Source organism: Eleutherodactylus coqui, chromosome 1 (genome assembly GCF_035609145.1).
Source record: "Eleutherodactylus coqui strain aEleCoq1 chromosome 1, aEleCoq1.hap1, whole genome shotgun sequence".
NCBI lineage: Eukaryota > Metazoa > Chordata > Amphibia > Anura > Eleutherodactylidae > Eleutherodactylus > Eleutherodactylus coqui.
The window spans coordinates 166,356,835-166,501,013 of record NC_089837.1 but is presented as its reverse complement, the minus strand read 5'-3'; the positions used below and the strand labels follow the sequence as shown (position 1 = coordinate 166,501,013).

General features: G+C 43.1%; 1 protein-coding gene across 3 annotated transcripts; it reads left to right on the top strand.

Moving 5' to 3' along the window:
* The first annotated feature begins 38,516 nt into the window (after positions 1–38,516).
* ERICH1 (glutamate rich 1) lies at positions 38,517–112,538 on the top strand. Of its 3 annotated transcripts, none has more exons than XR_010792835.1 (6): positions 38,517–38,628; positions 49,112–49,252; positions 55,197–55,313; positions 64,175–64,517; positions 68,757–68,951; positions 77,399–77,560. XR_010792835.1 is itself a non-coding variant. In XM_066603535.1 (6 exons), exons 1-6 carry the CDS (start codon positions 38,607–38,609, stop codon positions 112,266–112,268), a joined length of 825 nt encoding a protein of 274 aa, XP_066459632.1. In that variant the 5' UTR covers positions 38,517–38,606; the 3' UTR covers positions 112,269–112,538. The 3 variants fall into 3 exon arrangements, 2 of the variants coding, with proteins under 2 accessions (XP_066459632.1, XP_066459626.1); XM_066603535.1 differs by lacking the exon at positions 77,399–77,560 and adding an exon at positions 112,255–112,538 and having other exon boundaries at positions 64,175–64,510; XM_066603529.1 differs by having other exon boundaries at positions 64,175–64,510.
* The last annotated feature ends 31,641 nt before the right edge of the window (positions 112,539–144,179 follow it).

The window sequence follows — 144,179 nt, the reverse complement described above, 5'->3', positions numbered from 1 at the left end:
TCACAGCGCAGCTTTCATGTTACCTCAGTATAATATATAACAACCAATCACAGCGCAGCTTTCATGTTACCTCAGTGGTATAATATATAACAACCAATCACAGCGCAGCTTTCATGTTACCTCAGCAGTAAGAGAAATAACAACCAATCACAGCACAACTTTTATTCTGCCTCAGCAATATAAAAAAATAGCAACCAATCACAGCGCAGCTTTCATGTTACCTCTGCGGTATTATATATAGCAACCAATCACAGCGCAGCTTTCATGTTACCTCAGTGGTATAATATATAACAACGAATCGCAGCACAGCTTTCATGCAACCTCAGTAGTATAAGAAGTAGCCACCAATCACAGCACAGCTTTCATGTTACCTCAGCAGTATAAGAAATAGCAACCAATCACAGCACAGCTTTCATTTTACCTCACAGCATTCTCAATATCCAGCAATTGTCTTGCGAAACGTTCGGCGGATGCATCATTTTGTAGTTGAACACTCATCCCGTTGCTCATAATGCCTTTTGCTTTCGTGCTTGAGATGGAAATCAAACGATCTTTGTCTGGGGGGCATAACTGTCGACGATGCTCGCACGCGCGCCACCTATCATAGGATAGTTGTACTATGCCTATAATCTTCCCAGGAGTGTACTCAACAACTTCCCAAAGTCTCATGGCAATTGGATGAATGGTGTAGTAATGCATAAAGGACAGACATACATTCATTTCTATATATCAGGAAGTGAGAGAATTAGATTCCGTACGTAAAATTTGGACGCTAATTGTTTTGCACTTAGAATTGAATAATCGAGTTGGGACCCATTAGCTTTTCCTATTTATGGCATAATCAATGCCCGTGCCAAATTTCAAGTTTCTATGTGAGAAAATTACATTCCATACGTAAAATTTGGACGCTAATTCTTTGGCGCATAGAATTGAATAATCGAGTTGGGACCCATTAGCTTTTCCTATTTATGACATAATCAATGTTCGTGCCAAATTTCACGTTTCTATGATATTGAGAAGGGAGAAAATTACATTCCGTACGTAAAATTTGGACGCTAATTCTTTGGCGCATAGAATTGAATAATCGAGTTGGGACCCATTAACTTTTCCTACTTATGACATAATCAATGTTCGTGCCAAATTTCACGTTTCTATGACATCGCGAAGTGAGAGAATTAGTGGCAGTGATGGAAATCGAACGATCTACGTGGGGGGGGGAGGGGGGCGTAACTGTCGACGACGCTCGCACGCGCACCATTTATTGTAGGATAGTTTTACTATGCCTATAATCTTCCCAGGAGTGTACTCAACAACTTCCCAAAGTTTCATGGCGATCGGATGAATGGTGTAGTAGCGTATAAAGGACAAACACACACACACACAGACACGCATACATTCAATTGTATATATATAGATTTTCTCCTGATTTAAAAATCCTTGCCTCCTGAAAGCGCTGGGTCCGATTGGCTGAGTGCTGTGACCAATCACAGGCAGCGTTCTGCCGCCATTCAATGAATGGCTGAGTGCTGTCTGTGATTGGTCACAGCGCTCAGCCAATCAGATACAGCACGCAGCTATTCATTGAATTCAAGCACTTCCCCGAACAGCCATGCAGGGGTTGCCTTCATCCCATTGCTCTCAAATGGGTGGCAGCAACGCTGGCCCCACTGAAAGTAATGGGATAGCGTCATATTTTTTTGCTACCGCAGGGAGGGGGGGGGGGGGGGGACGGGATTTAAATGCTGCTGTCACAATCGACAGTGGCAATTAAAAGGTTAATCGCTGCAAACGGCCGATTGCAGCTATTGCCCGCGGGTATCAGCTATAATAATTAGCTAACGCCCGCACTCATGCATACCCAGATGCTCCAGGATGTAAATATATGTCCTGGAGCGGGAAGGGGTTAAAAGAAAATATCAAAAAAAAAAAAAAAATTCTGCGATTTCCGGACCACCATAACTTTATTCTGTTGATATACCAGTTTTTTTTAGTGTTAGAATTATGGGAAAAGGGTTTTTTAAACTTTTAATCTCTTTTATTTTTTACAGTAATTTTAAAAAAAGTTTTTTCCCGTTCATTAAAAAAAAAAAAAAAGATTTTGGCATCCGTAGGGGACTTAATGTTATGTCCAATCTGGACACAAACTAACTCATCTGGATGGAACATAGTATATTGTCCTAATGGACAGATACACACACAACATATTAATATGAAGCCAAAATATGGGGTAACGGGAAAATCTGACTCTAAGCTACTAATACGAGGTACACTATGGTAGATACAGCAAGTTGATCAAGCATTACAAGGCTACCCTGGGATGGACAGTGGACTACTTCCAGGGTTTTCCAAACATTCTCTCTTAGCTTCCAGGGTTATTACAGCACAGCTCATCCATGACCACATGGGTCGAATACAATACTGAAGACCAGAAGAGTATTGTTCATAACAGGGCCTCTCCTAATACATCCTTACAGAAAAGGCAGACTCTGGCACCAGACTTGGAACAGTAGACTCAAGCACTGAACTTGGCACAGCAAACTGAAGCAGACTTGGCTGAATAGACACTGGATGTGGCACAACAGACTTGGCACAGGTAAAGCAAACACAGACACTGAAGACTGGATAAACCTGGATACAGCAGACTTGGCACAGGAGGCATGACAAACTGACAGTCTTGGCACAGGCAACAGGGGGTCTTGCTTTTTGTGTTGTATTTTTCACTGGTACTATACAATGTACTGAAAAGCCTTTAAAAATTTCCATCTTAGGGGGAAGAGAGGGTCTTGCATACATACTGTGGGGAAAATTACATGATAACTTTATTCTATGGGTCAGTACAATTATGATAATACCAAATTTATATTGTTTTTTTTTTTTTGTCGACATTGTTGGTTTTTTTTGGGACGTCTTGTAGTTTATATTGGTATAATTTTCTAGTACATACGACTATCGCTTTTTCTTAAATTATTTCTTGAAGAAAGGGTGCTCAAAGAAAAACACAATTCTGGCATTGTGTATTTTGTTTCCAAATGACATTCACTGTGCTAGATAAATATTGCATTACTTTGATAGATAAGACTTTTATGGATTCAGCGCTACCAAATATATGTTTTTTGTTTTGTTTTTTATGATATAGGAATTTTTTTTTTTTAACCCCTTAATGACGCGGTCCCTTTTTTTCCCGTTTTCGTTTTTTCCTCCCCCCTTCAAAAAAAATCATAACTTCTTTATTTATCCATTAACGTCGCTGTGTAAGGGCTTGTTTTTTGCAGGACGAGTTGCATTTTTTAATGGTACTATTTAATGTACCACATAAGGTACTTAAAAACTTTTAAAAAATTCTAAGTGGAGTAAAATGAAAAAAAAAAAAACATTCCGTCATCTTTCAGTGCGTCCTGTTTCTACAGTGCACAAACTGCAACAAAAACGACATGATAACTTTATTCTATGGGTCAGTACGATTACCACGATACCAAACTTGTAAAGGTTTTCTTTTTTTTACTGTACTATTTTTTTTTTTCAAAGACATTTAATTTTTTTCAATCATTTTGTGCGCCCAATAACTTTTTTATTTTTTCGGCAACGTAGTTGAGGAAGGGCTCATTTTTTGCGGGATGTCCTGTAGTTTCCGATAGTACCAATTCGGAATACATATGACTTTTTGATCGCGACCTCTCTTCATACATACCCCGACGCTCCATGACGTACCCTTACGTCCTGGAGCAGAAAGGGGTTAAACTTTTTATTTTTTCTAATAAGTAATACAACTTTTTTAAAGCCTTTTTTTTACATTATTTGTTTCAAGTCTCTATAGGGGACTTGAACTTGCGATCATTTGAGAGTGTTACATTATACTGGATCTAACAGGCAGTTTATCAAGGCACGTCAAAGGCATGGCAGCACTGAGGGCCTTCAACCAAATGACACTGTGGGACCTTACTGCATTGTAGAAAAGAGAAAAATGTAGTTCACCACCTCACTACTGGTAGCATACCAAGAATCTCCTCAGATGTGCAGCTCTGTTGCCCAGTCAAATAGCATGATCCAAGGGAAGGAAGAAGCTGATCGTTGTGAAAAAGAGGCTATTCAGGACCCCATAAAACTGGAGGATTTAAATAATGCTGTCAGAACTAACAACAGCATTTACAGGGTTAACAGCCGCAATCAGCATTATCGTTGATCGTGGCTGTTGCGAGCAGATGTCAGCTGTGAGAAAGAGCTGGCACCCTCCTTGTATGGAGCAGGATCAGCTCCTGATCCTCTTCTATACAAAACCTGAATGCATAAAATGTAAATGTATGTCCAGCATCATTAAGGGGTTAATGCAGACAGGAATAGCAGATAACACAAATAATGTCCAAGGGCAACTCAGGAGGCAAAATCCAAAAGCCGGCTAGGAACATACAAACTTAGAACCAGCACTGAAAGGCAATGGTGCTAACAACTGAGCTAGTTATAGGTTCAAAGCCCATCAAGGGTATCTTCTGCATGGACTTTAAAAAACTCTATCCAGATGTTGCCCTTGGTCAGATTTGAACTCCAGCACTGCTTTGCACATTCAGTCAGCCACAGATAGTCAGGCGTTGTAAGGTATGTAAAAGGTACCTAAACCACAGACATAAACAGCAGTGCTAACAACTGAGCCACCGCACTCATTTGTTCTGCTCCTGGGGAGGAGAACAACAACCTGTGTAAAGGTACCTAAAGGTTGACATAACATTTTCGCATACAGCTGAGGCATACATTATTTTTTTTTAGAGCTCAGTGCAAAAACGTATACTGCAAGAAAACTATGCAACTGTATGCCTTTTAGGGCTCACACCCACTTGCATTTTTTAACGCGATTGTCAATGGGACTTTTTAATGTTAAAAACGCATCGCAAGTTGGTGCTTTGCAATTTTTGAGCGATGCGTTTTTAACATTAGAAAGTCCCATTGACAATCGTGTGAAAAAAATGCAGTGATATCACGTGAAAAAAACATGCAAGAAAAACGCAAGTGTGCAGGAGCCATTACACTATCCTGTCAAAAAACAGCACAGATATTCTGCTTGGTTCTTTTAACAATAGAAGTCAATGGCAACAGGATTTTCAGGCATGAAGTTGCATCCCATTCCATCCTGTTCTAGCAGGATACGTTTTTTGCAGTGAGCACTAAAAATGTATGCTTCAGTTGTATGGGAAAATGTCATGCGAATCTAGCCTTAAGGTATCTTTACATTGGGGAGATTATCGCCCAAACGCTCACTGGAAACAGTGAATTCAGGGATAGCCAAAACTAGGGAAGAGAGAGAGAGTATTCAATAAGATCTAGAAAAGCTTGCACAGTGGGCAGTGAATAACAGAATGGTATTTAACAAGGAGAAATGCAAAGTCCTTCATCTGGGCAAGAAAAATGCAGAAGGCACATACAGAATGGGATGAATTGGGCTAAGCAGCATCACATGTGAAAAAGACTTGGGTATACTAATAGATCATAGACTGAACATGAGTCAACAATGTGATGCAGCAGCCAAAAAGGCAAAACACAATTCTAGGATGTATTAAGAGAAGCATAGAGTCTCTAGATCATGTGAGGTCATTATTCCCCTCCACTCTTCCTTAGTCAGACCTCATCTGGAATACTGTGTCCAGTTCTGGCACCCCACTTTAAAAATACATAGACGAACTACAGCAAGTTCAGAGAAGAATTACCAAGATGGTAAGCAGTCTGCAAATCATGTCCTATGAGGAACGGTTAAAGGATCTGGGAATGTTCAGCTTGCAAAAGGCTGAGAGGAGACTTAATAGCTGTCTATAAATATCTGAAGGACTGTCACAGTGCAGGGGGATCAACCCTAATCCCATGTGCACAAGGAAAGACTAGAAGCAATGGGATGAAACTAAAAAGGGAGAAGACACAGATTAGATATTAGAAAAAACTTTCTGACAGTGAGGGTGATCAATGAGTGGAACAGATTACCACGGGAGGTGGCGAGCTCTCCTTCATTGGAAGTGTTCAAACAAAGGCTGGACAAACATCTGTCTGGGATGATTTAGTGAATCCTGCACTGAGCAGTGGGACCAGATGACCCCGGAGGTCACTTCCAACTCTACCATTCTATGAATCCAGGTGGTTATCGCCCTTATGGGCACACGGCCGCCGACAGGGCACTGAGAATCGCTCACTTGCCAGAGTTAACTGTTTTTTGCCAGAGCTAAAAAGCAAGCGATTATCGGGCTGTGTTTGAGCGACTCCCGTTTATGGTGAGGGCCACAACTATCCCCGGCCACGCTGATTCCTGTCACTTGAGCAATTATTGCTCCTGTGCTTTACACATTCAGTCAGCTACAGATAGTCAGGCGTTAATTCGAGAGACGGCTGTCGGGCATGTAAAGGCACCTAAACCACAGACATAAAAAGAAGACATCAAGCTTCATCAAGGGATGAAGGGAAAAAAAAAAAAATCACTAAATACCAAAAAAGTTACATTGTTTTTTTAAAAGAGATGAACAGTTAAGCAGGCATTAATGGAAAATGTTGCCAAAGACACGCATATAGTCTTGTATTATTCCGCTACGGTGCAGACATAGTAATTATGTTAATGGAGTTCTCTACTGATAAGAGATTACAAAGACCATTACTCACTTTAATATTTTACAAAAAAGACTCCTATCTGAAAAGCCAAAAGTAAGATAATGTGTCTTCTTTATAACCCGATGGATAAAATCCAAAAGTAGAGAACAGAGACATCAATTTGTTCCAACAATATTTTGTCTTCTAACTTGTCAAACAATAGGATGGCACTACACTAATTATTTGTGTTGCTTATATAAGATTTTGCAGCATTGTCAAAAGATTGTCACCATTTACATTAGTCTGTGTCCCTAATGAGGCTTGCAATCTAATTTCCCTATCTCAGTCCATTAGGGGTCTAATAGTCATTTAAACTGGCCACAGATGTTCATTTACCTTGGATGAAGAACGGATAATCTTTCTGGGAACTTGTAGACAGAAGACCTTTTTTAAGAACCAACATTTAAAATGTGGTTAACTTCTTTCTAGATGACAGTTCATCATCAGTCAGCTAAAATGATCACTTGTTGTTATGTTTCAACCAGCGAATTATAGTTTTGGTACTTGTAATTGTCAAGTACCGTCTAATGTCTACTGGCACACTAACTATGTGGTGTAACTGCAACCAAATGCCATTACGATAAATTCAAGATGATTGGTTTTATTACATGCTTTCTCACTATTTCACTAATGCCTTAAAGGCCTCCCTCACACAGGGCGTTTTATACAGCGTTTAGCGCTGCCTTTTCAGCCCAGCGCTAAACGCTGTACAACACTCCCATTCATTTCAATGGGGCTACTCATGCAGGGCTGAAAACGCAGCGCCTTCCAACGCTGCCCTTTGATAGCGATGCAAGTTCTACTTTTGGGCGTTTTCAGCCCTGCGTCGCCCATTGAAATGACTGGGCAGCGGTTTTAGCACTGCTGAAAACGCGGCAACACTTGGTGCCGTGTTTTTGGCAGCGTTAACTGCTCGCCGATTTTCGAGGTGAGGGCTTGCAATAGAAGCCCTACCCCGAAAATCAGTCCCAGCTAGGTAGAGAAAAAAAAAAAAGCAATACTCACCTAGCCACTGCAGTCCGGGTCGCGGTCGCTGGTCTCTGCCGCTGATGCGGGCTTCCTCTGCACTCACAAGTCTATTGCCGTAGGCCAGGCTTGAGAACCCCGCCTCCGGCAATAGAGTGCTGTGATTGGTTATCGGCGCGCTCGATGTCCAATCACAGCCCTTCATTGACTGTCTCAGCTAATCAGCGCCGGCAAGCTCTGATTGGCTGAGACAGTCAATGAAGGGCTGTGATTGGTTGTCGGCGCTTGCTCGATGCCCAATCACAGCACTCTATTGCCGGAGGCGGGGTTCTCAAACCTGGCCTACGGCAATAGACTTGTGAGTGCAGAGGAAGCCCGAATCAGCGGCAGAGACCCGGACTGCAGCGGCTAGGCGAGTATTATTATATTTTTTTCTTTTCAGCATTCTTGGCTGCGTTTTCAGCCGAGCTGAAAACGCAGCCAAAATGCTGGCATAAAGTATGCCAGCGCTGCTGAAATGGGGCAGAATCTGCAGTAAACGCAGCGTTGAAAAACATGGGAGGCCTAAGGCTGCCTCAGACGAACATGTTTAGGTGCGTACATACGTCCGCACAGAACCACGCGTCTATTAGAACCATTGGTTCCCTATGGTGTATTCACATGTTCGTGTTTTACAAGCGTGCAAACACACATAGGACATGCTTTCCGAGGTGCGCGGCACTTTTTTCCGCAGGGAGCCCCCTTGTCACTGAACATTGTGACAGCACTGTCACTGTGTTCAGTGACAAGGGGACTCCCCAGGTGGAGTAAAGAATCCCCTGCCACAGCGGTCACAGCTGTGGTAGAGGATCACGATGTTGCCGGTGGACCTATTGAAAGCAATAGGATGCCGCATTTAGACTGAACAATTATAGTTCAGAAAGCCCTTCAAAATAGCAAAATGATAATCATTCCATCTAAATTCCAGCCAATGACAATGACGAATAAGAGTGGTTCTCATTCATCATCCTGTTTCAGCCGGCATAAAAACCAGCGCTGGCTCGGGCTTCTTGTGCAGTTTACACACTGATCATTCAGTACTTCACAAACTATTGTGGACGATAACACTGTGCACCAAACTTTTTTTAAATTTTTGTAACAGAAAGTAATTGATATGTTTCTATAAAATGAAAACCTGCTGATTACACTGGTAAACCTGAATAATAGCAGCACGTCTCATTTTCAAGTTATTGAACCCCTTAGTGACCAAGCTTTTTTTTGTTTTAAAAAATCATAACTCCTTTATTTATCCATCGACGTCGCTGTATGAAGGCTTGTTTATTGCGGGACAGGTTGTATTTTTTAATGGTGCTATTTAACGTACCATATAATTAGAGATGAGCGAACACCAAAATGTTCGGGTGTTCGTTATTCGGAACGAACTTCCCGCGATGCTCGAGGGTTCGTTTCGAACAACGAACCCCATTGAAGTCAATGGGCGACCAGAGCATTTTTGTATTTCGCCGATGCTCGCTAAGGTTTTCATGTGTGAAAATCTGGGCAATTCAGGAAAGTGATGGGAATGACACAGTGACGGATAGGGCAGGCGAGGGGCTACATGGTGGGCTGCATCTCAAGTTCACAGGTCCCACTATTAAGCCACAATAGCGGCAAGAGTGCCCCCCCCCCCCCACTGTCAGCATAAAGATCGTCCTCCTCTGGCACAGCTGTAACAGCTGTAGCAGAGAAGAACGATGTTTGCCCATTGAATTCAATGGAGCGGCAATACAGCATGTTCCACTGAATGCAATGGGCTGCCGGCGATCGCAGGATGAATGGTCGGAAAGGGGTTAAATATATAACCCCTTTCCTGCAATTCATCCAGAAATGTGTTACACTAAAAATATATACCGGCGTATAAGGCGACCGGGCGTATAAGACGACCCCCCAACTGTCACCTTATACGCCGGTAATACAGTGGAGCAAAGAATAAAAAGCATTACTTACGTTTTTAGATGATCTGCGGCGCTCCTGCAGGCTGTCACTCCCTCCTAATCCACGGCAGACAAGCTTTCTCTATGAAAGGCTTTAAATCCCTGCCTCCAGAAAGACACGTGCCTTCAGCCAATCACAGCCAATGACAATGATGTCATTGAATGGCTGTGATTGGCTGTGTTTCTGGAGGCGGGGATTTCAAGCCTTGAAATCCCCGCCTCCAGAAACACAGCCAATCACAGCCATTCAATGACATCATTGTCATTGGCTGTGATTGGCTGAAGGCACGTGTGCTTCTGGAGGCAGGGATTTAAAGTCTTTCGTGGAGAAAGCAATACTCTGCCGTGGACCAGGAGGGAGTGACAGCCTGCAGGAGCGCCGCAGATCATCTAAAAACGTAAGTAATGATTTTTATTCTTTGCTCCACTGTATTACTGGCGTATAAGGTGACAGTTGGGGGGTCGTCTTATACGCCCCGTCGCCTTATACGCCGGTATATATTTTTAGTGTAACACATTTCTGGATGAATTGCAGGAAAGGGGTTATATATTTAACCCCTTTCCGACCATTCATCCTGCGATCGCCGGCAGCCCATTGCATTCAGTGGAACATGCTGTATTGCCGCTCCATTGAATTCAATGGGCAAACATCGTTCTTCTCTGCTACAGCTGTTACAGCTGTGCCAGAGAAGAAGGATTTGTCTTCTATATGTTCTCAATGGGGTCAGCGCTGCTGCCGCTGGCCCCATTGAGCGCATATAGAATGCATCCATAGCGAACCGCGGGAGGGGCAGACTTTCATATCAGGCGGACACCTTATCTCCCCAGCCACTCACAGCAGGGGGGTGGTATAGGGCTTAAACGTTGCAGGGGGAAGTTGTAATGCCTTCCCTGTCTTTATATTGGCCAAAAAAAAGCGCTAACGTCTCAGGGAAGAAAGTTTAAGTAACCCGGACACCGCATGGTGTTCGTTACGGATAACGAACATACCGAACACCCTAATATTCGCACGAATATCAAGCTCGGAAGAACACGTTCGCTCATCTCTACATATAATGTACGGAAAAATGTTTTAAAAGTTCTAAGTGGAGTAAAATTAAAAAGTGCATCTTGTTTCCATGGCCCAAAAACTGCAACAAAAATGACCTGATAAGTTCATTCTATGGGTCAGTACTATTATTACAATACCAAACTGATGTTTTTTTGTTGTTGTACTGCTTGTATTTTTTTACAAAGTCATTTAATTTTTTTAAAATTATTTTCTGTTGCTTTCTTTTGCGTGCAATAACATTTTTATTTTTTCGTCCACATAGTTGTGGAAGGGCTCAAATCTTGCGGGACGTCCTGTAGTTTGCGTTAGTCCCATTTTGGAATACATACAACTTTTTGATCACTCTTTATTGCATTTTTTTTTATTGGAGACAGAATGTCCCAAAAAAAGCGCATTTCTGGCGTTCTTCATTTTTTTTTCAGAAGACATTTACCGTGCAGAGTAAATAATGCATTACTTTGATAGATTGGACTTTTACGGACACAGCGATACCAAACATGTATTTTTGTTTTATGATTTTGATTCTTTTATGGAGTCTAACCAATGACCTGTACAAGCACAGCTCATTAATTACCACTTACTGGTGGATGATCGGCAGTGTTTACGCCACGTGGAAACATACCCTATATGTTACATAAACCTACCCTTATAGTGTTCAGTCAGCACACGGTGTGTAACAGTGATTGCTAAATAGTTATGCTATCACTTCTGTTATTCTTTCTATTAAGCTAGGTTAATGGCAAGCTGACTGGATTAATTGTAGAGGCTTATTTCCAGAAAATACAATACAATGGCAATTGGATTACATTATTCCCCATAATTGGAAAACCTTACGTGGTAAAAAGAAATGGATATTATATATGAATTCAGAGCACTAAAGTTACTATAAGCCACCTGTCTGCTTATCATTTACAAAAATTGTGTTGCACAGTGTAATCATGCAGCCTGTTACAAATTAGAATTAGGCACTTCTAGTTATGTGTAGAAGGAGCAATAGCCAGCTGTCAACCCCTTGTTGCCCAAGCCTGTTTGTACCTAAATAGCAAATCTGAATTTTAGTAAACTAGTATGTGTAACTTTTAGGCCTTGTTCACACGAGCGTGTGTTTTGCACGTGCATAATGCGCGCTTCTAAAAGAAGTAATGGGTTCCTGTAGAAGCATTCATATGCGCGGAATTTGAAGCGCAAAACAGCGCACACCTAAAAAAGATAGAGCATAGGTGCGCATTTTGCAGGAGTTTCTATTTGCTTCTATGGGAGCAAGAGTTAATGGAAACTCCTGCGCAGGAAATAGCTTCCCTACTGCTTACAGCAGGACATTTAACCCCTCGAGTGGCACGCCCGTAAATTTTCCGGGACGAGCTCCACTGCTCATAGCAACATAGCCCGGAAGATTTCCGGGCTATGTATCACTATGGGAGCTGCAGAGCACAATGCCACAAGCTGTGACAGTGTGCTCTGCCTGCACAGACCCACACAGAGCAGTGCAAGGGCTTTGAAAAACCAGCAGAAGATATTGCAGATATGTCGGCAACCTCCTGCTTTGTTTACAGGTTGCCATAGAGACCATCGGCTTGTCAGAAGCAAGCCGATGGTCTCTGTGGCAGGGAGAGCTGGTTGTTAGCTGTCAGAGGACAGCTAGGTACTAGCTCTTACAGCAGAGATCAGAGAAAACCTCCGATCTCTGCTGTGTTAACCCTTTACATGCTGCAGGGGGGCCTGATGGGTCCCTGTGGAAGTCCCCTAAAGGGACCAAAAAAAATGTAAAATTTTTTTTAAAAAAAAGTAAAAAAATTATAAAAAAAAAGATTATAAAAAACACTTGTCTCCCTTTACTTTGTAAAAAATCAAAACTATAATCACACATGTGGTATCCATGCGTCGTAATGACCCAGAGAAGGAAGTTAATACATTATTTAACCCCTTAATGACATGGCCCCTTTTTTTCTTTTTTCCCCCATTTCTTTTTTTCCTCCCCCCTGTTTAAAAAAATCACAACTTGTCCCGCAAAAAACAAGCCCTTATATGGCCATGTCAATGGAAAAATGAAAAAGTTATGGCTCTTGAGACGCAACTGCAAAATTAGTTGAAATTCAATGATTAGACCATTTTAAAAAACCTGCCCTGGTGGGCACGACAGGGTGGTAGGAAACCCGCCACTCAAGGGGTTAAAAGGTGCTTCTGGCCAGAAGCACCTTTTAAATGTCCCGCTGTTAACCCCTTAGTCCCCATGGGGGTGAGGGGACTGGAGGAGGGTTTCGTTAATCCCCGTGGGGAGTCCACTCATCACTGAACACTGTGACAGCATTGTCACAGTATTCAGGGATGACAGGACTGCAGCAGGGATAAAAGAATCTTCTGTCACAGCTGTGGCAGAGGAGCGCCATGCCATCCCATAGCTTTCAACCTTTGTAGCGATGATCTTCAGGGGCGAGGGGGGTCTTGAAATGTAAGCCCTACCTTGAAAAGCATCCCATTCCCTAGCTGCTTAAAAAAAAAAAAAGTTAACTCACCTAGAAGCGCTGTCCGGCTCTTCTCCTCATCCCCAGAAATCTTCTGGTGGCTGGGGATTGAACAAGCTTTTAGGATTAAGGTTTTTGGTTTTCAAAATCTTTTCTTTTTTAAAAAAATTCCTCCTTAGGGCGCCCACCCACTGGCGATTTTTTTCCCTGCGAAATTCGCAGCATTTTTTTCTCTGCAGGGGTCTATGGGACCTGTAATGTTAAAATCGCGATCGCGCAAAATCGCAATTTACCGCAAAATCGCGATTTTGCGCGATCGCGATTTTAACATTACAAGTCCCATAGACCCCTGCAGAGAAAAAAATGCTGCGAATTTCGCAGGGAAAAAAATCGCCAGTGGGTGGGCGCCCTTATTCTTCTTAAGGCTGATTTAGACACAACGATACTCGCTCAAAAATCGCTCAAAGTCATCTTTTGCGCGATAATCGTTGTGTCTAACTGCACTAATATTGTGCAGTTTTCGTTAACCAGTCGCCGATCATTCTCTTTCAGCATGCTGAAAGAGAACGATCAGCCTTATCAGGGATTCACAGTGGGATACTGCTATATCCCACTCTGTGAACACAGCCAGGGTATAAAGAACACAGCGGTCCAGCTGGATGCATACCCCGCTCGGAACGCAAGGTGATCGCTTAACATTTGAGCAATCACCTTTCCCTGTAAATGCACACAACGATTAGACTGGTAAACAACATTTTTGTTACAAAGAATGTGAATGGTGTTCTTAGCTAAGTCATGGGCGCTGAATTTGAAAATGAAATCAGTTTTGCATTTTGATATTCTGCTGTGGCTTAATTTAATTCAGCAGTTGTAATTGTTAAAAAACAATTGAAATATACTAGGAATTCCAATACAAAACTCTTAGTTTAGAAAGCCCCCACCAGGAAATAAGGGAGGTTTAGCAATATTGCCCATGAGTCATGCTCGAACATGTACAAACATGTTGTGTTGCGTCCGTTACCAACACTTATGAACATGGAGAATGGTTCCACTAGGATATTTCTCAAATGGAAAAGAATTATGAAGGAACATGGAATGCCACAATGTTGTCCAACTACTACCGGACCTAATGGCGAGACATTCCCAAAGTAAAGTACCGCAGGAAATCAGGAAGGAAATCCTTTTAGGTAGGTTTCTTCACTTTTCTTTACTCTTATGTTGCCTATTTCTTTGATTCCTACTGTGAGATATTTCTTCACTTCTCTTTAGTCTTATGTTACTTACTGTATATCTTTGATTTCTTTGTGAACTGACAGTTTTTTTTGGAACTCTTGTAGCAGAAGCGTGTTGTTTTGCCAGATACATATAATAGCTACATACGCCGACGCAAGCATTTACAAAAACCATTATCACATGAAAACTGAGGCTGATACAGAAATTCTGAAATGAGATCTGGATTCAGGGAAGAATTATCTTCCAGAAACAGTGTGTTTTGTTCTTGTAACAGAAAAAGGGTTTGTTTTTTACAGACCAGTGTTATTGCTCAAAAGTCGCTCAAAAGATATCTTTTGAGCGATAATCGTTGAGTCTAAACCTGGCTTTAGTTGTCTGTAAGGGATGTTTCATTTACAATGACACGCATGGCAAAGAAATCAATGTAACTATTGCTGTTAACGTTTTTGAGATGGTTTTTTTAAATTATCTTATTTTCTTCATGGGTCAGTTCAAGATCTAAAAAAAAAACAACACATTTTTGGGGTCAATATTATCTGTAAAAAAGCAAGTTATAGTCATTTTGATTAGGAGGTTTACTACAGAAAGGTACCATAAAGAATTCAAAAGGATTGTAGGAGATACAGATCAATATACTGAATTAAAAGGAGACCCAAGAAAACAGAAACAAAAATATCTGAGCGAATTGATAGAAAAGAAGGGCATCACTTAGAAGTGAAATATATTTAATAAATTGAGCCCAAAACTCCTTATTTTCATAATTTACACCAAGTAGAACGATAATAGTCAGAATAGATTCCATCACATCGTTTGTCGGAGTATATAGACAAACAACTCCAGATTTATGTAACAGAACTACCCACCTTTTTTAAAAGACACAGGACACCTATTAGAATTAATTAGAGAAATAGATTGGAAGGACTCCTATCTCTGATGTTCTTTAGATGTGGAAGCATTATATTCCAGCATTCCCCACAGCAAAGGAGTCCCAGTGATAGAAAACCACCTAAGGAAAGACCCATTAATGCCATATATTGAAGTTAAATTTATTACAGAATCCATATCATTCATTTTGAAAAATAATTACTTTACATTTGACAAAACATTCTACAAACAGAAACAGGGGACGGCGATGGGGATGAAATTTGCACCGACTTATGCAAATTTAAATGTAGGAGCTTTTGAGGAGGATAGATTCAAAGACATGAGGGTGATATTCCATAAAAGATTCATTGACGACATTATAATAATCTGGGATGGGAGCAAAAGTGAACTAAATGAATTTATAAATTTATATAATCAAAATGACTATAACTTGCGTTTTACAGATAATATTAACCCAAAAAATGTTTTTTTTAGATCTTGAACTGACACATGAAGATAATAAGATAATTACAAAAACGCTTTTTAAAAAAAAGGTGGACAGCAATAGTTACATTGATTTCTATAGTTGCCATACGCGTCAATGGAAACAAAACATCCCTTATTGGCAACTAAGAATAAGGAGGAATTGTGCAAAAAGAAAAAAGATTTTGAAAACCAGGCCCCAATCCTAAAAAAACGATTTACAGACAAAAAATACCCGGAAAACCTTGTTAATTCAGCCTCTGAAAAATATTAAAAAGATGATGAGGAAAGAGAAGAAGAAAAAAGAGAAGAAAGAAAAAGAATAAAGGAAGAAGAAAGAAAAAGGAAGAAAAGGAAGAATTAAATGATGAAGAAAAAGAACAAGATAGAGGTGCTGAAGAAGATTCAATTGGAAGAAAAATTAGGAATCCGAAGAAAAAACTAGTAAAGGAGAATGATAAACTAGGATTAGCGCACATGCGCCAGCCCGAAGAAAAAAGATCCGGCCGCGACGGAGAGAAGATGAAGCCGCGAAGAAGGGAAGATCCGGAGCAGGTGAGAATATTGTGATTTTGGTCTCCGGACGGCTTCCATAGGCTTCAATAGAAGCCTGCGGGAGCCGTCCCCACGGGAGACCCGCACGAAAATGGAGCATGGTCCGGATTTTTTCATGCTCCATTTTTTTTTTTTTTAAATCACTTTTATTGACCAACCGCGGGTATTTATCTACCCGTGGGTGGTCAATGCATCCCTATGAGATGTGGATCCGCATGAGGGTGATCCGCTGCGGATTTTAAATAATCTTTTGTCCGTGGACATGAGGCCTTAGGGTTTTTTAAATTATGCTTTCTCACCTACTAATCAGTTATTACGATATAGCGAGAGATGAGCGAATATACTCGTTTCGAGTAATTACTCGATCGAGCACCGCGATTTTCGAGTACTTCCGTACTCGGGTGAAAAGATTCGGGGGGTAGCAGCGGGGAAGTACTCGGAAGTACTCGAAAATCGCGGTGCTTGGGCGAAAAAGGGGCATGGCCGAGTAGGTTCGCTCATCTCTAGATATAGCCTTTTATCATGGGTAAGAATGAAGCAATTTCAATTTATGCACATATCATGTATCAAACTACAGCTACTAATTTTTATTTGGAAGGTGCAATTCTTTATTTAGAATTGTGTCGTTTTTTCCATTAACAATATGTGATTTTAATGTAACTATCAAATTTTAGGATGAATTATGTCCTGTATCTAGGACGTAACATATAATTATGATGAAACCATCAAGTTTTAGAAAGATTCATTATTTTTACATTTGGAGGATTTTATCAATCATGACTTATATTATGAAATGTGGGTATATATATATATATATATATACACATATATATACACACACACACACACATACATATATATACATACACACAGTTAGGGCCAGAAATATTTGGACAGTAACACAATTTTCGCGAGTTGGGCTCTGCATGCCACCGCATTGGATTTGAAATGAAGCCTCTACAACAGAATTCAAGTGCAGATTGTAACGTTTAATTTAAAGGGTTGAACAAAAATATCTGATAGAAAATGTAGGAATTGTACACATTTCTTTACAAACACTCCACATTTTAGGAGCTCAAAAGTAATTGGACAAATAAACATAACCCAAACAAAATATTTTTTTTTCAATATTTTGTTGCGAATCCTTTGGAGGCAATCACTGCCTTAAGTCTGGAACCCATGGACATCACCAAACGCTGGGTTTCCTCCTTCTTAATGCTTTGCCAGGCCTTTACAGCCGCAGCCTTCAGGTCTTGCTTGTTTGTGGGTCTTTCCGTCTGAAGTCTGGATTTGAGCAAGTGAAATGCATGCTCAATTGGGTTAAGATCTGGTGATTGACTTGGCCATTGCAGAATGTTCCACTTTTTTGCACTCATGAACTCCTGGGTAGCTTTGGCTGTATGCTTGGGGTCATTGTCCATCTGTACTGTGAAGCGCCGTCCGATCAACTTTGCAGCATTTGGCTGAATCTGGGCTGAAAGTATATCCCGGTACACTTCAGAATTCATCCGGCTACTCTTGTCTGCTGTTATGTCATCAATAAACACAAGTGACCCAGTGCCATTGAAAGCCATGCATGCCCATGCCATCACGTTGCCTCCACCATATTTTACAGAGGATGTGGTGTGCCTTGGATCATGTGCCGTTCCCTTTCTTCTCCAAACTTTTTTCTTCCCATCATTCTGGTACAGGTTGATCTTTGTCTCATCTGTCCATAGAATACTTTTCCAGAACTGGGCTGGCTTCTTGAGGTGTTTTTCGGCAAATTTAACTCTGGCCTGTCTATTTTTGGAATTGCTGAATGGTTTGCATCTAGATGTGAACCCTTTGTATTTACTTTCATGGAGTCTTCTCTTTACTGTTGACTTAGAGACAGATACACCTACTTCCCTGAGAGTGTTCTGGACTTCAGTTGATGTTGTGAACGGGTTCTTCTTCACCAAAGAAAGTATGCGGCGATCATCCACCACCGTTGTCTTCCGTGGACGCCCAGGCCTTTTTGAGTTCCCAAGCTCACCAGTGAATTCCTTTTTTCTCAGAATGTACCCGACTGTTGATTTTGCTACTCCAAGCATGTCTGCTATCTCTCTGATGGATTTTTTCTTTTTTTTCAGCCTCAGGATGTTCTGCTTCACCTCAATTGAGAGTTCCTTTGACCGCATGTTGTCTGGTCACAGCAACAGCTTCCAAATCCAAAACCACACACCTGGAATCAACCCCAGACCTTTTAACTACTTAATTGATTACAGGTTAACGAGGGAGACGCCTTCTGAGTTAATTGCAGCCCTTAGAGCCCATTGTCCAATTACTTTTGGTCCCTTGAAAAAGAGGAGGCTATGCATTACAGAGCTATGATTCCTAAACCCTTTCTCCGATTTGGATGTGGAAACTCTCATATTGCAGCTGGGAGTGTGCACTTTCAGCCCATATTATATATATAATTGTATTTCTGAACATGTTTTTGTAAACAGCTAAAATAACAAAACTTGTGTCACTGTCCAAATATTTCTGGCCCTAACTGTATATATATATATATAACCATATGTTTTTATATATTTAAATACAAATTACACGTATGTAAAGGATTTTCTCCTCATACTTTATATACACATTGTAGCAATGCAGGGGGAAACACACCAGGCCACGACCAAATGCTGAGCGTCTTGTCTTTATTCAGACTTGATGAACAAAACAAAAAGTACTAGCATTCTCCAGATAACAGAAAGTTCAAGGAAAGTCCTTTTAAATAAGCAGTCCAGCAACAGTAACACAAAAGTCTTTCTAAACTCCAATAGGGCAAAGTAAAGCAAACCTTCCCAGCAGCGTGGTGCAGTGTCTCCAGCTCAGCACTCCCTGTGAGCCTCTGCTGCTCACACAGGACACACCTCCTTCACACTGCAACCTGCACCCATTTATGCACCTCACCTGTTTGGGCCAGGTAGAACTGAGTACTGGAGTGAGAGACAGACTGGGTTTACATCACAGATGTTAGTAGTCTCTGCGATATGTACCGTCCGTCCCACACTTTAACTCTCACTCTACTACATACCCCCACCCCCCTCTGCCCCAAGCCAGGGGGCTGGGCACCAACCACCAAACAATGAGCCCTTGAGAGGGCATCCGCATTACCATTAGCTTTTCCTGGCCTGTGTTCAACTTCAAAGTCAAACTCCTGTAAGGCCAGGAACCACCTCATTACTCTGGCGTTGTTCCCTTTCCTCTTGCTCATCCACTTTAGGGGGCATGATCTGAGACTAACTTAAATTTTCTACCCAGTAGGTAATATCTCAGCGTGTCTAGTGCCCATTTTATTGCCAAGGCCTCTTTCTCCACTATTGCGCAATTTTTCTCACAGGGGGTAAGCTTCCGGCTTAAAAACATGACAGGATGTTCTTCCCCATTAACCTCCTGTGACATAACGGCTCCCAGACCCACATCAGACGCATCTGTATGGACTATAAATGCTTTCTTGAAGTCAGTCGCCACCAACACAGGCTGCTGACACAATGCACGTTTCAGTTCTACAAATGCCTTTTCTGCTTCTGGCGACCATTGTGCCATTACCGACTTTCTCCTTTAATTGAGTTCTGTTAACGGGGCTGCCATAGAGGCAAAAACAAGGATGAAACACCGGTAATAGCCCACTATCCCCAGGAAGGCTCTCACTGGTTTTTTGTCAGGGGTTATGGACAGTTCTGTATGGCCTCTACTTTCTTGCTTTGAGGTTTTACCAAACCCCTTCAGACTATGAAGGCACATTTTTGGGGGTTTATCGAGAAACCTGCTCTTCTGAGAGAGTCCAGTACCTCCTGAACTTTACTGGGGTGGCTCTCCGAATCACGGCTAAATATTATGATGTCATCCAGATAAGCTGCTGCGTATCGTTTGTGGGGACCTAACAATCTATCCATTGCCCTCTGAAACTTGGCAGGGGCATTTTTCAACCCAAAAGGCATTCTCCTATATTGGAAACAGCCGTCTGGAGTTGAAAAAGCTGTCTTCTCTTTAGTTTCCTTTGTGAGGGGAATTTACCAATACCCTTTCGTTAAATCTAGGGTGGTAATGTACCTGGCTTTGCCTAACCTCTCAATTAGTTTATCCACCCTGGGCATGGGGTAGGCATCTGACTTTGATATCTCATTGAGCTTCCGGTAATCATTACAGAACCGCCATTTCCCTGAGGGTTTTGGCGCCAGCACTATTGGGCTTGACCATCCACTCTTAGACTCCTCGATTACCCCCTGTTCTAGCATTTTTTTAATTTCAGCGGACACTATCTCTTTCCGAGCCTCCGGAATTCGATATGGTTTTTGGCAAACTTTTACTTGGGGGTCTGTGAGAATCTCATGTTCAATGACCTTGGTGTGACCCGGCAGGTCAGTAAATAGGTCCTTCATCACTTTGGACATAAATGGAGTCACATGGTCCGTTAGTATTTCTTTTGGTATACCCACTCTAAAAAAATATATAAAACAATTTTTTCCCAATACTTTTGGAGGAAGTATTCCTCAGTGGAACAGCTTCTGGGTCCATGGTTGCGTAGTCAACTACTACCAAAATATACTGGTGACCCCTAGCCGACTTTACCAAAGGCCCTACAAGGTCCATGGCAACCCGTTCAAATGGCACTTCAATTATTGGTAACGGGACCAACGGGCTCTTAAAATGTGGAGCAGGAGCGGTCACCTGGCAGGTGGGACAGGATTGGCAAAACTCTGCTATTTCCTTGTAGCAGCCTGGCCAGAAGAATCTCTGCAAGATGCGCTCCTGCGTTTTTTCAGCCCCCAAGTGGCCCCTTAATATGTGCGTGTGTGCCAAGTGTAAGACTGTGTGTCTATAGGAACCAGGTACTAGAAGCTGCTCCACTACCTCATCTCTAATTTTGGCCACTCTGTACAACAACTCATTTTTAACGGCGAAGTGAGGAAAGCTCTCTGCTGCCCCTGTACTCTGCGTTGCACCATTTATATCAGGCACATTCTCAAATGCATATTTCAAAGTCTGGTCATTAATCTGAGCAGATACAAAATTACCCGGTGCCACCTCAAGATCAATCATCTGAGGTTCTGATAGCTCCTCGTATTCAGTTACCCCTGCAAAAGGCAACTCGTCATTAGGGACTCCACTGTCCTGGTTACCCGGTGGTAACAAATTGGTCCATAAGTTCCAGAAGAGGGGGAAGTCTCTCGCAAGGATAACCGGGTGGATCAAATTTTTCACTACCCCAACCTTGCATGCACACATGTCAGTGTCTATGGATACCTGGGCAACTGGGTACCCTTTTGTGTCACCATGTATGCAAATAACCCCCAGTTTTTCCCCCTGGAGTAACACAAGGGGAAGGGAGGCCCTGATCAGCGTGACCAAGCTCCCGGAGTCGAGCAAGGCCGACACCTTGACCCCATTAACCTTTACCTGGCACCTCTGGGGCTGTGGGTCCTTAGCCGGCGTCGCACTGCATACCGGATGTGCAAACCACGAACATTGTCGACCATCTGTACAGTCCATGGGCTCTGTTTTTGCTGGATAGTGGGCTGCAACATGCCCTGGCTCCTGGCACTTCCAGCACCGCAACGGGGTGACTTGGCTCCTCCTGACGGGCATCGCTCCCCGCAGATTCTGTGGCTTCTCCTCCATGCTGACCCGGGATTCCTTCCTCTGGGCATCCAACCCAGGGTTGACACCATGAGATGCAGCTCTTGCAGTGGGAAGTGCCTCCTCCGCTGTGAGATATCTCTCTACCAGGCCCACCAACTCATCTGCATTCTTGGGATCTCCTTGGACAACCCAACGCTGCATGGGCCTAGACAGGAACTGCACAAATCGGTCCATCACCACTTTTTCGACAATCTGAGCAGGTGATAAGGTTTCCGGCTGTAGCCATTTTTGAGCCAGATGTAGCAGGTCAAACATTTGAGACCGAGGCGGCTTCTCTGGAGAATACTTCCAATTATGCACCTGCTGTGCTCTGACGGTCGTGCTGACTCCCAGGTGAGCAAGGATTTCGGCTTTTAACTTGGCGTACTCTCGGGCATCCTGCTGCACCAAATCATAATATGCCTTTTGGGGTTCTCCAATTAAGTACAGGGCCAACACCTCCATCCACAATTGGGCTCTGCCACCCGTTCAAAAATGTCAAGGAAGGCCCACGTCTTGTGGCGTCATCTTTTGTAATGTCCCTCTTACTGTTTTTAAAGTGTCCAACTGGGCTTGTTGCCTGGAGGGATTTACAGTCTCTTTGGCCTGGTTTGTCTCCTGTTGTGCTAGTTGCTGCTGGGCGACTGCTTTCTGTTGCGCTTGCATTACCTCTGCTTGAGCCTTCTGTTGCTGCATGTTCATTTGCACCAGCTGCTTTATCAACTCCTCCATGGTTGTATTGGCGGCCTGCATGCTCACCGCTGATTTCACCCAGGAGATGCACCCGTGGGTCTTTTACTGCCAGCGCATCCTCCACCAATTGTAGCAATGCAGGGGGAAACACACCAGGCCACAACCAAATGCTGAGCATCTTGTCTTTATTCAGACTTGATGAACAAAACAAAAAGTACTAGCATTCTCCAGATAACAGAAAGTTCAAGGAAAGTCCTTTTAAATAAGCAGTCCAGCAATAGTAACACAAAAGTCTTTCTAAACTCCAATAGGGCCAAGTAAAGCAAACCTTCCCAGCAGCGTGGTGCAGTGTCTCCAGCTCAGCACTCCCTGTGAGGCTCTGCTGCTCACACAGGACACACCTCCTTCACACTGCAACCTACACCCATTTATGCACCTTACCTGTCTGGGCCAGGTGGAACTGAGTACTGGAGTGAGAGACAGACCGGGTTTACATCACAGATGTTAGTAGTCTCTGCGATATGTACCGTCCGTCCCACACTTTACCTCTCACTCTACTACAACATGAAGAATGTTTCGGTTTTTATTAATGATAGCATTGTAAATGTGGAATGATTGCTGATATAATAATTCTATGTATAGCCATACGGAAGCCAATGATGTCACCACAATATACTAGTAAAGCGCACACTACATTCCATTGGGTTTTATGAATGCAATGGAAAGATGGAATGCACGTTGCGTTCCACATTGAAAGCGGGTGACGTATATGGTCGTATTTTAAAACGCCGAAACGCATTGCATATTAAAATTGATTTAATTTATGGACCAACAGGTCTATTGTAAATTCCTCTCAATCCCGAAGCGCGGGGAAACCTTTTTCTTTTTAAAACTGTTCATACAAGAGCCTTGGTATTCCGGCAGGCTTCATTCCCCAGGACGCCTCTCCAGAAGGTTGCATTTAGGATCACAAGAGGAAGTTGGGCGATCGTGGGCACTAGGTGCCGGTAAATTCTCTATCCAGGGAATTCCACCGAATACCAGGTGAGTGTTTGCCTGTATCATTATTTAGGGTGGCTTCACACGAGCGAAGGGTGCCCGCTGAAAGAGCTGCTTCTGATTGGCTGAGGTGCACAGGCTGCTTTCCGATGTCAGTCATTCAGCGAGAGCTGCCTGTGATTGGCTGGGGCGCTTATATTTAAAGCCCTTCCCTGAAAAAGAATTACAGGATGCTGGCAGCTGGATCCCCTACTGCAGCTGTCATGTGTGACAGCTGTGGTAGGGAATTCTTAATTCCCCACAGGGATGAAGAATTCCTTTGCTGCATCTCTCACAGTTGTGGCAGGTGCAGCTTGGGAATTATTTTTCATCGCGGGGATGAAGGAAACATCTGCAGCCGCGGCTCCAATAAAGGCAATGTATGGACCTGCATTCACGTGTTTGTGCACGCACGCAGGTGTGCACGTATGTACGCACATGCTTGTGTGAAGCCACCCTAACCCTGTTTTTTGCATGAGACAAGGCGCTGACAGATTTCATTCATTTATTTTATATTATAGATAGAGATTCTACATGTACATACATTATAAATTATATTTTTTTTTTCCAGATTGTTTATCCTATAATAGCTCATAGTTTTTACCGCTAGTCTAATCTTTAGCATATTTTAGCATTATTGTTGTGGTCTACTTGCTTTGTAGTAAGTTTTCTCATGCTGCTATGGCTCAGTTATTTGTCTCTACTACACCATCATCCTTCTATATGTTTACCCCTATTCTTTGGATCTGCTAATATCTATTTATTGGTCTTTGTGTATTGAGACTGTTTGGTCATTAGCATTTATATATTTATTTTATTCTGTTTTTATACTTCTAATTATATTGTGATTAATTTATCATTCATTATTATTGTTCATATGTAAATTCATATTCAGATTGTTATTATTTTCCATATTCCTACATTAGGTATTAATTATTGGTTGTTTGTTTCTTTATATACACGAATTCCCATTTTATGTAACTGTATCCTATTATATTTTATCTCCCTTTTATTTGTTTTGGCATTAATTTCTCTTTTCATGTTTTGTAAATGTTCTGTATTTATTCTGCTTACTCTTAATGTTAGCGCTGAACAGCATTTTGAAACAGCAAGCAGGAATACTACCGCTGTTCTATACTACATTCTAGACTAGTCTTGTGCCCTTTGGGCATTTCATATAATTGGGATTTAATTTATTAGCATTTTTAATTAACTACTGTATTACTGTCCCCTGATGTAGTTAACATCTACTTACTGTATCCAGGCTGGCAGCAGTATTACCGCTCTATCTTAGTTGACTGTAGTTCCTCCCATCTTTTGCATAATGATATTGATCATCTTTTATATGTCCCCTGCTTACTGCTTATTTGTAGTACTGCTTGTTTTTTGTTAGTTTTTTTATGGTTCAAAAAAGTATTTTATTTTCTTTGACAGAAAGAAATTTACATAACAAACCAGTGGACTCCATATTATCACCACACCCTTCTATCTGAAAAATAAAACCAATTTACCTAAACCTGTTTCCTTTTTGTTATACATCAAATATAATCATTTAACATATTAGAAACTGTTTATTCCCCTTTACGTGTGGCAGATCATAAAAAGAAACACCAGACTGGCCTGTTCAAACACTGAATATACCACTTATGCATATATTATACAACTATACATAAACACATGAAAGAATTACCAGAAAACCAGAAAAAAAGAAATAAAAGGAGGGGAGAAGGAGGGGGAGGTGGGGAGGGGTAGGGAAGGTTGTCTGGCCTAACCACCGTCTCACTATAATCTTCCAATGTTTAGCCAACCTAAAATGCGCTAAGAATTATTCGGATGCTTCTATTCAGTACCCAAGTGATTAGGATGAGCTATATTTTTTTTAAATGGCATGATTTAAAAACATACCATGTAATGTATTACTGAAGGCCTTACAGTCCAATATCAATTAATAGACCAAATCACAGAATTGGACCAAAACAGGTAAAAAAAAATTAATTTCCTAAAATGTATTTTTTTATTATTAAAATTAAGGCACTCAAAAATAAAATAGTCAATAGATAGCTGGAATGTGAAGCTACACAGTCAAAAGAAAAACATAATGATAAAAAATACAATATACCATATTGTCTTTACTTATAAAACTAACGCACAAAAACCTGTCTGTCTAAAACAAGTAAAATCATCCAGGAGTATAAGTGAGAATTGTGACTTTGTATTTGGTGAGAACAAGTGATAAACAGTAAAGTATGCAAATAATTGAAATTTGTGATATTTTAAATATATAACATGGGATTCATTCTATTGATTGGGAGCCCCAATGGGGATAAAAAATATAAAGTGATGTAAGGTGCTGTGTAAGATGCATGTGCTTTATAAAAAAAAAGGCGATTATTAAAGGTAATCTCTCACACATCACAAAATTAATAAAGACAAAAAGGAGAAGAATCAATTAAGAGGACATACAAAAAAGTTAGGCCTTTCAATTGAATTTTGTGTAAAACTACTTTATTGTAATCTCTTGAGGACATGGCCATTTTTCCTTTTTTCTGTTTGTTTGTTGCTCCCCAATTAAAATATCATACATTTTTCCTTTTTCTATCAAAATAGCCATTGCAGAGCATGTTTTTTGGCAAAATTCGGGAAGAGCGAGAAGGAACTGGGGGGGGGGGGATCTCTCTCTCACTCTCTCCCCCTGCTGCTACCTGCTCACTCCCGCAGCTCACCGCTCTCCCGCGCCGGCACCCGAATCTTTAGAGGCGAGCGGGCAGGTACTCACATAAGGCACTACTCGCTCGAGTAGTTTGCCTTAGCGAGTACGCTCGCTCATCTCTAATGACTTGGTATTTGTGGGCCAAGCTGTAGTTTTAATTTGTACCATTTTAGGGTTGATACAATTTTTCTCTATTAGAAACCAAAAAAAGCTAAACTCTGACACTGTATTTTTTTCTGATGGCATTTATCATGTGAGATAAATATTATGATAAATGATTTTTATTAACCCCTGAATGGCGTGGCCCTTTTTCTATTCATCTATGGTTTTTCCTCTCCACATTCAAAAAAATCATAACTAATTATTTAGCCATTAACATAGCTGTCTGAGGGCTTGTTTATTGCAGGACAAGTTGTGATTTTCAAATGGTACTAATTAATACTGAAAAGGTTCTAAGTGGAGTGAGATGGTAAACAGTTCTGCTATCTTTGGAGGATTCTTCTACTGCGGCAAAAATGACATAACTATGTTCTACGGGTCAGTATAATTACAACAGTACCACATTTATATACTTTTTTACTTTTCCTTTACTACTTTTAAAAATAATAAATATCTTTGGGAAAACAATATAATTATTTTTTGCCGCCATCTTCTGACGGTTACAACTTTTATTTTTCCATCAACATACCTGTGTGGGGGCTAATATTTTTTGTAGGAGGTCCTGTAGTTTCACATGCAGGATAAATAATGTGTTGCTTCGATGAATTAGACTTTTGCAGATGCAGCAGTACCAAATATGTTTTGGAAGTTTTAGTTTAGATTGTTTTTGTTGTAGATATGGCAAAAAGGGAGAGTTTTAAAAACTTTTATTACTTTTTTATTTTTCTCTTGTAATTAGTTAGGTTTTTTAAACTCACTTTTAAATTTTTTTCAGCTGCATGCATTTGATCACAGAGTGCCCATCCTTTGTCAGGCCATTTCAATGCCACCATCAGAACTTACCATTGCATCTAAAAGATTGAGATCATTATCTCTGTTCCCAATTGCTGTAATCAAGTGGTGGCTTCTTTCTACATTGGTGACCCATTGCACATATACCAAGCCAGTGTAAATCCACCACTTCTATGATCAGCGAATGTCACAAAGGGATTAATAATATGGAATATTTCAAAATATGGCTTGAACAGTTTACTTTCTATACAATGAGAAGCATAAAAAGCTACTCTGTTTGAAAGCATTTTGCGAGTATCAATTACTTATCCTTATTTATATTTATTCAGACTCCTATTGGATGGAGTCCTAGTGGCATTATCACTTCTATGTGAATTGCTATAATTCATTAAATATTGTTCCTTAACTTCCCTTCATAAGCAAAAATCTGGAAGCTTTCAAAGATCCAATCAGTGAACATGACAAATTGCTAAGCCATTACCGATTACAACTGGAAGGCTGGAGTCTAAGGACAGACTGAAATGAAGAGAGTCCAAACGTGTTACGGAGGATGCCAGATATGCATTAGTGATATAACTATACATTTCAAATTAGTGGTGCGTGTTTCTTGTCTGTTGTGTTAATACTTGGGTACTGAACCCAAATATTCATTATGTGGGATTGAATATCAAACAAAAACCATGTAGAGAAGCATACTTCCATTCTTCATATATTCAAAATCTCTACCAGGATGGCCTCAGACAATGGACCTCATTTATCAAAACTGTCTAATAGCCCATTTACACACAACAGTTATCGCTCAAAATTCAATCAAAAGACATCATTTTGGCGATAATCATTGTGTGGAAATGCTCCCATCTTTCACTCTTCGGTTGAACGATGATTTTTAGGTGAGCATAAAATCCATTGTTCAGCTGGAGAGAAGATAACACAGACCTAATACTGTGTTTGCTGTCCATGGTGCCGAATTCTCCACGGGAGTGGCTGATTACATTGTATTCAGCAGAAAGCCCGTAGCAGCTCATGTCAGAACAAAAGAGCTGAATGCAGAGAACAGACTACCTGCTGTTTTCTGCATACAGTTCCGGGGGGCTCATTTACATTTAATTGAAGGTGATAAGCTGCTAATGGACATTAGTGTCCATTAGCAGTTTATGCAAAACAATATCTCAAAACCTATCTTTTGCATGTAAATGGGCCTTTATAGGCCCCTAGCAACCAACCGAAGCTCAGCTTTCATCTCAAACTACTGTGGTAAAAGGAAAGCCGAGCTCTGATTGGCTGCTACAGATAAAAAGGACAGTTTTAGTATCAGACAGTTTTCAGTTGTCCCCCAATAGGAATCATTTCTGAAAAACTTTATACCAGTTTCTGGCGTAAAGAGAGACAAGAATTTTGCACAAACCTAGCTTGCGACTATTGGTGGAGTGCACTGGTGCCCACCACTTTCTCTAAAAGGAGGCTTGGCTTGATGGGAGGGGGCGTAGCTGCCCTGCATCATCATATTTATGTATAATTATGCTATAAATTCACACAAATTATTTCAGAAATGTAGTCTACATTGGGCCCGGCATACATTTCTATGTAGGCACATGGAGGTGCCAAGAATTGACTAATAATATGAAGATGTACATGGTCACATATTAAGTGCATAAAGCCCTGGGGAAAATAATATTAAGACCGGTGTTGAAAATGTTGGTCTTAAATATTTTTTGGGAAAATGTCACTGCTGATTTTGATGCAGTTTTTGAGGCAAAGTCAGAAGTGGTTCCAACAGGAAAGCGTACGAGGTCCTCAGGCAGCCTGCGTGGTTTTTAAGTCAGCCAGATTTTGGGTTGAGAAGTGATAAAGCATAATAATTTTTTTAATGTGAAACACACTTTGAAAAATTTTTGGTAATTCTTTTTTATTTTTGATGCCATGATCTATACACACATTGCATGTATGTATAACAATTCTAAGTTCCTACATTTGTCATACTAACAACTAAGAATAAGGCCTCTCTCACACAAGCGTTTTATTGTGCCTATTTTGCCACGATAAAACGCTGACCAAAAATCACGACCATCTGACGCATTGGATTCCAATGCATTTGTTCAGATGGGCAATTTTCCGATGCATAAAAAGATAGCCGGAAAAGATAGCGCATACAACGCACATTCTAGCCGGTCACTTTTACGCGCGGCTGGAAAAGATAGAACTTGTCTCATCTTTTGCCGAAATACGCCGGTCCTTCCCCTGACTTATATGGGAGCCTATGAGAGCCATCAGCCCTCCCCCTCCCCTTGGGAGCTTCTATTGATGCCATCAGCTGGCAAGGGGAGGGAGGGGGAAAGACTAACAGCGCTAAGGTCTCTTGCCCAGACCACGGAGCCTGGCCGTGTGAACGGGTGAGAAAATGGGAGATTTAGCCACAAATTGGTCATGGCTTTCTCTCATTCATGCAATTTTCAGCTGTGATATGGGCGAGCAAAAATCGCAACCCCCGTTTGAAAGAGCGCTAAGGGTACTTTGACATGTAGTGGATCGTTTGCCCGAGAGAACAAGCAAACTGTCTTAGTTTGCTCGGGTAGTCCATTTAAAACACAAAGACAGATCTTTTTTTGTTTTTCACAGGATCGTTCCGTTCACTGTACCAGCGAATGAGAATGACTAAATGATCAGTGTTTACATAACGATTAGCAAATGAGCCACCAATGATTTTCATGCATGAAATTAGCAATAAACAATTAGCAAAGGAATCATTGTTCAATCGTTAGCGGAGTTTACACTGAACAATTATCGTTCAAATTCGAATGATCCAATGATTTTTCTTTTTGGACAATAATCATTCAATGTAAAAGCATCTTTATAATAGGCCAACACTTCCTGTTCTGTAGAGAAAACTTTTCATTAATTATCATCACAGGCAGGTTTACTCAAACCAATGGTGAAAGCAGCATCCAAGGTGTAATAAAGAAATCCATATTGTCAAGATCTTTTTAGGCAGGTTTACAATGAGAGATGATAACACCTATATTTAGATAAACCACATGATCCACCATTCACAATAGTTTATGGGCACAACTCATCTCCTCGCGCTCCCTGCACAATGACCTCTACACAGGTCACAGAGCATGTTTAAAACAATCTCCCATTGACAACAGAATTAATGAGTCTCCTTCTGTCCATTGTTTGACTGTCCCATGAGGCTACTATAAAGCATATCCCTAAAAGCTATTGTAAAATATATCTCTGAAGCTCAGGTAAAATGTTTACTCCTATAGTCATGCAACATAGTAACATAGTGTGTAAGGGTGAAAAAAAAAGACATATGTCCATCCGGTTCACCAATTTTATCCCAATGTTGACCAAGAGGAAGGCAGAAAACTTTGAAAAAGGTAGAAGCCAATTTTCCTCATTTTAGGGGGCAAAATTCCTTCTCGACTCCATGTCTGGCAATCACAACCCTTCTGAAGTAATCAGTGGCTATAACATGCAATACTTTTACACTCAAGAAAGGCATGCAGGTCCCTCTTGTACTCTTTTAGTGAGTTCCCCATCACTACGTCCTTGGGCAGAGAATTTGATAGCCTCACTGCTCTTATAGTAAAGAAGATATTGCGGCATTCACCAGCTTCATAAAATTTCTTTCTTGCAAAACTTTAACGAGCAGAGACATCACAAGTGCAGTAGATGGTGACAACTGTTTAGCGTGCTTCCACGCTTATTCAAGCTATATACTTTATTCAAAAGATAGGTATAGCTTGAATAAGTGTGTCGGGACTAAAACCTGTGATCTCACGTGCTCCAGGCGATGCTTCTGCTGATTGTGCTATTCAGTATGCTGGATAGCTCCCCTAATTCCTAGTACCTTGTTCCTCGTCCCTTGTCCCCTGTTCCTGGCTCCATATTTTCCTGTCTATGTCCACCCCTTGTACCTTCCCCAATTAGCTTCCTATATAAACCTGGCCTGTCTATTCCTTCCTTGTGTGTTTATTGTGCCTAGCAGCCTTTAACCAAGCTCCTCTTTTTTTTTTGTCTGCAATAAGAAGATTGACTTACATGTATTGACCGCTGGCCTGTCTCCTGACCACGTCTTTGCTTAACCTTCGGTGCTGCATCGACATATCCATGTATTGATTCCTGGCTTGTCTCCTGACCACATCTCAGCTTAACCCTCTGTGCTGCATTGACATCTCCATCTACTGACCCCTGGGTTGTGTCCTGACCACATCTCTGCTTTACCCTCTGTGCTTCATCAACATCCCTGTGTACCATTCCCATCTTGCCTGACCACTAGTGAAAGCCAAAAGAAAAACCCATGAGGTAGAAGCCAATTTTCTTCATTCAAATTTGGCATTCTGAATAACTCCCTGGATCAACAACCCTTCTGAAGCAAGCCAGTCATTAATATTGTTGCAATGAAGAAAGTTTAAGAGGCGTCCAGGCCCCTCCTAAGCTTTTTTAGTGAGTTCCCCATCACCACCCCCTCAGGCAGAGAGTTCCATAGTCTCACTACAGTAAAGAACCCACTTCTATGTTGCTGTAGAACCTTACTGACCTCTAGACACAAAGGGTATCCCCTTGTTATAGTCACAGTCCTGGGTGTAAACAGATCATGGGAGAGATCTCTGTATTGACATCTGATATATTTATACATAGTCATTAGATCACCCCTCAGCTGTCTTTCTTCTAAACTAAATAACTCCAATTTTGATAACCTCTCTGGGTATTGTAGTCCGCCCATTCCATTTATTACTTTAGCTGCCCACCTTTGTACCCACTCAAGCTCTGATATGTACATATAGATGTGTTTACACCAACCCAGATGCATTCTTACTAGTGATGGGAATTTTATGTGATATAAATCAGCTGACAGGTGAGACATCAGCTGGAGGCAAGATTCACATAGCATTATACACTGCTTGGTTGCAAAGTTGCAGAGTGGTCTATTCTTGACCCCAGCTCTGGAAAAGTTTAGAAACTTTTGCAGAATTCTAGATAAGCTAGCAATGTATGTGCCAGTAGCCAGAATAACATATTCTGTCAGATAGGAATCCTTTTTCCAATATGATGCCCTTTCCCAGAATAATTTCAAATGTATTCAGCTTTATGTAAAACAGTGTTCCAAAAATAGACAACCCTCGGAAGGATAGCCATAGATTGTAAGATACTGACACACAGTAGAGAAGGACACACACTAAGCCTCCGTTCACACTGAGTTTTATTGGCATAGATTCCATCACAGATATCACATTTAAATCCTTGTCAGAATCCTTACCATTTTAGGATTCTATATATTTTAATGGTAATCCACACTGTAGTTCAAGGGGGAAAAAAAAGCGGTAACTATGCAGATTTCTGATGCAAAATTCTATTAGTGTGCAGCCTAATAGCAAGTTTAGAAATTTTCCAGTATAAAAAACCCCTCTTCCACTAATAGGATATCTCCACTGAAATGATTTTCAATATGTAGATCAAATGAAGCAATTACAAAATGTTACTAGTTCCAGAGGGCCATGAGAAAGGTATCTGCATTTGCACTTTCACTTTTATGAAGTTTCAAAGGATTATTCAATTAATAATTTCTTATTAAAAGTCCTGAAAGCCAGTTAATAGCTGTTTTTAAGTAACTTACAGTGTTTCTAACATAAATATACATTTTTTCCTCCCATGTGTCCCCCTTGGTGCTGCTGCTAATCTGTGATACTGGAGGGTGGGCTCTGGACATAATAAGTCTTCTTCCCCATCTGGCAGCTGACAATATAGTCCTTCTCAGCTATATTGCCAAGCTACTACAGAAACTCTTCTTCTAAGCAGGCAGAAAGTATTTCTGCCCAGTGTGCTACAACAATGCACACTATGCAGAGATCTGGCTATGGGAAGAGTGATTGAGCATGTGTGTCCACCAGCACTCCAGTCATTAGATGGACGTGTACACTGCTGTACATTTTGAACACCAGACAATGCCATACTTTGTAAGTAAATGGCAGAACTTTTCACTGGATCATTTAACTGTATGTATATGGCAAACATTGCTCATTTTTATCATCTATACAATAGCCATGATACTTAAATGGTGCAACAACACATTTAATAAAGCTTATCCTTGTCATCACATAATAAAAGGTACTACAATTTCCCAATACACTTTGTTTCCATTCCTTATAACTTTCAAGATCTTTATTTGCTGCCAGTGAATAAGAACACTCTGTTTTTGTTCAGAGGCTGAAAACCTGTATACACCTTTAGCAGTCCTGCCTCAGCTGAGTAGTGAAAATGATTATATCCAGCATAGACAATTCTCTGCAAGCTAAATAATATGTTTGGCTCCCAGAGGAATATTCCCATCACAACATACTGCCCATACTCATGGAAGAGACAAGAAAACCATTAAGAGTGGAGTAGAGTTGTTGCAGTACCTTTGTACTAATGATCTGTAGGCTGCTCCTCTGTAGGATCCCCCAGTTATAACTTTTGACATGTCTCTATGATGTTACTAGCTGACAAAAATAAATGTGACTTTAGAAGACAGAAATTACTCTTTATCATTCTATGTCCTATTCTTCATTCTAGAGCGTTCTTTAGATATAGTCCCATTGCTGTCAGTCTCCGTGCTGTAGGATTTGTCAAATACTAAGCCAATGTCTTCCCGTGTCTTCTCTGATCCTTGCAACAGGCAACTTATGAAATGTAACTGTATATTGGATGTGGAATTCATAAATTAAAACTTAGTTCAGTTACTGAATTCTGTATTTTAAATGTTTATTGCAAAATTTAGGCATTTTAATATTATCTTTTGCAGTTCACAAAAAATAAGTTCAATAAAGACATGAAATTTCACTGTGTGAGTTACCTAATGTGCATGTAAATAAGTAATTGCCCAAGTCTAATATTATACTATAGAAATATGTATATACTGTAAAAGTTTTGAAACTCCATGTTTGAAACAGAAAATCACTAATCAAAAACATTGGGAGTTTTTGCACTGTTATTAGGAATGTATTCCAATGGAGAAACTTAAAAATTGATCCATTTCATGCAAACAGTATGCAAGGCTGGCCTACAAGCAAAGTGTGGATACTATGAGGAGTTCAAATATTTGCAGTTATTTTCCAGATTCCAGAAGTTAGTTGAATGATTGAGTGGTTTTTGCCAGTAAAAATGTATACCCCAAAGCTTAGTTATTTTTGATTATCTCTTCCCAATTTTGCATTTTTAAAACAGGCCTTTTCAAAACTTCTGGATGGTTTCATATATTTTACACACACGCACAGCATCGTGCTGAAAATTTAGGTGGGTGCTGCAAAATAAGAATGCTTTAGAGAATATAAGTCTTAATAGTTCATTTTTGTCAAATAAAAGCGCACAAAGATCAAAAGAGAAATCTAAATCAATTCAATATTTGGTGTGACCGACCTTTGCTTTAAAAACAGCATCAATTCTTCTAGGTACACTTGTACACAGTTTTTGAGGGAACCTAACAGGGAGGCTGTTCCAAATATCTTGCAGAACTAATCACAGATCTGTGAATGATAGGCTTGCTCAAATCCTTCTGTCTTTTCATGTAATCCCATACATACAGATTTGATAATATTAACATCAGAGCTCTGTGGGGGCTATATTATTACTTCCTGGACTCTGTTATTTATGCTGAAGATACAGTCAATGTCATTAGGAACTATGTTTGGGGTCATTGTCCTGCTGCAGAATAAAGTTCGAGGCAATCAGACACCTCCCTGATGGTATTGCATGATGGATAAGTATCTGCCTGTATTCCTCAACAATGAGGACACCATTAATCCTGACCAAATCCCCAACTCCATTTGCTGAAATGAAGCCCCAACCTCTCCATGCTTCACTGTTGCCTGCAGATACTTGTTATTTTATTGCTCTCCAGCCCTTTGGCGAACAAACTGCCTTCTGTTACAGCCAAATATTTCACATTTTCATTAATCAGTCAAGAGCACCTGCTGCCATTTTTCTGCACCACGTTTCTATGTTTCCCTGAGTCACTTGGCCTTGTTTCTATGTCAAAGGTATGGCTTTTTAGCCTCAATTATTCCATGAAGACCACTTCTGGGCAGACTTCTCCGAACAGTAGATGGGTATACCTGGGTCACTCTGGTTCTGCCAGTTCTGAGCTTATGACACTGCTGGATATGTTCCAATTTTGAAGGAAAGTAAGCCTGATGTGTCTTTCATATACTGCACTAAGTTGCCTTGTCCGCAACATTGCCTGCTTTTTTGTATTTCTTCAAAAGAGCTTGAATAGCACATCTTGAAACCCCAGTCTGCTTTAAAATCTTTGCCTAGGATAAACCTTGCTGATGGAGTATAACTGCCTTTTGTCTTGTTACTGTGCTCAGCCTTGCCATGGTGTATGACCTGTGAAATGAAACTGTCTTCCACAACCTCACCTTTGTGGTAGAGTTTGGCTATAACTCAACCAGTCTTTTCCATCTCAATGACTGTTTGGTATAACTGGTTAATCATATACCCAACTATAATGTTACAAAATCCCTGACATTGTGCAAGTGTACCTAGAAGAATTGATGCTGCTTCGAAGGCAAAGGGTGGTCACACCAAATACTGATTTCATTTAGATTTCTCTTGTGTTAATTAACTTTGCGTTTTGTCATTTGGCAAAAATGAACTGTTAACACTTATATTTTTAGAACATTCTTACTATGTAGCATTTTTTACACACCTGCCTAAAACTTATGAACAGAGAGAGATTACCATAGATTAGATATATAGCTATAAATATATATTACCGTTCGTGATAAACTGCAGTAAAAATTGCGAAGACTTTCAAAATATGCATTTTTAAATGATACTTAATGAATCCAATGTGTGCTGCATAGACCTACTCAGCACCTTTTGCACATTACCACATTTTGGAGTGCAACCAATTCCAGCATACCGGTTACCGTATTACATTATTTATATAGTATATGAGATATTTACACAGACCTTGAACTAAAGATTGAACACAAGCAAGAGTGTACTCCGAAGATCATAATCCTGCCAAATAATGTATATATAGTGTGCTGTATCCTTTAATGAACACAAACGCATGTAAAACAGCATTGAGTGCTGTGATGAAGAGTATCTAATTGCGTACATTTAATTATGCACCAGACAGGGATTTGTGCAAAGTTCTTAGGCTGCCACTATCCTCCGTCGTCGATAAGACACGCATCTGGAAGACATGCCTCCCCCCATACAAATGTGTATTATTTCTTAGACTTGAAATTCTCCCTTGGTGGAAGCACCTGCAAGGAGGGGGTGGGAAATGGTTTATTTTTACCAGAATGACAAAAATTGAGCTCAGCTGTTCTTTGTGCCAGTGACTCACTCCTTGGTTTCTAATCCATTCACCGTCACTCTCATTCATTGTGCTTCTCCTCATCAGCTTTCCTGGCTGCACTCAAGGGATGTGTTCAGCACCAAGGACAGCAGCGCTGGGTCTGAATGCGGTCCAGCACCTGGGACAGCAAACAGCAGCCAAGACTGGGGAGGAGAGAATGGCTGGTAATGTTAGAACTATTCTCCATGTATAATCACTGATGATTACACACACCTGACACCGACACCACGTTCTAGGACTGGAACACCTGGCGGCCTGGCAACTGTCCGTGTGAGGATACAAGTCACCTGCACATCCAGATGAGCCCATGTACATATCACCCTAATTTTACAGTACCTCACTGTAACCTTGTTTAGGTACCAATGTGCCATCAGTTCTACACCAATACTATAAACTGTGCCAATCAGATTTCTATCAAAGTAGCATAAACTGATGTATTGTTAGTACACACCAATTTAGTGTACCCTAATGTATCATCAGGGTATATTCAATTTATTATAGGCTGTACCCCAATATACTGCCTAAAGTGTATATCAACCTATTAAGGCATCTACAAAAATGTAGCAGAAACTGTGCATCAGTTTATAATCATATCTACAAGAATGTAGCAGAAATTGTGCCCTAATAGTCATATGCTGTAATCCAATGTAGCAGAAACTGTCAGTTTATTATCACAACTACAACAATGTAGCAGAAACTTGACATCCGTTTATTATCACATCTGCAACAGTGTAGCAGAACCTGTGCCCTCCTAAAGAACATGCTGTAATCCAATGTAGCATAAGCTGCATCAACGCATCATCAGATCAAATCAATATGCCATAAGCAGTACCCTAAAATAGCCTGAAATGTACCCAACATAACATGTGCATCACCCAGAGCTCCGAGGTTCCTCTTAGAGTAATACATACAGCTGACTCTGGGTGTCACATATAAGCAGGGCGGACAGTAATTGCCTTCATTACATTAGTGACAGTAAGATGGGATGATGTTATTGCGCGATTCATTTGCAGCTCCGTTACTCATCATCCAGGAAGGTGACATAAGGTGATAGTTGCAGCCCAGTAATAATTTGTCGCGGTTGGACTCTGCTGACACTTCCAGAAACCTCTCTATACATAGTGATGCACTGCTTCCCCCACAAGTGACCACATGATACGCGGCAGGGTACACGGAGCTCGCCCTCGCCGCCGTATAACCGCTTCTGTCCAACTTATTGGGACATAGGTCACTAGAATTATAAACAACCGTCTTGGCGAGACGCTATTTTAGGTCTGCCATCCTCTGGGATAAACAACAAGGATGTAATACACACGTGTCACATATAACACGGAAGGCGAATACAGCAAATTATGGGAGGTCACTTTTTTTTAAAGGTATGATATCTACAAGATTACTTTGCTTCTCTTGCTGAGAACAATCACATGGAGTCACCTCTGTCCGTAACTCATCATCACACAGCATATTCTGCTCACATATAAAAAGTTGAGGCTGGCACATCACACCATGCACCCCGACTTACCTTCCTCTGAGCTCCCATCCTAATGCATTATTAAGACCTGCAGGGTTAGCACTTCCCAAAACTTTCCAGCAGTTCGTCGTGCGCCATGTGCCTCTGCTTCTCCCCCCTCGCATGTACGTGTGTTAGTTACTGCATCCTGCCAGGCAGCATTAGCCGTGCATCACCCAGCAGCTGCTGCTCCAACCTCGGCTAAAGCGCTCTCTCCGCTTCAAAGATTTGCACCCAATGCGCATGCGTCAAGCAAGCACAGTTTGATCATGCGCAGTGAAGCCTGTGTCTGCTCCTGGGCGCCATTAGAAGGAGGTCAGCTTCAGAGAAGTGGGCGGGGTATTACTCGTTGTAGGCTTCCTGCTGATTGGTGGAGCTTTGGAAAGGGTGACGTGTATTGGTTACAGGTTTTGTGGGAGGGGCAGAAGAAGTGAACCGACGACTTCACTGACATAGTGGCTTGTAGTAGTGTCGCTTCTGCTGTGTGTGGCATGTTGTGTCCTCGGAGTGATGGCTGCCGCCAGGAAAGAAGGTATGTGTATACGTGACTCTCCCTCACAGCGGGAGGCCTCTGCGGCTGCTTGTACTGTGCGCACGGACCGAGGCTGGCTGTGTGACAGGAGGTGTTATAGAGTAGCATAGTAGTGACCCTGCATCTCCATAGGGGGCGCTATCAGTCACAGGTGATCCTATAACTTTAGAAAATGGGTCATATACATGGAAGACGTTTGAAGAACCAGGACTCTTCCTAGAGCTGGGGGGAGGGGGCCTTGGTAAGAGAGGTGACCAAGAGCCCAATGGGCACTCTGGCTGATAGGCTATCACTTTTACAAGGTTGGATAATGCCTTTAAGGCCTTATGCACACAGCCGTGACGGGCTCCGCAAGTGGAATACCGCAGCGGAGTCCATCACGGTGCCCCCCCCCCCCCCCCCAAGACCCCATACTTACCTCCGAATCCGCCACGTGATGTCCCGCATGATGCTCCGGCGCACATGTGCAGTACAGCGCATGACGCGCCGGCGGTGTCATATGACCTGCTGGCAGCGTCGCGTATTCACGCTATACTTCCGCTGTGCTACGACAGAAGTATAGCGTATACCCGCGGCAAATAGGACATTCCACGCTGTGGAATTCCGCATGTACATTTAGCTGCAGTGAAACGCCGCGTGTATTAGGCCTAATAGGCTGCCGGTAAAAGTACAATACACTGCAGTACTGCCACATGTTTATATACTTCGGAGTCTATTTTTACATTTAAAAAGCATAGACTTCTCACTGTAAACTTTTCTTTTTCCTTAAAGGGGTTATGTCATTAACCCCTTAGTGACATAGCTTTTTTTGTTTTTTTTTCTTCTACTTTCGTTTCCCTCGTCGTCGTCCCCCATCCCTTTTAAAAAATCATAACTCCTTTATTTATCCATCGCCGTCGCTGTCTGAGGGCTTGTATTTTGCGGGACGAGTTGTATTTTCAAGGGTGCTATTTATTGTTCCAATATAATATATACTTAAAATTTAAAAGAAATTCTAAGTGGAGAGAAATGGGAAAAAAAATGAAATTCTGCCATCATTCGGTGCGCCTTCTTTCTAAGGAGCATAAACTGCAACAAACATGACCTGATAACTTTATTCTATGGGTCGGTACGATTGCCACCATACCAAACTTATATAGTTTTTTTTTTTTGCTCTACTCCTTTTATTTTTTTTTCAAAGATATTTTTTAAATTATTCTCTGCACGCAATAGCTTTTTTATTTGGGGGGAGGTCGCCTCACCTCCAGCTGATTCCTCTCCTCCCTGTGAGGTTACACACATTACCGGCAGTCTTCTTCCTACAAGCCAATGTACGTTATCTCACTAGTTCACAGCCAAGCACGGAGTGCCGAGCTATCGCAGAGACTGCTCATGCCTGCTGTCTCTGCAATAGATCAGCATTCCTTCCTAGCCAGTGAATGCTACATCACAGGGACATCACCTTCACTGACCTGCCGGAAGGAATGTGAGGAATGCCGGCCGGCTGAAGGTGAGGTGCCCCGGGGGACTGCAGAAGCTCAAGGAGGAGAAGATGCCTTAAGAAGACTACCTGTGGAGGAATAAGGGAGTATAGATTTTTTTTTTTTATGACAAAACCCCTTTAATAGTTTAGTAGTTGTTTTGCACTTTCTTTCCATACATTAAACACATGTAAATGTACAGCCTTGCGTTCCCATATATTTTCCGCTGACTGTAATGTAACACAAAGCATGGGACAGAAAAGTGTGGGATGCTAAACTTTCCCAGCCCACAAAAAGTCAAATGTAGTCAGAAGCTGGCACCTTCGAACTATGTTTTGCCAATTCTAGTCAGTGGGCACATCAGCAGTACATTTTAATATATATTTTTCTGCTTGACGGATGACCGCTTATGATGTGAACAGCCCCGTAGAGTCCTTCTACATGGGACAACTAGGCAGCGCTTAAGCACCCCACTGTCGTTCCAATGATTATCACTTTTCCTTCACACAGGAGTGATAATCGCTTACTGAATGGAGGTGCAGCGCGGCAAAGATCTTCTCCAGCCACCTCCCTCCATGCCCAGTAAATAGGCTGTCATTCCTAGTTGAACAATCGCCTGCGTACACGGGCAGATCGGCATTTGATTTTTATGCCTGCTGAAACTAAACGATGAGCGAACGAATGATCAATTGTCGTAGAGTCGCTGGCAGTTGACACTGAACGATTCTAGTTCTGTTTCACGTGATCAAGTCATAAACTGAATAGTGTATTTTCATTTCTATGACCATAAGAGAATATAATATCACCATATCGCTAAATGATTAGCTCTAGTTTTTAAAATTGGAGATGTGGGGCGATGCAATTCATGAAACACACAATTCATGGTTACAAGGCGATTTCAAGTTTGGCGCTTTCTCTTCACCTGCCGTTTGTATTGAATCGCCGGAGTGTCTTTATTTTTGGTCACCCCCGTCTCTAAGAAAAAATGTAATAAAAATTAATCAAAAAGTCGTATGTACTCAAAAATGGTACCACTAGAAACTCCAAGATGTCCCACAAACAAAGAGCCCCCTGACAACTATGTCAAAGGAAAAGTAAAAATGTTATGGCTGTCAGAAGATGATGGCAGAAAATAATTTTAAAAATTAAATATCTTTGAAAAAATAAAACAGAAAAAAAAACGATATAAATTTGTTATCGTAGTAATCGTACTGACCCATAAAGTTTTCAGGTCATTTTTGTTGCAGTGTGTAGATCGTAGAAACGGGACGCACCCAAAGATGGCGGAATTTAGGGGTTTTTTTTCCACTTAGAATTTTGTTAACATTTTTCAGTGTATTATATGGGACATTGCATAGTACCCTTGAAAAATACAACTCATCCCGCAAAAAAACAAGCCCTCAGACATCTACGTTGATGGTTAAATAAAAGTTTAGATTTTTTAAAAGGAAGGAGGAAAAACGGAAAATGGGGAAAAATAAAAAGGACAATGTCGTCAAGGGGTTAATCCAATTTTGCAAGTTGCTGGCACATGTGTTGCAAACAATATGCAGTGCCCATGATCTATGTTGGATCCCAATTCAACAACCAAAATAACAGTAATTTGCTGTCTCAATCAGTGCGTGATCGCTTGTTTCTGTCTAGAAAGGGTTACTTCACCAAACACATAGCAAGACCTACCAGGAGGCATTCTAAGGCCGCCTGCAGACGGCCGAGTCGGATCTGGCTGCGAGAATTCTTGCAGCGGGACCCGACTCGAGCGTCTGCAGAGAGCAGCGGGGGCACTCACCTCCTTCCGCGGCTACGGCTCCTTCATGTCCCGGCTGCCGGTGCATGCGCAGAACGGAGCCGGCTGCGAGCCCCGCACAGAAATAGATCATGCCGCGCGAGATTATGTGTGGCCAAACCGCGGCCGCCTGCCTAGGATTGTGTTTGTTAACGCAATCCTATGGCAGCTACCACGGGCGGAAATTCCACAAGAAATCCCGCCGCAGAATTTCCGCCCGTCTGCAGGCGGCCTTTAACGAGGAAATTAGATCACCAAGCTACTGTGTTTCCCTGAAAATAAGACCTACCCCTATTTTCAGGGGTGGAGGCTTCCACGTAGCCCTCAATGCTGACAGAGCATCTCTTGCTGGTGATGGGGCTTTAAAAACACCACCTCCAGCAAGCAATTGCTCTAATTGGCTGAGGTGGTGCTTGATAAACCAATCACAGCCAGTCATTGAATTATCAATTTTGTCTGTCATTTTCGTTTTTGGCAGCATCAGATCCAAACAAATTAGCTACTTTTGTTCAATTTACAATGTTGTTGTTGAACATTGTAATGGTTCCGTGTAAAAGGGCCCCCTGCGTGGCGCAAGCACTGCTTAGCCTAGGTTATAGTTCCCTGTTCTGTGGAATCCTAAATCAGTTTATTTCCTAAAAGCTATTGTAAAGGAACCTTCTCCAAAGTAATGGCAGTCAGAGAGGAAGCAGCGCTGCTGTAATAACGGGCTAGTAATTCACCTGTCATATCTGATCTAGCAGCGGAGGAGAGAGACTGACACAAAAGTATCAGAAGAGATTTGGCTGTCTCCACCGAAGGGCTGTAATCTATGCTGGCTCTGATAGAAAGCTTACTGTCATTTTTGGTTCTTGCACTCCAGTAAATAACTTCAATTCATCTTGCTATATAAATCTGCCGCTGGGTAAATCTTGAGTACATTTGATTTTGTGATCTGACATTGCCTAAGGCTGGGTTTACACCGGGCTCAGCCTACGTCCCAGGCTTCTCCCCAGGCTCAGCCTACGTCCCAGGCTTCTCCCCAGGCTCAGCCTACGTCCCAGGCTTCTCCCCAGGCTCAGCCTACGTCCCAGGCTTCTCCCCAGGCTCAGCCTACGTCCCAGGCTTCTCCCCGGATCCCTGAAAATGGGATTCATAGATAGATCCCCGGGACGGAACCATCAAGTCTCAGACGGAGACCAGAGAGGGTACAGTAAAATCCTGGTGGACAACATAATTGTGTTCAGTGTATGTAGTGCTGGCTTCTTTGTTGTTTATCCAAAAAAGGCAGCAGGAGCATTCAGGTGCAATAAAAACAGGTATTATTTCCTTTATTCCATCCTCAGTAATCACGCAACGTTTCGGCCGTTACAAACAGCCTTTGTCAAGCATCTTTGTTGTTGCCCTGCTTTTTTTAACTTTCCCTAAACGCGGGATCAGATCCCAACATATAAGGGCAGGAAGTTCTTTTGCTGAGGCTGGGTGTATGCTTGTGTTTAAAAACAAAATCATCCTTGTCAGGGTATGTCCTCAAAAATCAGAAGTTTTTCCATCCTTGTGCAACTCCATGGGGCCGCTGTACTTGATCCATATTTGGCCTATGTGTCAGATTTTTGTTTTTTTATCTCCTGTGTGACATCAGTTTTTATGTCCACAAAAAAAACCTGAAACCAGCCCAATTCTTTTTTTTCCTGAACCTGAAAGACAATGATCAGCGACGGCTTAATGAAAGTTGCACGATGTCAGTGCAGTTACACCCAACGATTATCACTCAAAAGACGGAGTTTGAGCAATAATCGTTGTGTCTAAATGGGCCTTAAAGATTCGAGCTGAACACCAGGGACGGGTCGCAAAAAATAAGGGACTTTTTTTTCCAGTGTCCATGATTTTTATTTTTTCACTTGAGCCGGCTGCCACTTGTGCAGGTCATTGTAATTGTAGTTATCATCATTTTACAGTTCCAGTAAATGCCAGTAACTCATATCAGGAATTGACCAATAAACTTGTGTCCGTTATATTCTTTATCATTCATTATGGATTTTCAAGTTGTTCTCAAAAAAAATATTGGTTGTCTGTGATTTTTGAATAAGTTGTCCACAAAAAAACAAAAGTTCTGGTAACAGTTCAGATGTTTTGTTAACGTTTCTAAAACTTTGTACATCAAGACTAGAGATGAGCGAACGTACTCGTCCGAGCTTGATGCTCATTCGAGTATTAGGGTGCTCGAGATGCTCGTTACTCGAGACGAGCACCACGCGGTACTCGTCTCAATTAAACGAACACTGACCATTGAATTCAATGGAGCCGGCAATACAGCCGGCTCCATTGAAAGCAATGGGCTGCCGGCGATCGCGGGATGAATTGTCGGGAAGGGCTTAAAAATATAAGCCCTTCCCTGCAATTCATCCAGAAATGTGTAAAAATAAAAAAAATATATATACTCACCTGGTCCCGGCAGACGGAGTTCAGCGCGGCCGGCGGCAGTCCTCCTGAACTGCTCTGAACAGCTGTGAGTAGTATTCAGCAGCCGGGGATTTAAAATCCCCGCCTGCTGAATGAGCTGCCTCTGATTGGTCACAGCCTGACCAATCAGAGGCAGATCTCACTCACACACCCATTCATGAATTCATTAATGGGTGAGTGACTGCTGCCTCTCATTGTCTCAGCGCAGGGACCAACCTGAGCTGTCCAGAGCAGTTCAGGAGGACTGCCGCCGGCCGCGCTGAACTCCGTCTGCTGGGACCAGGTGAGTATATATATATTTTTTTATTTTTACACATTTCTGGATGAATTGCAGGGAAGGGCTTATATATTTAAGCCCTTCCCGACAATTCATCCCGCGATCGCCGGCAGCCCATTGCTTTCAATGGAGCCGGCTGTATTGCCGGCTCCATTGAATTCAATGGTCAGTGTTCGTTTAATCGAGACGAGGGGTGTCTCACTCTTGCCACTATTGTGGCTTAATAGTGGGACCTGGGAACTTGAGATGCAGCCCAACATGTAGCCCCTCGCCTGCCCTATCCGTTTCTGTGTCGTTCCCATCACTTTCTTGAATTTCCCAGGTTTTCACAAATGAAAACCTTAGCGAGCATCGGCGATATACAAAAAGGCTCGAGTCGCCCACTGACTTCAATGGGGTTCGTTACTCGAAACGAACTCTCGAGCATCACTGAAAGTTCGTCTCGAGTAACGAGCACCCGAGCATTTTGGTGCTCGCTCATCTCTAATCAAGACTCATTATAGGTAGTGGAAAAACCAGCCCCCAAAATTAAGGCCTTAGACCCGAACTCTAAAATGAATATCTCCCCTCCGTTCTCCCCTGCTCTCCCCGCCCCCTGACGGCACCCGACTCTTTTCTTCCGAGCGGGCAGGTACTCGCTATGGACAATGCTCGCACTAGTAATTGTTCTTAGCGAGTATGCTTGCTCATCTCTACTTCCAATGCCTAGGGCAGTGCTGTGTGAGCATGGGCACTTGAATTAAGTTTTTTGCAGCCTCCCTATGAGCTCACTTTCTTGACTACTTTTTCAGCGACTCTGCTGTACAAGCAGACTAACCCGTCACAGAGACGGTGAATCATTTGCTGGGTCCTCAAACCAAAAAGATGCCCAAGTGCATCTGTAGTAAACTCGCCGGTTCTCACAACCCAGGCCTCTTCTCTTCTGCTCTTGAGGCGACAGCGCTTGGAGCAGAATACGCCTCAAAGGTTAGAAGTGGTGATTATAAAGGAGGCTTTTTTATCATATGCTGCATTTCCATCTGTGATGTTTTCTTTCATGCAATAATGTGAGATTTAGAATTCACAGCATGCTCTGTCTTTCTGCGTTTCCCTTTTATTGCCCATGTGATCCTATGGAGCCCCAGTTTTATTGCATCCCAATGCACAAACTTGCGATGTTCATGCAATGTGATGCGTTTTTAACAATGGCAACTCCTGTTGTCTATCACGTGAGAAAGTCGCACATCACAGTAAGGCCTCCTTCCCACGAACGGATTTCCACCGCGTAATTCGCGGCGGAAATCCGCTGCGTTGCCCGCGGCTATTAGGTTCTATTGAACCTAATAGCTCAGGGCTCACGGTGCGGAATGCCACCGCAGAATTCCGCACCGTGAATTCACCCGTCCTCACCTGCGGCATGCTCTATTTGCCGCGGGTGTACGCGCGGACAGCTTCCATTGCAGTCACTGGAAGCCGTCCGTTCACGCTATCTTCCGCTGTAGCACAGCGGAAGATAGCGTGAAAACAATTCCCCGCCCACCACCGTCGCGTCATATGACGCAGCCGGCCACGTCATGTGACGCGGTGGGCGTGTGTCGCATGACGCGGAGGTGGGCGGGGAAGCGTCTTGCGGGAGCGAGGACGCCGGATCCGCAGGTAAGTATGGGATCTCCTGGGGGGCGCCGTGACGGGCTCCGCCGCGGAATTTCGCGGCGGAGCCCGTCACAGCCGTGTGCAGCCGGCCTAAAGCGATGATTTTCAAGGAGAAAGTATCACTGACGCTCAAACATCGCATGAACGCAATGCAATTTTGCCGCAATTGTCTCACAGCAATATCATAGCATGCTCTTTATTGTGGATATAATGCAGATTTTCACCCCAGAATTGATTCATCACAATGCAGTGAGTAAATTCTGCTGTCAAGATCCGCATCAAAATCCAAGCTCTAATTTTGGTGCAGAATCTCTCCATGATGTGTGAACTTACCCTTAGAGTGCAAGAGATTTAGGCCACTTTCACATGAGCGATAAAATCACGCGATTTTGTGGAGATGCGATACCATGAGAAAACGAATGTTTGTGAAGCCCATGCTTTCCAATGGGTTCCTTCACATTGGCGCTTTTTTCTCTAATGCTATCTTGCAAGGAAAAAAAATTGCGGTATGCTCTATATTGTCGAGATTTGCGCTTTTTTGGGAAAAGAATTGCGGTATGCTTTATATTGTTGAGATTTGCGCTTTTTTGGAAAAAAATTGCAGTATGCTCTATATTGTCGACATTGGCGCTATTTTGGAGCCCATGCTTCCTTATGAAGCCTTAGTTTTTGTCACATTGCAATACACGGTTTTCGTGTGATACACTTCTATAATAAGCCCTATCCTGAAACTAAGCCCTAGCTGTATTTAACAAAAAAAAAGAAAGGGAATACGTACCTAGCACGCACGGTCCAGGTCCTTCCGCTGCTTTCTGGAGCCCCACCAGGCGTCCTGCAGTCTACGTTTGCCCACAGCGGATCACTTCCGGGTTGCTGGATTCATAAATCCCGCCACCGGAAAGTTATGGCTCTGATTGGTTTTTTGGCTGCTTCTCAGCCAATCAATGCAGCACTGGATGAACCAATCACAGCCATTGCATTGGTTCATCCAGTGCTGCATTGATTGGTTTATCCAGCGCTGCTCAGCCAGTCAGAGCCATCGCTTCCTGGAGGTGGGATTTAGGAATCCAGCAACCAGGAAGTGATCTTCTGTGGGCGAACGAGGACTGCAGAACACCCAGCGGAGCTCCGGAGAGCAGTGAGAGGACCCGGACCGAGCCTGCTAGGTGATTATTCCCTTTGTTTTATGGAATGCAGGTAGGGCTTAACCTTTTCGGGATAAAATTGCACAGCTTTATTGTGGAGAGCAGCAATGTGCAAATCTAATTTTCTTTTTTTTTTTTTACAAAATTGTGATTGAATAGAATGTAAAGTAATTAAATGCATTCACAAATATTCTTGAGCCACGACTTGCCCAGAACTTCACTGCATCCATAGTAATGCTGACTGTCATGGATGACCGTCTTGACATCAGATACCTCCTTATCTTGCCTGAGCATCTTTGGTGTAGCAGGACAATTTTGTTTTTCCTTCTTCAAATTACACTGTGGCTTTTCGTTTAAAGGCTATACATCCAAAATAGCAGGGCCATAGAGCCTCCCAGGAATACTGAGGCCGGCAGCACATGAATGGGTTGGATTCCGCATGCGGGAGCCCGCAGCGGAATCTGGCCCTGTCCCCCGTCACGTACTTTTTGATTTTTCTGTATTGCGGATGACCGCGGTGGTTTGCCACCGATTATGTGCAGTACAGATTTTTTTTTTTTTTTTTTAAATCCCTGTCTTTCCCGTACTACCGCTAGGTGATGACAGGAGTACCCACGACCTATCCGTAATGTCAATTGCAAATTGGCCACGGGTTGGACGTCTTGCACTGACTTCAATGAAAGCCGTCTGTGCAGAATCCGCATGAAAATAGAGCATGCTGCTATTTTTCCTCTGCTCGCAGAAAACACAGTTTGATTCAGCGAGTGTGTAGGAAAAAGCGATTTTGCATAACATGTTCTGAACAGTATCTCCTGCGCATCCTCGGTGCGGGAACCAACCATGGATTCTGCAATATAAATCCGTTCGTGTGCAGCTGATCTTAGAGTTCAGCTCAGGAGCGAGTGCATTTGTGAATGCAGCTCTGAATTTATTTATTTTTGATGATGTAGATGTGTAGAAACTGTAGAATGATCTTCCTAGTTGACATGCAGAATGGAATGGAGAAGTTCACCACAAAATGGTAAGGGTGTGTTAGGGCAAAAAACGGAATTAAAAGGTGTGTCGTTCCCCCCCCCCCCCTTCCCCATTGATTTCAATGGGCTTCAAAAAACCATAAATGCTTCTGTTTGCTTCCATAGACTTCGCTATTTGTTCCGTGGAAAAAAGAAACCAAAGCAAACTATGAACTTTCCATTTTTTTAAATCAATGGCGGAAAAAAAGGAAATCTATAATTCAGTTTTTCTGTTCCAAAATGCAAAGCCCTAACCCAAGTGTGGATGTACCCTACTCCTTCATACCCCTCTGTAGTGTGACGTGACCATGCGTCCATCCTGAATACAGACACATCCACATCGCACCACTTTCCAACTCTACAACTTTTTGCTGTTTTGACTACAGTGCTAAATTGAATTTGCCTAGAAACTCGTATTATCTCCCTGACTTTAGCCTACTTAAAAAAAAAGGCAAAGAACTTGGCATAAAATAGTCTAAACCGCTGACTGGAAAAGCTAGTTGATTCAGAGAAAATATAAGAGAAACCAATCTAAAGAATTTCTATATTCTACTTCTGCAAAGTATTACTAGAGCTGCAGGTTGCCTTGAAACAATTCAGCATCTACAAAGGAGGCATAGAGGGTTTTTCAAACTTCATGTCATTTTCTGATCCTTAGATATTCTGTGTTTTACTATTAGATACATATGAGCGGCTCCTCTATTCATTTGTTTTACCTTTTTTTTAAGTCTTTCTTTCCAAGGTTTTGACAAGATTGTACCCTCACACTGCTGATCTCCCGACTGCGCCATCCCAAAACAAGAGCCAACCGACAGTAACGGGTGAAGAGCCTACAGGATCTGTACAGTCTCCAGCACCTGAGCCAGCAGGTAACAGTCCTGTTGAACTGGCCAGACTCATCATGTATTATAACCCGTTATGTCTGCTGATGGATCTTATATTATTACTTCTCTATGGGGAAAAAGTCTTGGTATAACCTTAACCTTGTAGTGTCTGGACCAATTACACTGTGCAACACAATTTTTAGAACAGATGAGCAGATAGGTGGCTTTTAGTAACTTTAGTGCGCTGAATTCAAGTATGATATCTGTTTTTTTTCTGCGGCGTAAGGTTTAAGAATTATGGGAATAATATAATCCAATTGCCATTGTATATTTGGAAAATAATCCCATACAATTCATCCAGTCGGCTCCCCATTAACCTTGCCTAATAAAAAGAATAACAAAAATGATTGTGCAACTATTTCACAATCACTATTACGGTACACACCGTGTGCTGACTGAACACTATAAGGGTAGGTTTATGTAACATATAGGGTATGTTTCCACATGGCGTAAACACTGCGGATCATCCACCAGTAAGCTGTAATTAACCCCTTCCCGCTCCAGGACGTACTTTTACAGCTAACACCCGCGGGCAATAGCCGCGATCAGCCGTTCAAAGTAGCGCATTATTTACCCCGCATGGTGAACGTTGTCCAAAAAAAATAAAAAATAAAGAACACCAGAAATGCACTTTTTCAGTCACCCTTTCTCCCAGAAAAAACGCAACAAACAGCGTTCGAATGTATTCCGAATTGGTACTATCGGAAACTACAAGACATCCCGCAAAAAATGAGCCCTTGCTCAACTACGTTGACGGAAAAATAAAAAAATTATTGCGCACACAAAATGACCGCAGAAAGTAATTGAAAACTATTTAATATCTTTGAAAAAAAGTAGTATAGTAAAAAAAAAAAACTATACAAGTTTGGTATCGTAGTAATCATACTGACCCATAGAATAAAGTTATCATGTCGATTTTGTTGCAGTTGGTGCGCCGTAGAAACAAGACGCACTGAAAGATGGCGGAATGTCGTTTTTGTTTCATTTTACTCCACTTAGAATTTTTAAAAAGTTTTTCAGTACATTATATGGTACTTTAAATAGCACCATTGAAAACTACAACTTGTCCGCAAACGTTGATGGATAAATAAAGGAGCTATGATTTTTTTAAGGAGGGGAGGAAAAAACGAAAATGGGGGGGGGGAAGGGCTGCGTCATGAAGGGGTTAACAAGGAGAAATGCAAAGTCCTACATCTGGGCAAGAAAAATGAAAAAAGCACTTACAGAATGGCAGGAATTGGGCTAAGCAGCAGCACATGTGAAAAAGACTTGGGTATACTAATAGATCATAGACTGAACATGAGTTAACAATGTAATGCAGCAGCCAAAAAGGCAAACACAATTATACTTATACTGGAGTCAGGGAAGGGTTAAAAAAAAAAAACAACTCCATACTCCTCTCCCAGCCGGCGTCTGTGTTCCTGGCGGCAGTGCGGCAAGCTGCTAGAATCCTCCCTGCTGTCATCTCCCTGCTCGGCTTTCAAATCCCCCGCCGTTAGCGCTGTGGAAGGAAGCGCTGTGATTCGATCGAGCGCCGGCCAATCACAGCCAGCGCTCGATCATTCACAACCTATCACAGCGCTGATGGCGGGGAATGACAGAGCCAAGCAGAAAGGACAGCAGGGAGGATTCTAGCAGCTTGCCGCACTGCCGCCAGGAATACAGACTCCGGCTGGGAAGTGAGTATGGGTTTTTTTTTTTTTTTTTTACCCAGCATATACCTGAGTATAGCTCGGCTTATACTCAAGTCAGTAAGTTTTACCAGTTTTTGTGGTAAAACTTATTGACTCGGCTTATACTCGGGTCGGCTAATACTTGAGTATATACAGTATATATAATTAATATACATTTTTCTTTGGATTGCATTAAAGGAGAGGAGGAGATTAAGGGTATGTTCACATGACATCCCACCTCAGTATTTGCCTGTAAAACCGTGGCAGAAGATTTAGTCTTGTTAATGGGTAAAGTCCAAGCAGAATTTCGGACATGCTTTCGCACGGATCCGTATGAAGAAGTGACAAGTGACTACTTTCTGTGGATCCTTGCAGAAACGCCTCAGGAATTGAGCACAAGAATTTTGCCCATTGACAGGACTAAATCCACATGTGGACCTGCGGCAAAAAACACACAAAAAAAGCCATGGATTTGTCCCACGGTTTTACAGGCAGAATCTACTGTGTGAACACACACTTACAGAAAAATTGCTTTTTTTTTTTTTTTGCAATTTCTAGAGTATTTTTAAATGTATACTATACTGAAATATACACTACATACTATCTTTCTAGTTTTTACCCCCAGACTTAGTCCACACATGGCCTTTGTAGGGTATACATATAACATACAGTACCCAGTATTGTCTGCTTAACAATAACTGCAATCCTGTATTACAGCAGGCCTCCGAATGTCTTTTCCCCCAGAGAAGCTGTCTTAACACATAATCAGATCAAAGTGTTCTTTTTTGCAAAACAAAAATTGAAATTTTCAGAACAAAAGAGGGATTGATGATTCAATGGAAACCTTGTGCAGAAAAGACAGGATGTTCTGCGGCTGATAAATTGTGCTTTACTATGCCTGGATAATAGGACTGCGTCTGAAAAATGGAAGCTGGGCATAATTCCCTTTCCCTTCACACTCATTATGACAATTTGTTAATGATTCACTGAATATTGAAGAAAGAGCCTTCCATATTCCAAACATGTGGAGATGTCTAAAAGCGTATTCTATTAACCAGACCTGTCGGTATTCTCTGAGTGCGTTACTCTGCTTCTGTCTGTATGCTCTAAGACATTTCTCCAAGATTCAGATGTTTTTATACTAAGTGTCATTTGAACATTAAAACGGTGTATGTTAATCAGGTTTCTGCTCTTTTCCTGGTTTTCAATGATGCTATTTAGCAGACTGATTCTTAGTTCTTAGTCACTCTTAGCCAAGTGTCATAACATAGTAACATAGTATAGAAGGCTGGAAAAAGACATCTGTCTATGCAGCTCAGCCTATTACTCCCCAATGTTGATCCAGAGTGTTCTCGCTGGCACATTTTCTTCCTTTTTTTTTTTTTTGAAACTTTAGACACCTTTTCTTGGCCATTAATAACAAATGGTAGGGGACGGGTCTCATTTGCAGAATTTGCGCGGCAGATCCGCAAATCAAGCTTCCCATAGGAAAGCATGGACATCCGCACATGAATTAAAGCATGCAGATTTGTTTTGCGGACCTTTTGGTCCAGAAAACAACTCGCAGCATGCTCCATTTCAGTGCCGTTCCCACACTGATGACTTTAATTTAAGTCAACGGAAGTTGTCTAATCCGCAGCCTGTCCACAGTTGAATTGCTGACAGGCAGCAGATTACACAAGAAAGCAGGGGTTTAGGCCTCATGTCCACGGGGAAAATAAGAATTAAAATCCGCAGCGGATTTTAACTCTTCTCCCGCACACGGATCCGCACCCCATAGGGATGCATTGACCACCCGCGGGTAGATAAATACCCGCGGATCGTCAATAAAAGTGATTTTAAAAAAAATGGAGCATGAAAAAATCTGGACCATGCTCCATTTTCATGCGGGTCTCCCGCGGGGACGGCTCCCGCGGGCTTCTATTGAAGCCTATGGAAGCCGTCCGGATCCGCGGGAGACCTAAAATAGGAATTTAAAAGCATTTACTCACCCGCAGCGGGCCGGGAAGGTCTTCTCTTCCTCACGGCCGCATCTCCCTTGCTTCGGCTCGGCGGATGTGCCCGGCGCATGCGCGCGGCACGTCGGCGACGTGCCGCTGGCGTGACGAATTCATCCGCCGGCCGAAGAAAGAAGATCCGGCCGCGACGCAGAGAAGAAACGGAGCGGATGGGAGGTGAGTTTATCCTCATTTATTCTTATTTTCAGCGCTCATGTCCGCGGGGCAGGAGGGACCCGCTACGGATTCTACATGTAGAATCCGTAGCGGATCTGATTTTCCCCGTGGACATGAGGCCTTAAAAAAAGACCAAACTCCACTGCACATGTGCTGCAGCGCATGGGCCAGCGCTTCCGAACACATCCGCAATGAAGAAAATAGAAGACCCGGAGATGTAAGTAGAAGACCCACAGTGTCCTCGGTCGCAGGCATGGTCGGATTCCGCTACAGGCTCCTGCATGCGGAATCCGATCTGCCCGTAGACATTGGGCCTTACTTCACTTCCTATTTTGCGACCTCAACCTAAGGGCTCGTGTACATGGCTGTATTAGTGGTGAATACAACCTCCAAGTAGTACAGAGCTCTGTTTGGTGTGCCTACAAGTCTTTGGGCCATTACTATGTTTCTGTATGCCTCAGATTTCATATGGAGGCATGCAGGGTCGGATTCCATGTGTATATACAGACGTATTCTTCCATAGAGGCTTTGCTTGGTACATACAGTATCTGATGGCATATTATATGGCACCACGTGGAGGCAGTACCACCTGACGCCATCACATCCAATTGCTACTGAAGATTCTTTACATTAAATTGACTTGAGCAAAAAAAAATAAAAACCTATAGCAAAAAAAGATTAATGATGAGCTATTCCATCTTCTAAGCCATTTCTTCTGGTATCTGTTCTGTGTGTAAAGTCTCTTACTGCCCTCTACTGGCAGAGAGTGTAGAATGGATCAGGATGTTCACAGAAATATGTTTTCCATATTCAGCATTGATTTTGTAAAATATTTATATGCACACATTCAAACTTATAAGTAAAGAATGTGATTTTGAGTTTGCGTATTTTCCTAATGAAATATATATATATTTGTATAATTAGCTGAACTAGCTGTGATCATTATATTTAAAGGACCCTACCAGGTCCTCAGCAAACCTTTGTATAGTCCCATCCATGCTGATTCCACCACAGTTTTTATTTTTGTTTGGTCCCTGTTACTTTCGAAGCTCAATGTTTGTTTTCTGCCAGGTGGCCACCACCCCTCAGTGTCTATCAAATGCCACACCAGCTATTGATACTGGACCGTAAGGCCACTCTCGCACATGCACTTCTTACCACAATTACCGCGTTGTTTTGAATGCCGCAGTGATCACATTACAAAGCTCCTATTGATTTCAATGGGGCCTCGCAGACCTGTGCTCGAACACAGCGTTGCCTGCTCTATTTTGGCGCGTTTTTGCACTTTTTAACGCACCTGATCACCCATCACAATTATGGGGTATGTTAAAAAGCGCTGTTAAGGCTTTGACTTGTGTTCAAAAACAGCAGTGAAAATCACAGCAAAACACCACAATCAAAATCACGTCGTTTTGCGGAGTGAGAGAGGCCTAAGACTCTGTAACTAATGGAAGGCAAATGGATAGGGAGCGGCTACGAGAAAAATGAAAAGACTGGAGGAATCGGCGGAGAAATGTCTCTAAAGGTATGCTGCCCACCCTGCTTATCAAAGGACCTGATAGGACTTCTTTAAAACAATGGAGGAGAATGCACTAATTAATAGAAATGTAGCGTATAACACTGAGGGTCTGTTCAGACCTTGGTATGGTCTCTTTCTAGGGGTATCATCAGGTCTTCCCTTTAAAATCCCACAAATGACACTCCTGGACAGGACCTGAATGGAAACTGTATTGGCCATTGATGGAAACTGCTGAAACGGAGACCAATGCTTCTAGGTCTTGGCAAGTTACGTTCATTTTCAGCTTTTTGTGGTGGAAAGAATAATGTGGATGACTGCGTTTATTCTTTCATTGCTTGTTTTCGGCACAAAATGTCAGAAAGGAATGGAAACCTCCCGCAACACAGACCTACTGGTCTTTGTATCGGCAGTTTTCATCAGTGGCCGAGATAGGTTCAGGTCACATCCAGAGATGTTTGTAAACAGGACACCTGCATTTTTGCAGTCAAGCAGAGGTACATTTTCCTTGTCCTCCACGTTAGTCCTAGGCTAATCATTCTAATTGTATCTTCTTCTTTCTACAGACCATGAAAAATCAAGTCAAGTGAAGGTCTACACTGCGAGTCTTCCCCCAGATGACTACATAGCACCTCCTCAAAGCAATGTCAAACCTTCCACCACAGAAGATTCAGATCTGGAAGGTACTGTATGACATTGTCATAGATTTCACAAGTATTATACCTAACATTCTAGCAAAATGCAGACTTTTACATCTCTGAATATTCACAAGATACAGTTGACATTTCCTTATAATTGATGTAAATATCAGTATCAACCTTTAAGGCCTCATTCCCACAGGTTGTCGTAACCATGTTGGATATTGCCATTGTGAATCTACCAGTTTAATCTATGGCAGAACTCCAATGTTGAGACTCAAGTGTTCTGTCGCGGATCCCCAAGCCAATATTTTTATTTTATTGTTTTTTAGCCCCTGTCAATAACGCGGATCTGCATGTTGCAGCCCAACACAATTTCCACACCAAGAATTGACACGTCACTTGTTTTCTTTCTGCTGCAAAATTCCACCATGGTTATGAGGCATAGTCCTACAGTAGTGTCAGAAGCATGCAATTGGGCAAAAAAGAAAATGTTTTTAAATTACCAAATATTGTGTGGTCCTACTGATGAAGATTTAGCGGTCTCTCATCACATCCTATCCTCAAATTTGGTGTTTAGAAGACAAAAAAAACAGCTTGTGTCTGCCATCTTGATTGTAGGATGCAGTAGCTCCTGTAACTACATGTGACATGATGACTTATCCAAGTGATCACATATATCATAATTAGAGATGAGCGAGCATACTCGCTAAGGACAAATGCTCGATCGAGCATTGTCCTTAGCGAGTATCTCCCCGCTCTGAAGAAAAGGTTCGGCTGCTGACGCGGGTGACAGGTGAGTTGCAGGGGGGAGAGAGGGAGAGAGAGATCTCCCCTCCGTTCCTCCCCGCTCTCCCCAGCCGCCCGCCGCCGGCAGCCGAATCTTTTCTTCCGAGCGGGCAGGTACTCGCTAAGGGCAATGCTCGATCGAGTAATTGCCCTTAGCGAGTATACTCGCTCATCTCTTATCATAATCTATAGTTATATAGATCATTTCAAATTGTCATCAGTATGCTGGAGGGCATAGACGTATCACCTGATGATGTACGTAGACGTGTGAACGTTATATTACCGTAATCATTTGTCAGTAGTATCTGCCTTCCCTAGATTTAGTAGAATATTCATGACAGTTGACGTGTGCCATGAAGCTTGTCCGGTGGAGAGAAATAAAATGGTTCTAATTTATATTTGCATGCTGTAATTATTTGTGTGTGATGAAGCACTTGAAGAAAAGAAGAACTTGGGAACCTTCAATAATATGGGACTGCTGATGTGTGTCCTGGATATTAGTGTGTGCTTTCAGAGATATTTCCAGCTGACTTCCCAGCAGCGTAGATTAGTTTTATTTAATGTGGCAAAACATGTTGCCCTTAAAGTAAATTTATTTGCTCAAAGTTTCCTGTGCATCAGAGTCAAGGACATACGTACCATAGAGGTGGACCATGCAACTGCTATGGTGTCCTTAAAGAGGGGCACAAGCTCTGATTGCACCATTCCTTTTGCTAGTGTGTAGTGACAATGTATGCTGGATCTCTGCTCCCTGCACAGAAAAACTGCATTCTTCCCAAATCAGTAAGTGGAGAATTGGTGCAAGGGTCATTTGAAAGGGCATGGATTGGGAAAGAAATACCAGACTCTCCTGACCTGGTTTGTCAAAAGCAGGCACCATAATGAGGAGCCCATCTAAGGTTTTGCTATGTGGCCCCATTTCTTCTATATACACCACTGACTGGAGTACTTTGGTGAACTGCACTGTTTTTATTTTTTAAAAATTGAATGTTTTACTATATGAAATGGCTGTTTCTTATCTGACCCTCCTCCTCTTCTTTCATTATAATGGAACTCTGAAAATGCGCATATATGTGGGCTGTCATGTCATGTGGCTTTCTCCAGCCAGTGTGTGAGTGGCTTCCCTTTATATACACATTTAAGTAGACCAGAAGATATTGAGATGTGACTGTGGGAATAATATATACAATATTGAGAAAGCGGGAGAGTTGAAGTAGGGTGACTATATGGATAAAAGTGGATGGCGATGGTTGTGCTCCTATTTGAGTTGCTATCCTACTGCTACATTCATCATGATCCTTCTAGTTCATGATCAGAATTTCAGTGCCACCATGAACACTATAGTGAATAGAGAAGGGAATGAAAACGTGACTCACTACAATCTCACTATATATGTAGAATGTATAGGTAACATTCTGGTGTACTCTCTTTCATGCCATTCGCAGTAAAATTGCAACCCAGCCCTCGGACTACCCTACACACAGTAGGCTTCAGTTTGAGACATTTTTCCGCTCTCAGATGGACCAACACTCAGGATGTCTGCTCCATATCCATCCTCTGTTTTTCATTGCAGGTCGCTTGGCCTGACAGCGGGATTCGGGGGTTGGCGGTGTCTTAGACTACTGAAGAACACTGTGTATAGGGGAATCTGGCGGCCTTTTTACATACATGAAAAGGAGGACAGTGGACTGTTACCTATATATTCAACATGAATGGTGACATTTTCTATGAACTACAGTGTCATTTTAAGCAACTCCTGGGTACAAATTGGTAGTATGGGTAAACTGGATTGTATATTCTGTGTATTTAGTTTGTAAAACTACTATATGGTTAAATCTTGTTTTTTTTTTTTGGGTGGACAGAGGAATCAATAGGTAAATTCAGGGGACAGTAAGGAGGGCCACCTTGCCACCTTCACACATAGAGTAAATGCTGTTGAGGTTTTGCAGCATTTACAGTACAAGCCATGTGGAAGAGATTACAAATGCTTCCTTCACATGGAGCAGAAAATTTCTGGACCGAACCCAGTGTTTTTGAAAAATGCTGTGGACTCTGAATCTGCAGCATGCCCATTTATTCTGCAGATTTTGAGCTTTGAAATAAAAGGGTTAAAATCTGGGACTGATCTCCATCAAAAGCCTTGGTAAAATCCACACCACTTGGATGACGGATACTGTAACAGTTTGTGCTTATTGTGCTCGTCGGACGATTAGGTGACCATCTCTACTGGTGATCTGTCGAGAGTGACCCAAGCTTGGTTGTGTCCTCACACATCCAGTGATCCCAACACCACCTAACAGTCTGATCAGAACGGCCCAGGTGCTGGGGAATTCATCGATAGAACCCTCCTGCTTCTTGCATTTCAATATATTAATCTTAAACTCTGTTACCTGGGACAGATCTCTTCAATTGCATCACAGAGGCATGTCTAATAGTCAACAAGTTCTATGCAAGTGGGAACAGAGGTACACTACACACAAGTAGCCTCTGAAAGCCTTTGTATCGGAAAAGGGTGTAACCACTTTTAGGGCCTTGGGTGGGAAGACCGTTCATCTAATCCTACCACAACTAATTATTTGTATATCTGCCTGAGATATTGCAGCAAAACAACAACTCCTTCTAGGGGCTATGTTTTTGTAAAAGAAAGTGTATATAATATATAAGTATATATTGTTTTTTTCTTCTTAGTCCTCCCCAGGGGACTTGAACTTTCGATCGTTTGAACACTCCTGCAGTACAGTATAATGTCATAGAATTACATTTCATCATGATCTGACAGGCATTCTACCAAGCCATGCCACAGACATGGCTTCATGGGCAATCGGCCATTGCAGCACTGGGGGCCTTCAGAAGGCCCCAGGCTACCATGGCAACGGGGCACCTAGTGATAGCATTATGGAGATCTGTTGAGGGCCCCCAAACTTTGATTGGGGGATTTAAATGGCATTGTCAGAACGGACGTTTAAAGGGTTAACAGCCGAGATCAGAGTTCCAGCACTCGCATTGTATGGAGCGGGATCGGCTGCATACAAACGCCATAGGCACATAACGCAAATAAATTTATGGATGCACACTGCAAACAATGAATTGTAAATAGAATACAGTTAAGAGGAGGATGGAACTCACCTGGTGTGGAACGCCAGTCCAAGGGGGCCTTATATAAAATCCAATACATGAATCTCTGGTGGCGTCTTCATGGGACACAGGGAAAGCATCAGGGGGGAGCCCGCAGGAGGAGAGTACCTTGGTTGTATAACACAGTAGGATATAGTAAAAATCCTGCACGGGATAGGTAAAAACCTGAATTATATAAGTGCACTTACTTAGTAGAGGAGTCTTGTTCCAGATAGGACCCCTCTAAATCCAGGTGGTTCCTCAGTAATCCAGAAGGCTTCTTGGGTAGTTTCAGTACAACGTATTTTTATTAAAGATTCGCAAGATATCCATAAGACGCATTGGAAACAAGTGGAACATGCAACGCGTTTCGAAGGTGTATAAAGAAACCTTCTCTATCAAGCATGGTTAATTGGTTTGGTGTGTAGTGTATATATAGTAGAAGCCATGAGGGGAGAACAGGGAAGGGATGGGAGAGGTGAGTGGAGACTTCATTGGCCCACCCATTGAGGAACCACCTGGATTTAGAGGGGTCCTATCTGGAAAAGGACTCCTCTACTAAGTGCACTTATATAATTCACGTTTTTAGCAATCCACTCACTAGGAGTGCAGGATTTCCGCTATATCCTATTGTGTTAAGGCACAGGACTGTACGTTCTTAAGAGGTTAAAAACATAAATTATGTGAACCAATATACACATTTATGCTTCTTTTGTAGTTTTGTTTTCTGCTATAAACCACAGTCAGTCAGAAATACATTTTGTGAAATGGTTTATTTAAATGAAGATGAAGGCAGTTTGGAAAAAGCCGGAACATATTTTGCAATTTTCCATTGAAATGAAGTATCTGTTACTTTCTGCATTTCTCCATTTAAACCTCTTTTCGTCGTGTTCTTATTTTCCTGTATGCTTCTTGGAAACATTTTTGTCTTTTCAATTAACCTTTTTATACGCCACGTAATAACCTCCTGTCTGGAATGAAGTAGAACTCCAGGAGCATTATGGAAACATAGAAGTGTTTATAAAACAAACTGCAGCTATATATTCCTGGAGTAATGCTGGAGACAGCGGCTCTTGAATGCTCAAGTACTTCCTATAATGGCCTCATTTCAGTGTCCATTTGAACTCTTAGAAATATATTTACCTAAATATTCACTGTTAGCACTTGGTCTTTTTTTTTGTTTCCCTCCACATGTGAGCTGTTTTCTGTAAAGGATCTTGCATAAATTTCCAAGCTCAGTGGACGTCTGCCCAAATCACTATCTTAACAGTATATTCATACCCAAAGACGGGACAAGATCTGTCTTCATCACACTTCCAAAAAAAGGTGATGCTCAAGAATGTTCCAATTACCGCACCATCGCCCTCATACCTCACGCGAGCAAAATTCTTTTAAAGATCATACCAAAACGCATTGCGGCAATTGTTGAATGGGAACTGCCGGATGTTCAAGCGCTTCCGCAAAGGACGTGGCACCAGAGACCAAATCGCAAACCTGTGCTGGGTCATGGAGAAGACCCCGGAGTATCAGAAGGACGTGTACATGTGTTTCATCGACTACAGCAAAGCTTTTGACTGTGTCGAACATGACAAGTTTTGGAAGTGTCTGAAGCAAATGGGCATCCCAGAACATATTGAACAGCTTATAAGGTCGCTTTTCAACAGCCATGAAGCAACAGTAAGGACAGTTTATGGAAACAGGGATTGGTTCTGAATCAAGAAAGGCGTACAGCAAGGCTGCATTCTATAACCAGTCTTTTTCAATCTGTACGCAGAAACGATCATGAGGCGATGCAATCTGGATGAATCAGAAATCGGAGTCAAAATTGGTGGCAGAATTGTCAACAACCTCCGATATGCAGATGACGCCACCATGCTTGCGGAAAGTGAAAGGGACCTGTAATACCTTATCTAACGAGTGCAAAAGAAAAGCCAACGCATGGGACTGAACACCAAGAAAATTAAAGTCATGACCACAGTGAACATAAAAATGAACAACAAAGAAGTCGAGACGGTCCAAGATTTAATCTTCCTTGGATCTAAAATCGATTGCAATGGGCAATCTGGACCTGAGATCAATAGACGGATTACACTTGGTAGCAAAGCAATGCAAGGAATGGAAAAGATCTGGAGAAGCGAGGATATTAACATTACAACAAAAACCAGACTGGTCAATGCAATCGTCCTTCCCATAACTATATATGGTTGCGAAAATTGGACGCTCAGAAAAACAGAGGAAAAATTGATGGGTTTGAACTCTGGTGCTGGAGGAGAATGCTCCGGATACCTTGGACTGCCATGACCATGAACAATGTAAGATCGCGTCAAACTGAAAATATCACTAGAGGGCAAAATCATCAAACAGCGGCTCATTTTTTGGACATGTGATGCGCGCAAAGTCACTGGAAAGAGTACTGATGCTGGGCAAGGTCAGTGGAAAGAAGATCAGGACAACAAAGAACAAGATGGCTAGATACAATCAAGGCCACCACGAACATGTCAATCGCCGAACTGAAAGAAGCCACGAAAGACAGAAACACGTGGAAAACATTGATCCATGGAGTGACCGAGGGTCAGATGCAACTCAGCGGATAATCATCATCATACCCAGATACAAAGAAATTCCATTACTCCGACATTAACTGGATCTGACCTTACAGATTTTTTTAATATTTTTTTCTTATCATAAAAAAATGTATAAGGCCACCTTCCCATGGGCGACGCAAGATCGTCACGAGAAAATCGCAGTGATATCACATCTGTGTTATGTGCGATACCGCTGCATTTTGTCACGGCGATATTGCGATTTTGTTTTGCTACAAAGTTGCACAACTTTATAGTGCTCCTTTGCTGTGTGTTTTTGAGGGGGTGAAGGGACTTGAAATATACGCCCTACCCCAAAAATTAGCCCTGGCTGCATATATAATATATATATTACATCACCTAACAGGCACTGTCCGCTTTCCGCGCGTCTTCCCTGAAGCTCCGGCAGACTTGCTTGACGTTGTCCAGCAGAGCTTCCTGGTTAGGAGTATAAATATCCCTGCCTCCAGGAAGCTCTGCCTCTGATTGGTTCTCGAGCACCATGGCATAGCCAATCAAAGTTATTCAATCGCTGGCTCTGATTGGCTGAGCTGCGGCACTCGAGAACCAATCGCAGGCAGAGCTTCCTGGAGGCAGGGATTTTCAAACTCCTGACCAGGAAGCTCTCCTGGGGAACTTCAAGCAAGTGCCAGAGAGCTTCGGGTGATGTGTGGCGTAGCTGGACAGCGCCTCTTCGGTGGTGGGTTTTGGTTTTTTTTAGTGCAGCCAGAGCTTATTTTAGGGCTTTTACAGTCGGATTTTCGACTGTAAAAGTTGCATCACACCACACAAATAACGCGTTTTTATGTAATGCAACACAAAGGAAGTCTCCATAGAGAAACGGGCTACAAAAAAAAATCACAAATCACGGCTGTATAGAGCATGCCACGAGTTTGTATTCTAGCAATGTCGCAGGCTACAAAACATCGCTAATGTGAAAGAACCCACTGGAAACCATGGGCTTCACATACATTCTAGACTGGCGCATTGCTACAAAAGTGCGTGATTTTGTAGTCCATGTGAAAGCAGCCCAATAGTCAGAGAAAACCCTCAGGCAGGCAACAAATTAAAAAATATTCATAATACATAAAGTTAGTGATTTAAACAGTGTCTTGTGAAAGTATGTACACTCTTTTTGTTGCAATACAACGTGGAATTTAATTGGATATTTTGGGAAGTTATACCATGAAATTTACACAACATATTGACCACTTTGAAGGGGCAAAATATTTCTTTACTGTGACAAAAACAAGAATTACCACAAAAATACAGATACCTGTAATGTACATAAATATTCACCCCCTGAAAGGGGGAAGCATGATGAATGCAGGATACAAGTCTGATAATGGTCAGATACAGTCTAGTGTTACACCTCAGGTACACACAGCAGTATATGGAAAGCCATCTGAATCTACAGGGACATTTTACTAATTTTATTTGTATTTAAATCAACATGCAGTTGTGTAACTTCTTATACTATAGTGTAGTTGGCTAGATGTCTGACTAGAAAAAAAGACTTCGAGTGTATGCAACAATATAGTGTGAATATTGCTTATGTATGGTTAAAGATTGTTTTTTAATCCTTACTATTTCTTTATGAAATGGGTTAAATGGTTTCCAGCAGACAAAAGTAAAACCTTCCCAGTGCAATACTTTTGATTTTTTTATTTCTTAAAGAAAATGATCTATATAGATCTGGCTTAGTTTTTGGACAATAGATTGTGGCGGTGAGATAGACATCCTGTTTTAAAAAGTACCCTTTTCTAATCTTGGACAAAAACTCAACTTTTTTTTTTTTTTAAACAGGAGGCAAAATATAGTTTGAAACAGCAGAACAAATAATGATGAAAGCTATGGATGACATGAAGTGAAAAGCCATAGACCTGTAGTGTTGCAAAATGCACATATTTATGGTTGTGTGAAGTGTGAATCTAACAGCAATGAATCCACATTAAATTGACCCTCTGGTTTCAGGGCAGTATTTTCTTCCAAGTCTCTTGGTGGTAGGTGGTATATTACCTGTAGTTGTTCTTCTCTACTGTCCCTCTGATCCGCTGGTTCCCAGTCCTGTTACTGACCAGGGTGGCCGACTCGATCTTCAGAATATCTAATCGCATGGTATACATTGGGAGTGTCAGACTATAAATCCATTATATGTGACATAAGCAGCACTGGCCAATCACAAAGCAGTGGACAGTGGGCAAAAGGTAGCTAGAATATTGCAGCGGCCATCTTGCATGGCTGCTAACAAGACTGGGAACCGGTGAATTGGAGGGGCGGCAGAGGAGAACAACTACGTAAAATGCACCCCTCTGGTCTTAGGACAGATTTTTCTTCCTGAAAACAGTAGGTTGCTTTAAAGTATCCCTGTCTGTTTCCCTATAATTCACTGAAGGACTAATAACATACTTTTAATTGTAGATGAGCCTGGGGTAATTCGTAAAAGACGCAGACGGAAGAAGAAAGTAACCTTTATCAAGGAGTCCACTGCTGATCGAGAATCAAACATCCAACACACTCCTCCTTCTCAAACATCTGAAGGGGTGAAGATCAATAAAAACAAAAAGAGAAAATTGCAGCGAAAGAGACAGAAAGAAAGACTAAAGGCTGAAGGTAGAGCATGCCAGTCTATTGCATGCCAGGCAGAAGACCGGACGGTGGAGCAATCTGATAACCAGACTGAGGAAGACCAAAGAAAGAAAAGAGAGGATCTACTGGATTTCCTTCAAGCTACTCAAGACCTTTATTTCTCTGACAGTATGTGGTGTGTTTTCTCTGTTAAATCAATGGACAAATATGGTTTTGTGAATTATGAAAATGGAGGGGAATATTTGAATAGCTTCTTTATATAATGATTGTGTAAATGCACTAATCGGAAACCTGATCATGGGTGAAAACTGGTCATTCTTAGGTCTCATGCACATGGGCGGACTTGATTTGCAGAAGCCGCGTGGGAGATACGCAAATCAGGCCGCTCACAGGGAGACATGGGCAACCGCAAAGCAGCTAAAAACATGCAGCTCTGATTTTTTTTTTTTTTTTTCCCCCATCGTGCAGCTAGAAATTGCAGCATACTCTATTTTCCTGCGGATCCCGCAGGGACAGCATCCATTAAAGTCAATGGAAGCTGTCACTGCGAACGTGCCATGGATATGCGAGAAAGCAGGAGATTGGGGGGGAAAAAAGGCACGGACACATCAACCGGGCTGAAGAAAGAAGATCCAACCGCGACGGAGGAGACCCGCACTGAATCTGGAAACGTGAGAACCTGTCTTTTAATGCCCATTTCCATGCGTGCCTGTGTGCATGAGGCCTTACGCATGGTCTCACTTGTGTGATATGGTCGTGTATCATTCGGTCATTTTGCTTTTCCTACTAGCATGCTATTTTGATTGAATGTGCAAACAAAATAGTTCCTAGTATGTACAATATTTATGCTAGTGTAGACCTGCATCTTATGGGTGTGATGATTTATTGAATCCACTGTCACTTCTGGATGGTTTAAGGAAATCGTAACATGTTTGTGTACCTTAAAAAGAACTTCCAGCCTCAGGACAAATTTAAAGCATAGTCATATAGTATAATCAGAGAATTCTGTTTCATCTAGTCGCCTACTTGCATCTTGATATAAAGCTGCCTGTAAATATTGGGTACCTTATTTAGATTTAAAGGGGTTGTCCCGCGCCGAAACGTTTTTTTTTTTTTTTTTTTTTTAACCCCCCCCCCCCCCCCCGTTCGGCGCGAGACAACCCCGATGCAGGGGTTAAAAAAACAAACCGCTCAGCGCTTACCTGAATCCCGGCGGTCCGGCGTCTTCATACCTGCTGAAGAAGGCCGCCGGGGTCTGCTCCCTCCGTGGACCGCAGCTCTTCTGTGCGGTCCATTGCCGATTCCAGCCTCCTGATTGGCTGGAATCGGCACGTGACGGGGCGGAGCTACACGGAGCCGGCATTCTGCACGAGCGGCTCCATTGAAGAGAGCAGAAGACCCGGACTGCGCAAGCGCGGCTAATTTGGCCATCGGAGGGCGAAAATTAGTCGGCTCCATGGGAACGAGGACGCCAGCAATGGAGCAGGTAAGTATAAAACTTTTTATAACTTCTGTATGGCTCATAATTAATGCACAATGTACATTACAAAGTGCATTAATATGGCCATACAGAAGTGTATAGACCCACTTGCTGCCGCGGGACAACCCCTTTAATCATAAACATGAAGAAAATGGTGGAAAGTGCAATCTAATTCCATGCTCCCCTATAGTACAAAGGTTTGCAAGTAATGGCAAAACATTAAGTTCAAGACTGACTATCCACTTACTTACCGCCTAATATATCCCGCATCTTATCACCTGTCGGTTTTAATGTTGTGGTCGATTTGGTTTATTGCTGGTTTTAGTTCCCCAATGAGATTTGAGCACACAATTGCTTGATTTGCTTTTTTGCTTTAATAATGCCCTATGATATATTGCATTACAGTTGATTATGCCTGTCAGAATCTTACTATACAGAAAGCCTATTAAGCCTTGCCTCAGCCTGTGCATTACCACCCACCCATGCAGCGGGGAGGGAAAGGGTCAAAGGCCTGGTCAGCTTTTCTCTTTTCCGTATCTTTTTTTTTTTTTATCTCTTTGCTCCAATGCATCTGAAATGAAAAGTAAATCAACTTGACAAATCTTAATAATCTTCATGAAGTATTTTTTTCCACAGTTTTTGCCTATACCTAGTATATAAATCTGTACGTCTCCATGGCAATATACAGTAAGCAAACCCTGTGTATGCTGATCCTTCAGTCATACACTTTTTTTTTTTTCTTCTTTAATCTGTACCCCAGTTCTTGCTTATCTGCCAAATGTATGTTAGACATCATTCATGCGAAAAACCCGCTGTTCGTGTGAACGGGCAAAGTTTCATATGCGCAGCGCATGAAACTGCCTATTCACTGGAGCAGCTACTCCACAAAGGTCTACTCCTCACTGAACACTGTGACAGCACTGTTAGTGTTCAGTGATGAGGGGTTTCCAGCGGGGACGAAAGAATCCACTGTCACAGCTGTGGCAAAGGATCGTGATGTCCTCCCATTGCTTTCAATGGGGCCGGTGATGCTGCCGCCCCATTGCGAGCAATGGGATGAAGGCAACCTCCGCAGTGATAATTTTTGGGGAGCTTGAAATATAAGCCCTTCCCTGAAAATCATCCCTAGTTGTAGAAAAACTAAAATAAAAAAGTTAATTCACCAAAAGTGCTGTCCGGCTCTTCTCCCTGTACCTGGCAGTCGTCTTCTGTATTCTGGTGGCCGGAGATTGAAAAATGAATGGCAGAGCACTGCCTCTGATTGGTCACAGCGCTCAGCCAATAAGAGGCAGCGCTTTCTGGAGGTGGGGATTTTTCAATCCCCATCCATCAGAATACAGAAGAAGACTGCCAGGGATGGGGAGAAGAGCCGGATACCACTTCTAGGTGAGTTAACATTTTTTTTTTTTTTTTACAGATAGAGAGAATTTTCGGGGTAGGGCTTATATTTCAAGTCCCCCCTGAAAATCATCACTGCGGGGGCTGCCTTCATCCCATCTCTTTCAATGGGGCGGCAGCACCAGCCTATTGAAATAGCATCAGGGTCCTTTGCCACAGGTGTCACAGCAGTGGCAGGGGATTCTTTCATCCCTGCTGCAGTCCCCTCATCACTGAACACTGTGACAGTGCTGCCTCAGTGATGAGGGGACTCCCCGTGGGGATTAACAGATCCCTCTGGGAGTCCCCTTATTCCCGGGGAGACTAAGGGGTTAACAGCGGGACATTTAGAAGGTGCTTTTGCCCAGAAGTACCTTTTAAATGCCCTACTGTAAGCAGCGGGGAAGCTATTCCCTGTGCAGGAGTTTCCATTAACTCCTGCTCCCATAGGAGTCAATGGAAACTCCTGCAAAACACGCACCTATGTCCTATCGTTTTTGGGTGCGTGCTGTTTTGCACTTCAAATTCCGCGCGTTGGTTCTTTTAGAAGCATGCATTATGCATGCACAAAACACACGCTTGTCTGAATGAGGCCTGAAGAAGAAGTAGGGGACAGATGAAAGGGAGAATGACTGCAAGATCTGACTAGTCAAGGTTTGTAGTCTGTAGCAGTAGAATAGCATCGGTCTGTTTAGCATCTACAGACACAAACCAGTGGGAAATATTTCACATTGATTTTTTTCAAAGTTGATTGATTTTTAATTTTTGATATATCAGGGAAATAAAAGTAAAATGTTGAAAAGATGGACATGGCCTTTAATTCAGGATCAGTGTACAACCCTCACTGTAATTGTTCTATGAACTTTTACCCAACTTTACGTATGCAACCTTTTCATAAAAATGTGTGCCAGAAGCAGGAAGCACAAATGCTTAAATCAAAAGTAAAGGGTCACTGCTCCCAATTGTCTAATTGTATCTTGAAATATAATGCACATCTAACAATGATAGCAATGTGTACCTCTCTGACAATTACTATTTAAGATTAGTACTCCAATCCTACATCAGTATTTCTGCTTTTGATATATTTTGCAGCTGCTCAGATGTAGCCAAAATCGTTTTACTTCGCATACATTTTCAACATGATTAGGTTCAAGTTCAGCCAAAAATGATCAAACCATTCAGTAGCTTTTGAGAAGTTTGGGTTAAAATCTCAGTCTGTGGGTTTCCACTGAATGACCCTAGTGGCAGGGTATGCATACAATCTGCCCCAATTCTTCTAGTCTCGGACAACAAACATATAGTTATATAAAAGCATTTTGAATCCCTTCCTTGGTCTGAAGCTGAAAAGCTTCAAACTGGGAAACCTGCTTTTCAATAGTTCTGGATCCTGATTTGATGTCCCTTGAGCCTGGGGTGATTACACATACATTTTTTGATTTTACTTGATGTAGATAAACTTTTGAATTATTTACAGGTCATTGTTTATTGATATAACTGAGTTTTGATTTATGTTTTAGTTTTGTTTCTATTAGAATATGTTAAGTGTGTGTCTTTCAGGCGCGGCCAGATGTGCAGGCTCTGCTCCGATGGTGGAACAGATCCTGGAAATTCTGGACCAGATCCGGAGTGGTACGGTGCCCTTCTCTGAAGTTCAGCTCTTACATCATCTGAGAAGCCTGCTTCTCCTACAGGATATTGAAAGATTAAACCATTCCTTGGACAGCTTCAAAGAGCAATCATCCTTGTCTGTTGGTATGTATTTTTTTACTGTTTTTATATAATTCACTGCCTTCATTCTTTAGACGGAGAGGAATTTGAAAAAGAGCTGGGAACAAAACTACCAAGCGCTGAAATATGAGTAGTAGGAGTACATTAAAAAGTTTTAAAAAAATGCTTGTTTGTTCAAAGCACGAACTATCAGTCTAAAAAGGTGAAAAAATGACATAGTTTAATAGAAATAATAAAGTCAAATTAAGAATTAAAAATAAATGCTACGTATTGCAGTACTGATTTAGTGCCTTCATCAGACTAGGATTATTTGCATTTTTGCTTATTTCACTAATCAAAGCTTTCCAGTGTATATAGTAGTGTCCAGTGTGTAAACTACAATTCTCATATAAAGTATTCTGTTAATGTGTGCACCCTTTCACGGTATTTGAATTTCATTTGAAGTGAGGGGGGTCTTTTGCTTGATATATGGTAAAATGTCCCATTGACCGCAGCTTACCCCGGCACAATCAGGGACCTGATTTAGCTAGTAGGTTAACCGATCAGCTGTTCGCCCCAGGTGCCACATTCTGAAATAAGTTGTCTCTAATGGTTATTCACAGGTTAGGATTAAAAATTAACTACGCAGCTGCATGTTGCTCACTACGAGCTGTACTGATGCTTTGCATTGGGGATTAAGATACAAACCCCTGTTGGAACTTGATTAAAATCCTCCTGATGAACTGACTATAAAGATTAGTAGTTAGGGAAACGCGTCAAGGTGTATTAGGAGAGTAGTGGAGGGGCTTATTCACATGCTATGATATAAAAGCATGCAGGTAGCAATTGAGGAAATGGACATATAGAGGTCTCAGCGTCTAACAAGCAGTAGTCCTCACAGGTGTTTCCAGGCATAAGTAAACCAACACAAAGTACTGCAGTAGATATACATGCTTTACTATGAACAAAGGTTTATATACCCTGATAGAATGTGGTGAATCAGACAACAGCCGCTTCCACTGCCTGATGTGCAGCTGGCCAACACTATCGACCTTATTAGCTGTATAATTAACTTGGTTGAATATACCCAATGAGAAGGATTTTTGGGGGGATCCTTATATGAATACCCATATGCAAAATTAAGTATAGAGAATGGTGGTACCATTTATACTATATTGCACTAAGTGTTTGAGGCAACAGAAAGAATAAGAATAGAAGCACCCATTGCATTGAATAAAAATTGAAGATCTTGTGGTGTTAAATGTAACAACCAACAACCAACTTCAATTGTTATCCTGCTCATAAGTAGTTGGACTTTATCTACAGATGAATACGTCTGTCCTACATTGTGAATACATTTCTTTCCTAGCCTATGTCATTATATACAACACTTTGAGTGCATTTGATACTTTTTTGGATTGTCATCAATATTTGGTGCACAATCTATCCATTTATCCTAATAGGAACCCAATATATCACGGAAGAAGTTTGTCACAAAGAAATAACAACGATATGTTAGATTGTGCATACTGTATCTAATAAGTCTAACGCATGAGAGAGATAAAATAAACACAAATACGTGAAACTTGATACATCTTTATTAAAAAGTTTATTACGTCTCTGTTAGACAAAAAGAGGCATCAACATACTTTGATAGTAGGGAATACAAAATATTCACCATATAACGCATAATGGGTTTCCTATTGGCTTAAGCTAAAAATTTATTTAGATTATCACTGTGTTTGTGTAATGTGCCTTTGACTAAGTAAATTTTATCGTTTATCAATAAAAGTTAATTTTTAATCCTAGACTGTGAATAACCATTAGAGACAACCTTTTTCAGAATGTGGCACCTGGGGCGAACAGCTGATCGGTTAACCTACTAGCTAAATCAGGTCCCTGATTGCGCCGGGGTAAGCTGCGGTCAATGGGACATTTTACCATATATCAAGCAAAAGACCCCCCTCACTTCCTGTAATCCAATTTTGTCTCTGCTGCTAGGGATGGATTTCATATGACAACAGGCAGTGGATGGCAGTTAGAAGGACGTAAAATGCCAAGTGGCCAGCTCTGTAGAGTGACTTTTTGTGCTTAAAAATCCATTAACCTTTTTTGAAACATAAGGCTTAAGAACACATCAGGTGCGTCACCAGTAAAACCACAAACTGCTTATGTGGTTTGGATCAGTAACTATCCTTATTCATAACTAAAGGCAAATACTGCTGTCAGCTAATAAGCAGTGTGTGAAGGGGGGAATCGCAACCGTTCCTCCTTTATGGGATGAAAGGCTCACATCTCACCTGAAGAGACACTATAATATATATGAAGATTGATGGCATCAGAAAACCATATTCAATAAATGTATAGCAAGTCAGACCAGTAGTTTAGGCCTTTTTAGGTACTTTTGTATTTAATTTTAGTATCCAGTATGGCTCCTATGCTGGCAGAAAGTCAGGAACATCTTGACTGACTGACTAATACTAAAAGTTGAAGAAGGGAGTAAAAAAAAAAGCAGGCCTATACTTGAATACCAAGAAAACTAAGATCATGACAACAGCCAGTAACTCCTACAGGAAATATCTAAATCAACAATGAAGAAATCGAAGCAGTTCAAGACTCCATCTTTCACGATCAACAATCGACTGCAAAGGGAAAGAAATAAAACGACAAATCGCACTAGGTCAGCACAATGTTAAGTATAGATAGGATCTGGAAAAACAGACATTGCAAAGAAATGCCGGATAGTCAACTCAATCTTCTTCCTAATCACAACTTATGGCTTTAAAAGTTGGACACTGAAGAAAACAGACCAGAAGAAAATTGATGTCTTCAAACTTTGGTGCTGGAGGAAACTCTTACAAATTCCTTGGACCACCAAGATCATGAACAAAACTGTCCTAGACCGCATCAAACCACAGTTTTTATTGGAGGGCAGAATTACAAAATAGAGGCTCTCATACTTCGGCCACATAATTTGAACTAATTCCTAAGAAACCTTGATCATGCTTGGAGTGGTCAGCGGCAAAAGATGATCTGTTCTGTAAAGAATGTACTCGCACCAACATGCAGAATCGTGTGGAGAGGGCTGATCCATAAAGTACTCGAGAGTCGACTCTGATTAAAAGGGAAAAAAATAGAAGATTGATGCCTCCCATGATACAAGTGCTTTAAACCAATCCTCCCATTTTCTTAGATTTTATATACTTTTTTTTTTTTTAATGCTAGTGACAAATGACTAGTGTCGCCACTATTGATGTCTAAGGCCCCATGCACACAGGCGGAAATTCTGTGGCGGGATTTCCCGCAGAATTTCCACCCCAGCCCGCCTGCATAGGATTGCATTGCAAAACGCAATCCTAGGCAGACGGCCGCGATTTGTCCGCGTGAAAATACACACTGAAAACAAAGCGCGGCATGTTCTATTTCTGTGCAGGTCTCGCAGAGGCCCGCACAGAAATGTCTTTCCCAGCTCCCCGGCTCAGCTCTACGCATGCGCCGGCTGTCCGGCAGCCGGCACATCAAAGAGCCAGAGCTGCGGGAGAGGTGAGCGCCGCACTGGTCCCTACAGGGGCTTGGATCGGGTCCCGCTGCAAGAATTCTCCAACTCGGCCGTCTGCAGGCGGCCGGAGTAATGCTTTGGGGTCCTGAGGGAGATCTCTTTTAATCCAAATTGGAAGGTAAAGAAGTAGCTACCAGTATATGTTCCATGATCCTAGTTTTTAATTTTCGTGATGTACATCCTTTGTATTGCAAAGATCATAAGCTGCATTCCAGGAATATATAACCATATCGCAATTGATGATGAAAGATTTAATTTGAAAAATGCAGCCTCTCCGATTCAACTTATGCTGTTTCAGTTTGGAGCAAATGTTTATACAATGTACATCTACTTAAGCAGCATCTATAATATCATTTGATGCCTAACCAATTATTCTATGATGAACTATTCATATAAAAACCTGACATTTAATTGCCTAAAGAGTAGGAATTTTTTACTACAAATATGACAGCTTCTTGCAAAAAGCTGTGAAGAACATCATCCTGGTTCAATAATGGAAGATGTTTTTGACTGGAGACTGACATCCAGACAGCTTACACCAAATTTTGTCCTCCCTGTTCAAACCAGATAAGCTGACATAGTGCAATAACCTCTAGAATGAATTGGGAGTCAATAAAGGTGCCTTCTTTAGTATATTCTCAAAAGCAATCCAAACATCTGCCATTACGTCAGTGTTTCAGTCATGGACAATATTAATTGTATAATAATTTAGTTTATAATGTCAGTTCATCCTTTTACAGATCTAGAGAAGAGCCCAATAATCTGGCTGTCATATGTAATACAGGTCCTGACCGCACTGCTGCGGCCTATGAAGTTTTGTTACGTGGTGCAGAATGTTGTTGTAACCTGTATACAAGTGGATGAATAGATGCCATCTTTAGGTAGAATGTAATCTCTGCTTGACTTATACCAGATAGTATCTTATGTTAGTTGCCAGGTAAATTTTGTGACAATTGCACTATTAACTCGATGTAGGCTATGTTCTTAGCTGTTTCAGAGTTAATTAGGAGCCTCTGCCATAGATTGTGTTGATTTTTATGGAAAAAAAATAATGCTGTTTTATTGCTATTTTTTTTCCTGCAGAAACTTTGGTCGGTGGGTTCTGTCTGTTGGCACTGGTGTCACATGAAGCATCCGTCACAACTAGTGATGAGTGAGCATACTCGTCAAGGGCAATTGCTTGAGTGAGCATTGCCCTTAGCGAGTATCTGCCCGCTCGAGAAAAAAGGTTCGGGTGCCGGCGGCGGGCAGGGAGCTGCGGGGGACAGCGGGGAGGAACGGAGAGGAGATCTCTCTCTCCCTCTCTACCCCCCCCCCCTCCCCCTTGCTGACTGCCGCAACTCGCCGCTACCCCCCGCCGGCACCCGAACCTTTTCTCTCGAGCGGGCAGGTACTCGCTAAGGGCAATGCTCGCTCAAGCAATTGCCCTTATTGAGTATGCTCGCTCATCTCTAGTCACAACGCTGTGGCTTCCGTTAACCGAAGCCACAGCGCAGTTGCAAACTCATTCTTATTAGTTCAAATGGGGTTTGCAATCTTTTAACACTCCTTGTCCATTTTCTTTAATACGCTCTGCGGCACAAACTTAATGGAGTTAAAGATTCTGCTCATTTGAAAGATTAAACCAAACTGGAGATCTCGGCCAAGAAATAAATGGGCAGAGAACCAGTACAAAAGCACAAGCTGTACAGTGCTTCATGTGCATTGAACTTTTGGCTTATTACCAGTTAAAAAAAAAAAGCATGTTTTATCAAACAAAATGTGTAAAAAGGAAAACTGTTCATTTTTATTTATGTATAGTAAAAGTTCTTAATCTTCGTGTGTGTATAGAAAACGCTGATTTGTATGACCAGAAAGATGTATTTATATCCTATCTGGCTCAATCACCACTTTTAAAAAATTGCTATGAAACTGCAGCCTTGATTTATATCCCCACTTTTCAGATGCTGGACTGTTAGGTGATTTCTTTCTTGCTCAGCATTGGAGCTCTTTGGCAGGCGCTTATTGGTAGCGTCTAGCAGGCCTGCATATTAGCATAGTTGGTAAAGCAGAAAAAAAGCGTTCATCCACTTCAGCCTATTCTGCAATGTTGATCCAGAGGAAAGCAAAAAAAAAACATGACGCAAGTCAGTTTTTCTCATTTTAGTAGATTAACAGTTTCTCTGTAATCTGTTCTAAAAGCAGGTTTATATTGCCTTTCAGTAGTGTACTTTATGAACCAGTTTAGAGGGGTTTTCCAATTGGACTCTCATGTACATAAAATGTCATAATAGTATAATTGATAATATTTGAAAACCAAATTCCAAAGCATACAAATCTCCCTGTAGCCCTTCCACCCAAAATGCCCATTTTAGGACAAAGATATTTAAAATATTGTGTCTGCACTCCAAAGAGGAGATATTGAAATAGTAGTTGTATATTAATAGTAATGAGTGCTTAAATTGATTAGATCAAAGAATGGGTGATAAAGTATATCTAGGTAAAGTGTAGTATAGGACTCACCTGGTATGGAGCCTGTCATATATGACCTGGCTCCACACCTATGGTCCAAGGTCAGAATCTGTAATCCTCTGGTGTGATCCTGCTGGATGGATTGTGGAGCAGGAGAGCAGCTTAGGAAGTGATCCGGGGTACTAGACTGCCTCAGTATAGACCATAGTAGTCATTAAAAATAGAAAAGTGAAAAGTTCTTCTTGTGCTACTTTTTCAAAAGTAAAGTTTGTGTGAGAAAATGTGCCCTCTGTACTGCAACAAGAGTATTGATGGCGTCATCAAGATAAGACAGACCAGCATGAAGACGCCGTGTTACAAAAGTCAGTAGACTCAACTGTTACTAGGCTTGAGAAAGGGGTACACAGCCCCCCACTGGTCTCCGGCACTGCGGCAGGCTGCCGTTTCCTTGCTGACAGCATTCTCTTCTTGGTAACAGGACTATAAATACCCCGCCTCCACCAAGCGAGTGCTGTGATTGGATCATGAGTGCCACTGGCACAGCCAATCAGAGATGGTGCTTGATGAACCAATCCCAGCCATTCAGTGATGTCATTCACTGAATGGCTGTGAATGATTGAGCGCCGGCTCTGATTGGCTGAGCAAATGGCGCTTGTGATCCAATTACAGCACTCGCTTGCTGGAGGTGGGGTATTCAAAGCCCATTACCAGGAAGAGAAGGCTGTCAGCTAGGACATGACAGCTTGACGCAGTGCTGGAGACCAGCGTGAGGGACCGGGAAGCCGCCGGCTAAATGAGTATTGCTGTTTTTTTAATCTAGTGTAGCTAGGGTTTATTTTCAGGGAAGGCTTATATTTCAAGCCCCCTCCCGAAAATCAGGGTATGGCTTATTATCAGGGTAGGTCTTGTTTTTGGGGAAACACGATAGCACTTATTACCAGTTTTACTCTTTTCAGGCTCTGTATCTACTTTTTCAGTTCTCTGAACTGGTGGGAAGAGTCTAGCTGCTACAACAGCTTCTGAGCACTGTACATGGAGAAAACAGTAGATTCTGTTTCCTAACTCTCTGTAGCACACACAGAGGAATAACCTTGTCATGGGAACACTAGAGAAGCAATTTGTAGTGTTGCTGTGAGACAGTAAATAATTCAACAATAGCTCTAGTATCCAAATTCCCCCCACCCCTCTCCCTCGTTCTCCCCTCACCTGAGACTCGGGACCCATCACCCTCCTTCATTTCCTGTTTTCCATCTTGATGTTAATAGAGATGGGTATCACTTGAGAATAGGTAGTGGAAAGCAAATTAGAAGAAAGCAAGACTCCTAGTGGTCAGCTATTTTTAGAATGATTTTTCAACACAGAAATGTCATTTTAGGTAAATAAAATGATTAGCACTTCCACTATTTTTCACATAAGCACACTTTTGTTTGAAAAGTGAATCTTAAGGTGGTTTTACCCAGTTTGTTTTTTAATTATTACTGCACTTTTGATGCAGTATTTTGAGCCAAAGGCAGAAGTGAATCCAGTGGGAAGGAGTAAAGTCCTTCCTTTTATATTACTCATATCTTTTGAATCCACTTCTTGCTTCGACTCAAACTGCAACAAAAACAGTGTCATTGTTACAGTACTAGTGGAGTGCCTAGGTACACATGGCGCGGGGCTCCCTGATCTTCACCCACGCCCCTGTCCCTTTCTGGAGATAGCCCTGATGGTGGACACGTCCAGGCCTCCAACTCTGACCCTACGCTCCCTAGAGGGGACAGGCAGGGATTGCAGTACCTATGCAAGAGAGTACTACCCACTAGTACAGACAAGAAAGGCAGATGACAAAACCAACATGAACAATACAAACAGGACAGAGGCAGATGGTAAAGCCTGGCTGATAACAGCGAGGTCTGGCAGACACGCTGACAGAAGCAGGATACAAAAGAGACAGACTGGAAAACCCTGGCTGATAACAGCGAGGTCTAGCGGACAAGCTGACAGAAGCAGGATACAATAGAGACAGACTGGAAAAGTCTGGTTGATAACAGCGAGGTCTAGCAGAGACTGAAAAATAATCGGCAACTCCCAGGAAGCAAGAGCTGGATCTTATAGGGAGCCAGGGGGAGCCGATGGGTAGATAGACCTGTCAATCACCAGCACACTACTCAGACACACAGCAGGGTAATTAACCTGACTGGAAGGCACAGGAACTGTTAACCCTCGCTCATCTGGACAGAACAAGGTGTGCTGGCAAAGTTAACTATGAGCTGACAGGCGTAACAGTAATTTTTTTTAAAAAAAGCTTTGTGAAACTACATTTTTACTGTTTAAAAAAACCTGAACAGAAGACAGGCGATGAAGCTTGATTTCGCCTTCCTTTCTTGCGTGTTGTTTTGATTGAAGGAAGCAGATGCACGCACATTTTTAGTCTGAGTGTAATGGATTGTAACCATCTCGGATTGTATTTTGTCAGCTTATTATCCTTTGTCTTTTGCAGATCACATAAAGGTGCTGTGTTCTTTGTTTGACTACTGGATTACAAACATCCTATCAATAAAGACAGAACTCAGAAAGTAATTTCTATTCAAATTTGTGTGTGCTCATGCAGTTTTTATATTAACTTTCCTTCACTGAAAAAGTAAAATTTTGAGAAACGAAATTAGTGTCTTGGGCTCTGTTTGCACTGGCATCATGGCTTCCGTTTTTTTTAAGAATGAATGATAACTATGATGGATCTATTTTGTAACTGCCTGATGAGGTCTGTTGGCTTCCTGCTTGTTTTTTGTATTGGGTAGACTAGCAGAGGAAACTTCTATTTTGTCCATCAGGGAAAATTAAAACCCATTTGAATGGGACCTTAAATGGGTGGTATGGATAGAAGAAATGAAATTGAAGCTTGTTCATGTCATCCTCCACATCTCCCTTTCCTATGGTGCCTGGTCTCCCACTGTACTCTTTTTGCCAGCTCCTGTGATGTGGGGATATATGACTGCTGCAGTCAGTTACTGGCTGATCTTAAGTTTTATGTAGTTGGTAATTGGCTGCAGAGATCATATGTTCTTGTGACGGGACATCATTGCTGCAGCAGGGGACTGGGTGCCGTTGAAATGGGAGCTGCTAGAGATTGAGTGAGGTGAGTAAGACGGACTATTTTAAATGTTTTTATACAGTCCTAAGCAGACTTTAATTTAATTTTTTTTCTCCCTAGACTACCCCTTTAAATGTGACCATAGGCATTTTATTTGTCATACCTGTACATTAATGCATTTTCATTAAAATAATTCTATTAAAGGGAATCTGTCAGCCAGAATATTCTGTCCAAACTGCAGCCAGCATATTACACCGCAGGGAAAGCTGAGCAGATTGATATATAGTTTTATGGGGAAAGATTCGGTATAACTTGTACTTTATTCAGATAGCTGACAATCACTGATAGCTCCGCCCATTGGACTGTTCAGCTCAGGATGTGCAGAGATCTAAATGAATAAAATACAAGTTATACTAAATCTTTCCCCATAAAACTATATATCAATCTGCTCAGCTCCTCCGGCTCTATAACATCATGCCTGCAGTTTGGACAACATATTCCAGCTGACAGACTCTCTTTTAATACTCTGCATCTGATACAAGATATTTAATGTTTGAGATTGGAAGAAAGATAAATGGCCTCTAGCTTTGAGACCTTACTATGAAAGGAGTTTCCACGACTGTTAACTTTTTAATTTTTTTTTATTTGCGTGATATATTCACTTCAAGTTTCCAATTCACAGATCTAATAGCTTTTGGATAGCAGATATAAATCATTAGCTGCCAGGCTCCCTGGGAGCTGCATACCTATGATCCCTGGTGTGAGAGTACCTGGCTAGAGGGATTACCGGGCGCCGCAGAGGGAACCACACGCCAAGCGGTAGTGTCAGCAGTGTACCTTGCATGGAGCCCGGCGCTGAGGGGAGCGCACAGAGATTGCCGGGTGACACTGCGCGCAAGTATCCATGGCACCCCAGGGGGACAGTGGTGGCAGGGCACTGTAACAGCAGCGGAGCTAGCAGCGACAGCCAGGCGCTACGGGCCTATTAATGCATTTCCTGGCAGCCGAACACTGACGCCACTTGCCTCCCTGCAGCAACATGGTAGCAGCAAGCCCACTGAGGTTTGCCTTGGAGGGAGGGTTATGGTCAGGGATAGCTTCAGTGTTAGCTAACCTCCCCTCCAAGCCAAACCTCAGTACACACCCTGCTAGGACCTTGCTGTGGGCAACCAATCAGGAGCTGATGGGCATACAGTTTGCAGATACAGCTCATCATTAGCTCTCCACCCATTCTCCAGGTGGCGTCAAGATACAATAATACCGTTTTCAAGATCATTACTTAGTAACAAATGACCGCCAAGACAGAACGGGCACAGCAAATGTAGCATTACATGCTGGCTATTGAAAAGACTGTAAAAAGTAAATGGGCCAGATCCACCAGAGTAGGAGCGGTTCTTTGTTAGCAGCTCTCCATCTTCTGCATTATTAGAGTATATGGGAAGGAGTGTCCGTTAAAAGGCAACTTCTTTAAAGTGCCTTTCCATTACCTATAACGAGTGGATCACAAGCCAAAACGTATTTGGGACTTTTGCTCCACAACAGCAAATGTTTTGTTGCTTTGATTGGAGAGGCAGAAACCTTTGCACTTCTATGACTGGTTTTTGAGGCAGACAAAACAGTTTTTTGGGGGTTTTTTTTCGTTTTTCTTGCCCAGCTGCTCAAGTGATGGTTTTATACAAATTCCATTCTGTTTTGTCTGTTGCACTAGACTCGCTGATTTGCAAAGTTCCGCTGTTTATTTTCAATGCAAATATTCCTGCTATGGAGGGCATAATGGTATCCCGCAATGCCTTGTATTCAGTCAAATCCTTCTTAAAATAGCCACTTTTTGCTTCTCTGGATGAAGCCTGAAAGAAAGAAAACCTGAAGAGAAGAAGATAATAACTTCTCAAGGAAAGGGGCAAGAGGTGACCCAGATCACTGCAGCCCTCAGAAGACGCAGTGATGACTCTTTAGCAAAGAATAAAAATCTCCAGCAGTTGCACAGAAGGAACAATCTTCTATACACGCTAAAGATATGCGACACAGACAACAAAGCTGGTGTTAGTGAAACCTTACCTTTTCATTGTATGTGTAAGCTTTAACAGTAGAATAAAGAAATGTACAGAGCAGCTAAGCTATTTACATCTCACTTCCCTGAAATTCCTAGTTCTCAAAAGGTAGTAGTCCTGGTCCAAAGTTAATTTACTAAAACTGATAAAACCAATGTTGTCTCTTTTTGGCATAAAGTTAAAACTTTTAATATGTGGTGACTTAATGCAATGCAGATTATCAACAGTTTAGGCTATGTTCACACACACGTTAAGGGATTACATTTTCCTGCTCCATTTGGATCCATTTTATGGTGGAACCGAACGGTGCCCATAGACCTAAAATATGGTCGGTTTAGTTTCTATTCAACCTTGCAGCATCTTACCAGTAACTCTGCAGTATCTATGCCCCATCAACCCATAAGCTACACTTCTAATACCAGCGGTAATATAAATAATCTAGACAAGTTCGATGTTCGCTACACGAACATAAAATGTTTACCTTCATGTAGCAGAGCTGAATGTGTATATTGTCGTGTAGCAGAGCTGAAGGTGTGTACCTGCATGTAGCAGAGCTGAGTATATGTAGCAGAGTGTGTCTCTGGGTGCAGCAGTACTGAGCGTGTGTTCCTGGCTGCAGTGGTGTGCAGCAGAGCTGAAACCCCCTTCTCCCCCTCTAAATTAAAATGATATGGCAAATACGTATGAAAAGGACACTTGAGAAGTTCATTAATTAAAATTTACAATAGATGTCTGATAGCTCAGAAATAAAACCATTTGGGACCCTTCACTTCTTGTATTTTTACTCTGACTGTACGCCATCTTGGAAGCCCTGCCAGCTTTTACCATACAGATCCCTTTGTCTGCTCTCACCTGGTGGGGGTTTGCAGGGCTGTCAGCGCTATGTGCCACCTCTGGAGGAAAGGAGGAATCCAGTGGCAGAGCATTTCGTCTTCACTCAGAGAGCCACTGGCAGAGGAGGAGAGAGAAGTCCTGACACCCTGTGCAGGAAAAAACTGTCCTCTCATCAGCTGTGCTCCACGGGTTGAGTGATCCTCGAGTCTGCTTGAATTAGTTGTTGAGGAGAACAGCAGTGAGCGGAGCTCATGGCTATTCGGCTTTCTATCAACGTTGCCTAGCAACATTTCACTCTCCATAATCGCTCGCTGCTACACTTACCTGCGCCCATAGACTTAACATTGGAAACTTTGACCTGCTCAAACAGGTGACTCGCTGTATCAAACTCTAATTTTAGGATTTTATGGCAGTGGTGAGGATGTTACAAATCCACTGACACCAAAATCATCCACCGGAGGTCTCACAAAGGGGTCAAAGAGTGGTGCAAGAAAAAGCCTGTAGGCTTTTATAAATTAGATATCTCAGTAAGGAAAAGCTTGCTAGAAGATGGGAGGAGTTTTTAAACTATGGATAGATTGAAGGGAGTTGAATTATAGGAGGAGAAAATGGTGTAGATGGTGACATTTGGATATGGAATGGAGGGAAGGGTGAGAGCCGTTATTAAAGATAACAGAACAATAGATGCAGAAATCCAGGACAATCTGCAGGTTTATGTGGGCCCTTGGGTGATAGTCTCAGTGGGCACCTTTGCAGTGTGTCACAACAGGCAGCAGTTAAACTTCAGCAGTGTATCTCATTTACTATATAGGTAAAATAGTATTATGAGGAATTATGTTGGTCATTATGTACGTATCACTGAAATAATTCTATAGCCCCTTAACGCAACAGGGCATACGCTACGTCCTGCAGAATCGGGGGTCGATCCCGCTCCATGCAATGCAGGTGCCAGTGGTTTCTTACAGCCGACAGCTGCCCGCAACAGCTCTGATGAGCTGGGCTGCTGATCAAAGCTGTTAATTTTTTTTTATATGCCTCGACCGATGTTCAGGGGTTCTGTATGGCCCCCTGCAATGAGATCGCAGGTTGTCATGGCACCCGGGGGCCTTCTGAAAGACACTGGGGCTGCCATTGCAGAGTGCCTATCAAGCCATGCCTGTGGCGTGTCTTGATAGAATGCCTGTCAGATCGCAGTATGATGTAAAGCTTTGGCATTACATCATCCTGTAGGAGCAATCAAAGCATCGCAAGTTCTTGTCAACTCTGGGGACTAAAAAAAAAAGTAAAAAGGTATTACTAATTATTTTAAAAAAGTTTAAAAAACACATCTTTTTCCATATTTATAATACAAGAATCTAAATAATAAAACAAAAATACATATTTGGTATCGCTGCGTCCGTAAACATCCAATCTATCAAAGCCACGCTCTATGTATCCCGCATGGTAAACGTCATCAGAAAAAGAAATGCCAGAATTGCACTATTTTTGGTCACCCAGTCTCCAAGGAAAAAGCGGAAAAAGGAAAAAAAAGGGGGGGCTGCATCCTTAAGGGATTAAGGCACAAAATGGGCTGGTCACTAAGGGGATAAGAGAGTGGGTGAATTGCACTACCAAGACAGCTTATGAATCCTATGGTTATTCCGTTTGGAAAAAGCAGCTTAGGGCTGATCTAATAACAATGTATAAATCCTTGACTGGACAGTGCAGTTCTTGGTTGTTTTTTTTTCTAACATTATGACGAGAGGGCATCCTTTGCACCTAGAGGAAAAAAAAATGTTTCACCTTCATCATGGATGACACTTCTTCACTGTAGGAGCCATGAGACTTTGGAAGTCTGCTACCAGACGTTGTGATAGTTGAGTGATTAAACAAGTTCAGCAGGAGCCTGAATGCCTAGAAAAACATATGGTTTACAAATTATGGGTAGTAGATTGCTGGAGATGTTCATCCATGGATTTATTCTTACTGCTTTATTAGGATTTTCCCCCCCTAATATGAGGCAGTTGGCATCCACCTCTTTGGTCTTCACTCTTGCTCTGCACACAGGTCCACGTGAGAGCTGCCAATATATACAGCTCTCACTTAATGCTGCTCTAACTCAGGTTAGGGCAAGGTTAGAGTCTTGGCTTTAAAACATGACCAAAATCATGGTTGTGGCTACAATCTAAACTATGAAGCAGCTAGAGCCGTTTAGAAGCAGCTCCCTGTGGGGATTAAATGCATGTTGGCAACAAAATGTGTCTATATTCCAATAGTCTTTAAACCGGCTTACTCATGTGTTTGTTTTTTTATATACTGTCCATAATAAGTTATATGTATCACGTGTGTCAAAATGGTGCTATTAAAAAATACAACTTCTCTTGCAAAAAACACTTTTGTACAGCTACTCATACATCTATGGAAAAATGAAAAAAAAAAACTACTCTGAATGTGGCAAAGTAATATTGGAAACATTTCTGCAGTTCATAAAGGACTAACAACAACTAAATCACAGAAAAAGGAATCTAATCTATTAAAAAAAAGTAGTACAGGGCCATACTTGCCGATATATACTGATATCGAGATACAAGGGCAGGCACAAACTCCAATTTCTAGCCGCATGCAGAACAGGTAAAATGCTGTATGGGGGAGGTAGCACAGGTGATGAACAACCACTTGCACACCTGACCTACTCTTGAGAGGGTATGGCTGCTTAGTATTGAGGTATGGTCCTACGTAGCGGTTGCTGCATGGCAACGATGCAACCGACAGCTTTTGTGATTAATGCATGTCTTTGCGTCTTGCTAATGAATTAAGTGCCATTAACAACTTACAGCTAGTGAGCACTTAATTCAATAGCAAGTCGCGTGGATCTGCATCAATGCTGGTGTTCTCGGCCGCATTGCTACCGCAACCCAGCCATCTATGACCGCTATGTGGGTCTGTACCGTTTATACTTGTCAGGGATGATTTAGTGCAGTGTTTCTCAACTCCAGTCCTCAGGGACCCCCAACAGGTAATATTGTAAGGATTTCCTCAGTGTTGCACAGGTGATGTGATTATTGTCAGGGCCGCAGACATTGCCACAGGTGTTCTTACTATAGGATATCCTGAAAACATGACCTGTTGGGGGTCCCTGAGCAGGGGGTTGGACCCAAAGATTGTGGAGGTCCCTTCCAACTCTATCATTCTATAATAAAGTCGTATGAAAAATCATTGTTTATGGTATTTTACGAATGCTGAAGTAAAAGCGCACATTTAATTCTCGCTAGATATGCCAAGTTTACTACTCCATATGTTCTTTGTTAAATCAATAGCCTTGAGCAAATTATGTTTGAAAAACGAGAGACAAGCATCTTCTTTAAATCTGCAATCCATTCTGTGCCATCCTGCAATCATTGGGACACAGATATGCTTGTTTATGTCCAAATGGTACAGAACATTGCAGTTGTCCAAAAAAAACATCTCTCCAATGCAGAGAATGTAGTGCCTTTATTTGACATTCATCAGTCTTGTTTACACGGATCGGGATAAGACATGGGAGATTCCTTTGTGTCGCTCACTTTTCTTACTCTGAGGACCAGCACAGAAGAAATGCAAGTAGTAATGAGGGATACTGTGACTAATAACACTAATTGGCACTCTGACTGGTGAGACTAATGAGGCGTACTGCGCCTGGCACTGTTATGCAGGTATTGCGGCTGTCGCTGTCGTATTTTGAGCAACCTAAAAGAGGAGTTTCAACTTGAAGGCTGTGGGGTCATTACCCACAGAGCAATACTAATGCTACACCTAAAATATATAATTTTTTAATTTTCTTTTGTCATACCCTCCATCTGCTCTTCCTTGACGCAGCAAGTGTGGGCTTGGCTTCAGCAGCCAAAGTTGAAACATGCTGAACTGGATGGACATTGTCTTCATTCGGCCTGACATACTATGTTACGGTTGGGCCACAAATAGTTATAAACCTCTGCCCTAAACCATGCAATATATCGAGCTAGTTGAGAGAAAGTTTATTAAAGTAGCTTATGAATTTTAACAAATATCCTACAAGTAGAGATGAGCGAGTATACTCGCTAAGGCTAACTACTCGAGCGAGTAGTGCCTTAGGCGAGTATCCTACCGCTCGTCTCTAAAGATTCGGGGGCCGGCGGGGAGTGGCGGAGGAGAGCGGGGAAGAACAGAGGGGAGATCTCTCTCTCCCCCCCGATTCCCCCTGCTCACCGCCACAACTCACCTGTCACCCGCGCCGGCCCCCGAATCTTTACAGATGAGCGGGAGGATACTCGGCTAAGGCACTACTCCCTCATCTCTACCTACAAGGCATCGGAAAGATATACTCTTCTGCGTTGGGTTTGCCAGCAGTACAAATGATTAATCTTGTACAAATATTGTGTTCATTTAAGGAATAAGTATAACTGAATTATTATGGAAAGGATTTGGGGATTTGTTTGACACCGTCTCGAGATGGAGAAAATTAATGTGACAACAATAATGAGAGATGTGGAGATAGTGATGTGGGATATTGCAAACAAGCAGTTCGTAAGCAGAAAACCTGCTTGCTAATCCTTGGCATAAATTACCGACATTTCTCTTTGCTGAGATAAATGTTCCCCGTGTGTGCTCATCTCTGTTACATACTGTAGCAGTTTTATGTATTCGGAGCAGGATGCATTACATTATCCATACAAATTGCTAGAGCCTTGCATGGGAGGATTTTGTTCTCTTCAAGGGGCTGAAATGAGACTGGTTTCAATTCACCATGTAAATGTCTCAAACATTCATAATGCTCAGATCAAGTTGCCTCCAGAAATGACTGATCTCTGGCCAGCCTGCCACACATGCTGTTTTCTCTTGGTTTGCAGTGGTCCGGTCATGCTGATTTCCTTTTTTGCCTAGACTTTTCCAGGAACTAGAAACTAGTAATATTTCCTTGAGTGTCGTCCATTACTCAGTGCTCCTTAAGCAAGACCTGTAAATTCGCAAATTGAAGCTTTATTCAAACAGTATGTATGGAAGTATTAATAAACTAATAAACCCCTTATACGTTTATGTCCTGTGTGCATGAAACACAATAGGACCTAAACTTATGTCCTATGTTTAAAGTGTCACCACTGGGACACACATGGGGACACTGTAACGATGACTGCTAACATAATTAGCAGCCAATCACTACCTGCTGCAAGGGAACCAATCACAGCGATCCTGCCTCAGCGATCTCTGTGATTGGTAAGTCACCAATGACTGATCGATCACAGTGCAGTAGCGGGAGTTTGCACTGTTTCTAGTACGTTCTCTCTCTTCAACCATCACATTGTGTTATTCATGGTTGGAGAGGACTATTAATGCTGTTAGGAAAGTGTGATCAGTGTGTCAGTCAGTGAAGTGGGTGTTTATTCAGCATAGTATCTGATCCTGTCAGTGTAGTGTCTGGTTGGTTAATGTATCTGTCAGTGTGGAAAAACAAGTCGCAAAAAATAAAAGTGTTCCTGTCACCCATCCTGTGGTTAGTAGAAAAGAAAAAAAATACCCTGCTGTGTTGTTCCCGACCCCCTTCCTTGGTCACCCTATCCAAGTGATCCCCAGTGTCCTGCGGTCACCCGCCCAATAGAATTAACTTTTTTTTGGGTGCATAATTTTATTATCTATACCATGGCCCACAGGAGGTTTACTGTGAGTAGGCTTGCACAATTATTGTGCCTGAATTGGACTCAGCTAGTGAGCATGACTCAAATTTTCTGACGTCATTCTCTACATCAACTATTAGTGACTCTGAACCTGCCCTGAGAAGGTGTCCAAGGACTGCCTCTTCGAAAGACACTTATTCATCTGATGGTCAGTGGATTACTCCAGAAAGTTTCAGATCCCAGATTCCTAATTCTACTGGGAACTAAGAAATACAAATTTATACAATAGGGCTCAGAGGGGTGTACTTAAAAAAATATATATACACTACCGTTCAAAAGTTTGGGGTCACATTGAAATGTCCTTATTTTTGAAGGAAAAGCACTGTACTTTTCAATGAAGATAACTTTAAACTAGTCCTAACTTTAAACAAATGCACTCTATACATTGCTAATGTGGTAAATGACTATTCTAGCTGCAAATGCCTGGTTTTTTGTGCAAAATCTACAAAGGTGAATAGAGGCCCATTTCCAGCAACTATCACTCCAGTGTTCTAATGGTACAATGTGTTTGCTCATTGGCTCAGAAGGCTAATTGATGATTAGAAAACCCTTGTGCAATCATGTTCACACATCTGAAAACAGTCTAGCTCGTTACAGAAGCTACAAAACTGACCTTCCTGTGAGCAGATTGAGTTTCTGGAGCATCACATTTGTGGGGTCAATTAAACGCTCAAAATGGCCAGAAAAAGAGAACTTTCATCTGAAACTCGACAGTCTATTCTTGTTCTTAGAAATGAAGGCTATTCCATGCGAGAAATTGCTAAGAAATTGAAGATTTCCTACAACGGTGTGTACTACTCCCTTCAGAGGACAGCACAAACAGGCTCTAACCAGAGTAGAAAAAGAAGTGGGAGGCCGCGTTGCACAACTAAGCAAGAAGATAAGCACATTAGAGTCTCTAGTTTGAGAAACAGACGCCTCACAGGTACCCAACTGGCATCTTCATTAAATAGTACCCGCAAAACACCAGTGTCAACATCTACAGTGAAGAGGCGGCTGCGGGATTTTGGGCTTCAGGGCAGAGTGGCAAAGAAAAAGCCATATCTGAGACTGGCCAATAAAAGAAAAAGATTAAGATGGGCAAAAGAACACAGACATTGGACAGAGGAAGACTGGAAAAAAGTGTTGTGGACGGATGAATCCAAGTTTGAGGTGTTTGGATCACAAAGAAGAACGTTTGTGAGACGCAGAACAAATGAAAAGATGCTGGAAGAATGCCTGACGCCATCTGTTAAGCATGGTGGAGGTAATGTGATGGTCTGGGGTTGCTTTGGTGCTGGTAAGGTGGGAGATTTGTACAGGGTAAAAGGGATTCTGAATAAGGAAGGCTATCACTCCATTTTGCAACGCCATGCCATACCCAGTGGACAGCGCTTGATTGGAACCAATTTCATCCTACAACAGGACAATGACCCTAAACACACCTCCAAATTGTGCAAGAACTATTTACAGCAGAAGCAGGCAGCTGGTATTCTATCGGTAATGGAGTGGCCAGCGCAGTCACCAGATCTGAACCCCATTGAGCTGTTGTGGGAGCAGCTTGACCGTATGGTACGCCAGAAGTGCCCATCCAACCAATCCAACTTGTGGGAGATGCTTCTAGAAGCGTGGGGTGCAATTTCACAAGCTTACCTCAACAAATTAACAGCTAGAATGTCAAAGGTGTGCAATGCTGTAATTGCTGCAAAAGGAGGATTCTTTGACGAAAGCAAAGTTTGATGTAAAAACAATGTTATTTCAAATACAAATCATTATTTCTAACCTTGTCAATGTCTTGACTCTATTTTCTATTCATTTCACAACGCATGGTGGTGAATAAGTGTGACTTTTCATGGAAAACACAAAATTGTTTGGGTGACCCCAAACTTTTGAACGGTAGTGTATATGATTTTTATTGCCCAATTAGCTATTCAGACCAATTTATATGCCCAGAATTTCATCTGAGAAAACCCCAACACCAGTTTTGCAAAACCCGACAAGTGGACCCTGTGAATGCACCAGAAATCAAAAACCTTACAGCATTTTATTATATATGGGGTTGCTAATAAAGAAGCCAAGCATTAAGCCCTATCAGAGCTAGGATATTTTATACCATATACCGGTGTTCTGAATGTCAAGGGCATATTTTGAAGCAATCGTAAAATTCCTGCATTATATTGACAATACGCAGTGCTCACCCAGCAATCATAGAATGGTAGAGTTGGAAGGGTCATCGGGTCCAACTCCCTGCTCAGTGCAGGATTCACGAAATGATCCCAGACAGATGTCTGTCCAGCCTTTGTTTGAACACTTCCATTGAAGGAGAACTCACCACCTCCCGTGGTAACTTGTTCCACTCATTGTTTTTTCTAACAACTAATTTGTGTCTCCACCCTTTCAGTTTCATCCCATTACTTATAGTCTTTCCTTCGGCAAATGTGAATAGGGCTGATCCCTGTTACGTCCAACCAGGACGAGCTAGATCTGTCACCCGCAGATCTCCCACAAATGCAAATGAAGCAATGGGATAAAACTGAAAGGGAGAAGACGCAAATTAAATATTAGAAAAAACCTTCTGACAGTGAGGGTGATCAATGAGTGGAACAGGTTACCACGGGAGGTGGTGAGTTCTCCTTCAATGGAGGTCTTCAAACAGAGGCTTGCCAGACATTTGTCTGGGATGATTTAGTGAATCCTGCACGGAGCAGGGGGTTGGACCCGATGACCCTGGAGGTCCCTTCCAACTCTACCATTCTATGACATTGCTGAGTGTATCTTTCCCAATTTTATTTGTATTTATTTATTTTTGTTGATATCCAGTCACAGTAATTGTTTAGCTTATATATTGCATATAGTTTTTTTTCATACAGGAAAGAAGCTAAGAAAACTCCCTGTCACCGGCACCCCCATGCATTAAAATAACAAATCAGCAGTTACTCACCTCTCCCTTTTTCATGCTTGTTCCCACTGTCAGCTCTAGTCTCTGCTCTCTTTGTTTACAGACTGCTATCGTGTCCCTTAGGCTGCCTGTCCACGGGCGGTTTTTAATTGCGTTCCCTGAGGCAATAATCCGGCCACAGGGAACGCAATGCACTCTTTGGAAAGCGCTTCCCCCCTGTCCACCAGCTGAGAATCATAGCGATTCTCCGCTAGCAGATGGCAATTCGCAGCATGCTTAGGCCTCAAGTCCACGGGCACACACAGTTTCCAAGTGTTGAATCCCGCAGCGGTTTCCTCCCGGCCCGCAGCCATGAGGCCAAAAAAAATGACATTTACTCACCTGTCCGGACGCTGCAGGGCTTTCCACCATCGCGGCTGGATCTTATTTCTTCTGCTCGGCGGATGCGCTCGGCACAGGTGGTGGGGCGAGCGGAGGAGAGCACTCTGGAGACTTCTTCCTCTGTCGTTTGGTCTAAGTACAGAGCGTGAATAGGAGCTAGATGCAGTACTGACGAGACTAGGGTCGGGGCTAGTCTGGAATTGGGAAGTTATTTCCTGCCGGATGTTGTCAATTTTCTTTTTGAAGTGAGCAGCCAGCTCTTCAACACTGAGATCCGTCACGGAGGGCTGCAGTTTTGGGTTGAGAAGGCAGTGGAAAGTGTCAGAGTCTTTAAGGGTTATGGGATAGTGAGGAGATGAGCGAGGTGAAGTAGACTTGTTTGGCATGGTGGAGGGCGAGATTGTAGGTTCTGAGCATGAACTTGAAGTGGAGAAAGTCTGCGGGCTTTTGAGACTTTCCCACAGCCGTTCAGCACATCTAGAGCACCACCGGATCAATTGTGTTTGAGGAGTGAAACTTTAAGATATTTCATCAAACCATGATCAGTGGTGCCCTCCAATAGAGCATGATTGAACATGATTTTAAGGCACATCTGAAATTCAATTGTGGGGTTGCCACTGAGCTTTTCATAGACATCCTCATCTTCCAACTGCCTAGATATTTCATTATAATACTGTGTAGAATCCATAACTACTATGGCCCCAACTTTATCAGCTGGTTTTATTATAATTGATCTATTTTCAGACAAACTCTTCAATGCTTTATTCTCTGCCCTACTCAGATTATGTTTAACCCCTTAGTGACCACTCCATAGTGTTTTTATGTCCTAGCTTGCTGGGCTTTAATCCCCAGGGACATAAAAACATGCTTGCTCTGGGGATTAAAACCCTGCTGGCTCTGGACGTGACGGCTCCATGCTGGTGGTTACTGGAGATGGCCGACATCCTGGAGCTGTCATAGGGGGCTGTGGGAAGGCCCCTCTCCCCCCGAGTCACATGAATCATTAAAGTCAATATGAAATTTTTAAAAAGTCAAAGTTTCAGCTCCGTTTATGGATTGGATCTGTAAGGGGAGCTTAGGATACTCACCCCTGTCCTTTGCGAAGTCCCACTGCGTTCTCGTCCTCTAGGACCTGACGCCGGCATCTGCGCATGCATGCCAGCCGTCATTACATCACGTGCATGCGCAGAAGCCCAGGAGGTCTGGGAAATGTAAAACCCCCCTGCTTCCTGCTAGTATGAGTAGCTGAGAGCCATGGAGCTGTCACCGAGAGCCGCTGTATGAGGTTCCCAGTCACATGATGGCTGTTATCCAATGGATAATAGCGATCATGTAAAAGTAAAAGAAAAAGTGTAAAAAAGAAAAATGTTTGTTTCATCTCTCATGGATCATATCCATGAGGGGAAATAAAATTACGTACCTAAGGCTACACTGATTTATCTGCAGACCTTACCCCAGCTTCTTAGCATGTAGACGTAGTCAAGAACCTGGAGATTTCACGGGAGGCCGTGGTGAGGATATTGGCGATCATGCAAAACTAAAAAAAAGTTAGTTTCACCTCCCTTTATGGATCTAACAATATTTCACAGAGTAGGCAGAGCAAAAAGTCTCCAAATTTAACTTGAGTAGCCCTTTCACAGTGGTGACTTGAATTAAAAAATATAATTTTTATTTTGAACTTTTTAAAATGCACATATAGGGGCGCAACACATAAAACAACAAAAACAAAAAAAGATAAGTAAGGGGCGTGGTAAATACCATCCAACCACACCGTCACTAAAGATGGGCATCCAATTGTACTGTGTGTGTGGGTGTTTGTGTGATCTGGTCACCGGCGACCACAAAGTTTTTTTGTCCTGCTTAAAGCCGGTAATGTATGAGGCAGGGGTATATTGGTACTTGGGGTTTATAAGATTATCCCCAGTTGTTTTGGTCTTTTTTATTTATAAAGCCCACACACCGTAGATGGATGCAATTTTTAGTGATTTGAACGTTCGTTTCTTCACAATTCTTTTTTACCCCCCCCCCCTTTTTTTTTCAAAGGAGGGTAGAGGTACCTGACCAATTCCTAAATGGATAGTCGGAATTGGCCTTGGCCGTAGGGATTATCTCCCGAGGTTGCTAGATATGTATGATGCCAACCTCCAGAGAGAGTCTCCCGGTTAATATAGGACGGCCTCGCCTCTATAGATAAGGGTCGTAGTATAAATACTTGACCCAAGCGTATTCGAATTTCCCTTTTTAGTATGCTGATTCTCGTATTTAATTGCTCGACGCGTTTCACCACTTCAATTCTCGTGGATCATCAGGAGCATTATAAATCGGGATTGAGTAGAGACAGTATAGATGATATCATGAGGTCACCAATAGACCAATTGGTAAAGAAACGAATATCTTAATTTTTGGAGGGCCTGTTCTTGCTGTAGCTCTACTACATCCAATTTGACCCCACACAGCACATGACACACAGCTCGGCTACATTGTACATCCAATATGATCCCCACACATCACACACACAGTTCTACTACATCCATCCTGATTCACACACATTACACACACAGCACATGGCACACATACTTTCTACCAAACTGTACAATGTCTCCTCCCATAACAGTGACATCACTGCAGGTCCTTCAGCCCACCGGATCTCTGAGAAGACTGTAGATTGGTGTCTTCTGTGAAGACCACTGAGATAATAACGGCTTACTTGTATTCACATTCTGTAATTTTTGTCCTCCCCTTTTCCACAGCCCTACCTGTATTGTTCTTCTGTTGGTCAGGCTCTGTGATTTTATATATGTTGTAGGACCTTCGATGATGCCACCAAAGGGGGCGGAGCAATGATGTCCCTAGGAGTGCAGCATCAGAAGCACTCGCATACTAACTGACAACTGGTCACTAGTAGTTTAATTGTGAAGGCATATGAATGGATAACATCTGACCTGGGAAGTTCTACCTGCTCACAACTATGGTATCTAATTACTGGTTTAATGTCATTTATCTGTATTTGTTACACCTTTTAAACTGGTGGGATGTGTTTGAGATAGGGGGAGTCGTTTAACAGGATTGGTTTATGGCTATATGCTATTGATTATGTAAAGGCGACACATGTTGTATTTTTTAAGATTGATGAAGACCCTGCAAGATCTTTCTGTCATGGAGGAATAAAATTACTTGAGCTTTTTGCACCTTATACATGCTGCCATTTACTCTCTTCCTCTATGGCCTTAATTTTGGAATGAGGTTCAAGTTCCAATGGTGGCTTGTTGAATGGCTTCTGTCCCAACCTGGAGGTTTAGAACTGTGTGCTGCTGGTTAGAATATTGTTTCAATACATAGTGAGAATAACAGAGACATGGTTGGATAAAAGCTGTGCCTGGGTGGTTAACTTGCAGAGTTACAGTCTGTTTAGAATGAATCTTAAAAATGAGAAAGGTTTATTTTCATTTACAATCCTGTTTAAAGCCCACACAACAGTAAGATATATGTGACGGAAATGAACATGCAGAGTCTCTGTGGGTAGAGATACATGGAGAGAAAAACAATAAAAAAAATCCTCCTAGGGGGTTTTATAGTCTATCAAATATAACAGAAGCTACTGAAAATGTGTTACTAAGGCAAATACATAAAGTGGCAAATTGCAATAAGATCATTATTATTAGGGACTATAAACTGGGAAGCTGGAACCTGTGAATCTCATAAAAGTAACATGTTTGTTTGTCTGTCAATAACTAAAGATAGTTACCTTTCACAACTTGTACAGGACCTAACCATAGGGATGACCATTTTGGACCTAATATTAATCAAAAGACCTGATGAAATAACAAAAGTGCAAGTAGGGAGAAAGGGGGTGGCGGGGGTGCACCTAGGCAATAGTGACCATAATGTAACAGAAGTCCACTTGTCTTTTTTTAATAGGGAGTTTTACCAGGGAGCTACCACAATACTAACCTTTGAACTTCGCCTTTGTAATCAGCTCAGAGATACACTTAACCTTATCAACTGGGACAATGTCCTTAAAAATAAGAGCAATAAGGGTACAGACAGTAAGTGCTAAATTTTTTTTAAAGCATCTTAAATGCTCACTGTGAGCGGTTCATACCTTTTGAGAAAAAAAAAAGGTTTAGGAATAGGAGAAAACCAATGTGGCTCAATAAAGATGTAAAGTGGCCAATAAAAACAAAGAAAGCATTTACACTTTGTACGTAGATCACAATAATAAGGGCGCCCACCCACTGGCGATTTTTTTCCCTGCGAAATTCGCAGCATTTTTTTCTCTGCAGTGGTCTATGGGACTTGTAATGTTAAAATCGCGATCGCGCAAAATCGCAATTTACCGCGAAATTGCGATTTTGCGCGATCGCGATTTTAACATTACAAGTCCCATAGACCCCTGCAGAGAAAAAAATGCTGCGAATTTCGCAGGGAAAAAAATCGCCAGTGGGTGGGCGCCCTAATAGTGTGATAACTCACCTGGTGCAAGGCATGTCACCCTAAGGTGATTATGCCTGCACCCAACATCCTGGTATGCTCCTAACAATTACTTTATCTAGGAAATACCGGAATCGAATGACACGAAAATTCAGCTTGCTGGAGAGCTGCAGGTCACAACAAAACTCCGTTCCTCATCAGAGGTCGGATGAAGTCAAAGAAAACTACAAGAAAAAAACTAAGGACCTGCGCTGCTTTGTATATAAAAGATCAATAATAACTTGCTTGAGAAAGGCGTGTATCACGCCGAAACGCGTCGCATAGGATCCCGCAAGTATTTTTGTACTACTATATGAGGCTGAGACCTCTCTCTTTTATTTGTTTAAAATAAATTTTTGTCTCTATCCAAAGATTGGCTATTGAGACAGTTATTATTGATCTTTTATATACAAAGCAGCGCAGGTCCTTAATTTAAACTATTAAAAGAAGAAAGTGTTGAAGCACTATAAATCTATAAGGAAAAATATAATTGATGTAAAAAGCAGTTAAAAATAGCAATGGTGGAGACAGAAAGACTTATTGCCAAAGAGAGTAAAGTTAACGCTAAGCTATTCTAAAACTTTTGACTGGTAGTTTATATACTTGAAGAACACCTTTAATTTTTCCAGTTTTTATTGATATTTACACAGTTTTTAATGTCTTAAATGTACTTTGGAATAAAAGCATAGAACAAATAAACAAGTTAAAATGAATAAATGAATTAATTTTGTTTCATCAAATTTAAATATAAATTTTTGACTCTTCAAAAGTAGCCACCTCTAGCTGATATAACAGCTTTACACAATCGAAGCATTCTTTCCACAATTGCATTCAAAGATTCAGAAATTTCTTCTGAGCATTGTTGCAGAAGTTCCCACAAATGTGCTGCGCTTGTAGTCTGCTTTGCTTTCACCCTTCTGTCCAGTTCGTCCAAAATAAGCTCAATTGGATTTAAGTCTGGAGACTGTGCAGGCAATTCCATTCTTTGAAGCCTACAGACTTCTAGTTCTGACATTAACCTAGAAACATGTTTTGAATGATTGTATTGCTGTAATATGAACCCCTGACCATCTAGGCGTACACCCCAGGTGGTCTTGCTCGAACTGGCCCCAATAATATTTATGGGGGACTTCAATCTTATTTTAGATCCAGTGCAGGACCATTTCACTCTAGCTGCCTCGGTATCAACCAGATTGCTTACATGGGCTGACTCCTACTTGACACCTGCATGACACTGCCTATTCATGTCACTCCCTAACATATAATGCCTTTTCCCGTATCGACCTGTATTTTGGCTCCCCGGCCTGTCTCCTTATGGTGCTGGATGTGTCCTATCTACCCAGAGGCATATCGGACCATTCCCCACTCCAGTTGGTCCTCAACCTTGCTGTGGAGGACTCTCGCCCTTTGTGGAGACTCAGACCCCTATGGCTGGTGCAGGGAGAGATACATGAGTATGTTGAGCAGGAGGCAGGGATATACTGGGAGGTCAATGAGAGGACTGCTCAGACCTGATTGTGGGGGATGCCTTTAAGGCTTTTACTAGGGGATCTTTCACATCCACCATTGCTGAGTATAGAAGGTCTCTGCAAGCTGCCCGATTGGACCTGGAATGCCGCCTTGTTGCAACGGAAGCCTGGCACATAGCAGATCCTTCCGCAGAAGCCTACCTGGACTTAAGTAACCTACAGCGGTAATACAAATTACTACTCACTGAGTATATCAAAAGTAAGCTTCTTTACTCCTATCACCAGGTCTTTGACCAGGGAGATAAAAACGATCATTTGTTGGCCTATTTAACAAAGGAGGATCAGATGTTGCTGCCAATCATGGTGGCGCACGGTGCTTCTGGGGCCCTGGTGGATAACCTAAAGCTAGTCAATCAAACGTTTGCCCACTTCTATAGGAACCTATAGACTTCCAAACTTAGCTGCTCGGATGAACTGCCAACAGCCTACCTTGATAATATTCCATTCCTTACGCTGATCCTGAGTAGTGCCACTTATTTGGATGGAGGCTTGAGTATATAAGAGGTAATGGATGCTATCAAGTCACTCCCCAATAGGAAATCGCCAGGGTTGAATGGACTCTCTGGGGAATGGTATTAAAAAATGCGGATTTCCTTGCTCCCCGGCTTCTAACGGTATATAATTCTATCCTATGAGATGGTACCCTGCCGGACACCATGCGCAAGGCCATAATTGTCATGATTCCTAAACCTAGAAAAGATCCTGCAGATTGTGGTTCCTATCGACCCATCTTGTTTCTTAATAACGACGTTAAAATTTTGGCAAAAATACCTGCGAAGCGCATAAATTCCATTCTTAATGAGATTATACATGCTGACTGGTCTGGTTTCATGCCTAGCAAAAGTACAGTCATGAATCTGTGGCGGCTTTTTGACCATCTGACATATGAACACTAACTGTGGGAAACGCACCCTGATATTTATAGACCAGGCAAAGGCCTACAACTCAGTAGAGTGGAGGTACTTGTGGGCAGTGATGCAATGGTTTGGATTTGGGCCAGCACTTATTAGGTGGGTAAAGACCCTATACGTCTCCCCAGTAGCCAGTATTAAAACCAATGTCCATGTTTCTGCCCAGTTCCCCCACTCGATAGAGGTACATGACAAGGTTGCTCTCTGTTCCCTGCCCTGTTTGCCCTTGCTATAAAGCCCCTTGCGATTCGGGTACAGACCTCACCGGTAGTAAAGGGATTTAAACTTCACAATTATGAAGAGCGCATAGCGCTATACGCTGATGACACCCTCCTCTTTCTCCAGCATCCAGAGTCAATTGGGACAAAACTCACTTAATTGCGATAGACTCTGCGGTGGCTGAGCTCCCTTTGCCCGCCCCACTGAGCTGGACAGCTCAGACAACCTATTTGGGTATAAGAGTGTCGGTGAAGGTTTCTACCTTCTTTGACCTTAATTTAGCTACCCTTCTGAAATGGCCTGAGGAAATGGCGACTCGCTGGACCTCTCTCCCGCTCACTCTAGTCAATTTGTTAAAGATGAAGCTACTACCCAAAGTACATCCTGCATAACTCCCCTGTCCTGGTCCTAACCAGATTCGTTGCCACGCTTCGGGGGATTGTACTGTGTATACTTTGAAGAGGCTCCACCCCCAGGATCAAATTGGAGACCTTGTGCCTCCCGGTGAGCTGGGGAGGATTAGCCTTACCCCATTACCACTACTACTATCTGGCCAGCCAGCTGGTGTATGCTGGGTGATGGCTGACTTCATTGGATTACAATCCGGTGGTGGGACTGGAGTGCAGGGGATTGAGGGGTCTGCTGATGCGTGGCCCCTCCTCTCCTATTGCCCCCTTACCTGCCCCCATGCTGGTAACACTTAAGATATGGCACAAGGCCTTGCAGCTGACCCCTGTAGTGGAAGTCACATGGCCCCCACATACTCCTTTGTGGGATAATCCACACATGCCACACCTGCAGCGCTTTACAGAGTCTGCATTCTGGAGAGCTCATGGTATTAATGTACCAACTGACAGTCAGTGAGGGCACCTTCTGCACTTTCCTTCAGCTGCAGATAATCTATGACCTACCTGAGCATTCCTATTTCAGATACTACCAGCTACCTGGGATCAGGGCTCAGTTTCAGGGCCTGTCCATACCGCTGTCCCTAACTCGGTTGGAAAGCTTGGAACAGATGTGTAATCTAGTAAGACCACTGTCCAGTTTCTATGCCCACTTGGTGCAGTGTCTTGCCCAGTTGACGTAGAGGGCCACCCAGAAGTGGGTCACAGACATTCCTGATCTGTTAGTGGGGGAGAGTGAAAACCTATTGGTGGGTTCTGATCCTCCTTTGATTAGTGCTAGAGATAGGCTTATCCAGGTCAAGTTTCTACACCATATATACTATACCCCCTCCAGGCTACATGTAATGGGTCTGCTCCTTTTGGCGACTTGCCCCTGATGCTTAATTGCTGATAGGACCATCATGCACGTGTTCTGGGACTGCAGTGTCATGCAAGACTACTGGGGGGACGTTTTTATATTCATGGAATCTCACCTGGGGGCACCAAGGATCATGCACCCTGGGGTGTGCCTCCTTTGGGCTTGTTGGAGACCTACCAGTGGCAGCGGCAACACACAGCTTATATAAGCAACTGTTTTTCTATTCTAAAAAGGTGATTTTTTTGAATTGGAAGCACTCTGGTAGGCCGACCAGGAACGCATGGATCCAGGTGGTGAACTCTGAGCTTCCAATGTACAAACTGACTTATATGGCGAGGGGATGTCCTGAGAAGTTTGACAAAGTTTGGGGGGCTGGGTGAACTGTCCTGCAATGGCAGTAGAGATACCTGGTTAGATACTGGGAATGGATATGGTGAGGGATACCCGCTTGAACCGATCTACTGTTTAGGTTAATTCTTTTTACTTTAAGAGTCACGCAGGGTTGTTGTTTGAGAGGGGAGATTTAAAATTTTTTGGGGGGTGGTGGGGGGTGTTCTCTCTATTTTTTTTGTCTTGTTTTTTCCTTCTTTCTTTTTCTCCTGGTGTTTTGGGGCTCCGAGGCTAGGAGCCTTCTTTGGTTTGGTGTTGTTTTATTATGGGTAATTGATAAATAAATGTGAAAATGAACAGCCAAGTATTATGTTTTATGAGAAATGCACATAAATGTGTGAGACACTCAGTGTTTTCACTTTTGTCTTTTTTTTTCTCTCAGTTCTCATGTACTGTGATGTATCAGCAAGGTGTGCATTTTTATGATGTCTGTTGTTTCTGTATATTTGTCTATTTTGGCTAAATAAACGTTCCTTTAAAAAAAAAGTATTGCATGGTGTATGAAAATGCTGCGGTAGCCCTTTTTGTCCAGTGTGTCAGTCAACCTGTGCAAGTTTCCAACTCTGGATCCAGTAAATGAGCCCCAGACCATCACTCTTACTCCTCCATGTTTGACTGTCACGCTCAGGAACCACCTTCTCACCTACTCAACGGCATACAAAAACCCTGTGTGATGTACCAAAAATGTCAAATTTTGATTCATCGGTCTATAACACTTTCTTCCATTCCTCAGTGGTCCATTTGAGGTGCTGCTTGGGCCAGGCAAGTCCTTTTTTATTTTGCAAGCTTAAGAGTGCCTTTCTTACTGATACTCTACCTGTCAAACCTACATATAGAAATATTGTCTTCACAGCTGAAGTGGAAACTTGTTTATTGTTTGCTGCATTAAGTGGTACTTGAGGATTTTGTGCTGTGAGGTATAGATCACGCACGCTGTTGACTCTCAAAAACTTGTCATCTGATTTTGTAGTGGCCTTTGGTCTGCCAGACTTCTTCCTGTCATTTTCTTCCAGTTTCCAAGTGCCTTTTGAGGAAGTAATAATGAAAAGACTGGGAATAAGATGCAATGCCTAAATGGACAAAAAGCTGGTTTTATCAAATAAAACCTGAGGTTTTTTTTAATGACAAACACCCATGTATGTGTATGTCCATTATCCCCAGTTTTTTGATGCTGCACCCAACATATCATGCATATACCTCTCTTGCTACCTCACCATCTGGATACCTAATTAGGGCAAGGACTTTTTCACCACTACTGACTTTGATCTTCACTTGAGTAGCTTTTTTTTCTACACCATATCTTCTAAGTGCCTTTTGATGGCATAGGTAACTGTACTGACTGCCACTGTGCTTTTCTTGGCAATTTCTCTATAGGACAGACCTACACCTCTGTCCAAAATCTGCCCTAGAGGGTGTTGTAATGCAGTCTGTTCTAACACTGGTAATATAGAATCAGAGATTTTGAAAGTAATCTATAAAAGTTGAGTCTCCTGTAGGAATAGTTTGCATCCAATTTCAAACCATAATTTACTTTCAGTGTTGCAGAGCAGCTGTCCTTCATGTGTTCCCTGAATGATAATGAAAACAAAGATCTGGTACCGTGTTAGCCAGTAGAGCAAAATGTGATTGTTCTCAGCAAGAGAAACGACGTAATCTTGTAGATATGATACCTTTTAATGGCTAACAAAAATACATGATGTTATAATAGCGAGCTTTCGTACCAACGCAGGGTACTTCTTCCGGCTTAAATGGATTGGATCTGAAGAGGCATGCATATTTATACACACTTATAACATACATACTTATGACAAGGCACAGATATGGATGTGATTGGTTCGCACTTAAAAGGAGTTCTGCAAAACAGAAAGCAAACTTTTTTTGTCTAGGCACTGATAGCGGAGTGAAAGTTTTATGGTCTCTAAATTACTGTTGGAGGGGGGGAAAAGGTCAACAGGCTCGAATTGTTATAAGAGATACACAAACATTTTTAGCTAAATACTGATAAGGGAGTGAAAGTTTATGGTCCCTGAATTACTGCTGATGGGGGTCTTATCTGTGCAATCAAGTCTCACACTTCCCATTCACGCATAAATCCTGGGGAATAATTTAACCCAGTATTCAGCGTGTCAAAGGTTGTTATCAATTTATATTCCCAAATTCTTCTGTGGTTTTGTGACTTGAAACCACCCTTCAATATCAAAACTCTCATATCTCCTATGTCATGTCCGTGGTTAGAGAAGTGCTCGGCCACAGGTAATTCTCTTCTTCTGTGTTCAATCGTGTGGCGATGAGATCTCATCCTGGCTTTCAGTTTCTGTCCTGTTTCTCCAACATAATGACCCCCAACAGGACATTTACTGCACATGATTAGGTACACCACATTGGACGAGGAACATGTGAATGTCCCCTGGATCTTAACGAGGAACATTCACATGTTCCTCGTCCAATGTGGTGTACCTAATCATGTGCAGTAAATGTCCTGTTGGGGGTCATTATGTTGGAGAAACAGGACAGAAACTGAAAGCCAGGATGAGATCTCATCGCCACACGATTGAACACAGAAGAAGAGAATTACCTGTGGCCGAGCACTTCTCTAACCACGGACATGACATAGGAGATATGAGAGTTTTGATATTGAAGGGTGGTTTCAAGTCACAAAACCACAGAAGAATTTGGGAATATAAATTGATAACAACCTTTGACAAGCTGAATACTGGGTTAAATTATTCCCCAGGATTTATGCGTGAATGGGAAGTGTGAGACTTGATTGCACAGATAAGACCCCCATCAGCAGTAATTCAGGGACCATAAACTTTCACTCCCTTATCAGTATTTAGCTAAAAATGTTTGTGTATCTCTTATAACAATTCGAGCCTGTTGACCTTTTCCCCCCCTCCAACAGTAATTTAGAGACCATAAAACTTTCACTCCGCTATCAGTGCCTAGACAAAAAAAGTTTGCTTTCTGTTTTGCAGAACTCCTTTTAAGTGCGAACCAATCACATCCATATCTGTGCCTTGTCATAAGTATGTATGTTATAAGTGTGTATAAATATGCATGCCTCTTCAGATCCAATCCATTTAAGCCGGAAGAAGTACCCTGCGTTGGTTCGGAAGCTCGCTATTATAACATCATGTATTTTTGTTAGCCATTAAAAGGTATCATATCTACAAGATTACGTCGTTTCTCTTGCTGAGAACAATCACATTTTTTTCCCTGAATGAAACTCTTTAATTAAAATCATATGCAGACTATTTTTGTTTCAGGTTAAACTTTTCATAATATTTTCGTTTTTGAACCTTTTCAAACTATTTGCTGGACTTGAACTGTGTTAATGCTAAAAATAACTAGGAAAAATTGAGGTGTTCTAAAACATTTGATGTCCTAGGGAATTCAGAGCGGTGTCTGAGCAAGCCTTTTTCAATGGGCTGATGGAAATAGCCGGGTGCTTGTATTTGGCTATCTCCGGCAGTCCCACTACAAATGAAGGGGGACCATACATGCACTACTGCCACTCCATTCAATCTCCTTCACTACAGAGGGGTGCAGTAAGGAGGACGGGGGAATTTGGAACCCCCATTCTTGGGTACCCCACCTATGAGACATTTATCACCTATCCTCGGGTACAACCCCTTTAAATTCCAAATGCTCAAAAGGGAACTTTTCAGCTGCCCTAAGCCAGCCAGGCTGCATGCATCAGGGTATAGTGACAGACATGATGATTTCAGTGGTCTATCACTTATACCGATTTGGTTTTGTGGTTTTGCAAATCTTTTTAAACTTTGCAGGTTTGGATTGAAGAAGAGTGCAATAAAGCTCCTTTATATTCATGCATGCCCACCTTCTCTCTCCAGATGCTGATTGGCAAGTCCCTCTGTGTTACTATGCATATAGAAGGACCTGCTAATCAGCATCTAGGGGGACGAGGCAGGTGGAAGGAGTGGGCATATATGAATATATATAGGCTTCATTGGACTTCTCTAGAGTTCAGTCCTGCAAGGTTTCAAAAGTGAGATTTGCAAAACTACTAATCCGGTTGGCATAAAATTAGTGTGTCTGTAACTATACTGTACTGCCGGCAGCCCGCACAGCTTAGTGGACCTGACAGGTTTCCTTTAACCCCTTCATGACGCAGCCCTTTTTTTTTCCCATTTTCGTTTTTTCCTCCCCCCCCCCCTTAAAAAAAATCGTAACTCCTTTATTTATCCATCGACATCACTGAATGAAGGCTTGTTTTTTGCGGGACGAGTTGTATTTTTCAATGGTGCTATTTATAGCACCATATAATGTACTAAAAAACAAAAATTCTAAGTGGAGTAAAATGAAAGAAAAAACTACATTCTGCCATCTTTCAGTGCGTCTTGTTTCTACGGCGCACAAACAACAACAAAAATGAGATGATAACTTTATTCTATGGGTCGGTACGATTACTAGGATACCAAACTTAGATAGTTTTCTTTTTTTAATATACTACTCTTTTTTTTTTTTTTTTAAAGACATTTAATTTTTTTCAATTATTTTCTGCCGTCATCTTGTGCGCGCAATAACTTTTTTATTTTTCTGTCAACGTAGTTGAGCGAGGTCTCATTTTTTGTAGGATGTTCTGTAGTGTCCGTTAGTACTAATTCGAAATACATATGACTATAGCATTACGTCATACTCCATTCTGACAGGCAGCCTATCAAGCCACCCCACGGGGATGGCTTGATAGGCAGTCTCTCAAGGCAGCCCTTGGGCCTTTCAGAAGGCCCCCGGCAGCCCTGACACCTGCATGGCTCTCCCGATCTCAGTGCGGGGGGACCGGACGGGACCCCCGAACAGCATTTGGGGGCTTTAAATGCCGCTGTCAATAGCCGCGATCGCCAAGCTTCATTTCAGTGCAGTTCCTGCACGGACGGCTTCCATTGAAGTTAATGGAAGCCTTTTGATACACGGCCCATCCGCCATTGAATCGCAGACAGCCCGCGGATTCCGTGGGAAAGCAGGAGTTTAAAAAAAAAACAAAACTCCACTTCGCATGTGCGGCAGCACACTGGCTGGAGCTTCCGCACACATCCGCAGTGAAGGAAATAGAAGACCTGGACGGGAAAGTAGAAGACCCGCAGAAGACCAGGCAGAGTCAGATACTGCTGCGGGCTTCTGCATGCGGAATCTGATCCACCCATAGACATGAGGCCTTTACTGTTTTCAGCATACAAATCTAGCCATGTGTACACCCTGTTGTAAAGCTCTCCATCACAGGTTTCAGGTTGTGGGCATATTAGACAGAATTGTAGATGTCCTCAAAATTATTAATTTAAACTCCAAAGTTGACATCCTGAGACCTGCTCTCTGAAGAAGACTCAGTGTGGGTTCCAATGTAATGCCCATGCACATAGGAAATGTAGATGAGACAGTGAATTAGGAACTACAACAGAGAAAGAGGGGTCTAGGTAATCAGCGTACAAGTGGTATCAGATACCAAATGGAGACATTTGGGCCAAAGCCTAACCCTTAAACTTCCCTTAATCATGCTTGTTAATGATGATGTTTATATTGATGACATTAATTACAAATGATACAAAGTCAGCCTGATGTTGGTAAATTAAGCCCACCTAATTATTCTACATCTGTTTCTGTGTTGCCATTTTTACATTTGCCCTGCATATGGATTCGATAAAATAAAACTTATCTAAGAGCATTCGGCATTAGTCTGTTGTTCAGTACTGGCCTGTATGTTATAAAGAGCCCAGACTTTCATTTCCTTTTGTTTCTAACTTTTATTGGCAGATATGTAATATTCTAGAGGTGCAGTGCTTCGGGCATGGCATTTGAAGTATTCTGCCAGCGCTTAAGCCTTTCTTATTGACAACATGTGACAGCTTATGCAATTTGGTTTAGCATATGCTTTATATACGAGCTAGACATTGAGATATAAATGGCTTATGAGCCAAGCTGGGGAAGGTCAGGCTATAGTTCACTTACACACAAGCTGGCTTCTTACTTTCTGTTGTGCTTGCAGTAACAGCTCAGTCCATGATAGCAAAGTGATTTTTTTTCTATTTCAATATTTTGGCAAACCTCAGCATTTTTTTGTGAACATGGTTTTGTGCTACCGGAGAATAACTCCTGGATACATCAGATTATTGCAGGTAATTGTTCTTCTCAGATACTTTAAGTGGACTTTTAATTTATTTAGACTTACTGAGATCCGCTTATAATTGCATTTACTCAATACTCTATAGAGTCTTTTACCATAAAATATTTGCAATATGAAAGTGAATTATACAAAGCCAATTCTGCTGAATAATATTACCTGTACTCACTGGCAACATCTATATCAATCTTTACAGCCAGTTTTAGCAAAAAGGTCTTGTGTGTGTGTTGTATCCTTCTCCATTGTGCAGATGCTTAAATGGTAATCTATGCTATTTTCAATGTATGCAATACCTAGTATTGCACTGCAGAGCACAGGTAACTATTCATAAGCTATATCCTTTTGTTGAAGAAAATAACATTTTGATTCAACCCATTATGTGTATTATATGGCAAACGTAAGATGAGGCATATTTCGTAGATTGCTGAGTGTGATAAAATGTATTCATTAGGAGCAGTATTGAAGAGATGACATTCAGCAGAACAGGCTTGAGGCTATAATGTAAATAGGCTTGATGTTCTATTCATGGCACATAATACTATAGATATAATGGGAATAGGACTTTTCCTTAACGATGAATGACATCTTTAAGGGGTTTTGCAGATCTGGAAGTAGGTGTCTACTGGTATTTCAGAATGTACATGCACACATAAGAACTGGCACTGATCTCTGCAGTCAGTTCACCTGAAAGACTTTACTGCTTCCAACCTTTATAATCTATTAATCTGACATCAGATTTATATGTATATGCATTGTTTGAATGCATGTCTGAAAGTAAATGAACCATTCACTTGCTTAAACCTCCCAAGTACTATGGATTCTACCAGTAGTAATGTTTTGCATCTTTCTAATCCCACACATAATGTGATCCAATAAAGAAGAGTTTGTCTCAAAGTGGATAATTCCTTTAACACCTATTCAGATTAGATGTTTAGTGAACGGTTAGAAGAATAGGTCTTGTGTTACTGTTGGATAATATTATAGTAATATCCAAATGTTTAAGAAGATACTTTGCATAAATAGAATGTGGGCTATAGTGCAGCAACAGTTTACAGTGTTTTGTATTCCAGTCTGTCGTAAATACTTCGGTCCATTTTGGGATATAACGGAGGAACTGTCACACTGATCTTTATTATTTTCATACTTTGTGTAATGAATCCCTAGGGAATATTTAGTGATTTGTTTTATAAAGAATGTATCTGCTGAATGTTTCCCCTTAGCTACACAGGAAGTTTCACTTCAATTTTCCATCCTTTTCTTGTACTGTTTAGTTACTTGGCACTCATCTACAACAAGATCTGCCTATAACATGCCTACAGCTTTCCATTGAAGATTAATTTCCTTATACTTGCAGTTCACAAGTAATACCACAATGTTGCATTTAAGGGCCCCATACAAATTAGTAAAAAGTGGATTGAACCCATCCAATTTTGGTGGGATTGGATGACTCTTTTATGTCTATGGGAGCAGATTGACTGACCTTCGCTTAACGGATGATGATTGAAGGAAAGAAGGATTGGGCACGTTGAATCTCAACACCTATGTGTTAGTTAAGCTACCACCAGAGCTGTCTGGTTGAGGCTTGCTTCGCTCTCCCTACGGAAAACACATGAACACTCAGATGAATCAAGTGAAATAGCTGTTGGCCAAACAAATATTCAGTTAGCGGCTTTTGTAGGTTTATAGAGATTATTTATGGTTATATTAAGTAGTGTTCCCTTAGAGTAGGCTGTCTTGGTTATGCGATTGGGTATCGTTATTTGTACAGTTGTAAAAACTCAAAGCTATGTAGATGTCAACCTGTTGATTACATTTTTCTAGTTAGGCCACTTTTTATTTAGACTATTTTTTACATTACACAGTTCACTAAGGCCATGTTCACATACAGTGAAAATAGGCAATAAATCTAAGAAGCATTTGCAAAGAAATTGCATGTAGAAAATGCAGATTGTGGTTTGTTTTTTAACCTTTCGCGATACAATTTGCAATTTGAAAACCTGAAGTAGGACTATTGAATCTCAAAGGTTTTATAGAATTCTTCACAAATCATTATTGAACAGTGTATTGAGTAATAGAGAAATCACAGCGGCAGGAGAATCAAAAACTATATGAGATCCTTCACAGGGAAGATTCTAAAAAATAACTTTTATCAATTATAGCTAAAAAATGCCGAAGGCCAAAAAGACAGACAAACACAAAATGGGGGAAATCACTGCTAACAATTGTCACTCCAAGAGAACTCAGGACATTGTGGTCTCAGCAGACACGAGAGTGCCTAGAGATGGTATAGAACCTAGGCACTTCTGAGAGACAAATAGGTGTGTTCTGGTCAATAATGCTCAGAACAGACCCCGAGCTCGGAGTGGGTTATGTTGCAATGACCCAACCGGGTAAAAGCCCAACTACAATGAGTTCGGGGACAGAAGCCACGTGATGAGTAACTAATTGTGATTCTTGTCACCCGGAAAAATTACTCATATATAGAATGAGGAACAACTTCAGTAGTTCGTGGTATGTAATTCTTTTGAAGTAGAAGAATAACGAAGTAGTTCGTGGTATGTAATTCTTTTGAAGTAGAAGAATAACGAAGTAGTTCGTGGTTCGGCGCATTTCAGCCGTTTTATCGGCTCATCAGGAACCTATGGTGAACCAGTCTGATATTAAGAAGGTGCTAACAAAAAGTTGTTAATAGGGGCAATATGTACAGAGTGCTATGCCGATGTACAAACGGTATATACCGAACCCACATGAAAAAGGCACACCCTGTAATAAGAGTGCGCTAAAGCTAGCTGACCCCATAAAAGGGTGAATAACCCTGGGCTGAGTCCCTAATGAGGCATAACTAGGATAGATAATAATACTTATCCTAGATTAGTACCAACTGACATAATGTTGATCAGTCCAATGAAGAGATCCACCTTTATTAGTCAGAAATACAGGAAGGTAAATACCAGTCCTGAACCAAAGAGGTAGTACTGATCTATCTAGTTGAGAATCTACCTCAAGTAGCTGTACAAGCAGGGAAACACCTAAACGCTATTGTAAAATTGCTCCAAAAAGGTGGTGAACGTAGCACCAAAACAATAAATGAAAAATAAAGAAGATAGGCCTTAGTGATAGACTGGAGGTGTATTGAGTAATAGGACTACACCCCCAATCCAGTCATCTTAATAGTGTGCCATTTTGATATCTCACTCTCTCTGCTGACAGTCACGCACCTTTCCAGACAGTCCTAATAGGTTTATTCAGACATAGATAAGTCATAAACGCTCACAACTAATTTAGATTTTTCTGAACCTGGAACAACAGGATGCTGACAATTTAACAACCACCCCACCGATTACACTGAGTTTTTTTCATTTAACAGGAAAAGGGTGCTACAGTTTTGGACAAGAAGGGCTCATTCTACTTCAAACTAATTTAAAATGAGACCCAAAAGCAAGTAAGTAGCTGCAATAGAACCATAGCAATAGCCCAGGGTGTCAATCCCATTTTCACAGGGTGCCACATCAGCCTTCTGGTTGATTTCAAAGGCCTGATTGTAATTGGAAGACTGTATAATAATAATGACTCCCCCATTGTGGCCCCAGTAGTAGTATGGCCTCCCATAGTGGCCCCAGTTGTAAAAGGGTCACTCATGGTGGTCCCAGTAATAATAGTGGCCCCACACATGTGTGACCCACATAGTGGCCCCAGTAGTAAAAGGGTCCCCTATAGTGACCCCAGTAGTAAAAGTGACCCTCATAGCGGAACCAGTACTAAGTGTCCCATAAATTGGTGGCCCCAGTAATAGTGACCCCCATGGTGGGTGGTAATAAGTGACTCACATAGTAGTCCTATTGGCTTCTGGCATTCCATTCCCCTATCCTGCAGTCACAGCGGACGCTGTCCAGTCAGTAATTGCTAACCTCTCCTTTTGGCATCTGTTCTGCATGCAGGATTGTGATCACAGTCACGGGGGGCAGGGGGGAGAGGTCAGTGGTCACAAACTCTGCAAAGCCACCGCCAGACCAGAGATACAGGCTGTATGAGTAGATTGCCTGTTGGGTTGCTAAACGGCTGGCGTGCCACATTAGATGAGGTGGCAGGCCGGATTTGAACTGTGGGCTTTGTGTTTGACGTGTGCTATAGCCGTTTGAAGGGAAAGTGGTCATCTCAGTCTGTATAGAACTGAGGAGGTAGAGCGGCAAGCAAAGAATAATCTTTGATTTTCTTATGTGGAGGGGTGCCGTGGGATACTGTTCATTTAATAGCACCTTTTATCAATCCAATAAAATAGTTGCACTCTGGTTGCCAAATATGGTCTTTTTCCCAGAAAAGAAGTGAGAAGAGCACTTGCTCATCTAATCATACTTCTACACTGTAACCCTGCAGTTTGACTGCAGTATCTGTTTTTTTTTTTCATTTAAACAACTTTTTCCTGTTACGCAATACTTTAAATATTGAAAACAAACAGCACATAATAGTATCTATGCATGCTTAACAACCTAGAATATAAAATATTACATTATTATTATATATCTAGCGCGGTAAATTCTGTTTAAAAAAATTCGAAAATAGTTGTTTTCCATTCATCAGGAATAAAAAGTAGTCAAAATGTATATTCGGCAAAAATAGTGCAATGGTACCAATAAAAACTGCAAGTTACCCTGGAATGAAACAAGCCCTTATATATCTGTGTGGATGAAAAAAATGCTATGGTCTGGGACTGTGGCATCACAAAAAGCTTTATATTGTGCAAAAGTAGTAAAACCTATATAAATTTGGCAGTGTTGTCAGCAAAATAACCCGTAGAATAAAGTTAGCATAATAGTTACACCACATGGTGAACGCTGTAAAAATAAATCTCAAACAATGGTGAAATTGCTTTTCTTTTTTTCTATTGCCCTCCCACGAAAAAAGTTTATAAGGCATTCAATATATTATATGTACCCGAAATTGTTTCCTATAAAAACTAGGATTTGTCTCACAAAATAAAAGGTTTTATACTGCTACAATGATGAAAAAATAAAGTTATTACTTCTGGAACACAAAAGGGGAAATGATTTACTGGTCCTTGAGGCTAAAATTGTCATTAAGGAGTTAAAAATGGAGTTAAGGTGATTGAGACATCAGACATAAATGTAACATGTACAATACAAAAAAATTATATTTTCCTGAAGGTTTTCCCAATTTTAATATGACTGTTAGGGGGTTAACTAGTACTCCTAAGAAATATATTCTAAGCTAGAATTGATTGTAACTCACGAAAACCTTTCTGGGAAAGGGATGGCTATTTGTCATGGATGATATTTGGATAAGTGAAACATTGAAGGTAGATACGGTGCCTAAACTACACACTTGACACAAATGGACTATTGACAGTGGGCCCAAGGTATGATAAATATATTCCCATAGTTCAGTGCTTTGCACTGTTAATCCATAATCCATGTTGCCCATGCAGATTACCTATCACCAGACATGTCAATAGTGAATCCAGAAAAAGAGCAAATACAGACAGCGCCAATCATCCTTTATCAATGCCTTCAATGGGAATGTAACATACCATCGATTCTTGGCTTAGCGCAGGGACAGCTGAGAGCTGCCCCTGAGCCAATCAGAGGCAGCCCTCACTCACCCATTCATGAATTCATGAATGGGTGTGAGTGAGGGATGCCTCTGATTGGTCAGGCTGTGACCAATCAGAGGCATCTCATTCAGCAGGCGGGGATTTTAAATCCCCGGCTGCTGAATACTACTCACAGCTGTTCAGAGCAGTTCAGGAGAACTGCAGCCTGCCGCGCTGAACTCCGTCTGCCGGGACCCGGTAAGTATATATATATTTTTTATTTTTACACATTTCTGGATGAATTGCAGGGAAGGGCTTATATATTTAACCCCTTCCCGACAATTCATCCCGCGATCGCCGGCAGCCCATTGCTTTCAATGGAGTTGGCTGTATTGCCGGCTCCATTGAATTCAATGGGCTAACATCGTTCTGCCGGGACCAGGTGAGTATATATATATTTTTTATTTTTACACATTTCTAGATGCCGGCAGCCCATTGCTTTCAATAGAGCCGGCTGTATTGCCGGCTCCATTGAATTCAATGGTCAGTGCTCGTTTAATCGAGACGAGTACCGCGTGGTGCTCGTCTCGAGTAACGAGCATCTCGAGCACCCTAATACTCGAACGAGCATCAAGCTCGGACGAGTATGCTCGCTCATCTCTAATGCGGACATCACTAAGTGGTTTTTATTCTGGAGGTCAATAGTGACATCTGGGGTGGTCAGTCTTCAAATGATGTGTTGAGCTGATGTCATACATAAAAAAAAAAGTACGAAAAAGTTGGGAGAGAGGTTGCCAGAATGAAGAATAATCCATAGGGTGAATATATTTTCCTGGAAAACTCTTTTTACATCACAAAACCATTTTGATGATTGCGTTTGGCACATTTACTAATACTGGCTAGTAGGGCCGTAACTATAGGAGATGACGGGGATGCGTTTGCACCCGGGCCCAGGAGCCTTAGGGGGCCAATAAGGCCTCCCTCTCCATATAGTAAGCCCTGTACTATGTATAAAGCATTATAGTTGGGGCCCTGTTACAGATTTTGCATTGGGGCCCAGGAGCTTCAATTTATGCCTCTGCTGGCTAGTACATAATTGGTGTAGCATGTGCCATGTTTCTGCACCGAAAATCACTCAATCTTTTAGAAATCAACTACATTCAGGCTTCCTTCCACGGGCGTTGCGATATCCCTCAGCAGATCTCTGCCACAGGAGCCGATGCCCAGGAGCAGGAGCCGGCAGACGGATCTCCGCAGTGAGCCTATCTGACAGATAGGCTCACTGCGGAGAATCATGGCAATTCGCAGCATGCTGCGATTTGCCACCCGCGGAGAATCGCTATGATTCTCAGCTAGTGGACAGGGTGGCTGCGCTTTCCATAGTGACGCTATGGAAAGCATGCACTGCGTTCCCCACGGCCGGATTATCGCCCCGGGGAATGCAATACAAAAAGCCCATGGACAGGCAGCCTAAGCCTGACTTACACCCGAAGTGTTTTCTCAAAGTGTAACTGATATTTATACATTTACTACAAGGCCACATCCTCTGGTCGTCGTCTTCTTAAGTTGGACCATACAACTGTGTACTAACGCACTGAATAATTTCCTGGGTGCAACTTAATACGCACGTATTTGTGTAGAGCCTGCGTCTTGATAACATCTCTGCATTGTGATTAGTTGAAGTGTTATCAAAAGGCAGACCGCTACAAGAAGTATTACAGAGGACAGAAAGTAGAGATGTAGTGTGCCTATGTGGACATGTCACCCTAGTGGCAACATTTTTCATTTCAATACCTTGTTATATGTTTCTATCATTTTTCCCTTTTTTATTTCTAAGTGCAGTTCTCATATGTATAAAATGTAACCCGTTATGTCGAGGATCCTATGGCTGATCCGTTGTCAACTTTGTTGCGTTACCTGCCGAGTAGATATGTGTTCTCTTGTATGTAAAATTGACTATTAAACATATCTTATTTCTTTTCTTAATAGGTTCAGACTGCTAGTAAGATCATTATAAATGGAACGGACATACTGATGGGACGTGCGGCTGTTTTATTTGGTGCTATTGGAATCTGGATCTCTACGTATAGTACCCGGCAGATGATTAAATGAGATCACTTACAGATTGAGAAACTAATCATGAATTGTTGATTGCCTAAATAGAATGGAATGACCGGTTACGATTACAAATAAGTGACACTATATGTCTACATCTCTATCACATCAGCGTGCTTGCTAATATTCTCTATTATCGTCTTTTTCGTGAAACTTCTTTATAGCTGATGTAATAAACATGTTCACTTGTGTGCAGCATTTTCTTTTCTTAGGAATTTCTTTAGAAACAAGTAGATAATTGGTTATTAACATTAGGTTAATACCACATAGCTGTTTGTATAACCTGTTTATGTAATTTTATAACCTGTCTGACTATATTATGTCACTACTATCACATACATACTTACCAACATTTAGAGTGCCAAATATGGTGGATTTAAGCCCTGCCCAGGTCTGTCCAGAACATTCCCGAAATACTTGGACGGTCGATGCATAACCCCTCGCATTTGTGGAATCATCCTGGTAAACGGGGAAGGTTGACAAGAGTAACATCTATTATGTTATTTAGTCTAAATATGGTAAAATGTACACATCTTGTTCAAACTATGGTACTTTATACGTTAGATATATCTTTCTAAGCTCAGAAGAAGGGCAAGTCCCTAACACACGGTTTGCCTTCACTCCTCAGTAGTGATAAGCAAACCGAAACAGTCAAACCCTGTTTTCTAAAACGTTGCTAAAAGTTCAGTTTGACATGAACCCAAACTTCAGGCAGTTCATCTTGGCTGATTCCACAAAAATTCCTATTTCTCCTCCCTGGTTAGCACTGTTGCCCCGCAGTGCTGAGGTCCCAAGTTCAAATCTGACCACGTAGATATTGTCCTTGGTAAGGAACCCCAGTACTGCAAGACAACAATGCTAACCACTTAGAGGAGGAGGGAGAGGAGTTTTATGGCTCTTAGACAGTGCTATACACCAGTTTTAGGGGTATTGGTGAAGTTCCCTACAGTTCGAACTAATGTGGACCAAACAAAATCTTTTTATCCGTGTGCGGCAGACCAGTCAAACTGAACTTTTGTAAAGTTTGCTCAACACTACTCCTAAGTGATAAATGACTCAGGGGGTTTGCCATTTTCAGTGCAGTCATATTATATATAAAGATTTAACCACTTAAAGGGTTTATCCCAAGATAGACTTTTATCACCTATCCACAGGTTAGGTGATTAAAGTCTGATTGCTGGGCATCCTGCAGCAAGGAGGAGATTGAATGGAGCATGCACGGTGCTGTTCCATTTATCTTCCTTCGGGCTGATTGAAGTAGTCGAGTAATGACCGGCTGCTTCCGTTAGCCCCATTGAAATGAAAGAAGTGGCACCACACGTAGCTCCATTCGCTCTCCACATCATTGTGGATGGAAGCAGCAAATCAATTGGTCTGCTGGCCAGGCTGGACCATTTCTGCTGTCCAGGCTTTATCTACTAAAACCAAAGTTCTCAGTCTGTGTGATGTGAATCATGTAGCAAAAGACATCCACAGCACGCTCAAAATCTATAGATCATTTGGCCTTTTTGTGGGCATGTTCAGTGTAAGGGTGCATTCACACGAACGTATATCGGCTCGGGTTTTACGCCGAGCCGATATACGTTGTCCTCGGGTGCAGGGGGGGGGGGGGGGAGATGGAAGAGCCAAGTGCAGGAACTGAGCTCCCGCCCCCCTCTCTGCCTCCTCTCCGCCCCTCTGCACTATTTGCAATGAGAGGAGGCGGGACGGGGGCGGGGCTAAAGTCCGGGAATTAGCCCCGCCCCCGTCCCGCCTCTCCCCATTGCAAATAGTGCAGAGGGGCTGAGAGGAGGCAGAGAGGGGGCGGGAGCACAGTTCCTGGCCCTGGCTCTTCCATCCTTCCCCCCCCTGCACCCGAGGACAACGTATATCGGCTCGGCGTAAAACCCGAGCCGATATACGTTCGTGTGAATGCACCCTCAAGATTTCACCTGCCATGAGACACTGCAGTGATGAGCACTCATTTCCCTTTGTTTGCCGTTACAGTGACAGAACACTTAAAGGGGTTGTCCCGCGAAACAAAGTGGGTCTATACACTTCTGTATGGCCATATTAATGCACTTTGTAATGTACATTGTGCATTAATTATGAGCCATACAGAAGTTATCAGAAATTTTTCACTTACCTGTTCCATTGCTAGCGTCCTCGTTTCCATGGAGCCGTCTAATTTTCAGCGTCTAATCACCAAATTAGACGCGCTTGCGCAGTCCGGGTCTTCTTCTTTTCTCAATGGGGCTCCGTGTAGCTCCGCCCCGTCACGTGCCGATTCCAGCCAATCAGGAGGCTGGAATCGGCAATGGACCGCACAGAAGCCCTGCGGTCCACCGAGGGAGAAGATCCCGGCGGCCATCTTCAGCAGGTAAGTAAGAAGTCACCGGAGCGCGGGGATTCAGGTAAGCGCTGTCCGGTGTTCTTGTTTAACCCCTGCATCGGGGTTGTCTCCCGCCGAACGGGGGGGCTGTTGAAAAAAAACCAAAACCCGTTTCGGCGCGGGACAACCCCTTTAAGTACAGCAGTTTCCAAAACTTATTTGGTTATGGTTCCTGGAAAAAAACAAACCTTGAGAAACAGCATTTTAAAGTTTCCTATGCCACATGCTAATCGTTGCCAACTGCTCTTGCGGGTGCTGTCCAGAATTTGTGCCAGAAATCCACCGTAGGAGATGTCATCCACAGAGAGCGCAATATCTTGTATATGCACAGATCATTTGGCTCTTTGGTGGGCAGATTCAAAGCACTCATCTGCGCATTCTCAAGGTTTTGAGCACTATATGTGTCGCCTATGTCATCCATGTCTCACAGGCAGAGAGAGGTGGGTTCTGCCCACCATTCACCATCCATTAGTATACATTGTGGAAAATTTTAAAAACACTATTTATCAAAGTATGCTTTTTTTTCAGGAGCCATACGTTTTGGAAGTGGCCCGTCGCTGTAGGTGGTTTAATATGCTCAGAAGTGCTGAAAAGTTTCCTTTAATCGTAGGCTGATGATCTATATTTAATACAATATGACGTACATGTACAGTACATCATTGGGAGGATGTAGCGACTGATTGACACCCAGGTATGGACTACTCACTCGAGTAGTTTGCCTTATCGAGTATGCTCGCTCATCTCTAGTGGTTACGTATCAGCAGGTAAACTGAAGAAGTATGGATGTCAGCACTCCAATAAGACAAGCTGTATTAACAGGAAGAATATACACCATAAGGTTGCATTCACACGAACGTATATCAGCTCGGTTTTCACGCCGAGCCAATATACATCATCCTCATCAGCAGGGGGGGAGGATGTAAGAGCCAGGAGCAGGAACCGAGCTCCCGCCCCCTCTCTGCCTCCTCTCCACCCTTCTGCACTATTTGCAATGAAAGGAGGTGGGGCGTGAGCGGGGCTATGTTTTGATAATTAGCCCCGCCCTGTCCCGCCTCTCCTTATTGCAAATAGTGCAGAGGGGCGGAGAGGAGGCAGAGAACGGGCGGGAGCTCAGTTCCTGATCCTGGCTCTTCTATCCTCCACCCCCCCTGCAGATGAGGACGACATATATCAGCTCGGTGTGAAAACCGAGCCGATATATGTTCGTGTGAATGCAGCCTAAGGCCTTAGTCAGACGGGCGTTTTTAGCCGCGATTTGCGCATGCGTCCGGCGATTTTATAAAACCATTGCTTTGCAATGGTATCGGACACATGAGCGCTTTTTATGCGCACGTCCGATAAATTATAGAACAGAAATCGCAGATCGCACCTATCTGCGATCTGCGATTCCTGTTCTCTTCTCTATATGCGCTCAATGGGGCCGGCGGCAGCAGCGCCGACCCCATTGAGAACATATAGAAGACAAATCATTCTTCTCTGCCACAGCTGTAATAGCTGTGACAGAGAAGAACGATGTTTGCCCATTGAATTCAATGGAGCCGGCAATACAGCCGCTCCATTGAAAGCAATGGGCTTCCGGCGTGCGCGGGGTGAATTGTCGGGAAGGGCTTAAATATATAAGCCCTTCCCTGCAATTCATCCTAAAATGTGTTAAAATAAAAAAAAATTGTATACTCACCTTTCTGCTGCAGCCGGAGTCCAGCCGCGGCCGCTGTCAGTTCTCCTGAACTGCTTCTCGGCACTATTCAGCCGGCGGGGCTTTAAAATCCCCGCCTGCTGAATGATCTGCCTCTGATTGGTCACAGCCCTGACCAGTCAGAGGCAGGTTTCACTCACACACCCATTCATGAATTCATGAATGGGTGAGTGACTGCTGCCTCTCAGCGCTGAGCCAATCAGGGGCAGGTCTGACTCACATCCATTCATGAATTCATGAATGGGTGTGAGTGAGACATGCCTCTGATTGGCTCAGCGCTGAGCCAATCAGGGGGCAGGTCTGACTCACACCCCCTTCACACCCACTGCAGGACGGCCGCGCGGAGCTCCGGTTGCCGGGAGAAGGTGAGTATATATATATTTTTTATTTTTACATATTTTAGGATGAATTGCAGGGAAGGGCTTATATATTTAAGCCCTTCCCGACAATTCATCCCGGGCTCGCCCGCAGCGCATTGCTTTAAATGGAGCCGGCTCTATTGCCGTCTCCATTGAATGCAATGCGCTGGACAGCTCCGGCCCGTTTCTAATGAAACGCGGCTAGGAGCAGATTTTCGGGCGATTTGCGGGTGACTTGCGCGCATCGGTCACGCGATTTGCGGATGCGCATCCGTCATGCGATCTGCAAATCGCGTGAAAAAACGCCCGTGTGACTAAGGCCTAAGACTGCAATGTTTCAGCTCTATATATGAGCTTTTCTCAATCAATTTACAGTGGTTCACGTACATTTTTATATAGTGTCAAATTATAGGCTCATTATACACGAATTACCACAGCAAAACCTGAGATATGCATCAACCAGCATTAACAAATACTTGGTGATAATATTTATTTGCAGCCAATAAGTGAAAACAAAACATCCCAATTGGATTATGCTAGGTCTGTTTACATAATTTTTTTTTTTTTTTTTGGGGGGGGGGGGGTTATATATTGCAATAGATTAGATAAGAGATCAGATCACCCTTGTAGGCAAATTTATTGCATAGGGCATGTAGAGTTACCTCCTCGGATGATGAAGAGCTCATGTGAGTTAGAAGTAGTGATCAACATCGAATATATCCACTTGCTGGCCAAAGAGGGATGGGAGCTCTGATCTATAGGCAGAACATGCGCAATTGTACTTTTTGAGGCCAAGTCTTAATCTCTACAGACATGCACAGCAGATTGTGCCATTTAGAGGGCTAGAATTATTTTTCACACATTCTGAAATATGGTATCTAAAAATATGTTTTTTGATGCCAGGAATCAAATCTGATGTTACTTTATCATTGCACAATACTTAGCTTGGTAAATCAGCACTTGAACAAAAGGAATATTCACTACTCTCACAAAACAGTGTATAATGCCAAGAAACATGTCAGGCAGATGGATGTAGACCCGCCTTGGTATTACCTGGGGAACCCAGGTTTTCATGCTTAACCCCTCCAAATGAGATATTGACTTTGCTGTGAGGTCTCCAAGCCATTACACACACAGATAGGCCTAATTATGTGGCTTCTGACACTGCACAGGGCCAAAGTGTGGTACCTGTAGATCTGAACAGGAGCGTAGTAAGGAAACAAGCTGGTCAGAGCTGTCAGCACAGGTGCGTTAACGACATCCAAGCCTAAGGTCAGGGCAGACAGCAAACAAAGTCCAAAATACAGAGCCGAGCTAGGCAGAACAGAAGTCAGAAAGGTTAAAAAACAGACAAAGGTCAGAACTGGGAATACACAGCTTCTGGGGCTTTGTCATAAGGAGTAATGAAATCAATTGCTATGGCATCCTCCATAGCGAGAAAATGCCTTAAGTAGCAGAAGGCTGGTGATTGGTGGGGGATAGGATGAGGGAGTACAGTTACCATGAAACATATATTTTTAAGTACAGAGCAACAGAATGTAACAACGCCACTTAAAAAATGTATAAGTTTCGTTAAGTCTTATTTTGATTCATTCTAGGACATCAACCGCCGACTTGCTTCTTGACCTCCTTTATACTGTATCCTTGGCATTTCCTGTCTGTCTAGACCTTCCCTGCTGCCTTTGTGAATAGTTTGACAATTCCTTCTACAGGCTGACCCTGACAGGGCCACATTGGACCTTGCATAGGTTAATTAACACTTTAGTGACAAAGCCTGTTTGCGCCTTAATGACCAACTCATTTTACATTTTTTTTAATCGTCACATTCCAGGAGCCATAACTTTTTAACTTTTCCATTGACATAGACATAGACATATCAAGGCTTAGTGTTTGCAGGACAAGTTGTATTTTTTATTGTCATCATTTTTGTGTACATATTAAGTATTGTATAACTTTTATAAAAAAATTTGAGGGGGGGGGGATTGTGGAAAAACTTTTTTCTCTGTGTCATTGCAAATGCAACGATACCGCATTTTTTCCTTTTTTACATAGTAAAGGGGAAAGGTGGGAATTTGAAGTTTTCATTTTTTTCACCATTGTTTTTTTCCACTTTTTAATTTATGTCCCACTGGGGGACTTGGTTATCAGCATCTTTCATAACTCTTTTAATGCTCTACTAGACGCCAGTATAGTAGTGCATTAGAAAACTTATGGGGTCATCCAGAGGCTGAGTGTCTTAGGCTACCATAGCTGTCAGACCTGGGGACTATATCCAATCCTCCAGGTATCATAGCAACCTATTGGGACCCCGTAATAACATCCGATAGATGACAGAGGGAGCCCCCTCCCTCTGTCAGTGTTTTACATGACGTCGTTGCACTGACCGTGGCGTTGTTGGAATAATTTTATACATATATAGATCAAATGCAATTCTATTATTTAGTTTTCCTAATGTGTACTTACTCTGTAAAGCCACTGACCTTCTTCAATAAAGCTTTTCACAATGAGGAGATGGTTCGTGGCAAGGTTAGTGTGGCTGGAGAAACAACCTTTAGACACCTTATCTCATTCCATTGTAAGGTGAACTTCAATATGTGGGTGATGGGTTGAATTGTCAGCTCAGCATTTTTAATTGTATATAAGCAAGAATGACCATAAAGCAGGAGACAATTGCCTTTCTGCATAGCTGCAATGTGTTAGCTGTGTATATATGTATTGTCTCTGTAATAAAAAGGCCTTACGCTTCAACTTGTGTCTGATCAAGACTCTAATTAGTAACTGCAAATATTTCCAACATTTTGGTCCTTCGAGCCAGAAAACATCATTGCAGACAGAGAAGATAAGTCTGACCGTAAGTGGGTCTGAAGCACTCCCATCTTAAAAGACCTCCACCTTGAATAGGTGTTACCAGGGGCCGGTCATGATGAATCTAATCCGAAACCACTGACTGTTTTCCGACTAGCCAATGGAAATATAAAGCCTTGATCTGCTACAGGTTGTAAGTATTACCTTACTTTTTGGGGGGGATTTTCTAGTGATTTTATAATTTTATAGTTGAGGTAAAATAGAGGAATAGGTTGCCTATGGTAATAGCAGTACTCTGTATGGTTAATTGTCTAGCGATAGCAGTAATCTATAATTGAATATAGATGAATTAGTCGTTTTGAGGTAATAACGGAGACCATAGCCGGTGTGAGAAGGCTACAGGAAAAAATTACTCCATGCATGTAAAACAAAGGTTAAATGACGTCAGTAAGAGACTCGGATGTCGCCTAGGGATCTGTATTGTGATGGAGTTTGTGTAGAAGACACTGTACTTTTCATCATAATCATTTTTTTTGTTGGCTTAATGGTATGTTATAGAGTTACTGGAAACATTCTAAAAGGTTTATTGTCTACTAACATATTGTAATTTAGTTTGTATTGTTGTCTTATACTGAATGAAGTGACTATGTGAGTGATTTAGATAAGCTGAACTGATCTGTGTCCCACGTTAACAGAACTATCAGATCAGCAAAGTTGTAAGGCAGTTCCTGCCACCAGGGCAATGAGTCTGGACATGGCCCCCTGCAGTTTCGTTGTATTTTTCAAATGGCCAGGGGATTGTTTTATGTGTATGAATGTATAAAAACAATAAGCCTCTTGGTGTACATAAGTCGCCAGCCATAGGCAATATTTTGCTGGTATAGAGGATAAGGTATGGAAGACTGCAGGATGCAGGGTTGCTGAAAGCATGTAAAGGGCCAGTAGTGAGCCCTCACTGACCTCTACATAGGTACAACCTTTGGGTTGCAAGGAGCCTAGGTAGAACAGGACTAACTTTAAATAGTAGCTCCCGGGGAAATCCTCTTTTGTAAAAGAGTAAAAATAGAGTCAGGGAAGGGTTAAGAGGGCACTAAGAGCAGACAATATGGGAAACGTACAGGGCAAGGAGTATGCCTATGTGGGAAACAGCTAGAGAAATATTAAAAGACAGAAAGCAAGTTAGCTGTGGGAAAAGAATGTAGTAAGTTGTTGAGAAAAGCAGGTGGTTAGAATTTTGGGAGAATGGAGTCTTAGACCAGCAAGTTTGGGAAAGATTCAGAGATAGTTACAAAGGTTGGATAAAAGTATGTTAAACAGATGGATTAAGGCAAATGTAGATATGGTAGTAATGGGTTATCAGTCTGTCAGAATTTTATAGTCTGTGTTCCCCTGTGACATGAAGCAAGTTCATGCAAAATCTGTGGACAATTATGTGACAAATAACCATTATTGTTTGTCTTGTACGTTTTATCGCTGCAATATCGCCCACTGTTTTCATTGGGGGCCAGCAGCGTCGTCGGCTTCATTGAAATCAACAGGAGAAGATCGCGCAACAGCCTTGGAATCCCCCATAGGAAGGAGAGAGAGGAGGGGGCGGAGCTACAGGGGATCACTGCTAAAGGGTTTTCCCAGGGTTTCCCCGAGAACGGGAGTGAGGGGACGGGGATAGAGGAATTCTCATAGTGATTCAATCTCTGGCCAAGAGAGGGGGCTGGGCTAGCGGGATCCGGCCCCATTGAAAACAATGGGCAATATCGCAGCTATTTTGTATCACAGTGAGGCTTGGGTGAAAACATTGCAAATGAGAATGAAACCATTGAAAATCATTGATTCCATAATCATGCGGTTTCACTCACTCTAGCATCTCTAGAAAACCTATCGCCAGTGGGTAAGAGTCCTTAGTCAACAATCTTCTGTGCACCAGCTTTTCACTCATCACTGTCATTGAAGCACAAGAATGTCTGAAAGATCATTTTGCTGAAGGCACACTTTGCTGAACGCTGGGTGGTAAGAAAAATAGTATCCACTACAGCTTTCTTTTGAAGTTATCACAGTCAGATCACAGAAACTAAGAATTCTTACTAGAAACGTCACATATATACCCAAGTAAATCTTAGCTGGCCAGAGCTGAGATTGATGACCAATTTTTAAATATAATTTGTATCATAGCTGCTAGTGTTGGTAATATATTTTTTTTTGGGGGGGAGGGGTAAGATAATTTTACATAATTATTCTCAAAATATTCTCAGCATATCATTTCTAAAATAAAAGAGCATACAGGTTAATTCGAAAATTGCATACAAATTGCATAAAAGCATAAAACATTTTTACATGCCTATTTACAAGCAGAACCAAATTACATCAATTTAACAATAACTTATTAGAAAACCTCAAGTTTTCTAAATCGCTAAAAACGACAATTATTTAGCCTCCCCCCATCTTTTATTTTTATTTTTAAGTCAGACATTTTGACACGACCTAATGCACAGTGAAGCACAAATGAAAGGATGTGATCATGAACATGTACAGTGCGAACATGAAGACACAGAGAATGGGTGTGAGTGCTTGGCACAGTGCTGATCGGAGAATGAATTCCTTCTATGGATACTTTGCTTATCTCTACCAGGTGATGCATCACTCAAGTTTTAGTGTGGCGATAATGAGCCCATTGGCTAATTTGTAGGATGATATAATGATAATTGCATATGGTTTGCTATTGGCACTATATAACGATATACTTAAACCCCTGTGAGAAAGGCCTGTATTTTGTGCCTGTTATTAAAGCTTGCCTTATTGGAGTGCTGACATCCATACTTCTTCTGTTGACTTGCTTGGATATCGGATGCATAAAGTCTGATCTGTTTGGGGCAATCTTTGCACCCATTGTGACTTACTGCTCTTCTACACTGACTGATTATCCTTCAGTTCATCGCTGGACCATGCAAAAATAAACAATAATTGTTCAGTCTAAACACTGCCATCAAATGAATGAAAAATGATAATTCATTGGCTTATCGCTCGTCGTTCAGTTTATGCAGGCATAAAGACCGGACAATCTGCCTGTATAGACGGGCAGTCATTCATCTATGAACAACTGCCAGTTTAGTCTGAATGAAGGCAGGCAATCAGAAACGATTTCCAGAGCACTCCGCCTTCATTCACCGAACAATTATCGCTCGTGTGTAAAAGCACAGGCGTGATAATAGTTGGGATGACTGTCTGGCACTTAAGTGCCCGACAAGTGTCTTCTATAAAAGAATTATTAAGAGATATTAGTGCCGCTTTAATTCTATATTTGAAGATCATATCTGCATGACTCTCCTCAGCCAAATGACTCTTCTCTGCTAATTTGCATATGGCACAAGATAACTTTGGAACCAGATTGTCGGGGTATATGGGCTCTTTATGAGAAAAAGAGGATATAAAAAGTGATTGACTTTTCCAGCCAATGAAATCAGTTTTAATGGCAAGATGGTGGTTACAGGTTCCCTTTAAATCTAGCCAAGGAAGAATAATTCTCCATGCAAGGCTGGACTGCAGCATTGTGGTCAACTGACCCAATCTGATGGATTAGCTGTAGAACAGTTGCATAGTAACAGTCCCACTAACAAACTAGAAGATAGGATAAGAGGATTGCTGCTAATTGGAACAAATGCAAGGCCAGTGAAGGAATTAAGTAATGTCGTAAAATCAAATATAACATTTTATTTTATACTTTTGATAATAGCATGTATAAAAGCTGAAATATTTAAGATTAGTGTTCTATAACTAAATGCGTTAAGGTTGTGCATCTGGGACCTGTGGTTCTACAGGCTTCCTTGTGCACACCTTCACAGGTAGGGGTTAATTGAGCTGGCTGGGTGTAGTATTCTTCACCAGCCAATTCCCCTGGCCTGCAGCAGATAAATACCAGCAAACTCTTGGGAGAGATAGATGGTCATTTTAGTACTTAACTGTGTTGTGCCCACTCAGAGGTGGTGTGTGCATGCTCGTCTGTAGTGTCCCTCTCTCCTCCCCTGAAGACGGTCTGGACACCTGCTGTTCCTCCCCTCCTTGCATTCTGGTGTGCATGCATTATGTAGTGTGTGGTACGGTGACCACACAGGTGCAGGCGGCCTGCAGGTTTCTCCCTATCCCTGGGCAGGTGTGGCCTCCAGACGTCTGATGTCCTATGTGTGTGTCAGATGGATGATGCCTGATACTGTTCCCTATGTCAGCACGGTGGCTGACTTTCTATTCCCCTGATGTGAGGACACTTGGACTGGCTATGGTTTACCATCTGTATGCATGGGTGGGGTTCCTGTTATATGTTGTATGCACAACCTGGTATGTTGGTGTGAACAGCCAAGTTTAGTATGTCTGTGCAGATGGCCAGACATGTGCTTTATGTGCAGTCCTGTTCTGTGTTCAGTGTGTGTGAACAGTGTCGTGTCCTACGTGTGTTTAGTGCATCTTCTCCAGGTTCCTGATCATAGCTAGGTCCCAGATGAAGACAGTGGGGCCAACCTTATCAGGATGACCCCTGTCTCTGATTAGTAAGGGACAGGGATCCTTCCATCTTTTGCCTGGAGAGGTGCAATTTGTTAGTGCAAATACTATATAGTGTGTTTGCAGGTTTTAAATGGATGCGCTTACGTCCGTTCTGAGGCGTGGTGCCTTAGCGCGCTGCATGGACGTAACAAGATGCATAGCTAAATCTATTTTCTATGGCATAGGCTGCTGATTTACCTGTAATTTGTACTTGTTCATGTTCTGCACAATTTTGGGCTCACTTACATGCTCGTATGTTGCCTGCGTATTATTCACATGTGTAATACGTGATGCTAAAAGCCCATTAATTTCTATTGGGCCACTCACACCTGTATTTATTTATGCATGTGAAATAGAAAAAATGCAGCATGTCCTATTTTGGTGTATAATATGCACCAATACAGACGATGGAGATTTAACTTACATGTACATGCATAATGTATGTGCATGAAAAATATGCACAAAAGTCAGTGTGAGTGAGCCCTTAGATGAATAGCACAAACACCAATGCAATGTATTAAGCAGTGACAGGTTTTTTACTAGAATTTTGTATTCAAAGCAAAATGACATCATTATTCAAGGGAGCAAAACAGTTCTGAGATGCTCATTTCCATTTTTGTAAAGCATTTGCTTCAACTATGAATGATTCACTTGCTCATGCATTTAACCGAACAGGTTAGTGACAGCTCAGACTAATGAATGTGGCCCAATACATCTGTAATACATGTAGTTAGAAAGTCCAGAAAGAACCAGTACAGATGCCTATCTACTTTACACTGCCTTGATGGCAATAACTGTAAAACTTTTCAGCAGCTGTGATAAATATGTAGAACAAGGAAATGCAACAGTTTTAATTCCCACCTTGCAGGATATGGGAGGAGTTACTTTTTTTGTTTTTAAATAAACAATTAAGAACCGTTCACCAAAAAATCCTCCCCTTTCCTATGGCCACTTCTGTGTTCTGGCTCACTTCTGATGGAACTTATAGCTGTACAGGAATGCTGTTGAAAAAGATCAATTATGACTAGAGATGAGCGATCACCAAAATGCTCGGGTGCTCGTTACTCGGGACGAAAATTTTGCGATGCTCGAGGGTTCGTTTCGAATAACGAACCCCATTGAAGTCAATGGGCGACCCGAGCATTTTTGTATATCGCCGATGCTCACTAAGGTTTCCATTTGTGAAAATCTGGGCAATTCAAGAAAGTGATGGGAACGACACAGCAACGGATAGGGCAGGCGAGGGGCTACATCTCAAGTTCCCAGGTCCCACTATTAAGCCACAATAGCGGCAAGAGTGGGCCCCCCCCTCCCAACAAATTTTACTTCTGAAAAGCCCTCATTAGCAATGCATACCTTAACTAAGCACCACACTACCTCCAACAAAGCACAATCACTGCCTGCATGACACTCCGCTGCCACTTCTCCTGGGTTACATGCTGCCCAACCCCCCCCCCCCCTGCACGACGCAGTGTCCACAGCACACACCAAAGTGTCCCTCCGCAGCCTTCAGCTGCCCTCATGCCACGCCACACTCATGTCTATTTATAAGTGTGTCTGCCATGAGGAGGAACCGCAGGCACACACTGCAGAGGGTTGGCATGGCTAGGCAGCGACCCTCTTTAAAAGGGGCAGGACGATAGCCCACAATGCTGTACAGAAGCAATGAGAAATATAATCCTGTGCCACCGCCATCAGGAGCTGCATACGTGGGCATAGCAATGGGGAACCTATGTGCCACACACTATTCATTCTGTCAAGGTGTCTGCATGCCCCAGTCAGACTGCGGTTTTTTATAAATAGTCACAGGCAGGTACAACTCCGCAATGGGAATTCCGTGTGCACCCACAGCATGGGTGGCTCCCTGGAACCCACCGGCTGTACATAAATGTATCCCATTGCAGTGCCCTGGACAGCAGAGCTAATGTCAGATTAAATGCAGGTGGGCTTCAGCCCAAACTGCATGCCCCAGTCAGGCTCGAGTTTTTTATAAGTACGGTATACACAGGCACGTACATCTCCCTAATGGGAAGTCCATGTGGACCCACAGCATGGGTGGGTCCCAGGAAGCCACTGGCGGTACATAAATATATCCCATTGCAGTGCCCAGCACAGCTGATGTAACGTCAGCTTTAATGCAGGTGGGCAAAAAATTAATTGGATTACACTGTAGGCGAGGGCCCCAAAAAATTGGTGTACCAACAGTACTAATGTACCTCAGAAAAATTGCCCATGCCCAACCAAGAGGGCAGGTGAAACCCATTAATCGCTTTGGTTAATGTGGCTTAATTGGTAACTAGGCCTGGAGGCAGCCCAGTTAAAATAAAAATTGGTTCAGGTGCAAGTTTCAACGCTTTAATGAGCATTGAAACGTATAAAAATTGTTTACAAAAATTATATGACTGAGCCTTGTGGGCCTAAGAAAAATTGCCCGTTCGGCGTGATTACGTCAGGTTTCAGGAGGAGGAGCAGGAGGAGGAGGATGAATAGAATACACAGATTGATGAAGCAAAAGGGTCCCCGTTTTTGATGGTGATAGAGAACGATGCTTCCATCCGCGGGTGCAGCCTACGTATTGCTTAGGTATCGCCGCTGTCCGCTGGTGGAGAAGAGAAGTCTGGGGAAATCCAGGCTTTGTTCATCTTGATGAGTGTAAGCCTGTCGGCACTGTCGGTTGACAGGCGGGTACGCTTATCCGTGAGGATTCCCCCAGCCGCACTAAACACCCTCTCTGACAAGACGCTAGCCGCAGGACAAGCAAGCACCTCCAGGGCATACAGCGCGAGTTCAGGCCACGTGTCCAGCTTCGACACCCAGTAGTTGTAGGGGGCAGAGGCGTCACGGAGGACGGCCGTGCGATTGGCTACGTACTCCCTCACCATCCTTTTACAGTGCTCCCGCCAACTCAGCCTTGACTGGGGAGCGGTGACACAGTCTTGCTGGGGAGCCATAAAGCTGGCAAAGGCCTTGGAGAATGTTCCTCTGCCTGTGCTGTACATGCTGCCTGATCTCTGCGCCTCCCCTGCTACCTGGCCCTCGTAACTGCACCTTCTGCCACTAGCGCTGTCGGATAGGAATGTTACCATCAGTTTGTCCGCCAGGGTCCTGTGGTATAGCATCACTCTCGAACCCCTTTCCTCTTCAGGTATGAGAGTGGAAAGGTTCTCCTTATACCGTGGGTTGAGCAGTGTGTACACCCAGTAATCCGTAGTGGCCAGAATGCGTGTAACGCGAGGGTCTCGAGAAAGGCATCCTAACATGAAGTCAGCCATGTGTGCCAGGGTACCTGTACGCAACACATGGCTGTCCTCACTAGGAAGATCACTTTCAGGATCCTCCTCCTCCTCCTCCTCAGGCCATACACGCTGAAAGGATGACAGGCAAGCAGCATGGGTACCCTCAGCAGTGGGCCAAGCTGTCTCTTCCCCCTCCTCCTCATGCTCCTCCCCCTCCTCCTCAACGCGCTGAGATATAGACATGAGGGTGCTCTGACTATCCAGCGACATACTGTCTTCCCCCGCCTTCGTTTCCGAGTGCAAAGCATCTGCCTTTATGCTTTGCAGGGAACTTCTCAAGAGGCATAGCAGAGGAATGGTGACGCTAATGATTGCAGCATCCCCGCTCACCATCTGGGTAGACTCCTCAAAGTTTCCAAGGACCTGGCAGATGGCTGCCCACTCCTCTGTAAAGAATTGAGGAGGCTGACTCCCACTACGCCGCCCATGTTGGAGTTGGTATTCCACTATAGCTCTACGCTGCTCATAGAGTCTGGCCAACATGTGGAGCGTAGAGTTCCACCATGTGGGCACGTCGCACAGCAGTCGGTGCACTGGCAGATTAAACCGATGTTGCAGGGTCCGCAGGGTGGCAGCGTCCGTCTTGGACTTGCGGAAATGTGCGCTGAGCCGGCGCACCTTTCCGAGCAGGTATGACAAGTGGGGGTAGCTTTTCAGAAAGCGCTGAACCACCAAATTAAAGACATGGGCCAGGCATGGCACGTGCGTGAGGCTGCAGAGCCGCCACCAGGTTACGGCCGTTGTCACACACGACCATGCCCGGTTGGAGGCTCAGCGGCGAAAGCCAGCGGTCGGTCTGCTCTGTCAGACCCTGCAGCAGTTCGTGGGCCGTGTGCCTCTTCTCTCCTAAGCTGAGTAGTTTCAGCACGGCCTGCTGACGCTTGCCCACCGCTGTTCTGCCACGCCGCGCGACACCGACTGCTGGCGACTTGCTGCTGCTGCTGACACATCTTGATTGCGAGACAGAGGTTGCGTTGGAGGAGGAGGAGGGTGGTTTAGTGGAGGAAGCATACACTGCCGCAGATACCAGCACCGAGCTGGGGCCCGCAATTCTGGGGGTGGGTAGGACGTGAGCGGTCCCAGGCTCTGACTCTGTCCCAGCCTCCACTAAATTCACCCAATGTGCTGTCAGGGAGATATAGTGGCCCTGCCCGCCTGTGCTTGTCCACGTGTCTGTTGTTAAGTGGACCTTGGCAGTAACCACGTTGGTGAGGGCGCGTACAATGTTGTGGGAGACGTGGTCGTGCAGGGCTGGGACGGCACATCGGGAAAAGTAGTGGCGACTGGGAACCGAGTAGCGCGGGGCTGCCGCCGCCATCATGCTTTTGAAAGCCTCCGTTTCCACAAGCCTATACGGCGGCATCTCCAGGCTGATCAATTTGGCTATGTGCACGTTTAACGCTTGAGCGTGCGGGTGCGTGGCGGCGTACTTGCGCTTGCGCTCAAACAGTTGCGCTAGCGACGTCTGGACGCTGCGCTGAGAGACATTGCTGGATGGGGCCGAGGACAGCAGAGGTGAGGGTGTGGGTGCAGGCCGGTAGGCACTCGTGCCTGTGTCCTCAGAGGGGGGTTGGATCTCAGTGGCAGGTTGGGGCACAGGTGGAGAGGCAGTGGTGCAAACCGGAGGCAGTGCACGGCCTTCATCCCACCTTGTGGGGTGCTTGGCTATCATATGCCTGCGCATGCTGGTGGTGGTGGCTCCCCAGCTGATCTTGGCGTGACAAAGATTGCACACCACTGTTCGTCGGTCGTCAGGCGTCTCTGTGAAAAACTGCCACACCTTAGAGCACCTTGGCCTCTGCAGGGTGGCATGGCGCGAGGGGGCGCTTTGGGAAACAGTTGGTGGATTATTCGGTCTGGCCCTGCCTCTACCCCTGGCCACCGCACTGGCTCGGCCTGTGCCCACACCCTGACTTGGGCCTCCGCATCCTCGCCCCCTGTCCACGTCCTCTAGGCCTACCCCTACCCCTCAGCATGCTGTATTACCAGTAGTGCAGAAACAGAACGCTGTAATTAAATGTGCCGCTTATTGGCCTGTGGTTGGAGGCTGACTTCGCTTATGGAACGCACAGCAGATCCAGGAAAGAATTTTGTGCAAGCCTGCTGTAACACTTAGCTGGCTGCGTATGAATTAGGACAACTACCCCCAGCAGAGACCCAGTACACTGAGGACGGTCACAGGCAGCCCAAATAGATGTTTTTTTCCCAAATGTTTTTGGAAAGGCCCATTGCCTATATACACTAAATATGTCTTCTGTCCCTGCCTCACCACTACTGGCCCTGGACAATGTAAAATTACTGCAGACTGTTTCACTGTGGACAGGAATACAGCGGTGATGTAACAGGCAACACAGAGCCAGGAAAGAATTTTGCGCAAGCCTGCTGTAACACTTAGCTGGCTGCGTATGAATTAGGACAACTACCCCCAGCAGAGACCCAGTACACTGAGGACGGTCACAGGGAGCCCAAATAGATTTTTTTCCCAAATGTTTTTGGAAAGGCCCACTGCCTATATACACTAAATATGTCTTCTGTCCCTGCCTCACCACTACTGGCCCTGGACAATGTAAAATTACTGCAGACTGTTTCACTGTGGACAGGAATACAGCAGTGATGTAACAGGCAACACAGAGCCAGCAAAGAATTTTGCGCAAGCCTGCTGTAACACTTAGCTGGCTGCGTATGAATTAGGACAACTACCCCCAGCAGAGACCCAGTACACTGAGGACGGTCACAGGCAGCCCAAATAGATTTTTTTTCCCAAATGTTTTTGGAAAGGCCCACTGCCTATATACACTAAATATGTCTTCTGTCCCTGCCTCACCACTACTGGCCCTGGACAATGTAAAATTACTGCAGGACGCAATGCTCTGCACGGCCGATATACAAAAAAAAAAAAAAAGTGCAACACTGCAAAAAGCAGCCTCAACAGTACTGCACACGGTTAGATGTGGCCCTAAGAAGGACCGTTGGAGTGCTTGAAGCCTAAAATACTCCTAACACTCTCCCTATAGCAACTCCAGCAAGACAGCACTTTCCCTGAACTATGTCAGAATGCATCTGTGGCGAGCCGCGGGAGGGGCCGATTTATATACTCGGGTGACACCTGATCTCGCCAGCCACTCACTGCAGGGGGGTGGTATAGGGCTTGAACGTCGCAGGGGGAAGTTGTAATGCCTTCCCTGTCTTTCTATTGGCCAGAAAAGCACGCTAACGTCTCAGAGATGAAAGTGAAAGTAACTCGAACATCGCGTGGTACTCGTCTCGAGTAACGAGCATCTCGAACACGCTAATACTCGAACGAGTATCAAGCTCGGACGAGTACGTTTGCTCATCTCTAATTATGACCAAAACATCCAGTATGGACTAACTAGCCTGAGTAATGTGATGTTATCTAACCAGGGGCGTAGCTAAAGACTCATGGGCCCAGGTGCAAAAGTTTATATTGGGGGCCCCCCAACTTCTCTCAGCCCCTTAACGCAGAGGTGTAACGTGAAGCTCCTGTGCCCCAATGCAAAACATGTAACAGGGCCCCCAACTATAATGGTTTGTTTATAGTACTGGGATCCCTATATGGAGAAGAGAGGCCTTATGTGCCCCCTAAGGCTCTTGGGTCCGGGTGCAACTGCATCCCCTGTAGTTATGCCAGTATATCTAACATATCCATATTTGAGCCTGGAACTCTGTGATCAGATAATAAAGACTTTTCTATATTATTGCAATAAAATGACAGTGCTGTGGCTTCTTCTTTTGGACTTTTGTGAGTCAGGGAATAGCACCTTACACGAGGTCAGGCCACATAGCTTTAAGTACTACACAATTTTGAACTGAGAGGAAATTGTCAAACCCGGATCCCCCAATACTAGTTCAATGTGAAAGCTGACTGGAACATTGCTATGACCGCTGGTTGCAGCTGGTAGTCCTTCTTGCCTCCTACCGTGTTTCTCCTAAAATAAGACCCTGTCTTATATTAATTTTTGAGCTTTAGCATTGATTGGCCAATTCATAAATCCCACCTCCACAATGCGATGGCTGTTATTCGTTCTTTGAGCACTGCATTGATTGGCTGAGCAGTGCTTGAGAACCAGAGCTGTTGCTTCCTGGAGATGGGATTTATGAATCCCGTAACCAGGAAGTGATCTTCTGTGGGCGGCTGAGGAATGCAAGAAGCGTGTCAGAGCTCTGGACAGCAGCGGGGGGGACCTGGACTGTACTTGCTAGGTAATGTATTTCTTTTTTTTAATGTAATGAACCCATGTGAACCCAGCCTAAATCCAAAGCATGTCTATTTATGCTGAGGATTTCATTTAGGTGCAGATTTGGCCACTGCGGATCTTCAGGGTATTTTCTGGTGCTTTTCCGCTGCAGAAAGCCCATAGCAGATACGATACATGTGAAAGCACCTTTAGGGTGTGATGCACAGCGACCTGCCTCTTAAAAGGGCCAGCATGCACATCCAGCTTTTCCATCCCCAAAATTGAGGACACTTCCCTTGTTATTTAAAGCACCCTCCCCACTGGAAGGTGCCTGAGCAACAGTTTCAATTATGTTCTGCAAGGGTGATGCTTTTTCTTGACTCCTGGTTTCGACCAGCGCCTGTTCACCCAGCTTTTCCTACTTTTTCTTTTCTGACCTTGGCTTTTACTTGACCACATTATGCCTGATTATCGCCTGTCCTGACCCTCTGCTTGTGTCTTCAATTTTGCATGAACTCCAAATGTCCTGACCTCAACCTATTATATTGACTATGTCTCTACATTTCTGCCTGCCCCTCTGGTGCTACACTACAGTCCGTATGAGCTGGCACCACTGCACCAAGACTATCTAGGGGCCTCTGCATTGAAGACAAGATCCCTCAAAAAGGGGTTTAAGGGAGAAAACCAGGGAGCTCCTACGTGGAGCCCTCAAGAGTAGTCGTAAACCAAGTGGTCCATTTCACTGGCGGTAAATCGCCGGCAAATCAGGTCGTCTGAAGCTTTCCATAGCATTGCTATGCAAAGCACCAGCCCCCTGTCCACGAGCGGAGAATCATTGCGATTCTCCGCTCGCGGCTGGCAATATGCAGCATGCTGCGAATTGCCGCGATTCTCCGTGGTCAGCCTATCCATCAGATAGGCTGACCGGCTGAGATTCGTCTGCGGCTCCTGCTCCCGGGCGGCGGCTCTTCCTGATTAAGGCCCCCTGTCCACGGGCGGGATACCGCAACGCCTGTGGACAGGGAGCCTTAATCAGGAAGATGTTAAGGGCAGGTGGCAATCAGGCAAATCATAGTCAAAAATCAAGCTGAGGTCAAGAAAGACAGAATTTGGGAAAGTTGGGTATACAGGCAGGGGTCAGAACTGAGAATCAAGCAGCATACTGGTATATCTTCATAGAAATAGTAGGAACGAATTGTTCAGGCACCCCCCAGTGAGGGTAGATGCCTTAAAGTGAACCTGTCCCGTCCCTACACGACCATAAGCTGACCCTTTTCTGAGTCCCATGCACGCACTCTCCTATACAAGTCTATGGGAGAGCATATGTACGAACTCTGAAGCAAGTTAAATTTTCCAGCACCATGTGATCTTTGGAAAATAACAGCCCTACATCGTGGGAGCTGGGGAGTATACAAAAGATATATATACTCAGCTCTCTTCGCATACCCTAACAACACTGTCAGGGGTGATGGTGCAACACAAAGTTCAGGAATAGAGATGAGCGAGCACACTCGTCCGAGCTTGATGCTCGTTTGAGTATTAGGGTACTCGAGATGCTTGTTACTCGAGACGAACACCACGCGGTACTTGAGTCAATTGCATTTCCTTTCCCTGCATGTTTAGCGCCATTTTCTAGCCAATAAACATGCAGGGAAAGCATTGCCACTTCCTGCTGTGACGTGCCAGCCCTATCCCACCCCCCTGCAGAGAGTGGCTGGGCTGATCAGGTAACCGCTGAGTACTTAAAATGGTCCAGCCTGCGGCTCGCCTCAGACACATGCTGGCAGAGGTTAGGGAAAGTGCTGCTGCTGATATACGGACAGTGTTAGAGTAGGATCCTGTCGTCAAGAACCCCAATGGTCCTACTTAGCGCTACTCCTCATAGTGTGCATTACTGTTGTGGCTGGCTGGGAGCAGTAGTGCACCAATTTTTTTTTTTTTAAGCATCTAGGGCTGTGCAGGCTATTTCAGCTACTGTGCTGTGTGTGCAGTGCATAAGGCAGATTATCTACTTATATAGGGAAGGTTTTACAGTCCTCCTGATCCTCTGTACAAGAACCCCAACGGTCGTTCTTAGGGCTACATCTCACCATGTGCATTATAGTTGTGGCTGGCTGGGAGCAGTAGTGCACCAACTTTTGTATTACGCATCTAGGCCTGTTCCCAGCCTTTCAGTTATAGCGTTCTCAGCCTGCAGTGCATTACACCGAGGTAATTTAACACCAAACTATTTCAGCTCTGCCACTGTGCAGAGCATCTCACAATACCCTTCCCTGGGGGATGTTGAGATAGCCGCAGCTACCAGCACTATCCACTGGCTTTAGAGTCTTCTCCCACTCCATACAGCCTCTATTATCTACAAGTCTCTGCGAGCGGTAAATTACCCCTAGGTATCAGCGCAAGAAAGCGGGTTAATTTTTTTCAAGTCACAGCATAGAGCCTCCGCTATCTACAAGTCTCTGTGTGCGGTGAATTAAGCCACAGTTGTCAGCGCTGTACAGTGGGGTAATTTATTTGGGCCCTGCTCTATTCTTAATTCACCATGATGAAGAGTAGGGGTAAGGGTCGAGGACATGGACGCAGACGCGGGCGTCCAAGTGAGGGTGTGGGCAGAGGCCGAGTTCCTGGCATGGTTAATCACAGCCGGCTGCTGAGGAATTAGGAGAGAGGCAAGTTTCTGGCCTCCCCAGCTTCATATCACAATTTGCGGGTCCGCATGGTAGATCTTTACTACAAACAGAGCAGTGCGAGCAGGTCCTGTCGTGGATGGCAGAAAACACGTCCAGCAATGTATCGACCACCCAGTCTTCTATGCAGTGCACTACTCCCAGCCTAGGGACAGCAACTCTGAATTCTCTGGCTGCTCCTCCTTCCTCCCAGCCTCCGCATTCCATTAAAATGACATATTCTGAGCAGGCAGACTCCCAGGAACTGTTCTCGGGTCCCTGCCCTGAGTGGGAAAAAACAGTTCCTCTCTCACCTGAGGAGTTTGTAGTGACCGATGCCCAACCTTTGGAAAGTTCCCGGAGTCCAGGTGATGAGGCTGGGGACTTCCGGCAACTGTCTCAAGAGCTTTTTGTGGATGAGGATGATGAGACACAGTTGTCTGTCAGTGAGGTAGTAGTAAGAGCAGTAAGTCTGAGGGAGGAGCACACAGAGGATTCAGAGGAAGAGCAGCTGGACAATGAGGTGACTGACCCCACCTGGTTTGCCAAGCCTACTGAGGACAGGGCTTCAGAGGGGGAGGCAAGTGCAGCAGCAGGACAGGTTGAAAGAGGGAGTGGAGTGTCCAGGGGTAGAGGCAGGGCCAGAGCGAAGAATCCGCCAACTGTTTCCCAAAGCACCCCCTTGCGGCAAGCCTCCATGCAAAGGGCTAGGATGTTTTTTTAAGTGAGAGCGCGGATGACCGACGAACAGTAGTGTGCAACCTGTGTCGCACCAAGATCGGCCAGGGAGCCACCACTACCAGCCTGACCACACCCAGGCATACGATGGCCAAGCACCCCACAAGGTGGGGCGAAGGACATTCACCGCCTCCGGGTCACACCACTCCCTCATCCCCTGTAGCACAACCTGCCACACAGATCCAATTACCCTCCCAGGACACAGGCACTAGCGCCTCCCGGCCTGCACCCACACCCTCAACTCCATGGTCCTCCACTCCATCCAGCAATGTCTCTCAGTGCAGCGTTCAGCTGTTGCTAACACAAGCGCTGGAGCGAAAGCGCACCCGCATGCACAAGCTTGAAACGTGCACATTGCCAAATTAATCAGCCTGGAGATGCTGTCATACAGGCTTGTGGAAACGTAGGCTTTCAAAAACATGATGGCGGTGGTCCCGCACTACTCGGTCCCTAGTCGCCACTATTTTTCGCGGTGTGCCGTCCCCGCCCTACACCAGCACCAGTCTCCTGCAACATAAATTGTGCCCTTACCAATGCGGTTACTGGGAAGGTCCACTTAACCACGGACACATGGACAAGTACTGGTGGGCAGGGCCACTATATCTCCCTGATGGCACATTGGGTGAACTTGGTGGAGGCTGGGACCGAGTCAGAGCCTGGGACTGCTCACGTCCTACCCACACCCAGAATAGCGGGTCCTACCTCGGTGCTGGTATCTGCGGCATTTTTATGCCACCTCCTCCAAACCCTCCCCCTCAGCAAGCCATGCTGAAACTAATCAGCTTAGGTGACAAGAGGCACACGGCCCCTGAGCTGTTGCAGGGTCTGACAGAGCAGACCGACCTCTGGCTTTCGCCGCTGAGCCTCCAACCGGGTATGGTCATGTGTGACAATGGCCATAACCTGGTGGCGGCTCTGCTGCTCGGCAGCCTCACACACGTGCCATGCCTGGCCTACGTCTTCAATCTGGTGGTTCAGTGGTTTCTGAAAAACTACCCCCACTTGTCTGACCTGCTCGGCAAGGTGCGCCGCGTCTGCGCACATTTCCATAAGTCCACCACGGACGCTGCCACCCTGAGGACCCTGCAATGTCGGTTTCAGCTGCCAGAGCACCGACTGCTGTGCGATGTGCCCACACGCTGGAATTCTACGCTGCACATGTTGGCCAGGCTGTACGAGTAGCGTAGAGCAATAGTGAAATACCAGCTGCAACGTGGGTGGCAGAGTGGTAGTCAGCCTCAGCAATTCTTTACTGAGGAGTGGACATGGATGGCAAATATCTGCCAGGTCCTCGGAAACTTTGAGGAGTCTACCCAGAGGGTGAGCACCAATGCGGCCATCATTAGCGTTACCATCCCGCTGCTTTGCCTGCTGAGAAACTTGCTGCTAAGCATAAATGCTGACGCTTTGCGGTTGGAACAGGAGATGAGGGATGACAGTATGTTGCTTAGTTGCCAGACCACCCTCATGTCTATGTCTCAGCACGTTTTGGAGGAGGAGAAGGGGGAGGAGAAGGAGGAGGGGGGAGAGACAGCTGGCCACACTGCAGAGGGTACCCATGCTGTTTGCCTCTCATCTGTTCAGCGTGTATGGGCTGAAGAGGAGGAGGATCCTGAAAGTCAATTTGTTGTGTACTGGGATCCTGGCACACATGGCTGACTTCATGTTAGGCTGCCTTTCTGGTGACCTTCGTGTTAGACGCATTCTGGCCAACATGGATTACTGGGTGTACACCCTTCTAGACCCACGGTATAAGGAGAACCTTTCCACTCTCATTCCCGAAGAGGAAAGGGGTACGAGAGTGATGCAATACCATAGGGCCCTGGTGGAAAAAGTGATGCTAAAGTTCCCATCTGACAGCGCTAGTGGCAGAAGACGCAGTTCTGAGGGCCAAGTAGCAGGGGAGGTGTGGGAATCAGGCAGCATGTCCAGCGCAGGAAGAGGAACACTCTCTAAGGCCTTTGCCAGCTTTATGGCTCCCCAGCAAGACTGTGTCACCACTCCCCAGTCAAGGCTGAGTCGGAGGGAGCACTGTAAAAAGATGGTGAGGGAGTACATAGCCGGTCGTACCACCGTCCTCCGTGATGCCTCTGCTCCATACAACTATTGGGTGTCAAAGCTGGACACGTGGCATGAACTTGCGCTGTATGCCCTGGAGGTGCTGGCCTGCCCTGCCGCTAGCGTCTTGTCAGAGAGGGTGTTTAGTGCAGCTGGGGGAATCATCACGGATAAGCGTACCCGCCTGTCAACTGTCAATGCCGACATGCTTACACTCATAAAGATGAACAAAGGCTGGATTTCCCCAGACTACTCTTCTCCATCAGCGGAAAGCAGCGGAACCTAATGATTCTTTTCGCTGCAAGAGGAGAAAAATGTATCCTCTATCACCACAAAAAATATCCGAGAGTGAAGTTATACTTTAACAGAAACCAATTTTTTTCACAAGGCTGCCTCCAGGCTCTGTTACAAATTAAGAAACAGCGAGCTGTATCTTTAAAAAATGTTTATGCGTTTCACTTGCCCTCGCGGTTGAGCAATTTTTCAGGGGTACACTTGTACTCTTGGTACACCAATTTTTCAGGCCCTTGCCTATACTGTTATCTAACTAATTTTTCTGGCCTTTGCCTACTCTCTTGGTAACCAATTTTTTTCAGGGGTTTGCCTATACTCTTGGTACAATGTTTCAGGGGTTCGCCTATGCTCTTGCTACAGAAATGTTACAGGGGTCCGCCTATACTTTTGCTACAGACATGTTACAGGGGTCTGCCTATACTCTTGCTATAGAAATGTTACTGGGGTCCGCCTATACCCTTGCTATAGAAATGTTACTGGGGTCCGCCTATACTCTTGCTACAGAAATATTACTGGGGTCTGCCCATACTTCTGCTACAGAAATGTTACTGGGGTATGCCTATACTCTTGCTACAGAAATGTTACTGGGGTCCGCTTATACTCTTACTACAGAAATGTTACTGGGGTCCGCCTATACTCTTGCTACAGAAATGTTACTGGGGTCCGCCCATACTCTTGCTACAGAAATGTTACTGGGGTCTGCCTATACTCTTGCAACAGAAATGTTACTGGGCTCCGCCTATACTCTTCCTACAGAAATGTTACTGGGGTCTGCCTATACTCTTGCTACAGAAATGTTACAGGGGTCCGCCTATACTCTTGCTGCAGAAATGTTACAGGGGTCCACCTATACACTTGATACTGAAAGGTTTGAGGGGTTCACCTATACTCTTGCTACAGAAATGTTACTGGGGTCCGCCTATACTGTGGGTGCACAAAGGTTTCCCATAGAGGTGTTCAGCTGCCTGACACATACACAGAATGAAGTGTGTGGGGACACATGGATTTCCCATAGCTATTAAACTCACGGCACCTTGGGTCTCACAAGGTGGAGGCTGGGACCAAGCCTGATCCAGGGCCCGCTCACGTACTTCCCACACAGAGTATTGTGGGTCCTACCTCGGTCATGGTTTCTCAGCCTGATTATGTCACCTCCTCCTCCTGCTTGGCATCTGGGGATCAGCGCTGGGCAAAATGTATTTTCTCTTGTGTTACCACAGTTATCTGAGACAGTGGTTTGCGCCAAACAAACGGAGCGTTACTGCATTAATGAGACGTTCACAGCTGCACTAGCATCAGAGTCCACTTTATGCCCACGATTACTGATGGTGTGAGCTGAGGCCGAGGTCCTTGGCAGGGTGAAACTGCCTTGTTTGGGCGCTCTGATTTCTTTATGTGTAACACTTTCCTTAGGTTCCAGGGGCTCGCCTATGCTGTGGGTGCACAAAGACTTCCCATTGCGTTGTTTTACCTGTCTGGCAGAAATACACTGACTGACTTGGCTCAGGTGCAGACGGCTTTCCCATTGCAGTCTTTTACCTATCTGGCACAAATAGACTGAATGACTAGGGCAGAAGTGTGGGCCAAGCTCCTGGGCGGTGTGAAACTCTGCCATGTTTGGACACTCTCTTTTCTTCATGTTTAATACTGTCTTTGAGTTTCATGGGCTTGCCTAGACTGTGGGTGCACAAAGGCTTCCCCATTGCATTGTTCAGCTATCTGACACATGCAAAGAATGAATTGGGCAGAAATGTGGGCTGAGTCCGAGGTCCTGGGCAAGGTGAATCTCTGCCATGTTTGGGCACTCTCTTTTCCTCCTGTTTAATACTGTCCCTGGATTCCAGGGGCTTGCCTATACTGTGGGTGCACAAAGGCTTCCCCATTACATTGTTCAGCTATCTGACACATACAAAGAATGAATTGAGCAGACATGTGGTCCGAGGCGGAGGTCCCTGGTGGGGTGAAACTCTGTCATGTTTGGGCACTCTGATTTCTTCATGTGTAATACTTTCCTTGAGTTCCAGGGGTTCGCCTATGCTGTGGGTGCACAAAGACTTCCCATTGCGTTGTTTTACCTGTCTGGCACAAATACACTGACTGACTAGGGCAGAAATGTGGGCCGAGGCTGAGGCCCTTGGCGGTGTGAAACTATGCCATGTTTGGGCACTCTGATTTCCTCATGTGTAATACCATGTTTGAGTTCCTTGGGCTGCCTATGCTGTGGGTGCACAAAGACTTCCCATCGCAGTGCTTTACCTGCCTGGCACAAATATACTGACTGACTAGGGCAGAAGTGTGGGCTGAGGTCGAGGGCCGAGGCTGGGTGAAACTCTGCCATGTTTGGGCACTTTGATTTCTTCCTGTGTAATACCATCTTTGTGCACCCACAGCATAGGCAAGCCCAAGGAACTCAAAGACTTCCCATTGCGGTATTGAGCTATCTGACACCTACACAGAATGAATTGTGTGGGGACGCATGGATTTCCCATTGCTATGTAACTCGCGGCACCTTGGGTCACACAAGGTGGAGGCTGGGACCGAGCCTGACAATGGGCCCGCTCACGTGCTTCTCACACAGAGTATTGCTGCATTGTGGAGATGTGTAGAAGTGCTGGCACCTGAGACCCCTTTATGCCCACGTTTGCGGCTCCTGACAATTTTGTGACGGAGGTGGCACGGGATTGGAATGATGATCGTACGTCAATTTATCATCAATTCTCAACAGCATTGTGGGCTATCGCCCACACTTTCAGAGAGGGTCGCTGCCTAGCTCTGCCAACCCTCTGCAGTGTGAGCCTCCGGTTCCTCCTAATCCAGTACGCACTTATAAGTAGACATGAGGGTGGTGTGGCTATCAAGCGAGCGTGTGGCATGAGGCCAGCTGAACACTGTGCAGGGAAAATTTTGTGTGCGCTGTGGACGCAGGGTCATGCGGGGGGCGGGGGGGGGGGGTTTGGACAGCAATTCCAGCATGTAACCCAGGAAAAGAGGCAGCGGTGTCACCCGCAGGCAGTCATTGTCCTTGCTTGCAGGTAGTGTGGTGCTTAGCTAAGATGTGCCAGCGCGTGTGCCTTGGGGTTTGTCCCAAGTAAATTGTTAGGGGGGTGACCGCCAGGCTCTTGCTCTCATTTTGGCTTAATAGTGGGACCTGGAAGCCTCAGATGCAGCCATGCATGCTGCTCCTGCCTTTCCCCATCCGTTTCTGTGGTGTTTCCATGACTTTCTGATGTTTTCTGGTGTTTCACAAGTCATCACCTATGCGGAGCATCAGTCCCATACAAAAATGCTCGATTGACTTCAATGGGGTTCGTTACTCAAATCGAGCTCTCGAGCATTACGAAAAGTTCGACTCGAGCAACGAGCACTCGAGCATTTTGGTGCTCGCTCATCTCTATTCAGGAACATGGGACATATGAATAAAGATTTTTATAATAACTGATAATGACTGGGAAATATACTTATGCAGGGATAACAAACAATTAGTAAATGTTGAATAACTATAATATTTTATCTTGACTATCGCTATCACAAGACTTTCTGTAAGAACTAACTTAGAGGTGGCAGTATGCTGCACGGTCTGTATTTAACAAAGAAATCTTATGAGGACTTCCTGCAGAAGAAAAACAGATGTGTTTTTGGTATAAGGGGCAGCTCAGGCACTGACAAATGGCACCCACTGTCGTCGAGCTGTCCTTTGTCTCATGTGGCTGCACAATGCCCTTTGCTGCTCATCTGGCCCCTCTGATGGCACTCAGCAACAGTTCTCCATTATGGACTTCCCTCTGCCACTGCGTCCCAAGTCTCAGTCACGTGGCTCTCCACGCTGTCTTACTCTTTCTGATGCAGCATTCTCAGAACCTGGGCTAACTCTTCCCTTCTGGTTTTCTCTCCCAGAAACACATGACTTACCAATCAGTAAATGAATCAAGAAAAACAGCATTTCTCTAGTCATTTCCCCTAATGACCACTAGGTGGCACCAAAAGACAACATTCACATAAACCATGTATTCATTATATTACTCCATTTAGTTTTATTACTGCATGACAATTCTTGTTGAATTAATAAAGTGCAAATAACCACAAAATGCTCAGAACACTTTGCTACCTCTCTACAGTACCATCATTTAGGTTATGGTGCTGTGGGGATATGACATGTTCCCAGTGCTGCCTTAACAGCATTATGGTCCCGCCGGGCAAAGCAGTGTACTGGGGCCCCTATGGCAATTACAGCGAGTGAATTAGTAACCAGCTACCTAGACCAGAGAACTGTAAGTCTAAGTCTCTAGGGTCTATCTTCCTCTTGCACACTTCTTTGTTTATAGTGCCAGGCTTTACACTAGAAAGTAGCGAGATGATGTACTACGCTTTACAAGGTGATCCACACATCCATTCAGTGGGAAATCTCTTTTTAAATAGAAATTATGGGTAATTTACACTAGGAATTATGGGTAATTTACACTAGGAATTATGGGCAATTTGAAAGTGAAACAGAAAGTAACAAAATTAAAGACTTCACACATGTCAGACAGATTAGAGCCAAGTTCATATCCCACCACACAACATTATCATATATAATACAAGGTGCATTGAAATGTTAACATACATAGATCAGTATGGAGCCCCTATGATTGTGGGGCCCCGCGGCAAATGCCCATCAGTCCCATGCGTTAGGATGGCACTGCATGTTCCCTTTAAATAAATAACCTGGAAAGCATCTGGATTGGCTGGGTGCACAATGACTTGTAATGATAGTATGATTAGAAGGTTTCTGGCGCTCTGTAGTCCTTTTTAATATGAAAATCAGAAGTGAAGATGATAAAATTCACAGTATTTTCACTCTGCACTCGTCATCTGGCTCAAGTGAAGCTGTGTAAGAGGAGCCCAACACCAGTTACTTTTTTCAGAATTATAAGTGTTGGATAACTTTTGCTTCTTAACCTCTATTAGGCCACCTTCACAAAGGCATTTTTTGCAATTATTTTTAAACGTGTTTAAAAAGCCATGCATGTTTGTTTTTTTAAATTTTTTATTCCGTAACACTAAAATTGTGTTTTTCTTTTGTCATTTTTTTTTTGTATAAATTCTTTATTTATATATTTTGGGGTGGGCACAGAAAGAAAAAAGGGAAATTTACTTATCCGGATTGAAACCTGGAAAGCAAGTGGGAAAGAAAAACAAGAAACAGTTTCTCTGCGAACATGCAGAGCATTACTAGAATAACAAATTAAAGGTGGACGATTCTGTTTAATTATCCAAATAGCATACAATATTTAAATTGTAATAGAACGTATATCTATGCTGAATGTAGTCAGGTAGCAAAAATTCCCTCTTTTTTTCCCCCTCCTTCCTCCCCCTTTTCCTTACAATCGAGAGAGTGGTTTGTCATTAGGAAGCTTATGCGTTGCTATTAGGTAAGAGATTCTGTCTGTTTTTGCAGCATAGCCATTTACTCCAAGTCTCCAGATATCTATCTAGATTCTTATCTCGGAGGCATCTAGTTTTTTCATAGCTGCTCATGGTATTTAGCTCATTGTACCACTCTTGAATGACGGGGGGATCTGTATCTTTCCAATGTCTGGGAATTAAGAGAAGCTTATTAGAAAGTCCCCAGAAAAATGCCATACCCAGAAAATGTTGTATTTTGAAAAAAAAAAAACTCAACAAATGTCAAAAATAAACATGGTTTTGTATGTAATACAATCTAATGTAGACTTTAAAAGTAACATCCATCTGCCTTACCCCCTTCCCCCCCCCAAAAAAAATGCAAAGAAAAACAGTTAAAGGGCTTATTCACATGAGCGTAGGTGCTCTTATGTGCGCCTGCCGGAGTTATAAAAACACATGAACGGGCGCACAAATCTGCCATTTGTGTGCCCGTTCAGATGGCCTGGGCGTGACACATATACACTGTGCCCGGATTGCCGTCGTGCAGGGGGAGACAGTTTAGCTCTGCTAAATTGCTTTCCCACTTTCTGCCCCCTTGCGCCTCTCAGCAAGTGAAGGGGGCGGGGTGGGGCAGGAGTTAGTGTGCTAAGCTCCCACCCCCTCTCCACCCATTGTTGGCTGGAAGGGGGTGGGATAGGGCAGAAGCTTAGCAACTAGCTCCCGCCCCATACCATTGCAAATAGCCAGCAAGAGGCGGAACGAAGCAGGAAAAGGGGTGGGAGTTTAGCACACACACTGCTAAACTCCCTCTCACCTCCTTTCTCCGGCAGCTGTCAAAGGCTCCCATAGGAATCTATGGGAGCTGCTGCCATATTCCGGCCAGGAAGATAGTTTACACGGCAGAAAATCACCCATCTGATCTGATCCATTGGAATCCAATGCATCAGATGGTAGTGTAGATCGGCCGGCATTGAAAATGGCGGCCGATATATGCTTGTGTAAATGAAGCCAAAAGCATAAAAATGTATTTTTATTTATTTCCCCAAATATGTCAATCTATGCAAAAATTAACCCCTTGGAGTAATCCTTAAAGGCTAATGCCACCTTTAGGAAAGAGCATTTTTTCACTTAAATGCATGTGGAACCTACACCTATCAAACATTTTGCTGTAAGTGTCTCAGATTGTAATACCCCTTTAAGTGTTATTGTAGCCCTTGGAAGTGGCTCAGCATAACAATATGGCCCTTGACCAGACAAAGTTGTACATCCCTACCCTTTATGAATACAACCTAAAATCTATTTCTCTAAGCAGTCATTATAGATTCATTTACCAGTCTTATGAAAACGTCATCACTTCAGGGAAGTAACGATCCTCCGCCATTGTTTTCAATGGGAAAGCTTGCAT

Bases quoted from the DNA above. Each gene is read 5' to 3' on its own strand.
- ERICH1 (XM_066603529.1), top strand. From the start codon at position 38,607: ATGGCTGCCGCCAGGAAAGAAG. The intron at 64,511-68,756 runs GTATGTGGTGTG...TGTGTCTTTCAG, and splicing joins AGACCTTTATTTCTCTGACA to GCGCGGCCAGATGTGCAGGC. The intron at 68,952-77,398 runs GTATGTATTTTT...TGTCTTTTGCAG, and splicing joins GCAATCATCCTTGTCTGTTG to ATCACATAAAGGTGCTGTGT.